At 41.3% G+C, this 144,179-nt stretch overlaps 3 protein-coding genes across 6 annotated transcripts; 1 reads left to right on the top strand and 2 right to left on the bottom strand.

Annotated features, from left to right (window-relative positions):
- Positions 1-23,384: 23,384 nt before the first annotated feature.
- pomgnt2 (protein O-linked mannose N-acetylglucosaminyltransferase 2 (beta 1,4-)) lies at positions 23,385-45,398 on the bottom strand. 2 transcript variants are annotated; one of them, XM_072394974.1, is made up of 2 exons: positions 45,103-45,398; positions 23,385-27,894 (listed from the first exon to the last, which is right to left on the bottom strand). In XM_072394974.1, the coding sequence occupies exon 2, from the start codon at positions 27,836-27,838 to the stop codon at positions 26,030-26,032; it is 1,809 nt and encodes a 602-aa protein (XP_072251075.1). In that variant the 5' UTR covers positions 27,839-27,894; positions 45,103-45,398; the 3' UTR covers positions 23,385-26,029. The 2 variants fall into 2 exon arrangements, with proteins under 2 accessions (XP_072251075.1, XP_072251074.1); XM_072394973.1 differs by lacking the exon at positions 45,103-45,398 and adding an exon at positions 28,430-32,693.
- A 1,703-nt stretch (positions 45,399-47,101) lies between these two features.
- On the top strand, positions 47,102-80,773 carry snrka (SNF related kinase a). 2 transcript variants are annotated; one of them, XM_072394971.1, is made up of 8 exons: positions 47,102-47,362; positions 48,135-48,848; positions 57,905-58,046; positions 61,813-62,025; positions 66,605-66,739; positions 76,616-76,811; positions 77,272-77,372; positions 77,528-80,773. In XM_072394971.1, exons 2-8 carry the CDS (start codon positions 48,260-48,262, stop codon positions 78,678-78,680), a joined length of 2,529 nt encoding a protein of 842 aa, XP_072251072.1. In that variant the 5' UTR covers positions 47,102-47,362; positions 48,135-48,259; the 3' UTR covers positions 78,681-80,773. The 2 variants fall into 2 exon arrangements, with proteins under 2 accessions (XP_072251072.1, XP_072251073.1); XM_072394972.1 differs by having other exon boundaries at positions 47,107-47,208.
- A 20,281-nt stretch (positions 80,774-101,054) lies between these two features.
- On the bottom strand, positions 101,055-142,453 carry ano10a (anoctamin 10a). 2 transcript variants are annotated; one of them, XM_072394970.1, is made up of 15 exons: positions 142,383-142,415; positions 141,675-141,723; positions 139,752-139,895; positions 139,476-139,673; positions 139,196-139,330; positions 128,131-128,250; positions 123,472-123,656; positions 122,821-123,205; positions 122,653-122,708; positions 122,464-122,538; positions 107,401-107,586; positions 107,068-107,259; positions 106,133-106,261; positions 103,398-103,514; positions 101,055-102,475 (listed from the first exon to the last, which is right to left on the bottom strand). In XM_072394970.1, the coding sequence occupies exons 3-15, from the start codon at positions 139,885-139,887 to the stop codon at positions 102,434-102,436; spliced, it is 1,956 nt and encodes a 651-aa protein (XP_072251071.1). In that variant the 5' UTR covers positions 139,888-139,895; positions 141,675-141,723; positions 142,383-142,415; the 3' UTR covers positions 101,055-102,433. The 2 variants fall into 2 exon arrangements, with proteins under 2 accessions (XP_072251071.1, XP_072251070.1); XM_072394969.1 differs by lacking the exon at positions 141,675-141,723 and having other exon boundaries at positions 142,383-142,453.
- Between the last annotated feature and the right edge of the window lie 1,726 nt (positions 142,454-144,179).

The raw sequence follows: 144,179 nt of genomic DNA, 5'->3' as shown, positions 1-144,179 counted from the left end.
ACGACTACTTTATTGAACTCAGTAGATTTCATTTACAGAGCCAGCATGAGCAAGAGGAAAGGAGGAGACCTTAGGCACAATTTTGGTGCCAAAAAAATAGTAAGATTCAATCTTAGGACCTAATAATGCAGCCTGTTCTGTGGTTTTTATGTATGCTTAATACTGAGCATTATAGCAAGAATAATGGTGAATTTTACATGTGCTGTTGTATTACGGAGACAGGAGAAGCAGTTGTGAGTGAGCAGGTAGAAGGAGGACAGGAGGACAGAGAGCAGGCAGGAGCATTGTGTAGATCTGTATTTGAGTGTGTGTGAGTATGTGTCTGATTTGCTGGCAGTTTGGGTCTACAATACTTTTTTAGTGACTGATGATAGCAAAAGTTGTTTGTGTGGTACATTATGTGCCCAATGAACTGAAAAATGGCGTAAAATTTGGTTTATCATCATCTGCAGACTGCAGGCACTTAGCTGAACAAGCAAGATACTGTAAGGATTGTAAGACTTCCGTTAACTGAAGCACGCTTACAGGTTATGGGTTCCCTGTAATCTCTGGAAAAAATGTTGACACACTGCGCCCTGTCACACTTGTGTGATGTCACAAGAGATCTCTGCCTTTTTCCCTTTAAAGCATTAAATGATGTCTTCCTTAACCTTCAGCCGAGAAACAATAACACGTTTCTGCGCTGCGATATGAAGGACCCAAACACAAAACCAAGCATGGTGCGAATACGTCACCGCTGGCTCCTATGTTGATTCTGTTTTTCAACCTCAACAATCAAAGATTGTTCGAGGAGGGCAGTTTAGCACACGTTTTGGCTTCTAGGAGGGCACTTTAGCATGCATTTTTCAACAACTGGGCCAAATGGGTTGCCCTGCCGCCCCCGTGCACGCCACTGCGGAGATCACATAATTGTGGTCATAATATTTTGAAACTCTTTCAGTCAAGTGTTGTGCTTAACAGATCCATTTTTTTTGGATTGTTACAGCTAGCCTTCATTACATCTGGTCAGCTTCTGGAATTTTAAAGGAATTTATATTATTAATTAGAGATTATAGCATTTTGTCATGTCCTAAGGAAATTTCATCAGTTAGATTATTGGGATAATAACAAAAACACAGCAATAAAATGTGTGATATGACTCAAATATCACCAATTACTTTCTTAAAAATGAAAACTCAGAGAAATCTAAAGACAGCTGCAGTGAGTCTGAGTCATAACAAGTCAAGTCAAGGTTTATTTTCATGGTTCAATTAAAAACAGCCACAGTGACCAGAGAGCTGAACAAGCATAACAATTTATCAATATCATTAGCAACTTCTGAGCCCTCCGTTAGCTCTCCTATAGCTGCAAGTATCCACATAACAGTAGCTATGTGCTAACAGAGCTATAGTACACATTTGTTCATTCATTCTTCTTAAAGTATTGGTGAAATAAAGATAGATAATGCCTTATTTAGAGGCTGCATCGTTATATGGATTGTGAGTTATCTAAATATCTTCCGAAGGACACAGACTTTCGCCAAACTGTTCTAGGCTTAAAAATACCGGAGCTCCCCTTCAAGAGTCCGCAAATATGACCATATCACCCCCATTCAGAAGTCATTACACTGGCTCCGCATCCCATTCAGAATGGAGTACAAGCTCTCCCTCCTCACTCATTTACAGACATGCCCCCAATACCTAAAATAACTACTCACCCTCCAGACCTCCTTATGCAGCCTCCATTGCACCCTCCGTTCTGCAACTAAAAACACCCTCCAAATCCCCAGAACTAAACTCTGCACGATGAACGATCGGGCTTTTCCTCTGCAGCTCCGAGGCTGTGGATCACCCTCCCCGACCATCTGAGGGCCCCACAGACTGCAGAGGCTTTTAAACGTGACCTAAAACTCCCCTTTTTAAGAAAGCTTTCTGCTAAAAATGTTTTATATACCACTTTGAGATTGTTAGCACTTTGAGATCTTTAAATATAAAGTGCAATACAAATAAAATGTATTATTATTATCACATTTGTTGAGATTATGTTATTATTATTAATATAAATTAAACTGAGTTGAATTTTAATTACAACCCAGGACTTTGAGCCGTGCCAAACGCTCAACCTTACAGTGCTGGTCAGCATCAATGAGGAAGCAGAACAAGCCTCTTATGAAGAGACAGTGGACAAATAGTTGATTCTGAGTGACACAGAAGTAGTGTGTACAGTTTTGGGGACTCACATCACAAAGGACATTTTGAAAATTTTTCCAACAGTGATTGGATGTTGAACCACACAACATTTGGAACTGAATTTAAAGTTTTTGAGATGCAATCTGGGATCATTGCAAGCAGAACAAAGGCCTCAGAGGGAGAGCCAAAGACTGTGAATCCGACCATAAACATCACACAAAGAATGAAGGAAGTGAAAACAAGAGACTTCAGGGGGGTGACACCTACTATATCAGCCTTGAGGGGCCTAAGAGAACCATGCCAGGTGTGCAAATACTTACAGGAGCATGCTGGACCTGTCATGAGCTTGGTCATTATACACACAACTGACAAAGACCACAAAGAAACTCTGATCCTTGGCGTGAGCAAGGCCAGCCTCTGCAACGTGGAGCAAGAGGCCCGGTGGAAACACCAGACTTTAGAATGGAAATTGAAATACAAATATTGATTCCAATTGGACCTAGTATAATTTAACGTGGAGAGATGTTTTTTTTTTTTTATAATAAAATCAAAATGAAAAATCTGTTGTTCTCACCAAGGTGTATATAAAACAATTAAAACAAAACTTCCAATATCAAAGCAAACAGAAGCAAAAGTTTCATATTGAAAGACATAATTTATGGAAATTGCTTCAGAAGTTAAATTATTACAAGATTCAACTATGATCAGAATCCTGTGTGATGCATCAATGGTAACAAAACCACAGGCTGTTATAGCAAAGCAATGAGAGCACACCATAAATCAGATAAAATTGGGTAAAACGTGAAGAGATGCTAACTCATGTCCCAAATAATTAAGTTCCAACATAGACATCTGCTCCCAAGTTCTAGTTCCAAATAGAAAGAAAGAAATCAGAAGACAAAGAGGGAGTGATAAAAATTGTTGAGGGATTAATTCAAGCAGAGTTACTGGTTAAAACAGTGAGTGTGACACTCCAATATTTACAGGTATAAAATAGAGAAAAACATGTATAGGTTAGTGCTTGATTTGGGAATATTAAATGTTGCAGGTACAGTCGGTCGGGATGCCAAACCCTCACGCTCTCCTGACCAAGGTGCCACCAGATGATAAAGTTTTACAGTGTGTTCCATCTGTGTTTTGAGTGTTTCTGCATATTTTTCTGGATCATTAATGTTCTGCTTATTTAGTGTTTTTCAGATTTTCTCTAGCTGAGGACTCGTGTTTGTTTGCATTCAAACAAAGGTAAGCAGATGTTCATTTAGCACAAAGTCAAGATCATGGCCGAGAGAATTAATGGAACCTGGAAAGCCAATATCGATATGATCTATAAACTGTTCCAGGAGTTGTTTTTTGCATTAAGGTGTTAAGGCTGATATTCTCATGCCAGCACCATAGTTGAGGGGAATCCTTTGAAGGACACATACTCAAGAGTTTGCTAACTATTTAGATTTTGAATGTGTATACACAGATTGTGCCGGGGGGGGGGGGGGGGGGGGGGGGGGTGGAATGGGAAGGATGAAACAGCTGATTACTTCATGATGATTGATTTTTCTATCAGTTTTCAAACCCACCCACTAAACCCAACACATACTAAATACACTGATCCAAACATGTTCTTATAGATGGAAAGAAGAGTGAGTGTGAGGTGCAGAATGTGGGAGGATGTGAATGGGATGAATTAAATATTCTGTGAGAACATTTTTATCTATGTGTTATGGTTAATTAGAAAAGTTACATAAGAAAGGACCTGAGTTGTTTAATCTGGTGCACTGAAGTAAAACAGAAGGCAGAAAGCAGAGCTGCTCTAAGTAAGGTAAAGCACAGAGCTTTGCACTACATGATTAAAGGCCTAATTTATATCAAAGGAAAAACAAGAAGGACCCTGAATAATTGAGCTAACATTCCAAAACTACTCAGAGCAAAGACAACTATTATAAACAATGGGAAGAAAAATGAGAGAATCAAAGCTGATCTGGGCCCTGAGGTCAAAACATGCATGCAAGGTAACAGTGATCAATAATCAACCAAAGACCTGGGGCCTCATGTACAAAGACTTGCACTGAAACATGGCATACGCTCAAACCCAAATGCCCTCCGACGCACAAAAATATCTGGGTGTATGAATCTGTGCGCAGGTTCAGAGTGTTCTGTAGTGCAGTGGTTCCCAACTGGTCTGACTTCAGGATCCACCATCATTTGTAATAGACAAGCTGCGAAAAATTTTCAACATCTCAAATTTCTTTAATGAAAACATGTTGCAGTTTGAACCTGACATAAAATAAAACATTACAGTGTGTCAATAGACACAAAATTCACGTTTAATGATAAACAAAGGCAAACAAAAGAGGAAAATTCCCGTTCACCCTCAAGTGGCTGCATTTTAATTCAAAATCAAAAAGTGCACTGAAGTCGTTCCCCCCTTTTCCCTCAATATAAGAGAATCCATATTTTATGTGATCAATGTCGTACCTGGGTTTAGCCATGGTCACTCTCACGTGAAAACAAACTTTTCTTCTATCTGTGAAATGGTAGGAGTTGATTAGCATTGCAGGGTGTTGTCGCCACCTACTGTTTAGGAGTGTAAATAGCATGCATTCTGAGCCCTTCAAAATTAAAGCATGGTCATTTTTTTTCCCCAGTCATTGAAAACGTGTCCGTGACCCGCTTTTGGGTCGCGACCCACCACTTAGGAACCACTGCTGTAGTGAATTCCAAGCAGCGAGTGCTTGCCGAATTCAGGCCGAACATTGGGGAAATAGATAGCAGTCGTTGGAGTGTACAGATTAAGTACCGTATTTTCCGCACTATAAGGCTCACCTGATTATAAAGCGCACCCTCAATTATGGGCTCCATTTCTGTACTTAACCCATACATAAGGCGTACCTGATTATCAGGCGTACGTATTACATAATGTTCTCTGATTGGTTTATCGCTGCCAGCACACATAGTGTACGTCCCTGTGTCAGCGGGAAATGGTCCAACGGTCAAGGACAACATTGTCTGTCGTTTTTACACTTATAAACTGCACATCGTTCTGCATCACCATCTCAGACTGAAGAACAGGCACTCACTGGGACATGGGCAAAAGTATTAATGGAAAGGAGAGCTCTATGAACTTCTTCCACTGCGAACAACGTACAAAAAGGCTGATCAGCAGGTATGAGACCAGTATCTGGAGCATATGAAACTGGGCTTGGGGCTGGCGAATCAATTGGGGGAGAAGCACTAGAGAACAGGGAGCCCGAAGCAATAAAGTGCTTGTTGAAACAGTCAATCGTAAAAGCTCTATCAGTTTACAGTGGTGTCACTGTAAACAATGCTGGGTGGAAGGTCACTATGATTCTCATCAGCTGAAATAGATTTAATCACCATCCGAAATTTTTTGGGATCATTTTCTGTGGTTGCCGAGAGTTAGAAATCAGATTTGGCTTTTTTGATAAGAAAAGTTAGGCAATTTCTGAACTGCTTGAAAGTGAGCCAATCAGCCACGGATACAGTCTTTCTGGCTGGAGCCCAAGCAAGATTTCTATTTCGCAGAAGGCCGGATAACTCAGTAGTGGACCATGGGTTATCTCCCTTTGACTTTGTACCTCCTGAAGGGAGCATGTCTATCAATAAGAGAGGAGAAACCTTCATTGAACAATTCCCATGCAGTCTGTTCATCATTACAACTTTCAATTTGTTCCCAGTAAAAAAAAAATCATGATGTCATGACGTCAAGTCATGACAGAATCCCTGTTCAACAAATGCCTTCATGTTACGTTTGATCACAAAGTGAAGTTTAGTTTTAGGAACCTTTACATTTCTTACTGCAGCAATTACACAGTGGTCACTTTCATCATTAGCAAATGTACCTGCCATGGCACTACCATGCAGTACACTTGTGTGGAGCATTAGTTAACAACAAGTCGATTAGTGAAGATTTATCTGGGAATTTTAGATTGGTGTGTGGGACTCTCAACAAGCTGCTTAAGGTTGATTGAGACACAGATATCTTCGAAAGTATCAGATGAAGATTTAATCCGATCCCAATTTAGGTCACCAGCCAAAATTAATTCACTGTAGTTCAGGTCAGCTGACAACTTGATCAAAGAGGTGAGAGTCTCACCAGCAGCTGATGGTGGTCTATAGCACATGATTTTGTGAGCCTTTCAGAGGGGCAACTGACAAGACGACAATGTCTGCATCAGTTGATTTGGCCAAAATGCGCAGCATATCAATCTTTGGGAGCAAGCTGCGAATATTCATATCGGTTATACCTAGTCCAGACTTTCCTGGAACTCAGGGGGTTGCTACTTGTAGTAATACCGGGGCCAGGATTTGGCTGTAAACTAGATATCAATAGTAGGAGTAACAGCAAGTATCGTTTCCTAAATTGATCATGGTTAATGGGGGATACCTTTTGTTGAGTGTAACATCGCTACAAATTAGACAAGAGACTTTTCTGACAGGACGAAGTTGGTCTCTAGAATAGAATGCTAACAAGACAACCATTTCGCATAATTAAAACAGTCCACGTAAGAAAGAGACGGTGCTTGCACAGTTGGACCACTGAGCAAAGCAATCGTTTGAGGGTTTGGAATGATCAGGTGGTTGTGCACCTTCCCTGGTGTACACATCCTATGGAAGCCGGTGAAGTCCCAGAGAGTCACAGCAGCAACAAACAAAGCAAGGGGGAAACACATTGTGTCCGTATGGACTTTTCAATTCAATTCAGTTTTATTTATATAGCGCCAAATTACAACAAATGTCATCTCAAGGCACTTAAATAATATAGTCCAATTCAAGCCAATTGGAGTTCAATTCATTGTAATCATAATCCAATAAAATCCAATTAATTCATTTAAAAATAATCCAATTCATTCATATAGAGCTGATTCAAAAACTATATCCTAGCTAAGGAAACCAACAGATTACACCGAAACTTCTCTTCAGTCTAATCTCCCGTCCTGAGCATGCCTGAGGTGACTGTGGAAAGGAACGACTCCTTTTTAACAAGAAGAAACCTCTGGCAGAACCAGACTCAGGAAGGGTGGCCATCTACCTCGACAAACTGGGGTTTCAGAAGACAGAAAACAGGGGAAAAAAACACCATAACACCATCCTGCTCTACCAACAAACTCAAGAACTCTTTTGTCCCTCTGGCCATCAGGCTGTACAACAGCTCTCAGTGATGGTACTTCTGCTAGTTCTACTGTCACTTTGTATTTGTGAATAATTTATAGTTGTACAAAACATCTATAGTTGTACAAAACATTTGTATTTCTACAGTTACTTCCTAATTTTTTAATAGTTTTTGTATGTTGAATGTATTTTATGTTACTTTTTTTGTAACTGGATGCTTGAATTTCCTTCGGGATCAATAAAGTATCTGTCTATCTATCTCTATCTATCTCCAAAGCATACCTGTTGGAACAGGGAAACACAAGTTAATGACAACAATTAATTCCAAATGTACGTTATGTCATATGAGAAATTACATGGGGAAAAAAGAGAGGAAAGTGAGGAAAGGCGTGATAAATGAGATCCCCCAGCAGTCTAAGCCTATAGCAGCTTAACTATGGGATGTTTCAAGATCACCTGAGCCATCCCTAACTATAAGCTTTATCAACAAGGAAAGTTTTAAGCCTAATCTTAAAAGTGGAAAGGGTGTCTGCTTCCTGGACATTTACTGGCAGCTTATCCCACTAGAGAGGGGCCTGATAACTGAAGGCTCTGCCTCCCATTCTACTTTTAGAAACTCTGGGAACAACAAGTAAACCTGCAGTTTGGGAGCGAAGTGCTCTGTTAGTAAAATATCTGACAATGAGATCTTTAAGATATGATGGAGCTTGGTCATTAAGAGCTTTATATGCGAGTAGAAGAATCTTAAATTCTATTCCGATTTTAACAGGGAGCCAGTGAAGAGAAGCTAAAACTGGAGAAACATGATCGCTCCTGTTAGATCTCATCAGAACTCTGGCTGCAGCATTTTGGATCAGCAGGAGGCTTTTCAGAGAATGTGTCGGACAGCCCAAGAATAAAGAATTACAGTAGTCCAATCTTGAAGTAACAAATTTATGTATAGTTTTTCTGCATCACTCTGATACAGGATGTTCCTGATTTTGGCAATAATACGAAGGTGAAAGAAGGCAGTCCTAGAAACCAGTTATATATATCTGCGTCAAATGATGAATTCTGGTAAAAAATAACTCCAAGGTTCCTCACTGTAGAACTAGAAGCCAAGGAAATACCATCTGGAGTAACTATATAACTAGACAATTTCTCCCTGAAGCGCTCAGGTCCAAAGATAACAACTTCAGTTTTGTCTGAATTTAGAAATAGACCGTTCTGAGTCATCCAGGTCTTTATGTCTTTAAGACAGACTTGTAGTCTGACCAACCTATTGGTTTCATCTGGTTTTATAGATAAGTACAGCTGAGTATCATCAGCATAACAATGGAAATTTATGTCATGCTGTCTAATAATGTAACCTAATGGAAGCATGTATAAAGTAAAAATAATCGGTCCAAGCAACAGAACCCTGAGGAACTCCATGACTTACTCTGGTGTGTGAGGAAGATTCTTCATTTACAAGAACAAACCAATAACCAATGACACGTTCAAGTCTCTGTAACAGAATGCTGTGATCGATCGTATCAAATGCAGCACTGAGATCCAACAGGACAAGCACAGAAACAAGTCCACTATCAGAGGCTAAGAGGAGATCATTGGTAACTTTCACCAGAGCTGTTTCTGTGCTATGATGCACTCTGAGTCCTGACTGGAACTCTTCAAACAGATTATTTCTATGTAAATGATCACAAAGTTGAGCTGTAACTTTTTTTTCAAGAACCTTGAAATTGGATATTGGATGACAATTAGCCAACACTTCTGAATCGAGAGTAGGTTTTTTTAAGTAAAGGTTTAATTACAGCAACCTTAAAAGTCTGAGGTACATATTCCGTCAACAAAGACCGATTGATCAAATCCAATATGGAAGTGTCAATTAAGGGGAAAATCTCCTTGAACAGTCTGGTTGGGATTGGGTCTAAAATACAAGTTGATGGTTTAGAAGAGACTATTGCTGTTGTTTGCTCAGAGAGATCAACTGGGCATAAGCCGTCTAAATACAAATCAGGTTCTAAAGATACTTCTAAAGCTTCTGCACTTGATGATACATCAGTGGTAATAGTGGGAAGGATTCCATCAATCTTCTCTCTTATAGAAACAATTTTATTGATAAAGAATCTCATGAAATCATCACTGCTGAGAGTTAAAGGAATACATGGCTCAACAGAGCTCGGACTCTTTGTCAGCCTGGCAACAGTGCTGAAAAGAAACCTGGGATTGTTCTTATTCTCTTCGATCAATGATGAATAATAAGCAGCTCTTGCTTAACGAAGGGCTTTCTTTATGTTATTAAACTATCTTTCCAGACTAATTGAGACTTCTAAATTAAAGGAACACCACTGTCTCTCCAGTTTTCTTGCAGTCTGCTCTAACGCACGCAGCTGTGAACTATACCAAGGAGCCAACCTCTTCTGACTGATTAACTTTTCAGAGGGGCAACATTCTCCAGTGTTGTACGCATTGAAATTATAGTGCTGTCAACAAGAGAGTCAAGTATTGCTGAAGCAAAATTTAGGTAGCCGTCCTCTGTCATATCTGCACATGGCAGTGAAGAAAAGGATGATGAAATCAACTCTTTAAATCTGGTTACAGCATTCTCTGTTAGAAACCTTCTATATGTAGAATTCTTCTCAGAAGCCGTATAGTCAAGTAATGTAAATTCAAAAGTTATCAAAAACTGGTCAGACAAGACAGGATTTTGAGGGAACACTGTTAACTGTTCACTCTCAATGCCATAAGTCAGCACAAGGTCAATGGTGTGATTAAGGCAGTGAGTAGGTCTGTGAACACTTTAAGAAAATCCAATAGTCTAATATAGAATTAAAGTTAATATTTAGACTAGTCATTTTCAACATCTACATGAATATTAAAGTCACCCACTTTAATGACTTTATCTATACTCAGCACTAACTGGGATAAAAACTCTGAGAATTCAGACAGACTCAATTCTGGGTTGTTTTTGGATGACTAATAAATTCGTCCATATTTCTAGAAATGAGAGTCGCTCCTTCCAAAGTGGGATGGATGCCGTCTCTCCTCATCAGACCAGGTTTTCTCCAGAAAGATTGCCAATTATCTATGTAGCCCACGTTGTTTGCTGGACACCATCTAGACAACCAGCGATTGAAGGAGGACATGCGGCTAAACATGTCATAACTGGTCAGATTTGGCAGAGGTCCAGAGAAAACTACGGAGTCCGCCATTGTTTTGGCAAAATTACACACCGATGCAACATTAATTTTAGTGACCTCCGATTGGCGTAACTGGGTATCATTACCACCGACGTGAATAACTATTTTACTGTATTTCCGCTTACCCTTAGACAGCAGTTTTAAATAGGATTCTATGTCGCCCGCTATGGCCCCTGGAATACATTTGACTATGGTCGCTGGTATCGCTAATGCCACGTTTCTGACTATAGATCTGCCAATTACCAGGGTTTTGTGTATCGCTGAGTGGGGAAAATCTATTTGAAACATGGACAGGTTGATGGTGAATCACGGGCTTGACTTTAGGACTGACTCCTCTTCCTGACTGACACCCAGCCACTCTGAGGTCCTGGCTGCTCGGGATCTGCTAGGGGACGACTAATAGAGCTAGCTAGGCTAGTTGGCTCCGCACTGGCTAAAGGGTCCTGGCTCACTATCGGGTGGTTTTAAACAATGTAGAGCTGAGTTTCCAATTCAGATAACCTCGACTCCAAAACTACAAAAAGACTACATTTGTTACATGTACCATTATCACTATAGGAGGCAGAGGAGTAACTAAACATCTGACACACGGAGCAGGTGAAAGCAGGAGATAGAGGAAGAGAACTGGTAGCCATGCTAAGCTAGAGAACCTGACACACCGCTAAAAAGTGAAAAATAAAGTTTAAAGATCTGTAAGAATGAGCATTAGAATATAACAATTATGCGATAGAGTTAACTTTGCAAAATGTGTAAATTATAGGGAGAAATAAGGTGATTATTAGTAGTTCAAGAGGAGCAATAAATGTCACAGTCCACACACAAGGCAACAGGAAGTGATGCAATACATCTTACCGCAAAGCCTGTGTGTGGACAGGTCATAAAATCACTCATAGTCCAGAGTGGAAGGAATTCAATTCAAAATTAAGAATGAGATACTTCAAGACATCTTCTACTACATCAAAATATGACAAAAATAATTCGAATTTATGCTGGAGGAAATGTAAACAGATCAGGGACCATGCTCACATTTTCTGGGATTGCCCGATATTTATTCCAGTTTAGCAAGAGATCCAAGCAGAAATTCAAAACATTCTGAAAATTAATTTACCACTGAATCCATTACATTATATACTGGGTGACGAGAGAGTATACAAAATGTTTATTTCATGGAAAAAATAACGGCAAAACTTCATGTAAGAATGGATTTGTTTTTGGTTTTGTGGGCCCCTGTCATTTCTCATTTTGGATGGATAGATAGATGAAATGGTAACAAATGGCCATGAGAAATATGGTGTTTTCTTGATGTTGTTTTGTGGATGTCTCTTGTCGGCTGTACTTTCTCTTCCCTATCCGGGGCTTAGTTTTGGGAGATGTCCATTTATGAAGTAGATCTTGAATTGGGTTGGTAGGTTTGCTGAGACACCAATTGTTCCTTGTCTGTTGTGTTTTGTTTTAAGTGTACTGCTTTGTGTTACTTTTATAAGCATTATCTTTAATATTTTTTTTTTAAATCCTTTTTTATAAAGCTTATAGTTAGGGATGACTCAGGTGACCCTGAAACATCCCATAGTTAAACTGCTATAGGCCTAGACTGCTGGGGGGCTTCATCTATCACACCTTTCCTCACTTTTTTCTCTCTTTTTTCCCCCTGTTTAATTTCTCAAATGATATTATGTACATGTGACATTATTGTGGTTATTAACTTGTGTTTCCCTGATAGATAGATAGATAGATAGATAGATAGATAGATAGATAGATAGATAGATAGATAGATAGATAGATAGATAGATAGATAGATAGATAGATAGATAGATAGATAGATAGATAGATAGATAGATAGATAGATAGATAGATAGATAGATAGATAGATAGATAGATAGATAGATAGATAGATAGATAGATAGATATATCAGGAGCGAAATGACTGTGGAAATGTGTGGTGCTTCAGGCCAACTTGAGGGCTGGCATAGCACTTTTCTACAGCTGTTGATTCTTTGGCGACACTTAGAGGTGATGTCGGGAAACTATGATAAATAAATGTGAACACAATTTTTCCTCAGACTGAGTGATGTGCACTTTTGAGCGTGTTCAGAGACAGAGAGGATTTGGAACATGTTGACAACTGGCTCATCAGCCGTTTTAAGGGCAACCTTGCTGAAACTGTGCGGCTGACATTGGAGCGCAACAACGAGGAGCCATGCGCTGCTTGTGCCCACAGGTGATGTGCACTGGGGTTCCTAGCAACTGGGGGAGATTCCAGAGGGAGCTGGCCAACCGATTGGGACTGTGCCAGTCAACCCTGAGCCGAGCCATACCAGCCGAGTGGGACGGAATTATCTGCATCACAGCAGGTCTATCAAATTCCCACAATGCAGTTGAACATGCCAACATTAAAGCGCATTTTCATTCGATTAATGCACATATCATATGTGATGCACAAATGCAATTAACCAACATTGTGGTGGGTTGGTCTGGTTCAATGCATGATTCACACATTCTGAGTAACAGTATTGTTGGGAACAGACTACAAGGTGGCACTGTGCGTGATCAGTGGCTTCTTGGTGAGAAACTTTATTCGTGTAATTGTCTTAATATTATTCCCCGTGACATGCATTGAGCATGTGCGCCCCCAATTTCTATCCCGTCTTCACGGTATCATAGTTGGTGGTTAAAGTTAGTAACTTGCTGTTTTTTGCTGGTTAAACTATAGCTTAAGAACTTTGTAACAAGCCCCTGATTGTCTCTGTGTGCAAATGTTAATAATCCCGTGTCTAAAGTGTGAAATGTCTTAAACAGCCCTCCCCCAGGCCTATGTTGGCCACATTTTGGGAGCCAGTCTCCACTTCACATCCACCTTAATATCGGACCACTTATTCTTCACTTCTGCTTGTGTGCACTTCTCAGACCCCACAACATCGACAGCCTTGCACACATTCTCCCACCCACTCCTCTTACGTTTGCTGCTTATGCCCGGAGGACAGTGTGCCAAAGAGAGAAGACATTTTTGAGGGCCTCCACTTCAGAAAGTAGCACCTCCATCTTATCCGTGAAGTTCTTCTTTTTTTCTGTCTTACTCATTCTTTTTTATTTTCTGATCATGCAGAGAGGGGAAATTGCAGGTGCAGAGCTCATTTAAATATGATTTGCACATTTAAGTAGGGGCGTGGAAAGGGAGGAGTCGTGTACCCCGACATGTGCGCTAAATTCCACATTGATTGGGATGTACAAAGGAAATGTGCTTGGATTCATGCGTACACACAGATTCATACATCCAGATATTTTTGTGCGTGGAAGGGCATTTTGGTTTGATCGTACGCCATGTTTCAGTAGGAAATCCATGCAAGTCTTTGTACGTGAGGCACCAGGTGTCCAAGTGAAGCTCAGGCTGTTCTGGAAGCATGCAGTAGCTGGTAAGCTACATCAAGCGTTTATGAGCAATTGTGTGCAGATGATCTCCATGCAGGGGAATATTTCTTCCACGTCACTGTTTGGATACGCAGGGCCTGGATCTATGAGGCCATGTTACCTGAAGAGTGTTTATCTAGACTCTCCAGTTACTTGGTCTTATTTCCCTGCGGTGTGTGGAATATATATACTAGGGACAAGGAACAAACTCTGAGCTTTTACGCCCCTTAACTTGGGCCGTTTTCTGATAAAAATCAGACTTCTCTAAGCATGGCTGTTTTTAATGCCTGATCTGTGACAATGAAAAGGTTTTTGTTGAACGATTTTGTATCCTCCAAGAATTTGGATTTCCTGTTTCTTACTGAAACCTGGCAGAACAACTCGGACCATTCGTCCCTCACTGAACTCTGCCCAGGTGGTTACTCCTTTCATCAATGCCTGCCTGTGTAGCTATAATCAAAATGTATGTGCTTCCACGCATAAACTTTGTAAGCTCTACGGTCCCTTTACCAACCCCAGCGTTCGTACTGCATTCCTTAAAACACTGGTTTGATGCAGGAGTAGCTCCACCCTGGAAGACACTAGAACAGGAGCTGGTTCATCCTTTAAAATTTAAAGATGTAGCTTTCTCTGGATTTAAACATAAGAAATGTCATTCTCAATTTGGTCTGATAGAATCAGAAGTAATACAAACTATGGTGAATGTAGATAAATATATGGGTTTTAAATCAAAATGGCACAAGCAGTCCCCTATTTGGCATAATGCCAATTTATTGACATTATGAACCATTCAATTCACAATTATGGGTTCAACATGACATTTGGCCATTGGGCAAAATCTCGGGCCAAAACATAATTTTATCCCAATTTATATTTATTTAATATCCCATTTTGGTATCCCAAGAAGCTCACAGTTCCTCTATTTTAGAGTAAGATCAGCACTTAATTCACTCAAGATTCCTTGGGGAGCTGAATTGAGAACTCACCCTTTAATATTATGATGGAGAGAGTTCCCAGACAGAAAAAAAGTGATATTTATAATAATCTCCTGTCATACATTCCTGTAGAATCCTCCAAATGCAGATCTTGGGAGGCACATTTACATTTAGGAACAGAGAACATTGAACAGTAGTGTAGGTGTGTGTGGGTGTGATGATCAATGTGTGGTGCATGTTGTTAGTGCAAAATAGAGTAACACAAAATAACACTAGCACACTGGTATGGTGCTGAATGATGAGCACAGTGAGGAGAGAGAAGAGAGCTGACGTCTGGGAAGGTGGGGTTAACTAGGCCTGACTGGGAACGCTGGGCAGGTGCTCCCTCTCAGCCTAATGACGACTGCTGCGGACCTGCAAAACATGAACACACCAACAGTGCACTGCACACAGAACCCAGGCCTGGGGTCGTCACAGGACACTACCTTTGAATTGGCTTGTCGCCATTGTCGCTGTCTTGTTGTGTTTGGCAGTCAGAGCGTGCAGTGAGACAGCGTGAGCAGGGCAAGATCCGCCCACCCTGCCAATCATCATCGCATTTGCAACGGTGTCATCATCCTCATTCCTGCTTTCTCCCGGCAGCTGATGTGTGGCCAAAACCTTGTGCTTCATTCAACCAAATTGTAATAATGCGCCACTTCACATTCTCAATAACGGCAACGGCGTTGTAACGAAGTAATTAATTAGATTACTCGTTACTGAAATAATGCCATTAGCAGCACCGTTATTACCAACACTGCATATGATGGGTCTGGCTCCCAATCCTCACTGTACATTCTGCAATCAGGGCGTTATGAGTACATTGATGCATGTCCTGTGGGAATGTCCAGATGTACAAATGTTCTGGGTTAAAGTTATGGATAAGGAAGTTGTGGATACGGTCTCTGATCTGATAGGGATAGGGAGGAAACTCCCATTGGATCCAGCTCTTCTTCTTTAAATGATGACTCCAGGTTCAAGATTGCTGAGGTAGAACGTAAACTCTGGTTGGCTGGCATGACTGCAGCAAAAAAAAAATATAATTTTAAGGTGGCTCCCGCCAAACCAGTTATCAACAAAACATTGCCTACAAGCTCTCCTTGAGGTGATCTACCTGGAGTGGTCATCAGCTCGTATTAATAATTCTAAGCCATGAATGTTGGAGATGTGTGTGTTCCGTGGGGGAGATGGGGGGAGTGTTCTGTGTATTCAATGTGTGTGTTTGTTTCCTGTATTATTATTGTTTAAAAATAAATAAAAAAGCTGATCACAAAAAATATATATTTTAAAAGGTATAAAAGTTAGAAACACCACAAGATATTGCATAGATCTCCTGAAGGAGCTAAACATTTTGAGACAAAAATGGTTTAAAATTGGTGAAAAATGCTTACCCAGCATTCTCACAATAATAATAAGAGAGGGAAACACGAAAAACAATACGCATTTTCACAATTAATAAGAAAAATATGAGAAGCGTTAAAATGCCATAAAATGATGTGTGTCTCATACAGCAAGTATAGATCTACTGTCCTACATTGATTTTGAACCAATAGGTCACATGACCTGGAAGTTATTGAGCTTTAATACTAATATTTACATTATGAAATATAAAATATGAGAAGTGATAAAAGGTGATAAAAAGTCCCATACAGTAACTAGCTATATAAATAGAATGCACATATTTGAATAATGGAACCTATTAATCTAAGTTATAGGCCTACTAATAACGTGTAGTGAACTCAAGTGTGGAATTTAATACAAACCTAAACCTTTGGAAGACTCCAACAATCCTTTGCGGGGATGTTCGTGTGTAAGGACCAGATGGGGTATTTCTATCCAAAAAGGAGACCGAGATCATCTAATTTACAACAACCTTTGCCTTATGAAAGCATTTTGGGGAAGTTTTCTCACTCCCTCTTTCCACAGACCTGCCCCATTAACTTAGGTTGCATTAACAACTTAGTGCAAACTAAGCTGAACAAACAAAGGACTCTCTTTGGAGAAAAAACAGACTAAAACAGTCCCTACCTTATCTGGACAAAGTAAACAAAAGGTGACATCTACTCTGACCCAGCCAGATAAGAGACAGGAATTCTCAAAATGACTTTACTCAGATTCACTTTCAGTCGAATCTTGAAACTGTATTAAATGTGTTTTATATCTTTGTACAAGTTCTTTCAGGGTCTCAGTGAAATCATGAGCTGCATTTTAAGACCTTTTTCACGATCGTACTTGGAAGGAAAACGTAGAAATCATTATTTTGGAAAATACATTGCCCCCTAGTTGTCTGCAGTATTGAATAATTCAATCCAAATTAAGTCAGTCATGAAGTACCACATTCAAGCAAGCTCAGGTTACACCGCTGCTCAAGAAACCTTCCCTCCCTCCAACTCATGTGGAGAACTATCGGCCGGTCTCTCTCCCGTTTCTGTCTAAAACCATTGAAAGGGCGGTCTTTAAGCAGGTCACTGATTACCTCTCACATAACAACCTCCTTGACCCAAACCAATCTGGGTTTAAAAGTGGACACTCCACCGAAACGGCTCTGTTGGCTGTGACAGAAGCCTTAAAAGAAGCCAGAGCGACAGCTAAATCCACTGTACTTATCCTGCTCGACTTAACGGCTGCATTTAACATTGTCAACCACAGTATCCTTTTGTCCATACTCTCTAACATGGGCATCACAGGGAGAGCACACTCCTGGTTTGAATCATACCTCACTGGTCGGTCTTTCAAAGTATCCTGGCTTGGTCACACTTCTGCAGCGCACCACCTCGCCACAGGGGTCCCCCAAGGTTCAGTACTGGGACCTTTTCTCTTTGCCATATACACCACCTCACTGGGCCAGATCATCCGATCCCATGGCTTCTTGTACCAATGTTATGCTAATGATACCCAGCTCTATCTGTCATTCCCACCTGACGACCACACGGTCTCAGCACAAATCTCCGACTGTCTCTCTGACATATCAACATGGATGAAAGCCCATCTCCTCCAACTTAACCTCTCAAAAACTGAACTGCTTGTCTTCCCAGCCAAACCAACCATACACCATAGCATCTGCATCCAAACTGAATCCCTATCTCTTGCTCCATCAAAGGTAGCCAGAAACTTGGGTGTCATGATTGATTACCAACTAACCTTTAAAGATCACGTTACCTCTGTTGCTCATTCATGCCGCTTTGTATTGCTAAATATGAGAAAGATCAGACCATACCTAACCCAACATGCCACCCAGCTCCTGGTGCAGGCCATGGTCATCTCCCACCTTGACAACTGCAATGCTCTCCTAACTGGTCTCCCAGCTTGTGCTGTGAAACCTCTGCAGATGGTCCAGAACGCAGCAGCACGTCTGGTCTTCAATCAGCCTAAAAGAGCACACGTCACCCCTCTGTTCATTGAACTCCTCTGGCTGCCCTTAGCCGCCAGCATCAAACTCAAGTCACTGATGTTAGCCTACAAAATGCTTAATGGAACGGCTCCCCTCTATTTGAATGCTCTTGCAAAGGCTTATGTCACAACTCGGTCCCTCCATTCGTCCCAGGATTGTCGTCTAGCAGCTCCTACACCACCCTTAAGACAATCCAGACTCTTTTCATGTGTCGTTCCACGATGGTGGAATGACCTACCGAGCGCTACCAGAACAGGGGCGTCCCTGTCTATCTTCAAGAAACTCTTGAAAACCCAGCTCTTCAGAAAGCATCTCCTATCCTAGCGCTTACCGACTGAAAAGGAAGGTAATCAGTCAGAAGAGGTTGGCTCCCTGGTATAATTCACAGCTGCGCGCAATAAAGCAGACTGCAAGAAAGCTGGAGAGACAGTGGTGTTCCTCTAATTTAGAAGAGTCTTAATTAGTCTGGAAAGATAGTTTAATAACGATAATAAAAAACCTACTCTAGATTCAGAAGTCTTGGCTAATTATCGACCTATATCCAATCTACCTTTTTTGTCTTGAAAAAATAGTTGCAGCTCAACTTTGTGATCATTTAAGTAGAAGTAATCTGTTTGAGGAGTTTCAGTCAGGATTCAGAGTGCATCATAGCAAAGAAACAGCACTGGTGAAAGTTACCAATGATCTCCTCTTAGCCTCTGATAGCGGACTTGTTTCTGTGCTTGTCCTGTTGGATCTCAGTGCTGCATTTGATACGATCGATCACAGCATTCTGTTACAGAGACTTGAACATGTTATTGGGATTAAAGGAACTGCATTAGGCTGGTTTAAGTCATATTTATCTGATAGATTCCAGTTTGTTCTTGTAAATGAAGAATCTTCCTCACACATTGGAGTAAGCCATGGAGTTCCTCAGGGTTCTGTGCTTGGACCAATTCTTTTTACTTGGTACATGCTTCCATTAGGTAGCATTATTAGACAGCATGGCATACATTTCCATTGTTATGCTGATGATACTCAGCTTTACTTATCTATGAAACCAGATGAAACCAATAGGTTGGTCAGACTACAAGCCTGTCTTAATGACATAAAGACCTGGATGACTCAGAACTGTCTGCTTTTAAATTCAGACAAAACTGAAGTTGTTCTCTTTGGACCCGAGCACTTCAGGGAGAAATTGTCTAGTTATATAGTTACTCTAGATGATATTTCCTTGGCTTCTAGTTCTACAGTGAGGAACCTTGGAGTTATTTTTGACCAGAATTTATAATTTGACGCACATATAAAACTGGTTTCTAGAACTGCCTTCTTTCACCTTCGTAATATTGCTAAAATCAGGAACATCCTGTCTCAGGATGATGTAGAGAAACTAGTTCATGCATTTGTTACTTCAAGATTGGACTACTGTAATTCCTTATTATTGGGCTGTCCCACATATTCTATGAAAAGCCTCCAGCTGATCCAAAATGCTGCAGCCAGAGTTCTGATGAGAACTAACAGGAGAGATCACGTTTCTCCAGTTTTAGCTTCTCTTCACTGGCTCCCTGTTAAATTCAGAATAGAATTTAAGATTCTTCTCCTCACATATATAGCTCTTAATGACCGAGCTCCGTCATATCTTAAAGATCTCATTGTAAGATATTTTCCTAACAGACTCCCAGAGTTTCTAAAAGTAGAATGGGAGGCAGAGCCTTCAGTTATTCCCTCTCTTGTGGAATAAGCTGCCAGTAAATGTCCGGGAAGCAGACACCCTTTCCACTTTTAAGATTAGACTTAAAACTTTCCTTTTTGATAAAGCTTATAGTTAGGGATGGCTCAGGTAATCCTGAAACATCCCATAGTTAAGCTGCTATAGGCCTAGACTGCTGGGGGACCTCATCTGTCACACCTTTCCTCACTTTGCTCTCTTTTTCCCCCTGTTTAATTTCTCAAATGATTTTATGTACATGTGACATTGTGGTTATTAACTTGTGTTTCCCTGTTCCAACAGGTATCCTTTGAATGGCGTTATGGTGGCTTTCCCCCCTCTTTTTCCTCTTTTCTGTCTTCTCAAGCCCCAGCTGGTCATCCTTCCTGAGTCTGGTTCTGCCAGAGGTTTCTTCCTGTTAAAAGGGAGTCGTTCCTTTCCACAGTCGCCTCAGGCATGCTCAGAACGGGAGATTGAACTGAAGACAAGTTTTGGTGCAATCCATTGGTTTCCTTAGCTAGGATATTATTTTTGAATTGGCTCCATATGAATTAATTGGATTATGATTACAATGAATTGAATTCCAATTGGCTTGAATTGGACTATATTACTTAAGTGCCTTGAGATGACAATTGTTGTAATCTGGCGCGATATAAATAAAATTTAATTTAATTGAATTTACCTTGTACTTCCCTACCCCCTCTATGTCTGCACTTTATCTTTATGTACTTTCCTCTATCCACTAGTCAGACTATGTCACCTCTGACAGAGTCTGACTAGTGGATTCCATCTATGTAATTTATTGTTAGCCTTTTTTTTTTTATAGCTTGTTATATCTTCATGTGTACGTCACTTTGGATAAAAGTATCTGCTAAATGCATAAACATAACATAACATAGCATAACATAAATGGACACTTATATGAATTAATGCAACTGTAACCAATATTTCCTGCTGTTCCTTTTTGTATTACATGTTTAACACAGGAAAGTAACATTGTTTTGTTTGTTATTCATATGTCATAACTTGACAGATATCCATCTGAATTTTGGGACTCATAATTGTTACCTATGTTGTGTTATGTTGTTATTTGATGCCTTTATATCACTATGTTATATCTGTCTATGTCTATGTTATATCTTTAACCTTCATATCAAGTTGTGGTGTTTTCAGAATCGTCTAGACAAATGTGTTACAAGACGGAGGAATGGAGAAATTGAGTTTGTTTGTTTTTTCGAAAATCTCTAATCTCTTTAGGCATATCATGGGCTGAAAGTGTAGCGTAAGCCTACGTCATGCCCCACCTCTGCGAGTCAAACCCCGGACCCCGCAATCCAAAGTCAGAAGAGAGAGTAAAATGTAAGAATTATGGAAGAAGATGGAAAGACTAAGACAGACAGAAAGGTGACATGATAGAAAGATGAGGAGGAAGAAAAAGATCAGAGCAAAGAAAGAAGGATGACGTTGTGGAAAGATACCTGTTTTTGTGTTTTTCGTTCGTCTATGTCACCTTGTCTCCATATCTGTTTACGTGGCATTTTTCTTAACCTCCGCTGCTGCACACGTCATCACACAGTTAGATTTTCTTACCAAGAAGGCCAGCATTAAGCTTGTCCACTTTTTGTTAATATTTTGTGAATTTAAGTTCACCTCATAAGAGTTGGTCAGCAACCAAATCAACTCCAACATTTGGACAATTTTATCAATCTTTGCGGTGAACTCCTCTATTCCAGCCAGTTCCATGTCTTTGCACCGAGATGCTCCGGTGTAGAAGCAGCGTCCTATCCAGGCATCTTGAAAGTCCACGAAAGTCACCCACCACTAAGGAATGCCTTGAGAAGCGGAACCGAGAGAAACCCACTTGGACCCCGCTGGCTATCACCTGGTGTGTTTAGAGCTGACAACCAGGGCTAAAGTGTCAACCCAGGTAAGGTCTGCCCTCTTTTTACCTTTCAGACGGTATACGGTGGGTGTTGAGAGAATTCACTGTTAAAATGATAAATGAATCCCAGCTGTTAGCTTTTACCTGCAAATAGTAAACAAATCTATTTGAGTAATTCTGGGATCCCTCCATTCCCCCTTGGTTTCTTTTCAATTCACGAGGCGTTTCCTATATAATCACCCACATTCAAAGCATTTCTCCTGTTTGTCTTAAAGCTCATGTCTTTGATTATGTCATTTTAATAAATAGGTCATATGTATATATAAGTAACAGGTTGTGTTGTATGTTTTCTTTACGTAGTGTCAGTCAAACCAAACAATAATTCGCGAAGTAGCGCTATGAGATTGGAACATTCATTTTAACATACCAGAATCGCAAGATTCTGTCTTTTTCCTTCTTTGAAAGTCGTGCCCATACATACGAAGTTAAATAAGGTTTATTTAGATTGTGAGAACTTCTGGTAAATCCTTATATTTTTATCACATTACGCTACATAAGAGAAAACACGCATCACCAATAGCCTCACGCCAGTAGATGGTGCCAGTGCGGCTGAACTTCCAGAACTTTACAAATTCTGGTTGGAGTCAAAGCACATGGCCAGTGTGTGAGTTGAGTTACTCGATGGGTCATCTCAGGAAAGGCAAAAGACAGAAGAGCCAAGACCTCTAGCAGTTAGCTGGAGATCAGGATGCTCTTTTGAAAACAATTATCAGAGAAGTCGATGGCAGTCACTGTGGATGTCTTAAAAAAAAAGTCACCCAAAATCCAACAAGTGGATGAAAGTTATATGGACAGAAAACAGGAAAGGATTAAGAACGGAGGTGCTTGAAGGTAGGCCACTATAATTTATAATTTTTTAAAAATATTTTAATCATTACGTAGAGTTGTAAAGTTGTCTTTCTGAAAATCAAAACTCGCCGATAGGTTGGACCCGACAAGGCCGACTGGCTACAGTAGCTAATATATCAATTAAGAAATAGATCCCCGCGCCTCTTTGGGCTGTGTCTCCTGTAGCCTACGGTTTACCACCGTTTACACTGTTAGAAGGGCCAAGGAAGATATGACAGGGATGGGATTGAGGCACATTTTGAAAGTAGGTGGTAAGACCAGAGCGATAAGGAGGAGGCAAGTAAGACAGGTTTGCCTTGTTCAGTGGCCTTGCTCGTTGGACACATGCAGGTCGACACGCATGTTTTTACCCGAGAATGTCTTTACCTGAGAATGGCTGATGCTTCAGACGTAACCGCTTATTTTATGCTATGTGCACAATTGGACAGGGCCGTTTGTCTATTCATCTTAAGATGAAGAACGCAAAATCTTGTCTAAACAAGAAAACACAAACTGCAACACTTCATTAGATCCTAGATAAACCTTTATATATGATGAAATGTTGACAATGAAATGTTGACAACGACTAGTTTGGTGCTTAGATAAAAGGAAGTTGGCTTTTTTTTTATTCACTTAGTGATTAATGAGCTGGTAAAATATGAGTAATGCATCACACTGACAAGAACTGATACCATAAGAAAAAAAGTATTTATTCAGTCACAATTACTGAAAAATAAATAAATAAATTAATTAATCAATACATTTTAAAAATCCTAGTAATTGTTTCTGTAGAAAATAGACTATGGTTTCACTTAGCACATACATAGAGGAGGGAAAGAAATATATATATAAAAAAAATCTAAACAACAACACAACCACTCACATATCTAATCCATCACATCATGTACTCGAAACAATGACAAAATACTTTTTAACTATGCACTTACCATCAGGACTACATCAGTTTTAAAAAATGTTTCAGTAGTTATAAAATTGCACTTTCAAAGCAACTGTAATGCTGAAAAAAACTCAATATCGCGGGTAGTATTTTGTCTAAATTTCCACTGAATGTTTCTTACGAAATGTCAGCTATCACACACATTTTAACACCTTCAATTTCAAGTATATAAAGACATCTCTGCTGTCTCACGACCCACATGCGGCATTTAATTTACAAATGACAGTGAAACAACTTTTAACAGACAGCTTTGTAGCTGACATCTTTACACCAAAGGAAAATAAGCAAAACTACACAGAGAGCCCCCCACCAGGCGGGTGACACATAGGGCCACATGCAAGAACCATTTGTACAAACAGATTTGTTCTTAAGTTGTGCGTACGAGTGATTAAAAGGGGAACTTCGGTATTTTTAAACCTAGACCTTACTTCTGGCATGAAATACGTTTATCGTTTTATACGTTTATACTCACTGAGAACAGTTTGGCGAAAGTCGGCATCCTTCGGAAGATATTTAGATCACTCGCTGACATTATACTGGTTGACTTAAATGATGTACTAACTGCAGGTTAATTTGACTCGGTATATAACAAGGTCAATGGAAAGTGTAACCAGCGGCTGACTTGCTACTTTTGGATGCCTTAGCGCATCAGGCTCGTGGAAGAGAGTGTGTGTTCCGAGACCGTGTAGATATCCTTGCGAAAACAGACGAATGGCTGACATCGATCAAAAATCAAATCCAATTCCACCACACGTCCAGGTCCTCACCACCCTTGGATTTTTGGCTACGGGAATCTTTCAAAGGGAGACAGATTGGGTGTCTCCCAGTCCTCTGTGAGTTGTCCTCAGTTTATCACCCAGGTACATCAAATTCCCATACACCGCTGTCGAACAAGTACAAATTAAGAGGGACTTTCATGCCATTAATGTACTGTCAAACATTATCGGAGCAATAGACTGCACACATATACGCATCAAAGCAGCCGTGCCGCTGTGGAGCGCACTGAGCTAAAGGCCAGGTGGGTGTCTCGATAAAACTGGGGCAAACTGCTCTACAGCCCAGAGAAGGCATGCCAGATTATTCCAGACATGGAATTAACAGCACTCATAATTGCTTCCCATTTCTTCGCTTTAGCAGGTCCCGTAATTCCACTGTTGACACTGCTACAAATGACAGATTTTCCTTTTTGGATCTCTGAAAGCAGAACTTCAATCTCAGAGCCTGTAAAGTTGTTCTTTTTGCGCCTTGAAGCCATTCTCATGACTCAACACTTCCTGGCACAGGAGAGAGGAAGCGTAGCCATTTATGGTATAATTTTGGGCGTGGAGTATGCAAATTTACTTTCCTCATGCACGTGCACTAAAATACACACAGGTGGCATTCATCATTTACGCAGGTCGTTTATACACTTTTTCCAAAGTTAAGAGCGTTTGATGAATCTGACGTGGCGTGTTCGTACGAGACCTTCTTACGAAAAAAGTGACAGATATTTAGAATAAAAATACAAAAATGTTCTTGCATTAGGCCCATTGTTATTTTCTTAAAAAATGGAGGAAAATGGTGGAAAAACATTCTGCACAATAAACTGTATTTATTGCAATTGTAATTATTATCAGAGAAATTGATACAGTTGTGCTAGAGAGTAGAAGTAAAATATTTCGTAATACAAAAGTGAAAGATTTTAAAGCTATAAAATTCTCTTTCATGCTTTAGATATCTTAGCTGCGAGTCTCCACAAAAATCCTTGTATGATGCTTCATTTACATAAATCTGTCACAGCTTTTGTACATGTAAAAGTTTTAAACTGTCTACTTCTCAACCAATGGAAGTAGGAGGCCAAATACATTAGATGAATTGTATAGCATGAGTCTTTACTTGCTGCAGTTTTGACTATGATACCTTGGTTTTGGATAGGGTCTGTATATCATGTTTTTACTCACAAAAGCATGACACAAAACACAAACAGGCATTGGAGTTAGATAACATAAAAAAAATGTTTCTTGCTGTAAAATCTCTCTTGTTCACCACAGAGGAGTTACATTGCATATTGTAAAAAAGGTAAAGATCCAGGTTTTAGACTAATCCTAAAAATGTTATACATTATATTTCATACAAATAAACCTGCTAATTTGAATTCTGTATTATCAATAAATAACTGGTTAAGCACTTTCACTTATTTTTAAGTACAAAACACTTTCTATTCCTCGTGGATATTCTCTTTTGTTACTGAGCAATGGCTTAACAGTCTACTCTGGAACTACAGAAACAAGCCTAATGACACTGACCAACCCCTATTGGACAAACTGTAATAAAAAAACAGTCCTCTATTCTAACTTGAATACTGCACAGAAAGAATCTGGTTTTGTGTATGAACTAGGTCCTACACATAAGAACATCTGCAAAAGGGCCCAGGAGGCTGTTATTAAATATACATCTCACCCACACCAGGTAGGTGGTGAAGGGCTTAATGTTTTCTGAGAAAGTGTAGTTCTGCTGGGGAAGGATATAAGGCATGTAGGTGTTTTCTCCCTGTTCCTGAATCCACACCTCATACTTCACCTCTCTCACCTTCAGGTATTTGAGATTCCATGGTATCTGCCAAGAGACAGTAAGTTTAGCCTCATTAGAGGTTTGTATGGAGGTCTGACACTGGGCTTCTCTGACCTTGCCAGGGTGGACAGTGCTGGCTGCCTTGCCCTTCTTCAATTTGGACTTGGTCTTCATTCCTTCCATGAGGACCTCTAGAAAAGATGGGATGTCCACTAAAGTATCCTGGTAGATCCGGAAGAGCCACTCTGGGTTACGGCAGCACAGATGCCTAGGGACATCCTTACTGGCCAGGATTCGCTCCTGTTCTCCTTTCTCCAAGTGAGCAATGCCCCCTTGTTCCCAGGGTCTTTCTGGATGGGTGATTGTGTTTTCTTCCTTAGTGTTCCTCCAGGAGACATAGTGAAGGTCCATACCTGGAAGGGAGGCAAGGGTTTTATACGGGGTGTACTGCTCTGGGTTCACAGCAAAGGGGAATAGTTCTACAACAGCAGCACCTCTGGGTAAGAACAATGAGGTGATCAGCTGTGCTCCATGCATGCTGACTAACATAGAGGCACTGCTGATCAGCTGGATGATACTGGGAAAAGACTGTTCCTCCAAGGATACAGTGACCACTCTCATCTGGAACACCTGGGCCAGCGCCATGATTAGCTCTGCTTCATTTAGTATTAGCCTTGTTGTTGATCGACTAAACACAACAATGTATACATCCTTCTTCTCTTTCTCCATCTCATGTTCAGCACTTCCCCCATTTTTCTCTGCCTCTTCCATTCTAGTAATGTTCATTTTCTCCATTAAAGCATTAGCAAACTGCCTGATCTCATTCCCTGAAATCAAAATGTTGGCTTTGGGCCCTTGTGGTTGGACAAACCCATACTGATACCAGGTAGTTGTTTTGGACAAACCAACATAAGATTTAGTAAAACACATTAATTTCCCAAAGTTCTTTAGCTGTTCTTTGAGTAATGGCTGTTTGTTGCTGAGAAGTTGGTAGAGATCAAAGTGAGGTCCTTCACCCCAGCCCTCCATGAACACAAGACGAGCCTCATTATCCAAGTCCAAATACTGCTTCATGGTATAGAAAGCTGGGAGTAGGTCATCATGGAATACATGCATTAGGTTATCAGGATTAAACCTGTTTAGGATTAATGTCACATCTGGTACAAACACTGGCTTGGGCATAAACTTCAGAGCAGCAGCTGGGAGCTCTAAAAAGTTAAAGTATTGGGTGTTGTGATCCTCAACTGAGGACAGATCCAACAAGGCAGGCTGGAAGCGCCTTGACCCAAGGTTAGGCAGCATGACAGAAGAATTGGAGTGGAAAAACACAAACTCCTCTGCCTCTGAGCTGTAGCAGAGGTAGTCAAAGCGGCAAATACGGTCAGTGTGCATCTTGCCAGTGCAGACCATGCGGGTGCCATGTTCCTGAAGAGCCTGCAGGGCAACATGGTAGTCGATACGGGCTTGGGAGAGCTCCTGGGATTGTTGTGTCATATGTAGCTCGTCCTCCAACAGGGTTGCATGCTCACTCAGCTTAGAATACTTCCAAAGCAGAGCTGCTACTACGGAGACCAGCAGCCCATTAAGGAGTGCACCCAAACTCATCCTGCAACCTGCCACTGAAACCCGCATCACTGCTGCTGTTGAGAACCCTGCTCACGATGACACATTCACTGTAAAGCAATAACCTGGACAGGGTAGATGAAGAGAAAAATTGAGGTGAAAGACAAAAAAGAAAGGACATAAGTTAAAGAAAAATAACTATAAGGCCAATTCAATTCACTTCAGTTTATTTATACAGCGCCAAATTACAACAAATGTCATCACAAGGCACTTAAATAATATAGTCCAGTTCAAGCCAATTGGTTTTCAATTCATTGTAATCATAATCCAATGAAATCCAATTGATTCATATAGAGCCAATTCGAAAACAATATCCTAGCTAAGGAAACCAGCAGATTGCACCAAAACTTGTCTTCAGTCCAATCTCTCGTCCTGAGCGTGCCTGAGGTGACTGTGGAAAGGAACGACTCCCTTTTAACAATTAAAAATTTCAAGCAAAGTTGATGATTAGTTAAAAATGACTAACTGATAAAATCAAAAAAGCATTAGCTTGACCCAAAATACTGCACTAACGTTTATGTAAGTGATAATATTCAGTGATCCATAGGGCAGGTTCAGTTCTTACCTTTGGGAATACTTTTGGAACAATGACTGTCTTACCTTTGCAAACAAGTGAGGCAGTCTCCTAACCTCCCATCCCATTACACCTAGTGCTGGGAGATAAACTGATATTATTGATTTATACCAATTTGTTTTTTTATTTTCCAAGTAAAATTAATTTTCTCTTTAGCGTCAACAACTAAAAATCTCTGCACCACGTTGAAGTTAAGTTCAAATGGTGGGCTCTGACTGACTGTCACAGGACAGGAGCCCAGCAGTCAGTCCCCATCAGTCTCTTACATCAAGTCCCTTGAACAGGTTGCTGCGATTGTGGTTCTCTGGATACAAAGGCAATGAGGATGGTTTGACGCCGAGTAGCCCGTTTTACAATGGCAGATGTAATACCATGCCTGGTTGCCTGAGGTTGCAGCCAGACCAGGTATGAGTCCTGGATTGGGGCCCTTTCATTGCATGTCTCCCCCCACTTTTTCTGCCCCTTCTGCCATTCTAATATATGTTTAAATATGTTTTCTTTTCCTTTTACCCAAGAAGAGCACTGTGCCAGTATCAGACATCTGTAATTTTTTTAGATAAATTTCAAAATAGGGAAATTGGATCCCTGAAAACTGTGACATGAAGTTGTTAGGACGATTGCACAATACTGTTGTTTAAAATGGCAGGGCCTGCATTTATTTACTTTTTTTTAAAAAACAGTATTTTTTTTCTAGGCTTCTGTTGTGAATGCAAACTTCAAGTTTAATCCCAGGAGGGAGAAATCAGTTTGCCTTAACTAATTTCATTGTTAAACTAGTAGCACTTTATTTTACAGCTCGGTAATAAGATGGTAATAGTGGGTTAATAGCTTCATAATAAAAATATAACGATTAGATAAGATCACGTAATTAGTGTGGCAGTTAGAGTGGGTAAATCAGTGTAATAATGTACCAAAATTTAAGTTGCAAATTAGTTAGGACCAACAAATATGGGTAACAATAGCCGCATTCGGACAGAGACATTCTAAGAACTGTCCACCTCAAATCTTCGTTATAAGAACTGCCCTTCCCCAGGGGAACCGTTTCATTTTGCATTCACACATGAGTGAGGAACCTTGACAGGGACTGATGTGACGCAGCCGTCTTTAGCGCCACTCAACAACAAAACAAAACCCGCAAAAAGTAAGGAGAGAAGAAAACAACACCACCAAGAAGCTAATATGAAGAGCGAGGAGGCCACCGTGTTCATGGTCTGCATGACAGTAATATTAATCATGGAAGATCACATCAGGCGTCTAAGATCGAGGCTGGAAGAGCACACAGCGAGAGTCAGGAGACGAAGAATCGAGCAGCAGGCGATACTTCTTCGTTTCATGAAGGAAAGAAGGAGGGCAGAGCGCCGCAGACAAAAGAAACAATGTCTAAGTTTAACTGGGGGCCGTGGTCCCTAGTTCCTGTATGTCCGAATGCGCGAAAAAAATGGCCCTATTTCTGAAAAGGTTATAGGAACTGCAAAAGGTTCCTACAGTGGGAATGCGCCTAATGGTAGTTTCTATGTAATACCCAATAATCAGGTCTCTTTCTTTTTCTTTGAATGAATCATGTTACATGTTATAATATGTAACATGCTTCTTTTCAATTTTAGGGCAATATCAAATTAAAACAAACTTTAAAACACGAAAAATTAGCTTGTAAACATTATATACATATATATAATTTTTTTTTTCCCTCCATCGGATCTACACAATTTATGTAGGTCACCTATTTTGGATTAAAAACAGCAAATTTAGCCAAAAGGTGAATGATTGTCATGCATTCACTTAGAATCCAAAGTAAATAGTCTAGCTAAGGAAACCAACAGATTGCACTGAAACTTCTCTTTGATCCAATGCCCCTTCCCGAGTTTGCACATGGCGACCGTGGAAAGAAAAAAACAAACAAAAAAAAAAACTCTCTTTAAACAGAAAGAAACCTCCATCAGAGCCAGAACCAGGAAGGGTGGCCTCAACCAGCTGGGGTTTTAGAGGACAGGAAAGAGGGGAGAAAAAACACCATAACATCAGGCCAGGGATACGTGCTGAGAAAGAGAAACACAAGTTAATGACAACAATAATGTTATATGTACATTAAAGAAAGATTAAAGAGAGCAGAGTGAGGAAAGATGTATCATGGGACGTCCCTCAGCAGTTGAGGCCTATAGCAGCATAACTATGGGATGTTTCAGGGTCACCTGAGCCACCCTTCACTATAAGCTTTCATATTGTCACTCAGAGAGCCTGGGGTCCCAGCTGCTTGGGGCCTGATGGGGGGATGCTAACGGGATTAGTTATGCTATGTGACTCCCCACCGGCTAAAGGTACCTGGTTTGCTATTGGGTGGTTTTTAACGGTGCAGAGCTTCCAATTCGGATAACCTTGCCTCCAAAACAATAAAAAACATACATTTGTTAATTGTACCATTATCGCTAAAGGAGGCAGAGGAGTTACTAAACATCAGACACATGGAAAAAGAGAGAGCAGGAGATGAGAGGGAGAGAGCTGGTAGCCCAGCTAAGCTAGGGAACCATCCACACCACTAGAAAAGTGAAAACGTGTCAAAACACCAAAGAACTAAATAAATAAGTGCTAGAATAGAGCAAATAGTGTGTGAAAGGGTTTATGATGCAAAAGCGTGTCACTTACAAGAAGAAATTCGGTTATAGTTAATAATCCAAGAGGAGCGAGAAGTTGCACAGAACACAAACGAGGTTTCGGGAACTGATGCAATTCCTCTTTCCACAAAATGTCAGCACCACATTTTTTTACTACTTTCAGGACATTCTGAAAGTTGGCTGATAGTAACTCAAAATATTTTGAAAGCAACATCGCAACCATGTTGCAACTTCTTTAATTATCATGTTGTACTGAACAGTTTTGCTTTATTATAAACTTAAATGTTGGATGTAATTACCCTGATATACCCATTGCTACTGCCAGGCCTTCACCAAGTCATTACTTTTGTAATAATTTCACCTAAGTATTACATCAATATTATGAAACTAATATCCCCCTATTATCAGCTGTGATGAGAAGTGCAATGTTAAAATGAAGCAAAACTTAAATTAAATAATCCCTTTGATATCTGCAGTGTGTTTGTTTTAAAGAGAGAGAAATATCAGAATTGAAGCTAAACTTTAAAGGGGGAAAAAAATTGTATCACCCACGTTTTACTGTCACCCATTCAGGATATGTTAAGACAAATTACCCTCTGAGGAGGCACAGAGAAAAATGGATAAGTACTACTCGCAACTTTTCCTCATCTGCATACTGAGAGAACAAGTGAGTCATTAAGAGGCTCAAAATCAAACCAACAGCTAATGGTCATCAGCTGCCCAGAGACAGCAAGCGACTAGCATGCAAAATACCCATCTGAGGTCGTGTTTAATCAATGTGCTACATTTTATTGAATTCCTTGCCAGATAATTGCTATATCTATGGTGGTTGTATTTCATGCATCCACAGAAATAAACTTATTCAGAGTTTTGCTTTGCTGCAATATCCACTCACTGACAAAAATGTGATCTTGAGAGCAGTTCTTTCCTCTCAGAAACTTAAGTAAATCAAGCCAAATGAAACTAAGACAACTAAGACTAAGAGTCTAACTGAACACAGACACTCAGATCTCATATCTTACAGTATTTCTATAACTGCTCTTACCTTTTTAGAACATGTTTTATAATGTAAATTTGGAAATGTATAAACATTCTATTCCTGTTAATGTCTTGCACATTTTGTACTTTTATTTTTCTGCTCCCTCGCTGTTGTGCTCTGTCTCTCCGTTTGCTTCTCTTCTGCCTTCTTTCCTGCTGCTTCGGTTCTGCAGGAGCTGAGCTGTGCTTTTTGACATGCATGCAGGTATAGAATGTTACTGGGTGACCCTTTAAGATTAAACTGAATGAAAGCACACAGGCACAACACTGACACACTGAAATGCAGGAGTGAGCAACTTTTCCAAAGAAAGAACCTTTTATGAATGTCTTAGAGAAATGCACATATGAACTGCTTACTTTATTTTTAAAACTTGGTTAACATTTGTTGTTGTTAAGAAATCAAACATGCCGAATCTTAAATTTTCTTTTCTTACCAAATCACAGACCTTGAGCAGTCTTGCTGTCAGTGGGAGAAGATTGTTATGAAAGCTAAGAATGTTGCACTCATTAAGCCATTATTACAACTATAAATATATCACAAACAATGTGCCTCAACTGTTCTATGACTGAGCATGCACTTGCCTCTCAACGATTATTGTGTTAGCTAAACTAAAGATAATTTTGCATTAATCATTACATGTTTTAGCACTGAGGATCAAAGTTTCCATAAGGTGCTGCTCTTCGGGTGTATCATAAGTACCTTCATATTTTTTTAGCATTCCAATTCCTCAACTCTGCTTCTAAATCATCTAATTCATGAATGGTACAAAAGAAAGGTTTTTATCAGTTGATTCAGCTTACTTGTTTTTGAGAAGTGTCAACGTTACGGGGGAGTATAAACTAAGCATAACACATGCTGTAATGAGTGTGTAAGTGAATGGGTCCATTTACCATTTGGTTCCATTTACTGTGGTCAGTCACAGAACAAGGCAACATGTCAGACATAATTTATCAACTGTATCAAAACCCTTATGGTCTAAATTACAGGTAAACCTGTCACACCTCCACACAACTCCATGGTTTTTTTTCTCACAGATTTCAAGTCTACATTCCGGCTGGTGTCCACACACAATCTGCTCAAAGGTACTCTACCTGTGCAAAGATATCATGAAAAAAAGGGAAATACATGGAAATGGCTGTGTGTCTGCATAAAATCAAAGCATTCTTTGTATATTTTTACAAAGGGTAAAAGAACATAATTGAGAGAGATTGCTTTTGAGTGAGTCCACACGTTGTTCTGCTTATATGTTTTAAGTTTAAGGCAGCAAGAACCAGTGTTTGACAATTCTAGATTTCAATTCCACAGTACGGTGGTACATAAGTGTAACTGGTACCAGGCCACCTCAAATCGACTTCATAGTGTCATCAGACCTGCAGCTGTAGGTCTTGGAAACTCAGGTAAAGAGAGGGCAGAGCGGTCAACAGATCACCATCTGGTGGTGAGTTGGATTCGTTGCCGGGGAAAACTGCCAGTCAGACCTGGTAAGCTCAAACAGGTAGTGAGGGTGAACTGGGAATGTCTGCTGGAGGCCTTTGTCTGCAAGGTCTTCAACTCGCACCTGTGAGATAATTTTTCTCACATAAAGGGAGGAGGTTGGGAACATGGAATCTGTATGGACCTCGTTCAGGACCTCCCTTGCAGACTCTAACCCCTTTCAAACTACTGGCCCAACTTTGTTCCAACCCTCAAGTATGGTCATGAGGTCTGGGTAGTGACCAAAAGAATGAGGTCGCGGCTACAAGCTGCTAAAATCGGTTTCCTGCGGAGCGTGGTTGGGCTCAGCCTTAGAGATAGGGTGAGGAGCTCCGCCACCCGGAGGAAACTCTGATTAGAGCCGCTGATCCTCCATATCAAAAGGAGTCAGTTGAGGTGGTTCAGGCATCTGTTTAGGATGCCTCCTGTTCACCTCCCTTTGGAGGTCCAGGCATGTACAACTAGGAGGAGGCCCTGGGGTAGACCCAGAACACACTGGAGGGATTTTATATCTCTTCTGGCCTGGGAACGCCTTGCGATCCCCCCGAAGGAACAGGAAACTGTTGCTGGGGAGAGGAGTATTTGGATTTCTCCCTTGAACCTGTTGCCTCCATAACACGACCTCAAATAAGTGAAAGGCAATAAACGGAGAGATGGATTACTGTATAAACCGTAAATCTGCTTTTGTAGATGTTTGCATCTAGCTAATAAGAAATATAAAATTGTCTTTTTCTTAAGGTTTATCTAAAATTATACAAGCTAGCTTTCACTTTAAAAGTAAACTTATATGACAACACTGAGAAGTATATGCTTTTGTATATTTTAGTCTACTTACTTTTACGAAAGGATGTTAAGATATTTTCAAGACTTAACCCTAGTTAAAGTCCAATCATTAACAATATTTAAATCTATTTTTTACAGTACTTACAGAGCCAGTCATGGGTGAAATGCAGACGCTGAGCTATATCAGAATCAGAAACAGAAACTTTTATTGATCCCGGAGAAAACTGATCTGATCCCGAAGGAAACTGCTTCATAAATCTAAAGGTTAAAAACATAATCTTCAAAACTATTCAAATCAGTTCCTGCTACTTCTTTCAACCAGCAACCTTCTTTAAACCTTCTTTCTAGTATCAAATAACTCTTAAGTTCTTCATTTAGTCATCATTTTCAATATAATCAATAATTTTTAGTAAACACAATTGCACTTTACATTACTGCTTCGTAAATACATGTGTAATGTGACCAGAACTTAAGTTACTTGGTTTCAAACGCTCTAAATCAAGAGAAATATTGGGGAAGCAAATTTAAAGACAACAAGGCAAAATTATGAGTATATTAACATTTTTGACTGCTGATGCAATTTTCTTTACTCTGATCTCTTTACTCTCCATGTACATATGACATTATTGTTTTCATTACCTTGTGTTTCTTTGTCTCAGCAGCAACCTCTGGCCTGGTCTTATGCTGCTTATCAATCCGTCTCTCAACCCCAAATGGTCGAGACAGATGACCGCCTTTCTTCCTGTCAAAAGGGAGTATTTTCTTTGCACCGTTGCCTCGAGCATGCTCAAGATGAGGGATTGAATCAAAGCGAGTTTTCAATGCAACCCGTTGGTGTCCTTAGATAGGCAACTTGGTTTTGTTGCAATTTTTTTACTAGAATATCAAACATGAAAAAAAATTACTTTTTTTTTTTTCTTTTAAACTTTTTATAACTTAAACCAAGAACACAAAGAACCCATAGTGTCCCTGTATGACAACGTTGTGAAAAAAAAAAATAATAATAAGAGGAAGAGAAGAAGCTAGAATAAAATTTGTTAGTAAAGTAAAAAAAAAAAAAGGAACCTGGGGGAATTACAAATCTACGCAGAACAAAGAGGGACCAGTTGGCAAGGAATTGGAGAAATCAATAGAAGAATTCAATTTTTGAAAGAGATTACCAGACCCGCCTTCAACGGTGAAAAAAATATTTTCTATTTTGAGACATTACACTAGGGCTGCATCGATTAATCGATGAGTCAATGTTGATGCGTCGTTTTTTGGGTTTGTTTTTTTTTTTTCAAACTTTGTTTTTCTCTCAAAACTGCTGCGGCACCTTCCACTGCTGTGCCTGCCTTTCTGTCCTTGACACACATGCGCAGTCGTGGTAACAGTGGTCAGCCATGATGTCACAGGAAGTTATACCAGACGGCCTCTGGTATCATGGCTACCCGGTAACGGAGCTCAAAAGTGTGGGAGCATTTTAAGAAAACGACGATGCACGAGCACCTGAAAAGGAAGCATGTTGTTGTGGCTGACTGTGAAGAGGGACCGTCATCTTGGTAAGCTAACTGGCTAGTTAGCTGCTAAAATTTGCGTAAACAGAGAGTTAACTTGCTACTTACTCATATTGATAGCTGTAAACGTTAACATTAGCGATGACAATTTGATTAATTAGCCTTAGCACACATATTTCATGTGTTTTCTGTAACGTTATAACAGTGATGTGTTTGAATAGGAACGCTAATGTTTTCTAACGTTACGTTTCAGTGCTAAATAAGTACTTTCATCTTCAATGGACAGCTCTGTTACAAAGCTAGCTACATCCACACCTCGGCAACAAATGTCCTGACTGAGTCCATACTGAACATGTTGGTGTTATATTTGAATCAGTGAGACTAAAACTTTTAGTGAATAATTCCTTAATTTCAGGTGCCTCCCTCATTTGATTTAAATGCAGCTATGTTTGATGCCAGAGACAAATGAAGGAAAGAAAAACCTAAAAAAAAAAAAGAAAGATTTTTGTGTTGTTTGCTACACAGTTAAATAATTGTTTGTTGCAACAAGCTGCATATTTCATGAAAGGGTAAATTAACTATGATATTAATTGTCTTTTTTTTTTGAGTTAGCATATACCTTAAACACTCCTTGTTGAAAGGAAAGTTGAAAGCTAATGATGGTTATATAAGAGCAGCTGCATCCTGGTGCGATAACCTTTATGTTTTACATTCAATTTACGTATGATCCGATTAGTCGACTAATCGAAAAAAAATTAGCAGTTAGTAGTCGACTATCAAAACAATCGTTTGTGGCGGCCCTACATGACACAGCATCTTTCAGCCCAATAGAGATAGATGGAGGTTTCGGTGATTTCCAGAGAAGTAGAATATGACGTCTGGCTAGAAGGGATGTGAAGGAAAGTATCTGACATTGTTGCATGGCTATCTGAAAAGGTACATGTGGTACGCCAAATATACCAACAAACGGGTCAATTTTTATCCGAGTCCCTAAAACTACTGACATAGTTTTGCAGAAGTCAGCCTATAACCGGGCGCTCACACCAAAAGCATCTTGAGCAGCCGTGGTCACTCAGGCTGCTCACAACCCGACGCCTGCAGTAGCTGCAGCTAAAGCAGCCAGAGAGGCCAAAGCGGCCAAAGGCTTTCAAATAGCAGGCATATATCATAATACATCTATGCATCGGTCCCCTCTTTCATCATGGATCGCACTATGGGCAGCCTTCTTTGTGTTGCATCTGTATATTTGCGATGGGAACGCAGGCCTCGTTGCCGTCGGTCCATCTGGCTCCATAACGTCCTGAGAAACTGGCCTCTACACCGAGAATTTCACCGGCTGATTCAGGAGAATCCGATGAAGCAGGTGAAGAGGAGGAGAACGACTAAATTTCATATCTGCATCATAATTGTTCAAGAGGACTAAGCCAATATAGTGTGTGAAGATGTGTGAAGACCAATAATACAGAAGAAAGTTTGGGAGGGAAAAACCTAAATCTGAAGTAAATTTTAAATGTAATAAAAACAATCTCAATCTAGGGGTTTTAGTTGTCAACACCTTAGCCAAAATTTTTTACATCCATAATAAGAGGAGATATCGGTCTATAAGACGTGAAAGATATAGGATCTTTAGGTTTTTTTCAGGAGATGAGGTATGGATACCAGGGTTAGTGTATGTGGTAAGAAACCACTTTCTAAAGATTCATTATAATCAGCACAAAGAAGAGGGGCTAACTTAGCACTAAATTTTTTATAAAAATCAACGGGAAACCCATCAGGTCCAGGTGCTTTATGATTATGCATAGTTTTGATTGCAAGCATGATTTCCTTTAAAATACGTGCATCAAGCCTATCAGCAATTGGTAATTCTAAAACAGTAATAACCAAATATCCTGTTCCTTCCTTAGCACTTCCACTTTCCAGCCTTTTTGTCCCCACCCTAAGCTTTTTGAGATGTGTTGGTACTATTTTTCATGAAATAGTCAAATATCTCACTTTTGACATTTGCTTTGTTTTCTGTGTTTTAATGTGAGTAAAATATTGGTTTATGAGATTTGAAAATCACTGCATTCGGTTATTCCCAAACTTTTTGACACAAAGGCTGACTGTCACTCATGTGGAAGAGGAGTCGTTTGCCCAGAGCCGGTGTTCCGTCGAGCCGCGTTTCCCCGTCAGATACGGTTTCCCCTGCATCTCTTCGCCGCTCCGCGCTGCACACGCGGCAAAGAGCGCGCGTGCCTGTTCAGCGCTCGTAACCAGTGAGACGTGCTTGCGCGCTAGACAACTACAGACACCGTGAAAGCTAAAACAACGTGTTTCAGTGTAGTTGTCGTACTTTTTTGCACTTGCGCTGTCATCCAAAACATTCAAACATATATATACGATGGATGGATGGATGACAACCGTCAGATACTGTTCCCCCTGTGTTTAAGTGGGGGGACGCATCCTGATGGCCAAATAACAGCCGTCAGATACTGTTCCCCCTGTGATAAAGTGAGGAATCAATCAATCAATCAATCCATCCATCCATCCATCGTATATACACACATATGAAGGCTATATATAAAAATAGCTTATATGAATATATATGTATTGTGACGGCCCCGCCCCATATGTCAGGGTGTTTCCGGCTGGTCTGTGTGTCTTCCAGGTTCAGCGGAGGCGGGACCGTCTTAAATGAATGTGCTGCACCTGGGGCCGGTGTAGCGTATTTATAGAGATGCTGGCTGACTCTCGGGAGGCCCCTTCTTTCCATGCCCGCCGCCTGAGGGAGATGCCGCACCGCGGTTTTGCGCTTTAGTGTCGTTTTCGTTTCGTACGCACACACAGACACATCCATACACGCCTACATTACTGACTACGGATACTGATCTTTTGTCTTCTTTTTATTAATAAATGTATTACTTTTGTAGCAACCTCGTCTCCTCTCCCGTTCTTGGTTACAGTCCTTGAGCCGGGCTGTAACAAGTGGGGGCTTGTCCGTTATTTTTGGAGCTCAGGTGAGGCCTGGAGGTGAAATTCTGGGGTTTTTGTGAATGGAGTGGCGCTTGTCGCGTGACGTCACCGCACAGCTGTTGCTGGTTGCGGCGTTTGTGAATGGACGCTCAGCTGCTTGCTCGGGAGTAGCGTTGACGAGGGTAAGTGTGTTAGTTTGTCAAAGTCGCTGCGTGGAGTGGTAAGTTAATTGTGGGCCTGTCAGTTGTTTGGCGTTGTCTTTGGAGCAGTGGGTCCGGTAGCCAGCCGCGGCCATCGTAAGTTGCCGTGGTTCATGTCCCTGTTAGGCTGAAGTGCGGACTCCTTTTGGTGTTCACATCGGGGGGGTTGTAGTGCGGTGTGAAAGTGGTTGGAGCAGTTTGCTCGGGGGCACGGCCGAGGCTACAGGTGGGGTCGCCAATTGCTGGTTGCTTCACCGGGTTTGCGGTAAGAAGTGCGTAAATACCCACCACAACTAGCACCTGAAGACTAGGTGGGGAGTTTTAGTGATTTTGGTTAGGCAGTTAGAGGGACAGTGCTACGGTGGCGTTCAAGCTGTGTATGCGGGGGCTTCATGGGGCTCGGTGAGCTGCGAGGTTGTTTTTTCAGTGGCCAAATAGGCAGCGGACGTGGTGATGCGAAATGGCAAGTGTGGAGGAGTTTATTAAAGAGCCGTCAGAAGTGTTGCTGGAGGATTTGTCTCGGGAACAATTGATCCGTGTGGCAGAACATTTTGACCTGGATGTTGGTGATAAGAGGATGAAGGAAAATATGAAAAACATTATCAGAGCTAATCTGTCTGACCGGGGCTGTTTTGGTCCAGAAATGCTGGCTGCTGGTCCTGTGAGGGACAGTGGTGTGTCTGTTTGTGAAGATGCGACCTTGACGTTTGAGCAGAGGAGGGAGCTATTGTGCCTGCAGACCGAACTTAAAAGGCTGGAGCTGGAAGAACGGAGGTTGAGCTTGCATGCTAGAGGGGCTGCTGGTGACCTTGGTGGTTCTAGTTCATCATTTGATGTTGGTAAGAATCTGCGTTTAGTTCCTCAGTTCAGTGAATGAGATCCTGACACCTTTTTCTCCTTATTTGAGCGTATAGCTGAGAGCAGGGGTTGGTCTGATTCTGAGCGTACACTTCTGTTGCATTGTGTTTTAACAGGCAAGGCTCAGGAAGCCTATTCGGCTCTGTCAGTGGCGGAAGGTAGGGTCTATTTGACTGTTAAAGCTGCAGTGTTAAAAATTTATGAATTGGTTCCTGAGGCCTACCGCCAGAAGTTTAGATTCTGGGAGAAGACTAGCAGGCAAAGTCATGTTGAGTTTGCCAGGGATCTGGTCACCTTATTTGGTCGGTGGTGCAGTGCTTCAGAAGTTGCCACGTTTGATGCTGTATGTGATATGATTGTGTTGGAAAAATTTAAACAGGCTATTCCCAACCATATTGCAGTCTACATCAGTGAGCACAAGGTGAAGACCGCCGCCGAGGCTGCTGTATTGGCTGATGAGTATGATTTGACACACAGGAGGGACATCCGAGCTCCTGAGGGAGGTATGTATCGTGCCCCAAATAAATGGGAAGACAAACGGCCTCCACGTCATGTTAAGTCTGAATACACGGCACGTGGACAGTTTCAATCTGACTTGTCAAAGGTTTGTAACTTTTGTAAGGGAAGAGGGCATTGGAAAGCTGAATGCCCAAAAGCTAATGCTCGACGGGGAAATAACTGGGGCCAGGGGAATTCTGGTGTTGGTGCTGTGTCTGCCTCTGGATCGCCTCAACAGTTCAAGTGTGAGAGACGGCCTGATTTCTCAGCTTTCATCTCTGAAGGCCGCGTGTCACTGGTCGGAGGTAACAGTGTACCGATAAAAATCTTGAGGGACACTGCTGCATATGACTCATATATTTTGCGCTCTGTCTTGCCTTTTTCTGGGGACTCTGACACTCAAGACTTTGTCTTGATGCGAGGTATGGGATTAAATGTTGAGCCTGTTCCATTGCATTCTCTGTGTATTGATTGTGGTTTGATACAGGGAGAGGTTGTCATGGGTGTCCGCCCCGAGTTGCCAATCAGTGGGGTGGATGTCATTCTGGGGAACGGTCTGGCTGGCAGCAGAGTGTGGGCTGAGGGTCCACCACCCCCGATCGTGTCATCTTCACCTGTGGTAACTGGTAACTTGGATGAGACTGTGCAGTGCTTACCTGAAGTGTTTACAGCTTGTGCTGTGACACGGGCTATTAGCCGTTCACACCAGGCGGAGCCTGAGGAAGAAGTGGCTGAAATGGAGGTTGTAACTGTACCTGACTCGTTGCTGTCTGTTTCTCGCAGTGTGTTAGGGGCAGAGCAGAAAGCTGATCCTTCCTTGAGCCAGATGTTTGAGTCTGTCCTCTCCAAGGAGGCTGAGAGAAGTGCTGTGGGTGGTTACCTGCTGCAGGAGGGTCTCCTGGTGAGGAAATGGTCGCCACATGGTGTAAACTTTGTGGGTGAGCCGGTGTTTCAGATCGTGGTTCCGGAGAAGTTTCGTATTGAGGTCCTTAAGACATCGCATGAAAAATTAGGACATCTTGGGGTTCGTAAGACATATAATTACATGTTACGAAATTTTTTTTGGCCTCGTTTAAAGAAAGATGTGTCACAATTTGTTAAATTTTGTCCCACCTGTCAGATCACGGGGAAGCCGAATCAGGGGATAAATCCTGCTCCTCTTTATCCCATTCCAGCAATTTCACAACAATTTGAGCACCTGGTGATTGATTGTGTCGGCCCATTACCTCGTTCTAAATCTGGAAGCAACTACTTGTTTACTGTGATGTGTCAGAGCACGCGTTACCCAGCTGCGTATCCTCTGCGTTCAATCACAGCAAGGTCAGTTGTAAAGGCGTTGTCACAATTTATTTCTATCTTCGGGATACCAAAAGTTATCCAGAGTGACCAGGGCTCAAATTTTTCATCACATCTTTTTGCACAAGTGTTGAAGCAGCTAAAGGTCCAACATAATATGTCTTCAGCTTACCATGCACAGAGCCAGGGTGTTCTGGAGAGGTTCCACCAAACACTGAAATCATTATTGCGGAGTTATTGTGTTGAATTGAATCAGGACTGGGAGGAAGGGCTGCCGTGGCTCCTGCTAGCAGCCAGGGAAGTGGTGCAGGACAGTATTGGTTTTAGCCCTAACGAACTGGTGTTTGGCCATTCAGTGCGGGGACCTCTTGCAGTGCTGCGTGATGCTGTTGCACCGTCATCAGAACCTCCGTCAAACCTGATTGATTTTGTAAATGGTTTCAGGCATCGGTTGTATTCAGCAGGGGAAATGGCTAAGGGGAAGTTGTCATTGTCCCAGGGAAAGATGAAACGGTTGTACGACCGGAGAGCAGAACGACGCACATTTAGTTCTGGAGATCAGGTTCTGGCATTATTGCCACTGATTCACTCACCTTTTCAGGCCAGGTTTTGTGGTCCTTACACTGTGTTGCAGAAGGTGACTGATCAAAATGATATATTGTCAACCCCGAATCGCAGAAAAGCGACGCAACTTTGTCACATTAATTTGTTAAAACCCTACTATTGCCGTGAGTCTAAGCCTGTATCAGCTGTAGCGGCAGCGGGGAGTCCGTTCTCGGGGGGGGAGGACGATGAGGTAGTGGCCCCTGATGACGGGCTGCTGCGTGGCCGACTGTCGAACAGTGAGACTCTAAAAAATCTACCGTTGTTGTTGGCACATTTGACCGAGAAGCAGAGCGCTCAGTTGTCTGCATTGATTCAGAGGTTTCCTTAACTCTGTTCATTGCCCGAACCGCAGATTGATGCGTTGGATGCTATACTTACAGCCATATTGCCTGGACATCCGCCACATCAAAGGATCAGAAAATGTGTTGGCAGATGCCCTGTCGAGAGTTTATAGCTCCTGATTGTCTTGCTGGTCTTGTGTGTAACCCTATTGGTCTAAACTGTCACTCTTAAATGTTTCTCCAGGCGCCGGAGTTACTGGGAGATGGGATAGGGCTGGTTGGCTTCCAAGAGATATAGCAGTAGGATGGTCAATGTGGGCATTATTGTCATGGTGTTGGTGCATATAAGGTAACTGTACTGGGTAAGGGGTATTGTGGCTGGGATATGGTGTAATTGCTAAGAATCTAGTTTTTCTAGATTAGGTATGGATGGAGAGTGGCAGCTGCGTCGTTCTTTCTGGAACTCCTTTTTTATGGGGGGGGGGGGGGGGGGGGGGGGGGGTGACGGCCCCGCCCCATATGTCAGGGTGTTTCCGGCTGGTCTGTGTGTCTTCCAGGTTCAGCGGAAGCGGGACCGTCTTAAATGAATGTGCTACACCTGGGCCCGGTGTAGCGTATTTATAGAGATGCTGGCTGACTCTCGGGAGGCCCCTTCTTTCCATGCCCGCCGCCTGAGGGAGATGCCGCACCGCGGTTTTGCGCTTTAGTGTCGTTTTCGTTTTGTACGCACACACAGACACATCCATACACGCCTACATTACTGACTACGGATACTGATCTTTTGTCTTCTTTTTATTAATAAATGTATTACTTTTGTAGCAACCTCGTCTCCTCTCCCGTTCTTGGTTACAGTCCTTGAGCCGGGCTGTAACAGTATGTGTTTGAATGTTTTGGATGACAGCGCAAGTGCAAAAAAGTACGACAACTACACTGAAACACGTTGTTTTAGCTTTCACGGTGTCTGTAGTTGTCTAGCGCGCAAGCACGTCTCACTGGTTACGAGCGCTGAACAGGCACGCGCGCTCTTTGCCGCGTGTGCAGCGCGGAGCGGCGAAGAGATGCAGGGGAAACCGTATCTGACGGGGAAACGCGGCTCGACGGAACACCGGCTCTGGGCAAACGACTCCTCTTCCACATGAGTGACAGTCAGCCTTTGTGTCAAAAAGTTTGGGAATAACCGAATGAATACCGAATAAATTTGAAGGATGGGTTGAAATGTATTATTCGTATCTTCAAGTATATATATTTTTTTTAATACATTTTTTTTTTCACTTTGAGAATTAAATTTGCCCCTCCAGCAGATGGCGCCCCAGGCGACTGCCTGGTTCGCCTATGCCCAGAGCCGGCCCATCGTTTGCCTGTCGGAAGGTTTGTGGTTCAACTCTCGGATTCTCCACACCATATTTCCTTGGGCAAGACACTGAACCCCCCATTGTCACAGAGGCAATGGTGCAAAGAAAATACTCCCTTCTGACAGGAAGAAAGGCGGTCATCTGTCTCGACCATTTGGGGTTGAGAGGCAGATCGATAAGCAGCATAAGACCAGGCCAGAGGTAGAAAACTGGTAAAGAATGGCTCTGAACTCATTTACAAGCAAAATATCAGAGATGCAGATCAAAGTATAATGCAGAGAGCTGCAGGTCAGTAACACTGTAGCTTTTACGGTAGATCCTACTGAAGTTCTGCGCTTGTTTCAGAAATACAAAAAAAAGGATGTGAGACATCTACCTTTCCATCTACCCAAGATGTGACAAGATCATTAAAATGGATTGATAAAAGACATGAAATGAAACTTATATCTGAGAAAGAGAAAATATAGAGGAATATTACAATATCCAGGAGCATAAAATAACACCTCGTCTTGGAACTGATGAACCTCAAATATCAAGCGAGTGACATAATGCTACTTTCTATTATACAGGTGTCTTACCTGTGAAGCAGAGAAGGAGACCTGCATTCAACAGCTACTCATTTTCATTTACTCACACTATGCAACACCCCACAGCAGAGCTTTATTTGTGATTTACTCTGTTTCCGTTACAGATGTACTGTTGACTTGTCTTAATCACAAAAAAAAACACACTGATGTTTGCCTCAGATGCTCATTAACTGGAGTTCAGTTGTAAACTATGTTGACACATTACTTCAAAAACATATTGGAAAGTAGAAAATGTGTTAACCACGTCAAAATGTACAACAACAATGCTTTTTCTAATCATGTCATGTATACGTGAACACTGGGAAAGGAAGTTCTGGAAGCTTATTACCCAGTCTCCCTAAATCAAATCAATGGACTGTCAGTAAATTCTAAAATTAAACGATGTTATGTCAGGTAAATAAATGAGTAGCTTTTTAAAAAAAAAAATAAGCGAAAACTGCACGTGTAACTCGATTTTCAAGACAAGGACTGTTACATGAATCTATTTCATATCTGAAACTCTCAGCTAGCAGCTTGTGTCTTCAGAGGTAGCTGCTGAACACGCTCCTCTGTGACACAGCTGCAAAACAGAGCCCTGTGACAGCGAAACTAAAGGAATTTCACCGTAACAGTAACACCATTCCGCCCAAAACAAAAAGACTAAATCTTTATTTCTACAATAAGTCCTACCTTAAGTCCCACTGACAATGTTGTTTATGTCTTTGATGGCAGCGAAGAGGTTAGCTCATTCAGACAGCATCAGAGCCTCAGTATGTTGCAAAGTCGATCATGAGCAGGAATTGGAGGCATTAACAGGGTACGAAAAGAAGAACACCGGTGGACACGCGGACTGACAGTGAAAAAACACCGGCGTGTTCAGTCATTAAATTATCTGAGACACCAACAGACGGTTTTGCTATTCTTTATAAGCTAGTCTGACTGTCAGAAAGGAAGAAAAAGCCCGAACGGCACAGCTGCCTGGATACTAACTCCACACTCTACTGTGTCCACCCAGTCCAGGGAAATCTCGCATTCAGATCTCGCGATGTTACTCGACTTCTCAATTCACAATTCACTATTCGTTGAATTTTGTGCTTAATTGTCTGATAGTGGTTTACCAAAGAAGCAGTTTAAATTTCCAGCATGACTATAAAACAATTACACCTTTTATAATCTACTCGGGGCACAATAATACCCATGTAACCTTGTCTTTTTGAATCAATGAGACCTACTGCATGGCCCTTATTACTCAAAGAAACTCCCCATATAAACCATCATATCCAAAACATTATATAAGGAAATTAATGTGTTTTAGACTTTGGAAGGTAACAAGTGCAATATTTTACCCTGAATTCAACTGTGACACAATATTAAAATCCAGAAAAATTGCTCAGATTGACTTGACCTCCAACAGCAGAAATCCTAGTCCCATGTGATTTACACAGTGATGCTTTTGTATGTGTATTGGAAACTGCACACAAGCTTTTTCCCCCACAGCACAGGAGGAAAACACAGTTTCTTTTTTTCTCTTTTATCACCACACTGGAAGAAAAACATTCAGAAGACATAACAGATGGTTGTCGGTCATTTTGGTTCTCAATCTACTTTTGATTAGAGCCAACAGAGAAAATGTCTGCTTACATATGTATGTTGAGCTGAAGAGACTCAACATAGTATAAATCAAAGTACATTGTTTCTGACATTTAGTAGTGCACATGGAGCGAGGGGACATCACAGCTGTGCAATTGGTGGTGTTGAATTAAGTTGTTTTATCTGAGTAAGCCGCAGTCCCAACTAATCAGAACTAGTTTCAGAAATATATTGCCAAAAATTTGTGTCTAGAAAAGTAAGTAGCAACACAGTTTTTGTTGGATAACCAAGCTCAGAGAGCTTTGACCAGGGTTCATAATCCATCCAGCCATTCAATTTCTATAGCTGCTTAATCCAATTCACAGTTTCGTGGGGGCTGGAGCCTACTGGGCAGTAGGCAGGGTAGGGCCAAATAACCATGCATTCTCACTTCCACTCATAGCGTCAATTTAGGCTCACCAATTAACCTACTACTTATAGTTTTGGAAAATGAGGGGAAGCCTGAGTACCCATGGGGAACCGACGCATTACCTGGGAGAACATGCAAAGTTAACACAGAAACGCCTGGACCAGGAGCTAATCACCACACCACCCATTCAGCCTTTGAGTTTAAGTACAATTAATTGATTGTAATTGATTGTTTTCTTTAATTAAAAAAGTTAATCAACAAAGTAGCAAGTCTGATGTTTTCTGTTCATAATTATTTTTGTAAAGTGACATAGAAAAAAGCTGTAATTGCTCCAAAAGGTTTTCTATTTTACTTTTTTCAAATTGTTTGCATAAACAAATATATATATGTTTTAATCCGTCAATACTTGTTTGACGTCAACGCTAAATGCGGTTGGTGATGCTCCTAATGTTGCCTTCCTGACATTATCGTAAGAACCTATGTCTGAGCTTGAATATATTTCAGACAAAATTGAATATAGCAACAACAGTACAATCCACCTTTTACGACACATGGAAGTAAACATTACATACCGCTCTAAAAGCGGATATCTTTTCATTACGTGGATGATACCCTTGCCCTCCAGTACTTCAGCGGAAAATATGAAATGTTAATATCTCAATAATTTTTTTCAGCACCTGAATGTAGCATTTCAGCCCCACCGCCTTGGCTGGGAGGATACAACCAACCATTCTGATTCTGAATAGGCCAACCGCTACCAACGATGCTATTACCCATTTTACGGACAAACCCAGTGTGTAAGCACCTTTTTGTGTGCCTCGGTCGCCGAGAAGAGGTTGTACCTTTATGGCGTTTTTTGGAATAAGCTTCATTAGACAACCCTAAGCGACTCAAATAAACCCAGCGAAGATTGGCCTGGGGGCTTATGTTTACTGAAAAGAAACTGGAGAGGTGAGCTGAGCGACCCGTAGTAACTTTAGCTTGCTAAATGCTAAATGCTAACAAGGGGTTGCTGCCTGATATTTAAAGCAGCATAGCATAATAGAACCCATGTGACCAGTGCTCCGTTACAAGATTAAAAATGGTTTGTGTGAACATTACTTTTACTGTAAGCTTCATGTTGATCTAGCATGTAGAAACGATAACCATTAGCGACAGTCAATAAGTAAGCTATCATTGAGAAATCAATGAACAACGAGCTAGCCCTTCCTTATGTTGGGCTAACGTTAGTAGATTGCGTCCGTTGTGACCGGGCCCATTTTCCAGTTGAGATGGATTTGTTTGCCCAATTGTTGTTGTCTTTTTAAAAAATTAAAATTCGGATAAAAACATTTGGGGGAAAAAATCGTTGTGACGGTACAAGGTAGTACATTAAGATGAGTTAGCTTCTACTTTGGTGTGGACGACATCCTGTCTCAACAAACCCAACGCGTCCTCACGACATTCATAAATGTGCATACAGTATAATGTAAAGGTTTTCACTAGCTTCTCATGTTTTTCATTAGCTTTTCCATATACCGACGTTGATTTTTATAACGCTTCACTTTTTGTAAGAAAGGAAGCATCTCTTTATGCATACCAACCAAGCTAGATTGTTATTTCAGAGAACATATGGAGTATATTTCAGACTCAAATACTCTACTTGTGTAAGGTCAGCTTTGCCTATATCATGCATACAATTTTCTCTGTGATTTTACTAATGTTGTGTGTCCTACAATCTTAGGAATTTGGAGACATGGGTTTCTTCTTCAGTCTTCAATAAACTGAATTAAACTGGACTCACAAGACTCCACCAACCTGCCCCTGCCCACAGCAGGAGCTCACCACTCCTCATCACCCTCTCCAGCTATGGCAGGCTTTAAGCGGGGTTATGATGGAAAGATTGCTGGCTTGTACGACTTAGATAAGACACTGGGTCGTGGCCACTTTGCTGTGGTCAAGCTGGCACGCCATGTTTTCACTGGGGAGAAAGTAGCTGTGAAGGTGATTGACAAAACCAAATTGGACACAGCGGCAACAGGCCACCTTTTCCAGGAAGTCCGCTGCATGAAGCTTGTGCAGCATCCCAATATTGTACGACTGTATGAAGTGATAGACACCCAAACAAAACTTTACCTCATCTTGGAGCTTGGTGATGGAGGGGATATGTTTGACTACATCATGAAACACGAGGAAGGTTTGAATGAAGACCTGGCTAAGAAATATTTTGCTCAGATTGTTCACGCCATCTCCTACTGCCATCGTCTGCATGTGGTTCACAGGGACCTCAAGCCTGAGAATGTAGTGTTCTTTGAAAAACAAGGGCTGGTGAAGCTCACTGACTTTGGGTTCAGTAACAAGTTTCAGCCGGGGAAAAAGCTGACCACCAGTTGTGGATCTCTGGCATACTCTGCACCAGAAATACTGTTGGGCGATGAGTATGACGCTCCAGCCGTAGGTATGTAAAACATAAACTCTTATGAGTAATGCTAGAATAATGAATGAAATGAGTGGTGTTGTTGGTTAAAATAGGTTTATGTAGAGTACAAACAGACAGGATGTGAAATATTACTTTGCAGCTTATTTCTGAAAATATATTTATTTTAGGCCATAGACTTCTTCTGGGTTCTGATGATGAGAACTGCTTCCCCACTTATAAAACACAGGGTATGTGCTATTTAGCTTGTTTTAAAAACCAGGCTCTGCATTTTAGCAGGACCCCAGGCAGCAAATAATGTTTGGCCCAAATGTCTGTTGTGACTGAGGCGTGGGAGCAAAAAGTTGCCCAGATTAGGCCCAAATGTGTCTAACATCAAGGATGCTGATAAGAGTGCTTGATGTGATCATTTGGCTGACTGCTATAGGCAGCATGGTACAAGGTCAAGCCCAGCAGCACTGATGTCCATGGATGTCTCATTGCATTGAAATAATTCTCTCATTGATTTTTCCATGAAGGCTTACAGGCACATTGTCCTTCCATGAAAGCCTATGATTTCATTCATGGAATTGGTTAATAGGATGCAACTAGCTGTTGACCGACTTGACAGAATATTTTTGACTCACTCACTTGCATTCTTGCCTTGATGGCTGTTTTTATACCTGCTTATTCTGCCATTCTTTGAACAGACTGCATTGGAGTAGTCAGACACATTTGCTTAGCCAAACTGGCTGCTGCCAGGTTTATATTGTGGTCATAATAATGCACTAATATGAGGTTTTTTCCTCTCGGAGCTTGAAGCGAAGATGAGCATCTGAGGCATAGAAAGTCTCGCTAGTAATTAAGATTTGTTCAAAAGGTTAAGTTGTGCTTGCTGAGTTAATGTATTAAAAATGGGGATGACAAAAGTCTGAAAGTCACTAAATCTATTTAATGACAGTGTAATCCAACAAATGTTCCTGCTGTGCCCGATAGTGTATGTATCTGGTACATTTCAAGAAAGAGCAAAGGGATGGAAGTAGCATTAGTGTTTGAATGAGAGAATATCTCAATATATTTGGATGGCTGTGAATATACTGATTTAAAATTGTGCATGTGATTTGTATTTGAGCATGTGGGGTTAATCCTGAAAGAGTATGAAATCTGTCTCATGGAAATATCTATTTATCCATGTAGTGTGAAGGCTCATAAAGGTGGTTGACAGCTTATATTTCCAGCGATGTTGCTGAGGAAAATGTTACTTAAATTTTTCACAAACAGTTATCCCATGAGCATTACTGACTGTGGACTGTGCAGTAGGATTATATTGTTCTGCATTTGTGCCTTGTATTGTTTAAGTGGGCCATAATTAAATGAATTTGACAAATTTTACACGTGAATTTGCATGTTTTTAAGCAGTTTAAAAAACAAAAATGCAAACACCTGCTAAAACAAGGAGGAAATCTTTTCCCACTGCCAGTAGTAGAGTTTACTGTCGGTGCTTTGAGGACTACAGCTTACTGGTCCAGAAGCTTTTTCCTTGAAACAAGTTATTAAATAATGACAACAACAATAATGTCTGACATTATACTGTATTCTACATGCTGTGTTGAACCACAGTTTCAGATAGTATGACATTAGATAGCATTATTTTCAACATTGCAGCTGACATCAGTTTGGCACAGCAGAGCTGAGACAGTTTCCAAAATGAGTCATTCAAAATAAGATGATTGATCACACAATTCCACAAAGATGTTGACCAGTTGGCTATACTCACCCTCTTGTTCAGCACAACTACAGAAGAATCCAAGTAGCTCTGCAGTTGAAGGGAATCTGAGTTGTACTGTAAGTTTGAAATGTGCAGAATGAAGAAAACAGAGCAAGTAGAGTGCTGCCATGCCACCAGTCTCAGACTGGCCTCTGTTTCTGAGATGGTAAATTATCCCGGCACATGTTTCATAGAGAGATGCAGGTTGAATTGATGTAAAATACTGAATGAATTGGAGATTCCAACTGTGCTGCTTGCTCAATGCAGATGAGAGTGGGTTCACTGATGCAAGTAGATGATGGCATCTTAAATCCTAACTCTGTGCTTATAGTCAACATGGACGATAATCAAGCTGAAGTGAATACTCAAAAGTACTTACTAGCTTATTTAAGCTAGCCAACAGCAGTTTCTGCTAGTCTGTGCATGGTGTGGTTATCGACTGGATAGAAATTGTGATTTCCTACATCTTTTCACAGGGTGCATTTATGGACCCACCCAAAAAGTTTGGGAACAAGGGAAAAACAAATCTGGGGAAAAAAGGTGAAATCAGTCGGTCAAGCTGACAGCGTTTTGCATCACGTGCATCTGTGCAATATAATAGCCCAGGACTACCGAAAATATACTGATATCAGTCCAAGAAGGCAATTAAACACAAAAGGCAATTCAGGGAAAATGATCTTTCTTAAACATTCCAGACCAAGACAAGTGCAAACGTAATAAAGCTGTGCATTACTGCACTACGTTTGGATGACAGAGGAGGCTTAACATCCAGCGTGGTCTGGGTGTATCTGAGGGATGCTGTTGCACGTGGGTGCGCCTGCAGTTCTAAAACAAATAAAGGATTATTAGACTAAAATATTGAAATATGTTTTATATGATATTAATAGCCTATAATATTGAAATATTACCGTTTTTAGATGATACGCCATGTTTGTAGTCGAGCTGTGATTCACAAACTGTTGTTTGCAAATTTATTTTGGGTAAAATTCTGCCACACTGCTGATGTCTTTGACATGGATGGCAGAGGAGGACTCACTGTAAATGAAACGCTCAAAATAGAAATGAATATTCCGCAAACCACTGGACGCTGCATAACATGGATGTTCTTCAATCTACCCGTCTCTAGTGGGTTGGGCTAATCCAAAAAAGGGGAAAACAAGGGGGGTTTTCTCTGAAGACGGGCTGTTACCTGTGGAACAGGGGTGCTCTGAAAACACCCCCATTAGCACTTGGTACTTTCGTCCTGATGAAATTATCCATAGACTGTATGAAATGAACACAGGAAAAAAATCGATCAATCAGAATTTTGGTCGACCCAGAACATATGGACCAATAAGTCGACCAGTTGACTTGGACTTTACAGCCCTACAGCATAAGTGAAGCTAACAGAGCAGCAGCGTAAGCGCATGAGCTTGTCCTGCCATTTTTAAAAAAATTTTTAAAAACAGACAAAGGTGTTGAATCTGTCGCTGAAATGCACTGTGCACCAGTGCACTGCTTAGAGTTGCATTCATACTCAATACGACGTTTGTAACTTTGTTTATGAATGTAAATGCAGGGCATTACAGTGAGTTTTCTTTTTTTCAGTGTTTATTAACAGACTGGCGGTATCAAGGCATTAGCTTGGAGGGGAAATGAGATAACCCTGAAGTGAGTGATCTGTGAAGTTAAGCTGTACTTGAGGCTCTCTGCAGAATACATTAAGGGAGTTTCAGATGATGTATTTTCAAGGTGACATGGAAAAATCCTGTTTTCATGTTGTTAGATATATTTAGGGGTCTAACGTTACCAGCAAGTAAAAATGTCCCCAAAAACTAAACCCTGGCATTTTTTAGTGCCCCTTTTATTGAAAGTTTGAGCTGTTCTGATTTTCACTTCAAACTTGCGCCACTCCTCGAGTTGAGCCTTCAGCATCTGGGCTTTGCCTACTTAGACCGATGAAGCCAGCTTCAAATGTCCTGCTGACTCGAGTTTGTATGAGTAACTCACTAAAGTGAATCGGGCTTTCAAGTCACTTAAATCAGTCACCCAGAGTGTGAGCCGCAGAATGTACAAACAAGTTCCAAACCACTCCAGTCCCCAAATCATTGTGAAAAAGACTAAAAATCAAGAAGCCTCCAAGGCAAAACATTTATTTTTCTTTCTTTCTCTGTAAATAAATGCAAATAACCCAAACAGCCAATAAATTAACATTCAGTGAGAAATAGTGCAAAATTGTAATAAAATGTGTGAAACTGTGCACAAATAGAACATTTAAATAACCTAACCAATAATGCAAAAATGATAATAGACTAACATTCAACAGTGCATCTTCAGAATAGAATAATTATGTAGAGAATGAATGAACTCCCGCTTCCCTCAAAATGAGGCTGAGAGGGAGAGAGAGCGAGTGAGCTGGGATCCAGGAGTCGGGTATGAATCGTGCGGAGCGGAGAGTTGGCGAGTTTCTCGGGTAAGGGAGGGGCTCTACGAGCTGGGAGGGAGAAGGAGTGAGCTGGAGCAGAGCCGTTGCTTCAGCCACGGACCTAATACAGCGATTAGCTTGATACGCTTACGCAATTGTAGTTAGAATAACAGTTGTGTGGCATGTCTCCTCTTTGCAGCTAGCTGGCAGTAGCAGCGGTGAGTCAGTGAACAAGTTCAATGACTCGTAACTCCCGAGTCAGTAAAAAGAATCTCGAGTTTTATGACTCATGAATCGCACATCACTAATGGTAATATTCCAGCAAGAGTTGGCAAAAGACTGTGTATGTGCAGCAGTCACTTTTTATCGGACTGTTTTAAAGGAGATTAATTATGCCTTTTTTAAAAAAACAATTTGACACAATTTGTTTAGGTCTCATTGAGATGTATGAGAAAGGCTTTGGTCAAAATACCTGCTGGTTCAAACACAGTGGTCCTTCTCTCAGCCCCGTCTGTCCCCTCAAAGACACTCAGTGCGTCAACGTGATGAGATTAACTCGATTATAGCTATAGTTGGGTTATCTGAGCAAGGGTAATTATCCTGGAATATGTGGTGGTGAATGAATCAAATCATTGGCACAAAGCATGTCATACCCCGGTACGATAGGTGGCGCTGTACCCATTATAACTACCGCTAATAGAGCCACTTCCTGTTGACGTCTTCACCACCAACAACAACAAAACTAAGGCATTCGAGAAAGAACGAAGAGCAAAATGAAGCTATGTCCCTCTACATTTCGTTTGTGATGAGCACAACGGCGCAAACAGTCCGGCAAAAAACTGATAAGAGAGCGTTGACTCGTCATGGAGTGTGGAAAGGTGCCAGTTCCCATTGGCTGTTGGCACCAAATTGAAACCCTTTTGAGCAGGGCTGCAGCAAAAAGTTATTTAGGTAATAACTTTTTCTTAAGCAATACTTCAGTGATGCTTGTTGGGGTCTGACTAATAACTGAAATGGGGTCTGACTAATAACTGAAATGCAATCAGTCACACCAGTAGACTCCTATGTGTAATGGAACGTAGTTTACCACTGCAGCAAATAATCCGACCCTTAGTAACGACCTAGCAACAGAAAGCATTTTCTAGTCCCAGATGAGCGAACTCAGAGCTGACATTAATGTTCAGCGGTTAGATTGAAACTCAAGTGTTAAATAAAATAATGACTGTTGTTCCGTGCAGTGGTTGCTTGATTTATTTATTTATTTTTTGGCGCTTTGTGCCTTTTTTCCTTTTTTTTTTTATATATGGAATCTGCTGTTGTTGGCCCCTCCCAGCTTGAACCAGTTAGCATCTTTAACATCAACTCATGGCATTATCTCTAAAGAAAAAAACAGCCCAAATCCTTCCTTCTGCAGTTGCTGAGAGCAACGCAAACGGATACCTTCATGCAAGCATAAATCGGCCCTATCGTGATGGGGAGCCTTTGTCAGAGTCCCCATTCTCCCAGACTCTTGAACTCTTTACTTGGAAAGTGCATTTCAAGTGAAAATACCATTCCAAATTTTCCAAAATCATGTTACGACTTTTAGCATTTTATCAACTAGTTTTTAGGCTATTTTATGTTGTTGGGGCACCATTAGCATCAAAGCTGACATGTCCAGTTACATTTTAAAGGGGGCTGGCAGTAATAAAGCACTCCTCTGTTGTTGTTTTCATGGAGGTAGGGAAACATGCCCCCACGAGGTGGTGGTAGAAACATGTTACCATCAACTCCTGTTTGAAGAAAGTAATGATAATAGCAACATGATAGTTGCACAGACTACTCAATATAAATTATAAGAGTAGTTTCTATGTACTCTTCATCAGGATGTTCAGTTATTAAGTCAGTTTTAAAACAGTGAAACTTAAAAATCACAACGTAGACAGAATACTGTATCATGTTGTACCACCATTACTGTGGAAACATTTGTATTACTGTGTATAATGTATAATGTGTTGTAAATCAGAGCTATATCTTCCACCACGAGGTTCACAGCATGGGCATCCAATCAAATGTAATCATATCCATGTGTTTTCTCATGTTAGTGTTCACAACAAAGCGCACCAGGACTTAGTTTATAGGTAAAACTACGTTAGTGCAACTTCTGGATTTATTAAACAATGCACATTGACCCAAAATATTTTCCCCATGTGTAAGAGTGCTGTAGCTCAGGAGGAAGAGCTCAGGAGGAAGGGCAGTCGCCCACCAATTGGAAGGTCGGTGGTTGGACTCTGGCTTCCCCGGGCTACATGTCAAAGCGTCCTTGGGCAGAACACTAACATGACTTAGGACATGCTGTATGAGTGTGTGTGTGTGAATGGGTATATGTGACATGTAGTGTTAGAAGTAGGGCCGGGACTTTACCGCGTTAATTAAGATGAATTATTCACAAAAAAATCCATATGTTAAAAAAATTAACGCATTTTAATCGCACTTATTTTTGCACCGCGGAACATTTCTCCCTGGATGAGTTTCAGGCATACTGATTATACTGGAGCACCAACTAACGTTTACTTCAGACAACAACGAACCACAGTGAACAATAGTGAAACGTGATCGAAGAAGCTGATGACACCGCTTTGGTTGGCCCCGTGGATGGGAAACTTTGTTTTAAAAAACCGACGGATGGGAGGGTCGGTAGCGTAGCTGTGGCTTGTGCAGGCGACCCGTGTAAAGAGTCCTCGCTGCAGTCGGCCCCGGTTTGAATCCCACATCGGACGGCCTTTTACTGAGTGTCATTCCCCCTCTCTGCTCTCTGTCTCTTTTCATCTGTCCTGTCCATTAAAAGGCATAAAAAACAACAAATGGATGGATTGAAGTGTCGATAAGAGCATGGTTGTTACCTTGAAAAAAACAAAACAAAACAATGTTTTGTTGCTTAAGCTTATGCATTCAGTCATTATTCAATGGTATACTAAAATCCATTTGAAAAAATTGCTTCTCACTGTTCTCAGGTCAAATGTTTATATGCGAATAAAAATGCGGTTAATTTCGATTAATTAATTACAAAGCCTCTAATTAATTAGATACATTTTTTTTATCAAGTCCCAGGCCTAGTCAGAAGCGCTTTGAGTGATCAGCTAGACTAGAAAAGCACGTTTGTGTGAAATTAGAGGGAAGTCGACGGCCTCGGCTTGTTAAAGCCTCAGTAAGAGACTGACCCATAAATTTGTCACTGGACAAATGATCTGCTGTTTGCCTCTCACGGATATTCTGATATTGTATACACGTTATCTAATGACATGGATGATTTGAATTGAATCATACTCTTTTAACCCCTCAGCAAAGTGATATTGTTGGAATGATGATTTAAGAAAAGGACAAAGAAGTACTCTCCTCTGTTGGTGCTGACTAAATGAGCACAGAACTGAAGAAAAATTCAATATTATGTTAATCTGACCAAAACCAGACTTTTAACATGCACGTAAGCATATTATTGCCATTAAAACTGTACAGAATCAAGGCTCTAAAAACACACCTGAGAATATGATTGGGAATTGAATCACCCCTTACATGTGCGATGAGTCTCCAAAGAGAAAGCTATAGCACCAGAATATCTTGAATCTTTTCTTCGTACAGTCCACAGCATCATGGTGTCAGGCATACTTCTCAGTTTCCCTCTCATGCACTTCTATAGTAGGGCTGCAGGATTCTGGCCAAAATAAAAAGCACTACTATTTTTGCCAATATTGATGTCACGATTGATCATCACTTACCCTGTGCCAGGCATTCGGCTTTTCAGTTTCGACACTCTGTTCTGTGTCTGTCCATATAAAGTTAGCAGTCCAAATCTCATCCTGGAAACTTCTATTGAAGCGCTGGGAACAACTATGATTGGCACATGCAAGCACATGGTCAACGGGCATCGCTTGACTTGCTTTGCGTTGCATGAGTGGAGCACGCATTTTGAATATTGTACGATCATGTCAGTTTAATCATAGAAAGTCAAAACGGAGATTAAAGTTAGTTTGATTGTGCAATTATAGTATACAGGCACAAGGACACCGTTCCAGTTAACTGGCCAAGTTTAGCTGTATCTGCAGTTCCACTCGGACTTACTTATGTATGGAACTGTAATGACCGTGAAAGGGTATTATAGTGGACAAGATTTTTTTTTTGTTATGTTTTGAAATACAGTAAATACCTTGCTAAAATATACCAGATATAAGCATCAGTAATCAGTGTATATACATACACACACACACACACACACATATATATATATATATAAATTAGGGCTGGGCAAATATTAAATTCTTTAATTGCGTTGATCGCATGATTTCCTGTGATTAATGACGATTAATCGCATTGCTATATGCAAAATCCAATATTGAATTCAAAAGTAGCATATAACGCACTTTTATTGGAAGTGTACAGTCATATGACCGAAGTACTCCGGTAATAAAACAATTGAACGTTGCAGTGCTTACAAATAACTTTGCCTCTGTCTGGAAGAAGTTTGAAATGAAAATGGCCGTGTAAAAGTTCCATAACCTTCTTCATGTTTGTTTAGCCCGCTTCGTCCGCCATTCTTTTCTTTTCTGGCGGTTTCCTGTGAGCGCCGCTGCAGTAAGCAACACACTAGGCTCACTCACGGTGGACCTTTTCAAAATAAAAGCCGGTGAGCAACAGACGTTTACAATTAAAATAATAAATGATAAAAACTGCGTTAATGGGAGACAAATAATTGTTGGCAATGATGAAGTCATTTGTTAATGCAAAAAAAAATGCATTAATGTGCCCAGCCCTAATACAAATGTCTGTCTGTCTGTCTGTGTACATATATATATCTATCTATATCTATATAGATAGATATATATAATTTGCAGTGTATTATTATATGCCGTGGACTGAGATTGTGCCTCTCTGTGTGTCTTTCTGCCTCAGACATCTGGAGTCTCGGTGTGATACTGTTCATGTTGGTTTGTGGCCAGCCACCCTTCCAGGAAGCTAATGACAGTGAGACCCTCACCATGATCATGGACTGTAAATACACTGTACCGGCCCACGTCTCCAATGCTTGCAAGGAGTGAGTGATCAACAGCATTCTTTTTTCATTTTGCCTCCCTTTTATGACAACCATGACTGTTTTTGTTTCAGATTCTTCTCAAAGCTTTTGGTCCATCTTTGAAGAGTTTTGATGTGTAATTTGTTGATTGTTTCCACCAACCATTAAAAGCAGAAAGTTTCCTGTGCCAGAAAACATTGCAAAAATGAGCGAAATGTAGTGTACCGAAAATTCTGGACTATATACTTTTTTCCCAGGCTTTGAGCACCGCGGCTTATAATACGGTGCAGCTAATATGTTTTTTTTTCATGCCGCCAAAAACAGTTTGCCTCATAACATTAGACCAATAAAATTAACGAATAGTTCACAGTGGTCCAATGAAATTGTACGATAAATCAAACACACTTACACTGCTAAATTATTGTAAATCGGTCATTTCTGCTCAAAGTCAACATGGAAAACAAACGAAGAAATGCAGCTTTAAATTAAAGGCGATCAATCTGAGATGAGATTGTGAGAGTGACAGCAAAGAGACTGAAGTGAGTGAAGTTCTGAGGCTGTTCAATTCGGACGCTGAAGGAGATGACTTTGTTGGTTTTAGTGCACAGGAGGAAGATGAAGAAGGCGATCAATGACTTTTCCTGGTAGGCTACTGTCTTTTACTTTTATTTTACAAGCCGTGCTACAGGCACTGTTTGGGAAAAAGCATCTACGTCATGTATTTGTGCGTTACCGATAGGTATTTAAGTTAAAACCGTCAGTCAGTTGTAATTCTAAATTTACTAGTAGGCTTATTATATAATGACGACATCAGTAAATGAAGATAGAATGACAATTAGATTAAATTTCAAAGCTAAAGAACTGTAATATTTGTCTTTTTTTTCATGAACATGCATATTCATACTATTACTAATATAGCAGTTTGCTTCCCTGACTATAATCTATTACACTAAATGTAGCAGTTTGATTTCAGTGGAATTTAATCTGATCGTCTGGTGTTTGGCATCTTAAACTCTGTCAAATCAGACATCTCAAACAGTCTGCCACTGTACTTTCTACTTCATTGACTCAATGCCTCCTTCTCCCCATTGCCATGAAATGTGTCATGTCAGGGACAGCACGCTGTCATCAGGCAGGGAGCTCAAACATTGGCTTCTATATAAAAGGGAAGTGCACAGCATGAAAGCTTGTGGCACTTGTACGAAGCCTCTTCTAAGTGACTTGTCCCTGCGGTCACATTTTTGAGAATTAACTGAAGCCTGTTTAAGTTCTGATTATTACTTTTGTCTTTCTTTGTTTGTGCAAAAGAGCTCATTTGATCCCATTTTCTGGCCTATCTGCTGTGTTAACATCATCATCTTAAACATCAAACAGTTTTATGAGCAAGGTCTGGCACGGCGCCAGCTTTGTGGGGTAACTGCAGCTAACGCTAAACGAGCACGAGACTCTGAACTGGAAGCAGTGAGGGAAACTGTTGCAGATGTGCGTGCTGTGTTGGCATTAGAAGTACAAACATCATGGTTGCACTGAGTGAAAAGTCAGCTGAGGGTCCTACTTTTTCTCAGCTGCAGAGACAGAAATACAGAGATAGTGCATGTACTGAGCATATTCATCAACCAGAGACGTCCGGCTGGGATCTGATTCTGCTTCGAGCACGGCTGGATCTACTGTTGCTTTGCTTAAAAACGTAACGTGTTCGTCAAAGTGTTTCCTTGTTTATGTATCTTCGTAGCTTCCTTTGCATCTGGATTTGTGCCTTGTTTGCTAGTCGCCATCATCCTTTTCCCTGCCCCCATAGCAAATCTCCAGGTACTCCAGGAGAAGGCTTTCCCCGAGAAAAGAGCTACTAAACATACCCAAGAATGAAATAACTTTTTTAATTATCATGGGATTACATGATAATAATGATTACAAATCTTAAAACACACACTACTCCTCTCTTGTGAAGTGAACCTACACACAGAGGAAATATGAGGTGGAGCCTTGCAAGCATCTGGAACTGTACAGAAGTAAAAGTTTTACAGTTTGCTAATTATGAATCTCTCCCTTGGTTAAAACTAATTCTATAAGTTTTGAAAGGCCACCTAGATGTTGTGACTTTGCTTCCTATTTCACATTCTTTCAACCGTGATTTTTGCAAAAAGCCACAGTTTTAATGGGGACCCAGCAGCATTTATTTCCAGGTTTTAATTCACTCATGTATTCTACCCTCACTTTGAAAGTAACATCGTGACACAGCTCACTTATACTCCAAGCCGGGGCCAATGCCCAGGGATCATTCTAAGGAATGGTCTAAAGGCCTTCATATGTTCTGATTACCCTCACATGCTGAAGTGTTTGATCAAAAATACATAGAATATTTACTTCTTTTTTTTTTTTAATCCTCAGTTTATCAGTTTATCTTTTGAACAACAGAGCCTGCCATAACCATTCTATTCCAACAATGACGTAAAATTTCTCAGTTTTGTAGTTACTGTTTTAAAAATGTTACCGACCAGTAGGAAAGTGACTTCAGTGACTCATGATATTACTTTAAGCTTAGTTTCTAGTTGGAAGGCAACTAGGAAAGTGAAGCATGTGTTCACAACTTGCCTAATTAATAGAGCAAAAATGGCATCCTTGAAGACCTGCAGTTGCTCTGTCACTGCATATTTTCTGATCCATTTCATACCTTGTCAGCTGCTGCTAATGAGAAAGAACCCATGGGTGCAAATACTTGCACTTGGAGTGCTTGTCCACTACAAACCACATTCACACACACTCAGCATGTCTCAGTCTTTACAATTTTACAGGTGACAGTGCTTTTTTCTATGGGCGCATGAGTCTCGCCCAAGGACACTTTGACATGTTCTCTGAGGAAACCTGGGCTCGAACCACCGACCTTACGATTGGCAGACGAACATCTACCACCTGTGCAAATCTACTCACTGTTATTTATGCTTAAAGAAGCTCACAGCAGCATTCATTTAAAGTAACCACTGCCACTCGGGCCAGGAAAATACTTTAATTACAGATACACGTACCATGGCTGATCCGTGTGTGCTGCTTTTGTTTGGAGCGTTGTTTGTGCACGTCCTCAGAAATGAACGCCACCCATTCGCAAGCTGCAATATGTAGGTGACAGCGGGCCGTTAAATAGTAGTCAAATAGGGTCGGCTGCGATTTAAAAAAGAAAAAACCCAGCTGCATCATGTTTACGTTGACCAGCAGATGCTAGAGGTTGGAGCTCCTCCGTTAGCTGGTGTCTTTCAGACACCAGCGAGTTTTTTTCCACTCTTGCCCGCCTTTCTGACCTTCTTCCTTTTGGTCTGCTTTCCCAGTAATGTTTTCATATTACACATTTTCACCTGATTTGCTTTGGGGTTCAAATTAAGAAGATCAGACTGAAGTCTTATTTATCACCCACTACGTGCACAGACTTACGTTGTTTCCCCACTTCATGTCACAGCTACCTATAATGCATTGCAATGTAAACAATCATGTTGGCCAATGAGTGGAAAGTTTCTTTCTAATAGTATGAAAATAAAGACATCGCGAGCCTTTTTAATATCTGTATAATCGAAGCAAATATGAATCTAATAAGCCATGCCAGGCTTCATTTAAACAAGGCGTCAGAATGACCCGGCACCAACCTGAACCAAAGGTCCGACTTCTCAGATTGAACCACACTCCTTGATCAACGAAATCTGTACTGGAGGATATTTTAAACAATTGCATTTCATGTGTGTGTTTGTTCTTTCTCTTTTCCTCAGCCTCTGCTCCAACTCACATTTCCCTTTTTCTTCAGTCTGATAGACCGCATGCTTCAGAGGGACCCCAAGCGCCGAGCCTCGCTGGAGGAGATTGAGAAACACACATGGCTGCAAGGGGTTGATCCATCACCAGCAACCAAGTACAGCACTCCTCTGGTCTCTCACAGGAATCTGTCGGAGGAGGAGCACAACAGCATCATCCAGCGCATGGTGCTTGGAGACATAGCTGACCGAGAGGATATAGTGGAGTAAGTTCCGCTTTGTCTTCGTATCTGGAGTGCAAATTATAATGAACAACTCAAACAAGACATATTTCTAGTGGATTATTTTATGTTCTATAAACATCACAAAAAGAGATTCAGCTATTAGCCATAAAAACAGCACAGAAGGATATTTAATGTGAATAAGACATGCACGTTACAAAGTTAGGAGGTCCTCAACCCCCAAATGAGCAGCTGGAACAGAAAGTAACAGTGATAAAACCTTGGAATTCTGTTGGGTTGAGTCCAGGAACAGGATTAGTTACAGGTTAGTGTCTTTGTGTTTGTACTTAAAAGAAGCGGTGCTGCACAAACGTGATAAGCTCTCACTCTGTCACCGATGCGTTTAACTTTCACCCAAAGGCAGAAAATGAAAACTCAACACCATGCACTCAGACTTTTTGTTATCACAGTTAACTTTGATTAGTGAGTTACTTTCACTTATCAGGGGATGCTTTTGTTTCGCTACATGCTGAAGACCATTAGAGAACATTTGAGCAGTAATACGGAGTGTAGCTTTTAGGGTTAGTTTTCAGGCTGGTTTTACAAGTTGTTTCAGTGTTAACCTTGCTTCCTGAAAGAAGCTAATGCATGGTCTGTCATGATGATTAACATCATCAAAATGACATCATCATCATATTTCCTGCTGTTAAAGACAGTAAGCGAAGCAAAGCAGTTCCTTCCTTCTTCTTCTTCTATGATGGATCTGTTGTGCCTGTGTGCGTATCTGAAGTTGTGTTCTAACAGTTGTAGTTGACAATAGAATATCTTCCTGCTCCTGACTCATCATGTTCAGATGAGAGCTGTAAGCTGAAGTGTAATATAGATGAAAGAATGCTCCAACAAGCTGTGTCCTTTCTAAATCCTCTTCATGCCTCATTCTGTCACAGAGCGTCCTGCTTGATGAGACGTAGCAGGTATTCCATTATTAAGATATTTCTGAGGGAAAATGCAGGCCAGCTGCAGAACGCTCCCCATGGACACAGCTCTGTCAGCTCACACCCTCTCTTAATTCTTTGCTTTTATTTATGTTTTTGGATGGTTAAAAAGTATTTTGAATAAAGCTTTTATTAAATAGACAACTAGGATGAAGGATGACTAACTTTGCAGATCATGCTAAGGTAACATGTGCAGGGTTCCAGTGCAGTCTTCTTTCAAAAGTATGAAGTTACTTTAGACTTTTAGACTGAAAAAGTTTGTGCTTTCAGATTATTTTCTCTGTTTAAGAATATAAACTTTTAAGCTTATAAGCTTTTTCACTTATATATTATATTATACTTATATATTTCAGTATATATATTATATATATATATACTGAGGTGAATAGGCCAGTTGGAGAGAAATATGGAGCAGAAAGCTAGAGTTAAGTGGCCTAGGACAAATAGCAACAAAGAATGGGAAGCAGTCAATAAAGATATTAGGTAGGTTAGGAGGAAATGCAAGTGATAGGCTAGAGAAGATGGGAGATATAATTTACTCCTGTGGTGTAGAAAGATTTGGAGTGCAAGATAGAAAGAGGGTTGAAAGAGTACATTTAGTTAAGTCTGGACAGTATAGAGAAATTGGTTAAGGAAAGAAGAAATTTAAGAAAGCAGTGGAAAACAGCTACAGAGGAAGAGAGTGAGGGAATTAATGTTTTGCAGGAAGAATTGAGAGGCAGACAAGCAATACTCAGAAGGCCTGAATATCTTAGGAAAAAGAGAGAAGAAAGAATATGTAAGGACTGCGTTTTCCAGGGACCCGTTCAAGTTTGTTAAAGGGTTGTTTAACCAGGAAAAGGGAGGGCAGCTTAAAGCAACAAAGTCGGAGGTGGAAGAGTATCTAAGAAATACATATTCAGATCTTGAGCAGTGTGGAGTAGTAGGCCTTCCACCTAACATGCCATCATAAGGAGAGATGGCTCATAAGATGGACGTTAGACCACCTAGGTGACAGGAGGTTGAGGAGGTAGTCAAGCGTGTAAAGGCTTCGTTTCGAGCACACTAGCAGGATTTGGCATCAGATTCAGACAGCCAAGATTGAGAAAAAAGACTTGCATGTTATATTTCTGGATTTAGCAAATGCATTTGGTTCAGTACCACAAAGCCTTATTTAGGAGGTGTTTGATTATTTTAGAGTGCCTGTAGTAGTTGTTCACTTAGTAAGAGCATATTTCCAGGATATTAAATGGTAAATGGTAAATGGACTGTACTTGTATATCGCTTTTCTAGTCAAACTGACCACTCAAATCGCTTCTAACACTACACGCCACATTCACCCACTCACACACACTCATACAGCACGTCTTAAGATACACATAACTACGTGCTTTCTAATCATTCACACACATTCATACCCTGATGGATACATCAGCGTGGGGTTCAGTGTCTTGCCCAAGGACGCTTCGACATGTAGCCGGGGAAGCCAGAGTCGAACCACCGACCTTCCGATTGGTGGGCGACTGCTCTTCCTCCTGAAGAGACCGTGCCTAAGTACAGCAGGTTTCACAACAGGTTGGCAGAGGCTAGAAATCACCATTATGGCAGGGTGTACGATTTCTCCATTAGCATTTACAATGGCGATAATTATTAGAGCTTCCAAGTGGGTTGTAGGTGGAGAGAGACGTCAGGATGGCTTGCACGTTACACCAATTAGAGCCTACATGGATGATATGACGTTGGTGACTACAACAGTGCCATGTATGAAGAGAGTACCAGTACTTAATAAAAATCTAAAGAGGGCTGGTGTGAAAATCAAACCTACTAAGTCAAACCTAGTAAGTATCTCAATAAGTAGAGGGAAATTAAGTGATAGAAAGTTTGTAATAGATGAAGAAAAAATTCCAATAATTAGGGAAAAGGCAGTAAAGAGTTTAGGTAGGTGGTACCAGGCAGACTTGAATGATGGAGAGCAGGCTGTGCAGTTTTGCAAAGATGTTGCTGAGGGACTGGATAGAATAGATAAATCAGGGCTTCCAGGAAATTAGAAGCTGTGGTGTCTGCAGCTTGGACTGTTTCCTAGGTTGATATGGCCACTGTCTGTGTATGAGATTCCACTATTTGTTGCAGAAAAAATGGAAAGATTAGTTAGCTTTTACATTAGGAAGTGGCTAGGTGTTCCTAGATGTTTAAGTACTGTGGTATTGTATGGGAAAGGCATACTCCAGCTCCCAGTATCTAGTCTAGTAAAGGAGTTTAAATGTACTAAAGTTAGGACAGAGCTCCTGTTAGTTGGGAGTAAAGATGTGGTAGTTAGTAAGGTGGTTCCAAACCCAACCAAGGGGAGGAAATGGAATCCAAGAATGGCAGCTCAGGAGGCAGAAAAAACTCTTAAGCCTAGTTTATGCTTCTCCGTCACGTCGACAGCGTAGATGTGACGTTGTCATTGAGCATTCAAAGTCCTGCGTCGAGGGAACACGTTGCTCTGCAGTTCACCATGCCGCTAGGGGGGTGTGGCTGTGTGTTTGTGTGGTTTCAGGGGTTATAGCTGAATCCTTGCTTTTTCTTCCAGTCACAGTTAACAACAGTAAACAATGCCTACCGAGGTGGAGCAGCTGTATTTGCAGTTGGCGCTAATCAGTATTGAAGAACAAATGCTTATGTTGCAAAAGCTGAAGCGCAGGCGACAGAGAAGACGTTTGCGGAGGCGGTCTGTACAACCGGTCGAGGCTGAAAGGGTGAATTTGCAACACTGGTTCACCCATTGAGAGACCTGGATAAACAAATGCACTTTTGAATGTCAACGGGCCGATTTCACGAGCTTTTTCACCGTATACAGCCATTAAGAGCGGAAAAAGCAACTTCTGAGCGGACCAATCACAGCCTTTGTGGTCCGCGTCAACGCAACGTATTGTTGGAATTTTTTTGGAGGTGCACGTCAGGCTACGGCGTAGTGGTCCACGTTGACGCTGTAGCTATACCATCAAAATGACAGACAAGCATAAACTTATGACATAGAGAGATTGTGGGTAATGTTAAAAAAATTTAGATTTATTAGAATTTTTGCATGCAAATTGTCAAAAGAGCTAAAGTGAATAATGCAATAATAATGTTTTTTAATTTTGCACTGAAGTTGTGACTGTAAAACTAAGCCCTTCTTTTCTTTTGTTAACATTCATTCAGCAACGGTCTGGTAACTTGAATGTATACCTAAAGGTAGACTGAGGAAAATGATGCGAAAGTGAAGTCTGATCATGCAGTAAATAAAACCCATGGAACTTGCACTGGCTTTTAAAATGTTTGGCCTGTATTGTTCTTTATTTTGTGCTTTGACTGCTACAGAGTTGTCTTCTAAGCAAAACATTCGTTGAACTTGCTGCTTTCTTTGTTGTATTTCATATAAAATATATTGATATAGTTATTATTTAGACTTTGACACTATGAATGTTTACCTGTGAAACACAGGATGTCATCATTTTTTCTTACACTTATCTTAGATTGTCACCAGTGTTGAGATCCAGCTGGTCTGTGTTGTCAAAGAGGAGCCCAATGTGTCATTCTATCATCACTTATTCCACTCTGTTAGGCTCCATGCTTTACATCTTATTTTCTTCTTCTTCTTCTCTTGTGTTATTTATCTGTTGTTCCAGGGCTCTGGAGACCAATAAATACAACCACATCACAGCCACATACTACCTGTTAGCAGAGAGGATCCTGAGGGAGAAGCAGGAGAAGGAGGTCCAGACCCGCTCCTCCAGCCCCAGCAATGTCAAGGCACACTTTCGGTAAAGTACCATTACAGCCTATGTTTGAACTGTAAGTATAGCCTATGCCATGCTTGCACAGAAATCAAGGCTTTTTAGGCAGTTTGTTAGAAAAAATTGTTACTGCTCATTGTCATAAAGAGTATCTGAGTCTTAAGCCTCTTTCACATATACCTTTTCAAGTCTGGGCTGATGCGCCTTCGTTTTGCATTATGTGTGAAAGTACAGAGGCGGAGTGGGGGTCGAGGTTCATTAGTTGCTTATACAGCCTCTGAGCCGGGAAGGAAGGTAATAACAGAGGCAGAATGATCCTGCCTCCTGTGTCAAGACAGAATCCTCTCTAACTAACAGCCGGGCTGTTTCGTCTCTGTTTGGCATGTGGGAATGACAAAGAAGAACGGAAATGTCTGTGTTTACTAAAAAAGAGGATAGGTCAATAAGTCAGTTACCATCTTCTAAGCTATCAAGCTCACCTAGAAGCCTGTCTGACTCTTACAGTTACAGTTACTTAAGACTGGGTTAGATCTCCAAAGGTATAAGCACCTCCTCTGTCTTCTTCTTCTTCTTCTTCTTCTTCTTCTTCTTCTTTTTCCTCCTCCTCCTCCTCCTCCTCCTCCTCCTCCTCCTCCTCCTCCTCCTCCTCCTCCTCCTCCTCCTCCTCCTCCTCCTCCTCCTCCTCCTCCTCCTCCTCCTCCTCCTCGTTCTTGGTCTTCTTCTTCTTCTTCCTCCTCCTCTTCTTCTTCTTCCTCCTCCTCTTCTTCTTTTTCCTCCTCCTCCTCCTCCTCCTCCTCCTCCTCCTCCTCCTCCTCCTCCTCCTCCTCCTCCTCCTCCTCCTCCTCCTCCTCCTCCTCCTCCTCCTCCTCGTTCTTGGTCTTCTTCTTCTTCTTCCTTTCCCTCCTCCTCCTCCTTGTTCAATCATAAATTCCCCAAACCCAACAAGAAGTTGTCCATTTTGATTCAGAGATGCTATTTTGAAGCCTCACACACGTTACATTTGAACAAACTCCTCCAAGAGAATTTACCACAGAGGCCTGAACAGTGGGTGCGAGGGAATTTCTCGCTGCTTGCAGCTTTAATAGCTGTTTTTATTCTAACTCACTGTAATTCCTTACCTTCTTCTCATTTCTCAGTAAAGTCAGTGATACACAGACCCTCATATCTTTAATGTTTGACTTCCAAGCTTCTCTTTTAAAGTGGTCTTGAGCATTTTTCATAGTTTTTCTTCAGATATTTGCTGTTTAAAAAAAAAAAATAATAATAATTCTGTCCTGTTCTTGTAGCTGACTATTTCAGAGGAATGTTTTGTTCGTGAAGCCAAAAAAAGATCACCTAATTCAAGGGATGAAGCAGTTCTCCGTCTACACATAACAGACAATTTAGCAAATAACTTATTTTAAATTTGAATAAATTCTTTAGGCACTTTATGACGAGCAGTCATTTGCAAATGCTCGCAGCTTGTTCCCGTTTCTTTAAATGCATCTATGAAAAATGTCAATGATGGCACAGTTTGCCCAACATAATAATCAGTGGCAACAGGTCTTATGGAGGGATGAATCCTCCCCAGAGCCCGGACCTCAACATTATTGAAGCAGTGTGGGATCATCTGACAGAGAACGGAACAAAAGGCAGCCCACATCCAAAGAAGAGCTTTGGGATGTCCTTCAAGAAGCCTGGAGAACTATTCCTGAAGAAATGACAGAAAGCTTTTTATTCTGTATTTAGACTGAATAATTACATGTTTCATTTAATTATTCCAGCAATTTCCAGTTTTCTTGACAATATATGAATTGACTATATAGAATATATTGACTTTTGCACAATATTGTAAGCCTGACTCCAGTTATTAATCATACTCCCTTAAGGAAAACATACCTGAGTTTGTTGTTTGGCCGTCCAGATATTTTCTCTGCTTACTTACTTACTTACTAAAAGAGTGTCAGTGAAACTAGGAAGAGACGAGTGAAGAGGTGTATCAGGACAACTGTGCATGATCATATGATCAGGGCTGCTAAATCTCACTCAGTGAGTGCCAGAGTTGTGGGCTATACCCAGGGTGTGATTTGTGAGAAAAACATAGGGGGGGGGGGGTCATTTTGGGAAACATTTTTTTCAGAAAAATGACCACACAACAGTGTGAAAACATGAAAACTGTAGATAAACCTTACACTTAGGCTACATAACGTAGGTGGTAGGCCTATTTTGAACGTGAACTTAACTATAAATATTTTCTCAAAATATTGTTTTTAAATTTGTCAAATAAAAATAAAATTGATTTGTTCCCTATATCAGTTCAACAGAAAACATGAAATACCACAATGTGCTGTGTTTTTAATGGTTAATCGGGTAGACTATAGGTCAGGCTATGAAAACAGTATATATTTTTTGTTGTGGTCCTGTAAAATATGACAATATGCTGCTCTAGATTCTTTAAATTTTTTTCTCCATTAGATTTAAGCTTTTGTTTTGGCGGGGATGAGGCAGACAGGAAGTTGAACTCATGAAAAGCGAGAAAATCTGGTGGGTTTTCAAAATAAAACTGCTTTTTGCGAGCGCGACGCCACTGACACGGTCCTGGTAGATCAAAATCCCAGCACAGTCAAGAAGAACACGGACCCTTTGTATTTTGGTTATTTTGGCAATGGGGGGGGGTATATTTTGTCTCCACCGAGGATAAAAATAATTCAGCATAGGGTGGGACGTGTAAACCAGAGGGGGGGCGGGGGGGATCCCCACCAGCAAATCGCACCCTGGTGATACCCCTAAAATGCAGCAAACACTTGCAGCTTTTCTCATGTTACAGCTTCACAGATCTGCCCAAGAATCATGTGTGAGAAGTCATACAGTGTGCAGCTGCCTCCCCAAAGCCTGGCTGCCTGACTGACAGGGTTTTCCTGGGGAAACAGCCTGTAAATATAGTTGTGTTGTGTCGTGTCCAGGCTGCTGCTGCTGACCCTTTGGATCACTCGAACAATAACATGTTCAAGTCTCTGTAACAGAATGCTGTGATCGATCGTATCAAATGCAGCTCTGAGATCCAACAGGACAAGCACAGAAACAAGTCCGCTATCAGAGGCTAAGAAGAGATCATTGGTAACTTTCACCAGTGCTGTTTCTGTGCTATGATGCACTCTGAATCCTGACTGAAACTCTTCAAACAGATTATTTCTATGGAAATGATCACAAAGTTGAGCTGCAACTATTTTTTCAAGAACTTTAAACAAAAAAAGGGAGATTGGATATAGGTCGATAATTAGCCAACACTTCTGAATCAAGAGTAGGTTTTTTAAGTCAAGGTTTAATTACAGCGACCTTAAAAGTCTGAGGTACATATCCTATCAACAAAGACCGATTGATCAAATCCAATATGGAAGTGTCAATTAAGGGGAAAACCTCCTTGAACAGTCTGGTTGGGATTGGGTCTAACATACAAGTTGATGGTTTAGAAGAGACTATTGCTGTTGTTAGCTCAGAAAGATCAACTGGGCAGAAGCTGTCTAAATACAAATCAGGTTCTAAAGATACTTCTAAAGCTCCTCTACTTGATGATACATCAGTGATGATAGTGGGAAGGATTCCATCAATCTTCTCTCTGATAGAAACAATTTTATTGATAAAGAATCTCATGAAATCATCACTGCTGAGAGTTAAAGGAATACATGACTCAACAGAGCTCGGACTCTTTGTCAGCCTGGCAACAGTGCTGAAAAGAAACCTGGGATTATTCTTATTCTTAAGCAGTTCTAGCTTTACGAAGGGCTTTCTTATACGTTATAAAACTATCTTTCCAGACTAATTGAGACTCTTCTAAATTAGAGGAACGCCACTGTCTCTCCAGCTTTCTTGCAGTCTGCTTTAACGCACGCAGCTGTGAATTATACCAAGGAGCCAACCTCTTCTGACTGATTACCTTCCTTTTCAGAGGGGCAACATTGTCCAGTGTTGTACGCATTGAAGCTATAGTGCTGTCAACAAGAGAGTCAAGTTCAACTGGAGTAAAATTTAGATAGCCGTCCTCTGTCATATCTGCACATGGCAGTGAAGAAAAGGATGATGAAATCAACTCTTTAAATCTGGTTACAGCATCCTCTGATAGACACCTTTTATATACGTATTTATTTTCAGAATCTGTATTGGTGGCTCAAGGACTGATTAGTAACCCTGATCTGAAGATGGCTGCCACTCCTCCTCCTCTGCCTGTGGTTGGAGGAACGTGAACATTTGAATAGTCAGAGGAAGTTGATTCATTAATGCTAACATGATCCTCCTGCTGCAGCCAGGTTTCTGTAAGACAAAATATATCAATATCAAATCATTCACTAACAGAGACTTAGAAGGGAGAGATCTAATATTCAGCAAACCACATTTAATAGTTTGATGTTTTTGTTCAGTTAAAGTTTTCGTTTTATATGTTTGTTTTTTTTAGGTTTTCTTACATTTACTTACATGGCGTTTCCTTCTCAAATGTTTGAGGTCCTTTTTTGGCTTTAGCTGGCGTTTTAAAAGCTCAAACAGCTGCTGCTGTTTGTAAACAGCTCTTTTGTGGTAATTCATCATCCACATGTTGAAAAGTGTCAGTAACACAAGGAGAATTCATCATCCAAACCAGTGCAGAAGAATCTCTCAAAAATCATTTTCTCTCAGGTAAAAAAATTGTCTCTTGATAAATCTAGAAAAACAATAAATACACACCGTATGATCAGAGCTACTGCAGTTTGATGCCACTGTGGTGGTGTTAACTGTTGTTTGTCTGCACTGAGGCTTAAGTTTGCCAAAACAGAGTCTCAACAGCATCAAAAAGCGATGATGTTCTGATCCCATCTGACCCCAACAGAGGCTTTCTGCACTTATTGAGAGTTTGTACATAAACACTATTTCATAATCTAAAATGTATATAAAAAAAACCTAACATTTAATTCAGCCTGTCTGGTCCGGAGATACATTTGGTTATCTACATCCATTAGGCTCACCAGACTGTCGGATTCAGGATCCAAGGCATCTCTGTCTCTATATATTGATAAAAATACTTCAAATGTTAAATGTTTATGGGAGGAGACGGTCATTACCCAAAGTGAGTTGCTCTCTGAAGAAAGACACATGTTCATATAAACCCTCCCCTCATCATCACACTGCATAGATATGCCAAATCTAGATGTACACAGCTGCCCGTATCTGATCTTTAAAGTTCAGTTATTTGCCAATTTTCATGAACAGGGTTTTTTGTGCAGAATGGGAAAAATGTGAACTTTTATCTTTCATTTTCAGGTCTGCATTAGTGTAGATATGGAAAGATCTTTGGTTTTCAGACTATTGTGTTTGTTTTTCTTTTTCTTGCCTGGAACGTTTCTCCTTATTTTTTAAACAAACCGTGTGGTCAGTGACGAGCAAGTAGGATGTTTGGATGTGATTTTAAGTCTGTCCTTAAAATTACATCAAAACTATAAATAATTTAATTATTTAAATGTAGATAATTACATTTACAGCAGAACTGAGCTTTCGGTGATCTAATCAAGAAGTATGGCATATTACAAGCTGTTTTTTAGACCATTTAGACCATTCTGTAGATGGAAATGCCACAATGGGCAAATGAAAGTTTTCCATGGGCCAGTTTAACAATCTGAAATGTGAAAGGATCCTGAATGGGGAACAAAGTTTGGAACTGACTTTGTATGAAATTGTTTGGTATCTTCAACATGGGAAAGGTTGCTATTGTAAGACATATTTAAGTGAATCACTGTTGTCGACCTGAACACCCAAAGTCACATTTTTGGCCAAACATGTAGCTGAAGTCAGTGCATTTGATTTATTTACTGTTGCTACACTGTGCTGTCGGTGTCATGCTTCTGTGCTCAGGGTTTTATTGGCATTCACATGTTTATGTTAATGCTAATGGACTTTAATATACAAACATAAAAAATGTAGGTCTTTTGAGTCTTTAAGTTAACAGTTAACAAAATAATGATGATACAGGTAAACTATGTGGGGCATTGATAACAGACTATTAATATAACTATAGCCCAGTTAATCAGGTGCCTATGGCATGGTATGACATGCCACAGGTATGGCAATATCTTTGAAGCGAGAGAAACCTTTCAAATTCTCTCACTAACTCCAATGGAAAGTTTGGTATGGCACCAGAGACAGTTTCAACTGTGTTCAACTCGCTACCGTTAAAAAAATATTTCACTCCATTGAAATAAAAACTACATTACCGAGTTCCTCTAACCCTTCTGGTTCTTACGATCTTCAAATTATTTTCCTCGCTCTTACAGTTTTCTCACAGGAGGTCATAGTATCCATTCAGCCATTTCTGCTGGTTCTACTGGGAGGAAGCTCGTTAAGTGCAGCTGTTTAGATACATTCCTATAACTGTGAAGACATCTCTCTTCTGCTAAATATTACACTGCAGCTATTTTAACTATTACTCACTTGATTTCTGATAAATTGTCACTATTTTCAGCTTTTTTAGCATGGTCAGCTATCCCCATTCAGATTTTCAACATTCTCACTGCTGTTTAGTGAGGAACAGCTTTTTCTAGTTAGAGTAACTTGTGATGGTGCTTCTGGCATGTTAGGATGCAAAGATGGAGTAGCAAGTAGGCTCCAGGCCATTTTCCTCAACATTACAGTGTGGCACGGCTCAGCCCACAGTCTTGATCTAGCAGTCGCGGATGTAGAGAAAGAGATGGGCGCTATAAATCACTTTAAAATATTGATGGACAAGTTATATTCACTGTATAGCACATTTAACAAAAAAACTAATGGAGCTGAGGGAGTCTGCAGAGAGCCTAGATGTCCAGCTATGCAAAATAGGTAAGATTTTAGACACTAGATGGATGGCATCAAGTTTTAGAATCGTTGAAGCAGTGTGGAAGAACTATCCAGCCCTTTACAAGCGTTTCAAAACTGTCTGCATCAGAAGATCCCTCCCGTGATAGCGTTACGAAGCAAACATACAGTGGACTTGCTATTCGCATATCTTTGCATGCGTTTGTGAACAACTTAGGCATCATGTGCGATGCTTTGCAAGAATTATCTGAGCTCTCAGTCGAGCTTCAAAAAGGAGACATTACCATTATTTCGGCACACAAGACAATTTGTCGGGAAATCAGGGTACTTGAGGCTATGTCAGGTCGGCCAGGGGGCTACACTGAACTGAGCCAGAGGGGAATTGAGGAAAACTCTCTCCATGGTGTCACATTGAATGGAGAAAAATCAAGTGACAAAACACTAGACGCGAAGCAGTTTTTCCTAACTGTGGCTAAGAACTGGGAGGACCGTATGTTATCTCAACGAAGCCGGCTGCCTAAAACTGGATATCACAAGTTCATTGAGGAGCTGAAGGTGATTTACAAACAGTACTTGCCCGAGGATGCAGGTGCACTGTATGGAGAGGCTGAGGTAGAGTCTCTGTGCCAGCGCTTTAGCAGTCATACGGGCCTCAGATGGAAAAGACACCCCCAATGAACTGATGGAGTTACTTGTTGCTGTCAACAGCATTCCCATTGCGAGTTCTGAATGTGAGCGCAGATTTTCTCAAATTAACTTGATTTGCCCTCCCAACCGTGTCTGTCTGTTCACATCCACCACATCATCTTTACTCTTCTTAAATCTTGTTGAAAAATGAATTGAGAAATGAATTGCTGACTGTAAGTCCCACCTGCTGATGTGGGCATTTGCCTGTGCTGTGTAGTAGAGCCTAAAATAATTGTAAATTATTGTCATAACATTTATACCATGGATATTATTTTAAATTGGCTTGTAAATCCCACAGCATTGTCAGAGGGCATCTGCATGTTGTTTTCAGCACCATTTTTTGTATGCTGGGCCTGTGCCCGTCTCGTCATCCCTGTGCTGTCATATGTACTTTGCGTTCCAGCACCTTGTGATTTACAAATTAGGCACTGCTTATATGATAACTGCATGGCTCAAATGGCAACTAGCAGCGTATCACATCATCAACACAGCATCCGACAGGGCTTGTTAACCAAAATGTTGGAAAGCGTGACTCCGTATGAAACTTCGTCAAAACGGCACGGAGAAATTACTCGAGCAATAACGGAGTTAAAAATAATAATATACATTTCTCTGACTCGCCGCTGTCGCTATGGAAACGGCAGGAAACAAGCACGTCTCCCATGAGTGAGCAGAGCAGTTATTAATAACAACAACACTAATAATAATATTATTAATGAAATACCCCCATTCCTGCGACCCGTCCAACCGGCCCACCCAACAGGGGAAGATATTTGAGAGCCTTGAGAGCCCTGATTGCTGCTGCCAGCTGGGATCTCCATGAAGAAAATCAGGTCTCCATAACAACAGACAACATGTCAAATATGGTCACTGCAGCAAGGTTTAATGAATGGACCAGACTTCAGTGTTTGTTGTCTATACTAATAAAATCCCATTCATTTAAGTTGTTACTTCATCTTGTTTCACCAAAATGCATAGAGCGCGGCTGTTTTGTTTTTTCTACATAAAATTGTCTGCTATAACAGAAAGATGTAATCCTTATATTTGTTGAAAAACACTAAAGTTAAAAAAAAAATCGCTTATTAAATTGCAATCACAACATTTGTTAAAAGAATTGCAATTAGATCATTTTTCCATATCGTTCAGCCCTAGTATAGCTTGATATGGCATGGTATGGCTTGGAATGGCTTGGTATAGTATGGTTTGGCATGGTATGACTTGGAATGGCTTGGTATGGTATGGCATGGTATGGCTTGGTATGGCTTGGAATGGCTTGGTATAGTATGGTATGACTTGGAATGGCATGGTATGGTATGGTATGGTATGGCATGGCATGGCATGGCATGGTATAGCTTGATATGGCATGGTATGGCTTGGTATGGCATGGTATAGCTTGATATGGCATGGTGTGGCTTGATATGGCATGGTATGGAATGGTATGGCTTGATATGGCATGGTATGGCTTGGTATGGTATGGCATGGTATGACTTGGAATGGCATGGTATGGCTCGGTATGGTATGGTATGGCTTGATATGGCATGTTATGGCTTGGTATGGTATGGTTTGGCTTGGTATGGTATGGTTTGGCATGGTATAGCTTGGTATGGCATGGTATAGCTTGATATGGCATGGTGTGGCTTGATATGGCATGGTATGGCTTGGTATGGAATGATATGGCTTGATATGGCATGGTATGGCTTGGTATGGTATGACTTGGAATGGCATGGTATGGCTCGGTATGGCTTGGTATGGTATGGTATGGTATGGCATGGTATGGCTTGATATGGCATGTTATGGCTTGGTATGGTATGGTTTGGCATGGTATTGCTTGGTATGGTATGGTATAGCTTGGTATGGCATGGTATAGCTTGATATGGCATGGCATGGCTTGGTATGGTATGGCTTGGTATGGCATGGTATGGCTTGGTATGACATGGTATGGCATGGTATGGCTTGGTATGGTGTGGCATGGTATAGCTTGCTATGGCATGGTATGGCTTGGTATGGTATGGCATGGTATAGCTTGGTATGGTATGGTATAGCTTGCTATGGCATGGTATGGCTTGGTATGGTATGGCATGGTATAGCTTGGTATGGTATGGTATAGCTTGCTATGGCATGGTATGGCATGGTATAGCTTGGTATGGTATGGTATAGCTTGCTATGGTATGGCTTGGTATGGTATGGCATGGTATAGCTTGGTATGGTATGGTATAGCTTGCTATGGCATGGTATGGCTTGGTATGGTATGGCATGGTATAGCTTGGTATGGTATGGTATAGCTTGCTATGGCATGGTATGGCTTGCAGTGAACTTATAGGAAAGTAAAAAAAACTGCACAATATTTAGCTGTGAAATTTTAAATGTTAAAAGAAAAAGTGTCAATCTACTAAGGGCTTTGTTGTTTCTGTGTCATTTCTACAGGCAGTCTTGGCCTACTAGAGTGGACATGCACCAGGACATAGAGGACAGTTTGGCAGCTTCATCCATCTCTCACGCCGGAGGCCCCCAGTCTCCTGCTCGCAGTGCAGAGAACCTCCTTAATGGACATCGCTCCAAAGGCCGGATGGAACTGAGTCGAAGGGAGGAAGTGAATAACCCTATGGGACCCCCAGCACAGGTCTCCTTCTCTTTATCACACTGAGGAGAGCACTTGGTGAAATGTTCTAGGTTAAACTCTGTCTGACATGCAGTTTGATTGGAGCGCTGACACTATTTCTTACAAAGAATAGACGTAACCAAAACCTATTACTTATATTAAAGCCAAAATTATGCTTGCACATAAATATATCTCCAGGCCTTGTGCTTGGGCCTTACACAAGGTTTCAATGGATCTGCATGTCATGCAAACTTTCAGTCATTCTTTTGTTATGGCGGAACGCCTCTGTGCTGAATATCTTGTCATTTTAAATGTCAGTGTAGCTCCTCTCACCATACAGCTGTTGTTACTAATATACTAGGTAAATGAGCGACTATATTGTGAATTTGAGTTTGTGATATGTGATAACCGTGAAGCTAGCCGGTAAGGTTTGATCAGTCTATTAAAGTATCTAAATTCTCTGTTCTGTTTTGAAATGTAGGCTGCCACCTTGGGCCCTGCTCATGCTTCTGCTTCTGGGACCATCGGTGCTCCCATTCCCTCCACCTCAGCAGCAGCCAAGCAGAGAATCTGCCTATTCAGGTGGGATTCTGTACATGCCCATATTATTACTATTGTGGCAGCTTTAGAAGGTGGGGGGGGGGGGTCAGTTTGCTTGGAATCACAGTTGTCTGGTGTTGCTTTGTGATTCTGTTCTAATTCAGTAAAATGAGTCAAATCATTTATTTGATTGTCAGGGTGGAGGAGGATGAAGAGGAGGAGGAAGAGCAGGATCCATGTCCTCTCCCGACCCAAGTAATACTTCGACGCAAGCCCCCCTCCATCACCAACCGCCTCACCTCCAGGAAGAGTGCTCCGGTGCTCAACCAGATCTTTGAGGAGGGGGAGTCAGACGACGATTTTGACTTAAATGAAGGCCTGCCGCCCAAACTCAGTCGACTCAAGATGAATATAGCCAGCAGCGTGAGCTCAGGGGCCACCTCCTCCTCACCCCCTGGAGCCACACATAAGCGCTACAACCGACGCAAGAGCCAGGGGAGGGGATCGTCATGTTCCAGCTCTGAGACCAGTGATGATGACTCTGAGAGCCACCGCAGGCGCCTGGATAAAGACTCCGGCTTTGGCTATGGTTGGAACAGGAGGGACAGCAGTGAGGGGCCACCAGACAGTGAGGGTGGGAATGGAGGAGGCAACAGCTCAGGGCAAGGGAAACCCCCCTCAGAAGGAGGCGGCTCGTCTGGCCCGGACAAGGACAGTCCTCCTGGTGCAGGTAGTAATGGAAGCAGAGAAGGTGGTGGTGGTGGAGGGGGGAGTGAAAGAGGAAGAGGGGGTAATAATGGACAAGACAGCCCATCCAGTTGTTGGAACAACAGTAGCTGTACTAAGTCCACCCTGATCTCTCTGTCCCTCTCCTCCTGCATGGCAAACCGTGGCCCTGAGATAGTGGAAAGTCTGAGACTGATGAGCTTGTGCCTCTGCTCCCAGCTGCAGCACCACTGTGGTGGGCCAGAAGTTCAAGGAGGTGGTGAAGAGGGGAAATTCCTCATAGACCCTTGCAGCGTAAAAATTCAGGAAAAATCAGCTTGGAGAATGTGTATTGGCTCCCCGAGGAACCTGGACACCATCACTCTCCCCACTACCACCACTGGCCTTCCTCACACCCATGCCACACAGTACCACCACTGCAAAACTGCGCTGCACACCCCCCTAGGCCTGCAGCTTGGTTCTGGCAGCAGGAATGCTCACAGCAACCTGAGTGCCCTGAAAAACAGTGTGCTGCAACTACCTCTCTATGAGAAGACCATCTCTGTCAATATCCAGCGGAGTGGCAGTTCCAGAGATGGCCTGATGTGTACCTCAGCTCCAGCCAGCTGCTGCCAGGTCATCTGAAACTCTGACCCCCTGTGGAGCACCACCCCACACTCAGCTTACACCTCCTTGTTTTCCTTTTGGTCTTGTCTTAGTCATTCTCTTTCCTTCGTTTTAAAATAATTCTTGGCTTTATGTTAATGTTTTGAGTTTGCTGAGCTGTCAGCCACTTCCTTTCTTCTTTGCTCTTCGTACTGGATGTGAGTTCATTGCCTTTTTGTGTTGACATCTGTTAGTATTGTTACTTTTTTGTTTTACCCTTGTTTTACTTAGCTCAACTGCACTTTGCCATACTTTCTGCGAGCACACACTGTTGAGTGAGTTGGACCACCCTAAAAAACCATTTTGGGAATTCTTTTAAAATGACGAAAATTAATCTTACAAAATAAAAAAAAGCTTTATATAATTGGAATGATGTTTTCCCAAAGAGAGCATGGAAAACAAACTATGTTTTGGAGTTGGGTTAGTATTATCAAGGCCACACAGAGACAAATGAGACACACAGCCATGCACGTTTACCTGACAGGCATGTTTTTGGGTGGTGAGAGGAAGTACCCGGGCGTACCCGGAGAGAACCCGCTTACACGGGGATAAAATACAGACTCCACTGCTGGGATCCAACTCAGGAACTCTCCTGGTGTTGACCACCACCCAAAAATATTCTCATTAATAAAAACGTTTATATTCTGAGTCATTGAGCAGAAGCATAAATTAAATTTTTATGGCAGTGTGGATGATATCAACTGCTTTAGGTTCTGGTCATGTCATTTGGAATTAATTGAACTTTTTTCATAAAACAATGACTTCATTTTCCATCACGACTTCTCTGAGAATGTCAGTGGTCCCAACACTCCAGCTGGTGTCATTGTAGAGAAGCTAAAAGGATGAACTCACTGACGTGTGTGCGAGCAGCTTCTGCACTGAGCTGTTGCAGTGCTGGAGCAGCTACACTCTGTTGGGTGTAGTTTTCAACTGATGGGTGAAACTACACTCCTTAAATGAACACTCCAACCACCCTCTTACACTCTGGTTCTCTCTGAATGTTAGCTAGCTCACTGGTCAGGCAGATTGTAAAGAGGATTACATTATTGTTTGTCCTCAAAATGTATTACATCAGACCGAAATGATTGGATTTAGCTCCATGGAAACTGTTGGTCACAACCCTTTAAATCTGTGTGCGTCCAGCAAACCTGGTGGAGCGTTGTGTTAATGAAGCTCATAACTCGTCACATTTAGAGAAGAAACAGCTGAACTTACAGTTAGAGATCATCCTTTATGATCACATGAAATGATTTGCTCTGCGATTGGCCAGCCTTTGTTAGTCATATAGTGTGATTTTTATTTGATGTTACTTTAGCAGAATGCTATTTATTTATTTTTTCCCTGACAGTCGTATGTATGAAATCTATACATCGGATAGTTGGAACTGTTTGTGCGGCAACAGAAGCTCCAACTGTAAAGGAGCTGCCCGATAAATGAACAGAGGAGAAATATTAAGAAATGGAAAGATTCTTTAGAAGGGCAGTGGCAATAAGCTATAATGTGTGTTGCAGCTATCTGTACAGAAACATGTTAGATTTTTTTCCGATTCCAAAGTTGTGGAGGCTCTTAGTGGCTGCTGTGAACTCAAAAGGAAAAAGAACATTTGAATTTTTTTTGCTTTGTTGCCTGAGATTTCTTTTTCAAACAGAATGTACATAGTTGTAAATATTATGCTCTCTTTATCTAGAACAGCCAATCAAAACTTTCGGTGCAAAGCTGTACAGTAAATCTAGCCTTGTGATAATTACTGTAGTCCTATTATATGGGTGTCTCAGCTAAATGTAATGCTGCATAAGAAAAACGACACAATTCTCCACATAATGTCGGGTCTCTTTGACTGTTGTTGTGTCCAGGTGAATGGCATTCAAGTGTTTCAGCGTCTGAAACTCTGTAACAAAGAAAGTGGTGAATCGGTCACAGAAATGTTACGGGACCAAAATCCAACAGAAAAAGAACTAAAAGATGGGCTTGAACTGACAGAAAATGTGTTATTCTGTAGTTGATACCTGTTGTCAGATGTTAAATATAGCTATGGTAATCTCCAAAAAATAAAAGTGGAGTACTCTCTGAAACGTAACAGTATTTTGTGTTCATTTCAAACTGGGTGAGAATCAGTGTGAATCTCAGCTGATGTGCAGAGGATGAGGTGAAAGCATCTTAACTGTAGAGTTTGTATGAAAAAAAACAAGATCATGTTAAAAACGTTAATATTTTACCAAGTGGAGGATAGTCTGGCATGATTCACAGAAAAGAGCCTTTAAATCAAAGGTGATATATTATTCCCTTTTTTAAAAAGCTGACAATTTCCTGAGGACTTGTTTGAGACTGGCTTACTGAAATATCTAAGACCAGGGGGAGACCAAGGGGAAAGTGAGGAACTACTTACCCCTGCCCCCCCCCCCCCCCCCCCCCCCCCCCCCCTCCACTGCCTTCCTGGTGAGATGAGCAGGTACTCACTCTGCCCATACTCTCCCTTTCCTTCCTGAGGGTGTTGTTGACATAGGCGATGGCTTCTTCTCGCCATGACAACAGCCAAGCTAGCAGAATGTGCCCGTCTCTGACATAACTGAGCAACTTTGAACCAGAGTTAGACCTTTGCACAAGACGGAGCTTGAGAAAAGCTCCAACAAGGAGGGTGAAGGGTTGGGGTTTATATGTTGGTACGTTGGATAAGGACACATTTTCGTGCTGTGTCCGTGACTTCCAAACTGGGAGAGTGGCTCCAGTAGAACTTGGGAATAAATTTAGAAATCTCTGTCCAGAAGAGTGAATTCTAGGAACAGCTCAGATACTGCATAGAACCCTCAAGCTCACACTCAAACCCTGGTAATTGACAGCTCCAGAGTCAGAAATGTGGCATTAGACACTCATGACCGCAGTAAAATATATTCCAGGGGCCAGAAGGGGCGACGCAGAATCTGTTTCAAAACTGCTGGCTAAGGATAAATGTAAATACAGTAAAATAGTTTGTGATGGCACTCCTTTATTTCTTCTTTACTGTACCACTTCTCGAGTCAGTCAAAAAAGAAATTATTATTGCTTAACTGGCTCTTACATAGTTATTCACATCAACGGTGATGTCACCTAATCATGCCAAGGTCACAAAAGCTAATGTTGGATAATTTAGCCAAAACAACTCCATAGTTTTCTCTGGACGCCTGCTATATACACTGCTCAAAAAATAAAGGGAACACCTAAACAACTCAATGTAACTCCAAGTCAGTCACACTTCTGTGAAATCCACCTGAGAGAGATAATAGGATACCTTCGATCAAACTCATTTTGACAGGTGAACTCTGACCTCTTATCGATCACTCAAATTAATATGACAGGTGACCTTTGTTTGACATCCGTTTGCTGACATCTGGGGATATGACTTTTGACCTCTTATCGATCGATCAAGCTATTTTGACGTGTGACCTTTGTTTGACATAGATTAGCCATCTGTTGAGGAGGCCTTTGACATCTAAGGAAGGGGGAGTTCATGGCTAGGGTTAAGAATGATTACAGCTAAAGTCAGGAGGTTGTGATAAATATATTAGTTGAATGTTTAAATAAGAGAAAGGATTAGGGTTAATAGAAAAGTTGTAGAAGCGGTCAACATTTTAACAGCTTCAAAGACCGGTCCCTGTAAGGTAAAGATGAGAAAATAATTAGAATGCAGCACTGCCAGGATTTGGGTGTGGGTGGGGGGTAACAGACATTTGGTTCCCTCTGACTGATCAACTCATACCATGAGAGTCAACTGCAGGGGATCGCAAGAATGCATCATACAGTGGCACTGAACAGTAAAGTACAAATGGCCAGGGGTCATAAGAATGCAAAGTACAGTGTGGGAAAGAAACAGCATTTTAAGTCTCGTATGAGTATGGCTCAGGGTGCCGGAAAGTCCTCCTTTTGCCAGGTGTTGCCAGCACTACAAGGATTTGGGTGGGGTGGGGGTGGTAACAGACATCTGGCTCTCTATGGCTCATACCATGAGACTCAACTGCAGGGGGGGTCGTAAGAATGCACCATACTGTGACACTGAACGGAGGATGGGGTGTTTATAGCAAATAGAGGTAGGTTTAAATTACACAAAAAGGTTTCCCTCTTAGTTTGCACACATGGTGTATATGGTATCAAGGGTTGATCTACAGAGAATTCACTAATAGACCAGGTTGCCCATAAAGTTTACATCTGGTTCTCTCTGACTGATCAACTCGTACTATGAGAGTCAACTGCAGGGGATCGCAAGAATGCATACTGTGGCACTGAGCAGTAGGAACAAATGGCCAGGGGGTCATAAGAATGCAAAGTACAGTGTGGTAAACAGTCTGTGTCGTTGTCTTAGTTTGCAAGTAAACAAATGAACATATATGATGTTCACTAGAATGCATCATGCTGTGCGGGAAACATCCTATGTCTTACTTCACAAGTAAACAGAATCAATACATCTGTTACTAACCGTAGGATGGATGTAGACTAGGTGTGAAGAGCAAATGGGTTGAAATTTTTAAAACACTCCCTTATTTCTATGGAGGGGGATGTAAGACTATATAAAATGGTTCAGGCATTTACGTCGGGGGCTCAACCGAGGCAGGACAGGAATCATGGACTCTGGTACGCAAAAGTCTCCTTAAAACTTTAAATCTTTAAATCTCTTAGGTCAGTACTAGTAATAGTAAAAAACAAAACAAAAAACAACAAACAACTTTTTTTTTAGGACGGAAAACAAGAGCTGACATCCATACACAGCCAACCGGCGGTTCTTTGGCCCTCTTAGGAGTATTCAACGGTGAGTAAAAAGCTGATGATAAACATATGAATGCGTGTATAATTATATTACCACACCATGACAGAGTGTTAATTTCCAGAGTTGGATGCGGAGGATTTGGATGACTTCATATTGACGCAAGCCGATTATGGTAATGTTTCTTTAACTTTAATAACAAGTGAAATGTTTCAATGAAATAACATCAGATGTAACTGTTTACAGATTTATTAAACAGTGTGGAGCAAGGGTCTCCCCGAAAGAAGAACCCAGCCGTGTTTGAGGGAGATTTGACTTTCATCGCACCGAGCGGGGAAAACGGACTTTCCCTGAATAAATCCCGGCTACGACGAAGACTGCTCCCTGTTCGGGACAATCAGTTTTCAACGGAGTGTCCGAGTGTTACTACAGAGGACGGGCATTTGGAATCATCGGTGTTACACACTCCACCGAGCATACGTTTCTCCCCTCGAATAATACCGCGGCCCGAGTCGCCTGTGAGCGGTTTCAACACCGATACGTTTGAGGGCGAGGGGGAACGGGCTGTCGGTTTACTAGGCTGCATATCGGCGCAACTATTAGAGGCGCCGGGCATTGTTCGCGGGGAGGAAGGACCCCTCGCTAAACAGCCTGATCTGCGGGGTAAGTTTAAAAAAAAAACAAAAAAACTCATCAGTCTTTGTTTTTGTTTTCTCACGTGTGCGCGTAAGCGTCATACGTCATCAACACGGATGTGACGCATTGGGAGAGAGTGAGGGTGGGAGGGGTTAAAAGATTGCAGCCTTTTTCAGTAGAACTCATGTGAAGTGCCTGTAAAACAAGCCAGTTGATATATTATTACTGCTCTGTCCACTTATCCGTGCTGCATTCAACGGGAGCATTACATGGTAACATCTATGCAAATTTCACATAGTGTATACTTAAGCAAGGTTTTTTATTTATTCATATATTTTTATGCTATTAAACTGTGTTTCAATTTGACAGAATCTGATGTTATAGTTCCTGTGAGGTCCGTGGTAAAGAATCGACGGTGCAATAGAGTGTGCAACAGACTGTCGCTTGTCCGAGGGTTACTGAAAGGTAGTTTCTTTCTCTTCATTTTTTTTCTCTTTTTTAATTTATTATTATTAATAATAATAATATTGTTATTAATATTATTGTTATTAATATCATTGTTATTATTTAAATTATTATTATTAATAATAATATTTTTTAATTATTATTTATTTATTTTTAAAACTTTCACAATCACTGAACCAGGTATATTTAAAATACTTTTATGGTTAAAAGCAGAGCAGAGCTTCAACCATATCCCGGGGGAGGTGGGGGACATTGAGTCCGAATGGGCCATGTTCCGTGACTCCATTGCCGAGGCAGCTGATCGGAGTTGTGGCCGTAAGGTGGTTGGTGCCTGTCGTGGCGGCAACCCTCGAACCTGCTGGTGGACACCAGTGGTGAGGGAAGCCGTCAAGCTGAAGAAGGAGTCCTATCGGGCCTTTTTGGTACCAACAGGCCAGACGGGCTGCGGCTTCGGCGGTTGCTGAGGCAAAAACTCGGGCCTGGGAGGAGTTCGGTGAGACCATGGAGAACGATTTCCGGACGGCCTCGAAGAGATTCTGGTCCACCATCCGGCGTCTCAGGGGGGGGGAAGCGGCTCACAGTCAACTACGTTCCCATCCTCACCTATGGTCACGAGTTGTGGGTAGTGACCGAAAGAACAAGATCGCGAATACAAGCGGCCGAAATGGGTTTCCTCCACAGGGTGTCTGGGCTCTCCCTTAGAGTATATATATAAATAAATTAACCCCTCTTAGCCATTCTCAATTCTGTGTAAAGATGGATAATCAAGCAGGCAGAGCTGTGCCGGCTGTAATATCCGAGGCTGTGGGAAATTTGGAAAACATTTCCATACCGGTTCATGTGTGGAATTACTTTACACCGCTGGAGTATGCGCTTCTTAATGTCGATTATCAGTCATCTCCTATGAATATTGAAGAAGATGAAAATGATGAAATTGATGTTACACGAATTAGAATCATCAATCCTGAATTTAAACGGGCCTCCGCCACCCGCCCTGACTTTGCAAAATGAGTCACCGAATATTGTCTCACCAAATCCAGCTCCTTGTGTCACATCACTAGATACAGCCTCAGCGAATAGTGCTTCTCAAACTTCAGCATCAGATACTGTTTCACCAAATCTTATCTCTTTACCTTCTCCAGCTGCAGCAGAACAAACTCTGCAGCATGGTAGGGGCTTGAATCAGGAGAATGTAGCCGTCCTTGAACAGAATCAGAGAGATACACCTCCACCGATTGGGGGCTTGAATCAGGAGAATGTAGCCGTCCCTGAACAGAATCAGAGAGATACACCTCCACCGATTGGGGGCTTGAATCAGGAGAATGTAGCCGTCCCTGAACAGAATCAGAGAGATACACCTCCACCGATTGGGGGCTTGAATCAGGAGAATGTAGCTGTCCCTGAACAGAATCAGTGAGATACACCTCCACCGATTGAGCGTGAACGTTTCAATTGTCTTGAAATAAGACGTCCCGTCACAATACCGCGTCTGTGCCCTGATATAATGCCCAACATCGCTGAGTTCACTTCAGCTGTTATGAGCAATCTTATTGAAGTGGCAGAAACAGTGCGATCACTCGCCAGATGTAATGATGTAGTCCAGCTAGAATTAGTAGGTGAGAGTATATCTCAACACATTACCGTTTCTGTCACAGACGAGTCGGATGTAATCCTGAAAGCCTTTCTGGACTTTTTAGACGAGTTAACTCAATCGAACGCAGAGATTGCCTCTGATACTAACATGGAGTTAGTCCTCCAGGTAGTAAGAAACCCTACAGGGGGCGCCAAACGGAAGGCTTTAAAAACCTTAGAATGCGAATTAATCCATAAGAAAAAACATCACTTGTACATTACAGATAACTGTGACAATCAGCTCTGCTTCGCCATCAGTCTCGCGCACGTCTCCGGCTCTAAATTTACCGATAGTCAGGCTTCGGCCCAGGCGAGAGAGTGGCAACGTCAGGCAGGGCTGACTGATCAGACGCCTGTATCTTTCAGTGATGTTGGAAAATTCGAAAAAATCCTAAACAGAAAAATTGTGGTGTTTCACAGAACCAAGGATGACCGAGCTCTGTGTAAATTTGAGACTGATTTCAGAGATCGATCAAGCCCTCTCTTTCTGTTATTACTCCAAAACCATTACTATGGAATAAAAAACCTCAAAGGATTTTTAGGGTTGAGGTACATTTGCGAGCACTGTTACACCAGTTACAATGAGCCACACTCACATTGCTGTCCTGGTTACTGTCCTGTGTGTTGCGACTCGTCATGTACAAATCAAGAGTTCAGTCCTGTGTTTTGTGGCGATAGCAACAGAAGCTGTCGTAACTTGTCGTGCTTCAACAGACACAAAGAACCTCGTGAGAGACCCCGAGCCAGAATGCAAGTGAGTGATTGTGATCTGATTAAAAGGTGTCCGACGTGTAAGAGATTTTATCGCGTTGCGATGACTAAGGTAGAAACCCCCCACGTGTGTGAAGGTTTAAAATGTACAATCTGTGGTGAGAAACTGACCCCCGGTTCTACAGCAACTCTCAGTGGACACCAGTGCTACATTCAGCCTAGCAGCGCCGACGAACGGCTTGACGAAAAACTGATCTTTTATGATTTTGAATCCTTAGTCGGTCAGAACGATGTGCATGTCCCCTTTCTGGTCTATGCAAAAACGCTGAAAGGTGTCGAGTGGTCTGCCTACGGATTGGATTGTGTCAGGAAATTCCTCCTCCATTTCAGGAGACCAAGCTACCGTGGATACACGTTTATTGCTCACAACGGACGAGGTTATGATAGCTATCTAATCCTTAACGTCATGGTGCAACTAGGTATGAAGCCCTCTCTCATCACACAGGGGAGTTAAATTCTCTGTTTTACAGACGGTGATTATGGTTTGAGATTCATCGATAGTCTGTCATTCCTGGCAATGAAACTGAGTATGATGCCGAAAGCATTAGGTTTCAGTGATCATACCAAAGGTTTCTTTCCCCACAGATTCTCTTCAGAACAGAATTTGAAATATGTGGGGCCTTTTCCTTCACCGAGTTACTACTCTGTAGAACTCATGAGCCCCAGTGAGCAGGGAGAGTTCCACAGATGGTACAATGGAGTGTGTAAAGGCACCTTTAACTTTCGTGAACAGAGCATGCTTTACTGCAAAAATGATGTAGACATACTCTTCAAGGGGTGTGTCAAATTCCGCGAGCAATTCTTTAACGAGACGCGCGAGGACCTCCTGAAATGCATCACGATCGTGTCGGCCTGTATGAAGGTTTTTACTTTCTGCAGCCTAAAACCCTGGCTATACCTTCACCCGTTGATTACAGTCAGCAGAGTAAGACCTTCTCAAACGCATCCATCCAGTGGCTGGAGTGGTTAGCGTTTAGCAGAGGGATTGAGATTAGCCACGCGTTAAACACAGGGGAAAAGGGAATCGGTCCTTATCACGTAGATGGGTATGCGGAAATTGACGGTGTGAGGGTAGCTTTTGAGTTTTACGGCTGTTTCTTTCACGGCTGCCCCGTCTGCCATCTGCCTCAGGACGCATGTCCGCTGAGGAAGGAGCCATTTGAACAGTTTTATGCAGAGACCCGCGAGAGAGAGAGAGTGCTTCAGTCAGTGTATGGTCTTCGTCTGCATATCATGTGGGAGCATGAGTGGACTGAGATGAAAAAGTCCCATCCGGAGGTGATTGAATTTCTCAAGAGCTTTAACGCCTCTGAACCTCTCTCTCCCAGACAAGCACTGTACGGTGGTCGGACCTGCGCACTCAGGTTGAGGTACAGTGCGGGGGTAGATGAAACTGTGCACTACGCTGACTTTACATCTCTTTACCCCTATGTAAATTGCAGCTTTCCTTACCCTCTCGGCCATCCCAGAATTATTTGCAAAGATTTTGATGACCCTGACAGCTACTTTGGTTTCATAAGAGCTGTTGTTTATCCTCCGCGCGGGCTGTTTTTCCCAGTTTTACCTTACAAGTCATCTCACGGAAAACTCTCTGTCGCACCTGTGCTGAAATGAATAACCAGGCAGGTGCATGCAACCACAGCAATGAGGATAGAGCACTAACAGGTGTGTGGGTGAGTGTGGAGTTTAGCAAGGCGTTAAAGCTTGGTCATCGTCTTGCTAAAATCACTGAAGTGTGGCACTTTGACAGGACCAGTAGCTCAATCTTTGTAGACTAGATACACACATTTCTTAAGGGTAAACAAGAGGCTTCAGGATATCCCGCAGATGCACTTGATGAGGAGAGTAAGCTGAGGTACGTCAGAGATTACAAACTCCATCAAGGTATTCAGCTGGATACCAGCAAAATAGAGGTGAACCCTGCTAAAAGACGGGTGGCTAAACTGTGTCTGAACAGTTTCTGGGGGAAATTTGCGCAGAGGAACGACCTCCATCAGACCACCATCGTCACAGACCCGAATTAATTTTTTAATTTCATGTTCTCGGGTAAATACAAGATAGCCTACTTCCACTTTCTAAACCCTGACATGTGCATGTTGCAGTGGACTTACAACAAACGGTGCATCGCTCCTCCCAACAAGGTAAACAATATATTCATTGCAGCATTTATCACCGCATATGCACGTTTAAAACTGTACAGCTGTCTGGAAGTAATGCAGGACAAAATTCTCTACATAGACACAGACAGTCTGATCTATGTGGTGAAAAAAGGTGAGACTCCTCTGAAACTGGGAAACTATCTGGGGGATTTGACCGATGAGCTGGGGGGTGACACAATTAAGGAATTTGTTGCAGCAGGACCCAAGAGTTATGCCTACCAGACCAGAAATCAGAAAAAAGTATCGATGCGCGTTAAAGGCATCACTCAGACGCATGAATGCAGCGAGAAGGTCAACTTTGACAGCGTCAAAGAGTTAGTGGAGGGATACTTGGGTGGCTCCAGAGAAACGGTGATCGAGACCCCTCAGCGTACCATCAGAAAAGATAAAAAGGGGTTTCTGTTAAAAAATGTGACATTCCCGAAAATGTTCCGGGTGGTGTATGACAAGAGACGCCTTTTTCCTGACGGTACAACTCTGCCTTTTGGTTATTAAGGTATTAAGGTGATTAAGAGGGGAAAAAAAAAAAAAATGTCGAAATTTTCTGATATGAAGGAGATTGATTTTGACCCCAGACTAATGACTCCTTTTTCATGTCTGATTGTGGGGCCCAGCGGATGTGGGAAATCATTTTTTGTTAAAAGTGTTTTAAAAAAGTGTAACCATGTGATGGATGATGTACCTGATAATATTGTTTGGATTTATACCTCTTTCCAACCATTGTACGCTGAACTGCAGCGGCTGAATAAAAACATCAAATTTGTGGAAGGATTGCCTCATTCTTTTGAAGATGAAAATCTGTTCCCTCCTGATCGTAAGCACTTGGTTATTCTGGACGACGTCATTTTTCAGGCTTCAGACCATCCTGAAGTGGTAATTATTTTCACACAGTACAGACATCACAGAAATATGAGTGTCATGATGTTGACTCAAAATGTATTTCATCAAGGGAAAGTTATCAGACTGCTGGCTGATAAGAGAACCGGTTTAAAACGTAAGCAGCTGGCTCTCAAAAGTCAAGGAGGTGGGTTTATTCTCCCCATCATAACGGCTCTTGCACCCGTAATTGGGGATCTAGTGGCCGGAATCGTTAGAAGATAAGATGTCGCTCAGGACGGCACAAAAGATGTTTCTCATCTCACCTCATCAGTTCAAACACTTGAGTCAGTCAGAGACTTCTATCAGACAGACGGCGGAGGATGATTTGGATAATAAAATGAGAGCGATACTTGACGAGTCAGGAATGACCTCTTATGAAAAAATTAAGAAATACAACGCCCTGCTGCAAAGATACCTCACCCTAATCAAGCAAGGTCAGATGGAGGAGCCACGGATGACTGTGACTCTTCAGCGAAACAGTCTTAATGATCCAATACCTGAATCAGATTCCCGTGAGATGGACCGTTATCACGAGCCCGATCAGCTAGAATTGGATGCAACGGCGAGTGAGGTATTAAAAATCCTTCCAAAGCGCAATTGCAGAAATGGTGAATACATCTTGAGGAAATTATCTGAGAGAAATGGCTGGACCACCAGAGGAGAATTTGTTTATCAGGGGCAGGTTGTGAGAGGATCACATTTGGTTGATTTACTTAAAAACCTTCTGCTCCCTTTTAAAAGAAAAGCCCAAACCATGCAACCAACAGGCTGGACAAGTTTTCTCAATGTCCTGAATGAACTGAACATAACTTTATCCTCTGTGAACAATACCGTCGTCTCAAAACAGAGCCGAGCGGAATGGAGAAAATACCATCTGTAAAACCGAAGAAGAAGATAACCCTCTCCCCACATTTTTTAAGATCTAGACATGGTGAGCGAGACGAGGCTGCAGATGAACATAGTTTGCATAAAAAGATAAAACCTCCGCGCTGGGTTACCTTTTCACCATAAATTTCTGTAAGAAATTAATAAAATGATACCGTCATTTGTTCTCAATAAAAAATTTTATTTATTCCAATTTTGAGAGTCTACAGAGTCATCACTTTCATGCATTCACAATTCTTTGAACATCTGTAAAGAACAGGCTCCGTGATGAAATGAGGTAGCACTGTGCTTTCTGATGCATCTCTGATATTTTTTCACAAAGTTAGATACCATCACATAATTTTTAAGAACATCGTCACTGTAGGAGGATAATACTTGTTGCAGAGACATTCCGCACGGCTGGTGGCAGAGGTAATAAACGCACTGCTGACCGCACACGGTGGACAAGGTGTTCTGAAGTTGGCGATTATGGTACGTTATCTTCAGGGATCGGTCTTTCAGAAATGACACAATGTCTGAGGGGTAGTGAGAAAAATCTGGCGGTAGCCCGTAAGAGTCGAAAAAGGTAGCTTGACCGTTCTCCTCCAGAGTCAGAGCTAGCCAGTGCTCCCCAGGCATGTGAGAAGGATGTGTGTTCACAATAAAGTAAGCCGGCTTTGTAAACGTTTGTTTGAGTAAGGGGAGTTGGTCACTAGCCCACACGCCACAAAATAGGTCTCCTAGTAGATGGTGCAACAGGCTCTCCAGTGGGTGGTTATTCAGGCTTACTCTTTTAATAATAGTCCACCAGCACCTGTCTTCTCGAGTTGATCTCCAAAATGTAATCGTAACATGCGTAGACAATGAGGGTTGTGGTGTGAGGTAACGGAACTCTAAACCTCGCCTCCAGTCTTAAATTCCCATTAGAAACAGGTGACAAGGCGTCGCTATCCTCACCGGGATTGAGATTAAAGATAAACAGCGAGTAACCGTTGTTAAATTCTTCACGTGTGATACTCAGAGGGAGATCTTTTAAATGACGACCTGTCGCTGTGAACAAATTGTAAAATTCCCGGACTGAAATGCCTTGGTTGAACTGAGGCTGGAAAGCCTTGGCGGGAACTTGTTTACCATCCTGACAAAGAGCTAGATACTCTATATCCATATGTTTAAAGTTGAAGGGTGACAAGTCCCTTCTTCCCGTGAATGCCTCGTGGCATAAAACAATATATTTAATCATCGCTCCCAAAAAGAGATTCTCCTGATTACATATCCTCGAATTTTCAGGGATGGAGTATGTTTTTACATTCACTCGTGACAGTGGGTAGAGAGCGTTTCCTCTCATTAAGGCCGATGTGTGGCCTAAACGAACAGCGGGGGAGACGGAAACTTTTTTGATAAAAAGAGAGGCTCCTAATATCATTAATCGGAAAGTCGAGTCTCTGGTTCCCATGAGATAGAAAGCCTCGCTGGCTCTGGTTAGTTTAACTCTCATATCCACAGAGTTCAGCAGGAGCCTTTCGCAGAAAAAAATATCCCCATGGAGGGGGCCCATTAGGAGTACTTCTCTGGAATTAGCTGTACTGAGAGCCCTCTGGTTTAGCCCTCTGTTAGGCCCATTATTGGTTACTATAGAGTCTATGGCGCCGGCTGTGTCTTTACAATAAAGACCAGCGCTGAACTGACTCTTTAACGTGTCTTCAGAAAATTTAGCAGAGTCTTGATCATAGCTCTATATGGGTGGGTGCCACTAGACTGTGAAATTAATCTATCACCCAGAGTAACATCGCATTGACTGAATAGTGTATTGAGAGGATAATTGATGAGACCCACAGGTGCGTCATTCGCCAAGTTTGTGCCGTCTGCATTGGTGATCTTCGCGCGTAGATGTAACAAGGTATCGTTGAGATCCAGATACTTTTCACCATCTCCCGGTATAAAAAACTCAATCAGACCATTCTCAGTAATAGCGGATAGAGGCATAATTTCCATGTAGATCTTATCCTCGATAGAAAGCTGGGTCATAGGGACTGAAAATAAGTCCAGTTCTGCCAGGGCGCACTCAGGGGATTTGTGATGCAAAAGAGCCATGTTTTACTCTCTTTCTCTCTCTATTTATGATTCAGTGAAATATATCCCTGCTCCGTGCAGACTTCCTCCCTTTAGGCTTGATCTTTCCAACTGACTTCTTTCTTTTGAGCGGCCTCACTATTTGTGACCTCCTCACACGTTCACCCGGCGGCCGCTTTCTTGGTCTTCGTGACAGAACCATAATACCCGATCCTTCTTGTCCTCCCGTCTCTGCAGGACCAGAGATCCTTCTCATGGTTTTGCCTAAGACATCTGAGGCAATGTTTGTAGCTGCTGTTTTCAGATGAGGCTTAGCTATAGCAAAACCTTTTTTAACAAGGGGGGCTACGAAGCGAAATGATTTTGAAAATATAGAGCCTATTCCGCGACCGTACATTTGCTACAGGTAGATAGTTGACCGGGTTAAAAGTATGCGTAATTATATCGCCAAACTTACCCTCTACTCTAACTGTTTGCAAGAGCGGGGCATAAGCATCGCAGACTATCTGAGGAGCAACCACATCGCTGTAACAGTAAAGCTGGTAGAAACCTGCTTTTAAATCCATCGGGTAAGGGGCACTCCTTTTATCAAATACGATCCATTTGCCAGGCTCCACACCTAGCATGTAGTTCAGTGGTGGATAAAAACGCACGTGGTACTGGGCACCTGCCTGATACATGAGTCTATTTTCCACCGTGTTCACGACTAGATAAATATCAGAACCTATTTTTCTAAGGTGACCCTCAATCTCGGCTTTGAGCTGATTCAAATCCTTGAAATGTCCGCATCCTATATTCTGGCGGTAGAACTTTTCCTCCATTCAAAAAAAGCCTGGTCCCTGGAGGCATTATGCCATGTGTACGGATAAGAAATCTCCGTCAAGGCAACCTGCCACGAACCTTCCAAATCGATATGCTGGGCTAAATCCACACGGAAACTGGAACTGGTATTATTCTTAAAGACGTTGAGACTAGCGTTGGAGGTCAGGGTGATATAAAACCCCTCATCCTCTACCGTTCGGTTCATGGTGTAATGTAGCGGGCTAGGAGTAGCGATGGCCCCCTTTATACCTCGTGAAGGTCACTGGCTCTGACCCAGCTGTTGAATTTCTCAGGCCAGTTTTTCCAACGGACAAAAACCTGTTTTACACCCCTGATGCTGCGTCGTTTTAATATCTTCTCCACTTGATACATCTGGTCTTTATTCAGTTTAACTTTTTGAAGCTCCTCCGCGTAAAAGGAACCTTCAATAGCTTCTCCATCAAAATCTTTGAGTTTGTACACAGGGGGAGATCGTGCAAGCTGCTCGGTCACTGTGAATACTTCATCTGTAAAACTGTTCATATTTCTTGTCAAGCACGCCTTGCAGTTTAGATATTCTTACAAGATCTCCTTTTTTAAACTTTATCCTTGAGTCCTTGCAGTGCACATCGCGTGCAGAGCCATACAGGTTCTGAAAAACTTTAAAGGTGTTTTCTAGAGTCACCTCTACAGGCTTCATTTTGATGCTCGTGTGGTAACTGTGGTTGTAACTTTCCACAAGATCCTGCAGGACGTCGAGGTATCGATGTGTGTTATTAGCAGTAAAATATCTCCACATCCTGGTTTTTAACGTGCGGTTAAACCTCTCAATCACAGATGCCTTTACCTCGCTCGGCGTAGCAAAATGCACAACTCTGTGGTTCTCTAATAATGCCTTAAATTTTTTGTTAAAAAATTCTTTCCCCGCATCAGTTTGAAGTTTTTTAGGGGTCTCGCTTTCTCTAAAAACGGATTCAAAAGCCTTTACCACCTCTGCGGTTGTTTTTCTCTTCATAGTGCGAACGTAAGCCTTTTTTGAAAACACGTCAATGACGGTTAATAGATAATTATACCCGTCATTGTACTCAGCCAAGGCCTGCATGTCGCAGAGATCTGCTTGGAATTGTTTCAAGGGGCTGGTGACAAAAACTCTGTTTCTCGGAAATGTATTCTTGCAGGTTTATGTAGAGTGGTTACATGCTGCCATTCCGACATCTCGCCATTCCGACATTGGTCTCCAATTGTCGGAATGGCGACACTTAATTTTTTATCAAACGTCCCACCATTCCGACACTTTTTTCCTCCTATGGTCGGAATGGCGGTATGTTTTTTTTTTTTTTAACATACCGCCATTCCGACAGTTCCTTTTAATAGCCTATGTTTTACCCAAAACATTTTGCACTAATGATATGCCGGCGCAAATACGCGCGCCGGCATATCAGCCTCGCAAACAAACTTTAATAATCTATTATCAAAATCCCCTGAAATGTCAAATATAAAAATACAGATATTAATGTAACTATGGCGAGACTGAAACTGATTAAGCAGAAATACAGTGTCAGTGACCTGTCTCAGCAGCCAGCTGGAGCGGAGCTCTCCACAGAGCCCATGCGTCTTTTGCTGTCATCATATGCAAAAGTAATAATTGCAATTACAGATATCACGGCTACTGCACAGGATACAGTTGCGAGCATTCTGCCTTGCCTTGCCAATAGGAGAGGAGAGAAATGACAGCATAGAACGTATAAAACACAACAAAATGAAGTAAAAACGTTTATTCATGTTATTCATGTGATTTATGAGTACTTATGGGAAGCGCGGATGGGCTTTGCACATTTGGCACAAACACACAGCCGTTGCGCAAGGCTTTATACAGCCTGTTGATATCTTAAGGTCCTAACAGGTCACACCTGTGAGTAAATGTCATGTAGAGATTGTTTTTACATTACATTACAGCTGAACATATAGCTTTTATCCACATTCCAACATGGGAGAGCCCGAAGACGCATGTGCCAGACACACATAGGCATGCCTAAAACCAATTTTGACCACTTCATGCTGTTTATTTGCTTTCTTTTAGTTAACTTTCGTTTCTTTTGGATTCTTGTGCGTGTTATGGAGCCGTTTCGGTCCATATTTGTAAGCCTTTTTTCCTGGATTAAATTTTCGGAAGTTGAAACAAGTGGCATTGGAGTGTGTGATTGAAAACCACCGCGGACTGCTTCTCCTCCTCCAGTTGCCCAGACTTTGTGTTTTTAATAACGCTTATCTGTAAACATGTGTTAAACATTTAAATTGCATGAACAGAAAGAAGGGACTCACCTGTTGAGTAACGCACATTTCCCTATACGGAAAGCCTTGTCGGAATGGTGGGAAGTTTGAATGTCGAAATAGCGGGATGTCGGAATGGTGGGATGTCAGAATAGTGGGATGTCGGAATGGTGGGACGTTTGCATGTCGGAATAGCGGGATGTCGGAATGGTGGGATGTCGGAATGGTGGGATGTCGGAATAGCGGGATGTCGGAATGGCGGGATTTCGGAATGGGTGTTGCCACCCATGTAGGGTATATGCATCTTGCTCTGATAAGAAGTCTTGCACTTTTTCGCACGCGACTTTCTTACCCGTTTCGTCCTGTACAGCTTTACGCAACCTCTCTACTCCCCCAAAACTACCTGGGTGGATAGGATCGTAGAAAACTTTTTTCATTAATCTCGTTTCAGCCATCTCACCTTATACAAACTCTGGCTTGTAATGACAGAAAACTCAAAACGCAAGTATATTTCAACCTTTTATTTTTTCTCTAATGTGTGATAATACACACACACACACATACACATACAAATGATCACGAAAAGCAGGAATGCTAGTAATATAGGATTTAAGAAAAGTTAAATGTTATAACAACATCACATGATTACAATATTAGTCTAAACACATCCAGCTGATGGAAAGAAGGAATGTTACACCCTTCTTTTAACCCTCCCAGAACTTTGTCATGGTTTGAAGCTGCTGCAATTTCTTTACATCTTCTCCAATCAACTGCTCGTACATATCGTGTATAGAAGTGTTGATTTGTTTCACCAGAGTTAGTTCGTACAAGTAAGCTTCTGCCACAGCCCTGACTCTGGCATCATCTTCACAAATGTTACGCGCGGTTACAAGATGTTGAATGGAAGCAATGAATCGTTGATTATAAAGTCTCCGCATCAGAGTGTAGTAATGGTCATGAAAAAAGTCGTCCTCGAGGACATCCTTGCACTGATGTTGGCGTAAACTAGGGTGATCGAGACCACACCCGTAGCATGATTCAATTATAAATTTTTTGATGGTCTCATTCAAGAGGTGTATCACTGCAGTTTTCACAACTTTGATAAAACCTGAGGGGACCCATTCATCAAATTCGTCCTCGCCCTCTCCTCCCCCATCCTGAGTGTCTGCAGGGGGCCCCTGGCCTGGTGGAAGCTGAGAGTCCTCCATTTCGTTAGATTTAGCTTCCTCCGTTGTTATGGCCACGGTGGATCCTATCAGGTAGAGCGTTAAGCAACAGTCATCAGATGTGGATGTTGCAGAAGGGCTCCCTGTATGCATCAATAGAGATGGAGAAGCATTCTCCAGATCGCGGTCAGTGATCTCCTCGCACAATGTCTTCTGGACGCTAGTTCTCATCCTGTTCCTCGTGTTGATCGGTGTATGACCTGTGCTGGAGTGTGTCCTTATAAACCTGAAGTCTGGGGTCGAACAACCCCCCCCCCACACACACACACACATCTAATTATTTTCTAATCTTTACCTTACAGGGACCGGTCTTTGAAGCTGTTAAAATGTTGACCGCTTCTACAACTTTTCTATTAACCCTAACCCTTTCTATTATTTAAACATTCAACTAATATATTTCTCACAACCTCCTGACTTTAGCTGTAATCATTCTTAACCCTAGCCATAAACTCCCCCTTCCTTAGATGTCAAAGGCCTCCTCAACAGATGGCTAAATATGTCAAACAAAGGTCACACGTCAAAATAGCTTGATCGATCGATAAGAGGTCAAAAGTCATATCCCCAGATGTCAGCAAACGGATGTCAAACAAAGGTCACCTGTCATATTAATTTGATTGATCGATAAGAGGTCAGAGTTCACCTGTCAAAATGAGTTTGATCGAAGGTATCCTATTATCTCTCTCACCTGTCCAGTTAGGAAGCAACACTGACTGTGAATCAGTTTCACCTGCTGTTGTGCAAATGGAACAGACAACAGGTGGAAATGAGAGGCAACCCCTATAAAGGAGTGGTTCTGCAGGTGGTGACCACAGACCATTTTCTCTGTTCTCATCCTTTCTGGCTGATGTTTTGGTCACTTTTGCATTTTGTCAGTGCGACGCATCAATGTGAGCTGGGGCAAGAAGCTTTGCTGTGTCTCTCAGCACAGTGTCCAGAGCATGGAGGAGATACCAGGAGACAGGCCAGTACACCAGGAGATGTGGAGGGGGCCGTAGGAGGACAACAGCCCAGCAGTGTAACGGGTGGTGTATGGACCCAATTGCAGTACAAAGGAGTCAGAAGACAGTGGTAAAAAGTTCAAGGCTTTACTGAAACTCTGGCAGACAGACAAACGGTTTAGAAACCGGCAAACAGGAATCAGGAGAGGAGAGGCAAAGTTCTTGGTCAGGGATAGAAGGCTGGGTCGAATTACCAGGAGGCAGACGAAGCAGGGAATCAGGGAATCAGGGACAGGCGAGGTCGGTACCGGTAAAGCTGGCTGGAGAACGCTGGAAAGACTTGCATGGCAAAGAACAATCTGGCAAAGGATAGAGTGTGGAGCTGGTGACTATATGCTGGGCTGATTGCATGTGATGAGAGGCAGCTGTGTGCACAGGTGAGTGGAGTGAACTGATGAGGTGTGTGTGACTGACAGGCTGAGTGGGGCAGAAGCAGGATCAATGGAAAATTACTGATGGTTGGATGACAAGCAGCAGCTACCTCCTCCTTTGTGCAAGGAGGAACAGGAGGAGCGCTGCCAGAGCCCTGCAAAATGACCTCCAGCAGGCCACTAAAATGCATGTTTCTGATCAAACTGTCAGAAACAGACTCCATGGGGGTGGTTTGAGGGCCTGATGTCCACAAGTGGGGCTTGTGCTTACAGCCCAACACCGTGCAGGGAGATTGGCATTTTCCAGAGAACACCAAGACTTGCAGATTCGCACTGAGCACATGAGACAGATGTGACAGAGTCTGGAAACGCCGTGGAGAACGTTCTGCTGTCTGCAACATCCTTCAGCATGAGCGGTTTGGCGGTGGGTCAGTAATGGTGTGTGGAGGCATTTCTTTGCAGGGCCGCACAGCCCTCCATGTGCTAGCCAGAGGTACCCTGACTGCCATTAGGTACCGGGATGAGATCCTCAGATCCATTGTGAGACCATATGCTGGTGCAGTGGGCCCTGGCTTCCTTCTGATGCATGACAATGCAAGGCCTCATGTGGCTGAATGTGTCAGCAGTTCCTGCATGATGAAGGCATTGATGTTATGGACTGGCCTGTCTGTTCCCCAAACTTGAATCTGTCAGTTTGTCATGTCACAGCTTATGTTTAATCATGTTATGTTCTAGCCATGTTTTTCCCCTGCCACCTCGGTTCACTCACGTCACCTGGCTCATTGTTCACAGCTGCACCTCATTCACTGATCACTCCCTCCACAGTATTTAGCTTCCTGATTTCCTTTCAGTCACTGCAGAATCCTCACTAACCTTTCATGCCACAGCTACGATTGTCAAGTCAGGGTTTTTGCCACCATAGCCACAGTATTTTCATAGTCTTGTTAACCATAGTTATTTATCCATAGTCTTGTCTTGTTTCTTCTTCGTTAAGTATTTTTGATCCGGCTCTGCCGTGCTTTGTTTTTGCCTTTGCTCCCTGTTCATGTTTTGTTTGGAATAAACCTTTTTTTGGAACTAAAAGAGCTGCATCTGGGTCCTACCTCTCCATCGATCCTGACAGAATCCAATCGAGCACATCTGGGACATCACGTCTCGTTCCATCCACCAACGGCACGTTGCACCAGGAGTTGACTGATGCTTTAATCCAGGTCTGGGAGGAGATCCTTCCTTTTATCATTTCTTCTTTGTTTCGTGATAACAAGGGTGTTGTTTTTATAGCTTGGTAACAACTTAGCCGATGAGTGCACATGCAACATTGGAAGGTAACACAGGTGAATTCTCTCAGTAGACAACATGGACAGCAACTCACAGCCAACAGTTCAACATCTGGGGTGCAGATGAGACGCTCCTTATCCGGATTACGGCATCTGTTAACGAGCACTGCAATTGCTCTTCATTTACTGTTATGTGTCTTTGCAGTTTCTATCTGCCCATAAAGTCTTAAAGCTGAGTAGAGAGGTGTAAAGAGTTGTTATTGCAGCCACGTCTTGATTTAAAAAAAAAAAAAAAAAATTCCTCTTGATTTTCCTGCTGTGTCCTCATCAGGGGTTTCAGCTTATCCATTTCATCTACCAGTGATTTCACTTTCTATGATGATCAAGGGAAGACTTGATTGAACCCTCTTTCAGATTTTTCTCCATTTCCATAATGCTTTGCGTTCGAGTTGTCTCCTCTCCAACGCATCTTGATTCGGGGTCTTTTTCCAGGCATGACTTGGGCTTTGGAAAGCTCAGTTAGCTGCTCCAACAGGTTAGAATTTTCCAGTTGCATACATGCACACATGTAAAAAAACAAAACAGAAAGACACAGTATGTATGTCCAGAGCTGCTGCAGCAGGCTGCCTGCGTCTGGGATGGTGCCATTCTGAAATTCACACACACCTTTGTAACCTCAGATCTCTGCCTCGAGATTCAAGAATCTTTCACAGCAGCTGGCACGTTGTGCTTTTGATGAGACCTGATTATTCTATGAAGCTACCTCTTCATCCATTCATTTTCTATACTCGCTTAATCAGTCGGTCGGGTCGCGGGGGGGCTGGAGCCTATTCCAGCGGTCATCGAGCGAGAGGCAAGGTACACTCTGGACAGGGCCACACAGTGACAAACAACCATGCACGCTCACTCCTAAGGACAATTTTAGTGACACCAATTAACCTGACATGCATGTTTTTGGATGGTGGGAGGAAGCCGGAGTACCCAGAGAGAACCCACACATACACAGGGAGAACATGCAAACTCCACACAGAAAGGCCGCAGCCAGGAGTTGAACCTGGAACCTTCTTGCTGTGAGGCCACAGTGCTGACCACCACACTGAGATTGGTCCCTCTAAAAAGGAAACACATCGCGAAGCCTGCTTCAGGCCTGCAGCATTGAAATTCTGTAAGTGCAAACATGCAGAAGGAACAGCTGGACACATTTAATATTCTTGTTCATACGTTTATTTAAAGCCAAGGATGCAAACTTCTGTTACACTTTCAATACTTTTGGGGAAATACCAGGGAACTGAGTGTGGGCCACAGAAAAGAATTACTCAATTTGCATCACATTTGAAGGCACTAAGGGTGTAACAAGAATGCATAGTTTAAAACTTCAAGTCATAGAGATTTAAAAAGGACGCAACTAAGTGATATTTGTTACACAATTACATACTGTGTCTTAGACAAGTCAGCACAATAAAATAATTATTTGCTACAATCTTGTGTGTGGAAGCAGAGAAAAGCCAAATCATTTGCATATTCAACAGTTCAGTTGACTTTGAGAGGTCTATACACTGACACTAACAGAATGGAAATCCTATAGAGTGAGTTCCACATCTGAGCACTCGGTAATATTTTTAAATCTTGTGTGACATGAATTTACATGACCCGCTTTAATCTAAATTTCCTGAAACAAACTCAGTGAACTTCTCTCTTTACACACTTTGGATAGATTAACCAGCAGCCACGTGGAAGTCATGGTTCATGTAAATGAGCGATCAAAAGCTGCTGCAATGTAAAAAGTTAACATTTGGCAAAACAAAAGAGAAAAGTGTTCATATATGCTTCTCTGAAAGCCAACTGTGAGAGATGAGGATAAAGAACATGCCAACCTGTGAATTTTAAGTAGTGTTAAAAACATTTTTAGCATATTAAGGGTGTGTGGTTGTCTTATTGAAATTGAAATCTTTATGGCCTTTCTTTACTTCCATGCTTGGAGTGTTGAGGATGATAGCAGACAGCTTTAAGACTGACGGGCAGCCAACAAACACTATTATTCTGTCAGTCAAGCAGGAGGTTTAAAGTGAAGTGTGTTGTGGATACACCAAAATTCCACAACACTTGTAATGAGTACTTTTTACTGTGCACTATCCTGAACCAAAGCTCTGATTGAACCCAACCCGAAAAGTCACTGAAGACCAAAACACCATTTTTATTAGTTTCACTAACATGTTTACAGTATCCCTCTGATTTTCACACATGACACCTTTATTCCATAAATTATTCCATTTGAACACCACCTTAATACAGAACCTCATTATTGTAGTATGTACTTTACAGACAAACTTAATAAATTCAGTAAATCCCACCTGCAATCCTCTCCTGGAACATTTTTTAGTTTTTAGTTTTATTGTGCACAATAAAGATATATTAGTTGAACACGTGTCCTCCTGCGCATATAAACCAACTGGACAAATTCCCAAAATAACTCTTCATACATCCTAATATTGTCCTCTACATATAAATTAGTAGTGTCTGGCAGCACATCTATGTACTCAACAGGGCTGTCATCTGTATCTCTGGGACCACCTCTCCTCCTTACTGGATACTCTTACTGTGCTCCAAGGCCTCCAGCATTTTCTGGAACACACAGAACAAACAGCATCACATCAATATTCATCCAGTTGTGGTGTTTGTGTCAAAAGCTGCGTAAAAATCACATCATCCAAGCAGTAAAGTTTGTAGAATAAAATGTTTTTTTAGGGCCAAAGTAATAAATTAATCTCTTAATTCAGACTACTGCCCGAACAAAAGTTAACCTGTTGGAGCAGCTAACTGAGCTTTTCAAAACCTGAGTAATGTCGGGAATAATACCCTGAATCAAGATGACTTGCAGAGAAGATGTCTAGGATGCAGAGCAGGGACAAAGTGGAGATAAAGGTGAAAGATGTTTAAAACAGTTTTTGTGAGAAATGTGAGATTACTGGCAGATGTAAAGAACAAGCTTGGACCCCTGATGAGGACGAATCAGGAAGGAAAAACATTTTTTCCCCCATCAAGACATGGCTGCAAGAACAAATCTAAAACCACCGTACTCAGTTTGTTGACAACAGATGGTGTAATCCTGGGCATGTCACTGAGGAGGAGTGTCTCTGCACCCCAGATGTTGAACTGTTGGCTGGGACTTCCTGTCCATATTGTCTTCTGAGAGACTTCACCTGTGTTACCTACCAGTGCTGCATGTGCAATCATCAGCTAAGCTAAGTTGTTGTCAAGCTACAAAAACAACATCCCAGCCCACTGATGGTGACTTCTGAAGGGATCTACTTCACCACTTTGCTGCATTTCAACTTTCAACACGTTGGTCAACTGATACATATTTTATTTTCTTATCTATTTACAACAATAGCATGTCTTTGATAATAATTAATACTGAAGCAATACAATTTACCTTTGGGAAATAATAAATCATTATTGAATTTAATTTTTATGAATATAATAAATAAAGTCTTCACATATATCTAAAATGATACACCACAAAGACAATAAAGCTTGATTTTACCTTTTTCTTGAGAGCCTCCAGTGATTCAAACTCCATGCGGGCCAATTTGACCTGGATGTGTTTCGGAACATCTGGGATGAGGAAGGTCAGGATGAATTTGAAAGCCAGCAGCCCATGCTGAAATCAAACACTCACAATTACATCACAGAGTTCAGATTACAGGGTTAGTTGTATTCAGCTTTTATTCCAATTCTTTTTGCTTATAAAAGTAATAAAGAAAACTTGTGTTGACAGAGACATCAACTTGACATGATTATGTCTTCATTGAGCGCACACTCAGCTATAAAACGAGAAAGGACAGTGGAAAAAGAGGAAAGGAGTGACACAAAGGTTGAGCCAGGATGAAACAGACAGTGCATGACCTTGAAGCTGAACAGTCAATGTTATCCATCATACCTATTTTAAGTAACTATAACATTAATTTCCTTGTTTAAATATCTAAAAATTTGTCTGAAAGTTTTGGAACTCAAACACAAATTATGTTAATAGTGTCTACTGTGCATCTGCAGCTTTGTTTAACTACTGAAAACATCTGTCCAAGTGTAGTGTTACAATAGGGAAGCTTACGCACTGGACTTACTACACCTACACCATAGAGATACATTAGGTGTACTGCTCTACTAAAACTAAAAGAACTGCTCCATGCATTTGTTACTTCAAGATTGGACTACTGTAATTCCTTATCATTGGGCTGTCCCACATATTCTCTGAAAAGCCTCCAGCTGATCCAAAATGCTGCAGCCAGAGTTCTGATGAGAACTAACAGGAGAGATCATGTTTCTCCAGTTTTAGCTTCTCTTCATTGGCTCCCTGTTAAATTCAGAATCCTCACATATAAAGTTCTTAATGATCGAGCTCTTAAAGATCTCATAGATCTCATAGTTTTCCCAAAAGAGCACTTCACACATATGTCCGGGAAGCAGACACCCTCTCTAATCTTTAAGATTAGTCTCAAAACTTTCCCTTTTCATAAAGCTTATAGTTAGGGATGGCTCATGCGACCCTGAAACATCCCATAGTTATGCTTATATCGGCCTAGACTGCTGGGGGACCTCCCATGATGCACCTCTCCTCTCTTTACTCTCCATGTACACATGACGTTGTTGTCATTAACTCGTGTTTCTGTCTCAGCAGGTATCCTTTGAATGGTGTTATGGTGTTTGTTGTCCCCTCTCTCCTGTCCTCTCATACCCCAGTTGGTTGAGTCAGGATCTTCCAGAAGTTTCTTCCTGTTAAAAGGGAGTTTTCTTTGCACAATCAACTCGTTTATGCTCAGGATGGGATATTGGATGGAAGAGAAGTTTCGGTGCAATCTGTTGGTTTCTTTAGCTAAGCAACTTTTTTTTTTTTGCTGTATATGAATTGGACATTAAAACAACAAGAAAAAGCTGTTCCTGCAAAACAGCAGTGAGAATGCTGATAAGCTGAATGGGGATAGCTGACCATGCTAGAAAAGCTGAAAATAGTGAAAATTTAGCAGAAGTCAAGTGAGTAATAGTTAGAATGGCTGCAGTGTAATATTGGAAGAGAGATGTCCTCACAGTTATAGGAATGTGTGTAAGCAGCTGCGGCTTAAGAGCTCACTCCAAATAGAACCAGCAGAAAAGGCTGAATGGATACTATGACCTCCTGTGAGAAAACTGCAAGAGCGAGGAAAATAATTTGAAGACTGTAAGCACCAGAAGGGTTAGAGGAACTCGGTAATGTAGTTTTTATTTCAATGGAGTGAAAGATTTTTTTTAAACGGCAGCGAGTTGAACTCTCACTCCAAACTTGCCATTGGAGTTAGTGAGAGAATTTGAAAGGTTTCTCTCGCTTCAAGGTTTATAGCTGAAATCTTGTAAATGTGAGCTCTTTAGTAGTTACATTGGCTGAAAGAGGACAACTCTTCCTACATTTTAAGGTATAATTTGTTTCTGTAAGTTAAACTGTATGAAAGTTAGAGGAATTTGTTTGAATATTAGAAAAGGTTAAAAATTATCAATGTGCCACTCTGCTGGCTGCTCATTCATAAAAATCAAGGAGCAAAAATGTTCATTTGTTCAATATTCATTATTTGAAAAAGCTGAACCATTTGGTAATAGCTGAATGTTCTGTGACCTGTTTAAAGTTTGAATAGTGTCTCTAATGGTAAGCATTCTCACAATTAATAAGGGTACAGTTAGGTTGACTTTTCCCTGTTACTCAATAGCTCCCCCAGGGTTTGGTGATGAGATTAAAAGTCTGAACTCTCCCTCTAGATCAGATCGAAACCCAGGATATATGGTACCCGTTGTATGTAATGTATGATGAGGGAGTGACTCAGGAGGTCATGGGTACACCCAAAGTGTTGTGAATTGTGCTGTGTAAGGTGCTTGATCTCTCTGGTATATTTCTGGAAAAAGAATTTGATAAAATTTGATAAAACTGGACATCTGCTGCCTGAGGAAGGCTCAGGCAATACCTAAAGACACAACCCACCCTGGACACTCACTTTTTGAACAGCTACCCTTTGACAGACTGAGGAATGGCTTCTATGCAAGAGCCATAATTGCACTCAATTGAACTCAACAACAAAGCAATAAATGTGTACATTTTTCATATGTGCAATTCATAAGTACAATAATTCAACATCATGTGCAATAATTCAATTTCATGTGAAATATTTTTTGTGTGTGAATGGGACATGTTAGTGTTTTTTACATTTTGTAAATATTTTATTCTCATTTTAATGTGTGTGTGTGTGTGTTAATTACCTCAATAGCCACTGTCCATAACATGAGCTGTGTCTCTGAGTCAGGGAAGTAAGCTTTGACTTGTGGAGACAATCCAATCAGAGCACAGTTGGTCACAACAGCTATCACACTCATGGCCTCAAAGGCAAGCTGGACACAAAGACACCAACAGTCAGGGATTAGTTTCAAGAAATGGGAACCATTTATGCCAGCTGGCCACAACCTTTAGAATTTTCTATATTTCTGCATTATTTTGATCCAAAACATCAAATGTTTACACCAGTTTTAAAATCACTATTGAACGAGTAGGACTAACATACAGGATCTATGACCCAGTGGTACACATCACAAGTGTGTGTGTAGCAAACGGAAGTGAACCTCTTGCCACAACATTTCTGTTCGATTAAAGTTAGGATTTTGATCTTACAAAACGTTTACTTTATTCTTCTTTGGTAGAATGACCAGTGCCCTACAGTTGTCTTTCTGCAAGACCTAGAGTGACCTGATAAGCATTGAAGACCTTTTCCTCAGATGGTCGTCAAAACTCTCAGTAAATGTGTTTTCTATTCTTTAAATAAAACAGGGAGTCCACTCACACTTGATTGTCATCCAATTTATCTAAAACACCTGACTAACTTTACCTTCAGATCAACTGCTTATCCAAGATAATCCCATACATTTACCACTCACAGATATGCATCATTTCTACTGGATCATTAGATGATCACATATAGTATATTTGTTTAAGCTTGGTTGTCATCTGCCACTAGAACACTGTTATGCATTTATAAATCAAATTATACAAAACTTTCACAATCGTTCAAGTACCACTTAATACGTGTAATCAGTTGGTTGTAAGATGTCCTGTAATATGTATTCTTATGCTTTGCTTTGTATTTTCATCTCAATATTTTGTGTAATTACAAATTAGACTTTTCTATAAAAACACATCTCACCTGCCAGACTCCAATGTTTGCAGCTGGGTCAGCGAAAGGTCGTTTGAATACACGACACATCTTGAAGGCATCAGAGTAAACCTCGGTGATGTTGTTTAATACTACCAGGACAGCAGCCAGAGGGTAAACGCAAGAGAACAGACTGACATAACCGAACAGAAGAAACAGCTCCAGATAGTCATCAAATGTTCCCTGAGAGAGGATCAGAGGCACAGACAGACATACAACCATACACACAACCACAAAGAAGGAAAAACACAAGTGGAGACAAAAGAAGATCTATATAAAAAAAAAAGTGATACTTTATTTGTATAAGATAAGGTGTGAACTTACTAAGTATGTGCTCATATAGGCCTCCAGTCGAACTTGCTCTTCCAGGGGAAGCTCTTTATCCTCAAGAATTCTCCTCTGGACTTTGTGAATTATCTTTTTGTTGCGTCTTCTCTGAAGCCAGTAGGGCAGGAAGGCCTCCATGAACTGATTTATGATCTGACTGGTGATCAGCAAGGTGGCCAGACTCTGAGGACAGAAAAAATAAGAGGAAAAAAAATCTAAACTAAAATAAAGAAAACCATGGAATTTCTAGGAAGAAAGGAAGGAAGGAAGGAAGATTTATCCTAATTCACAAATAGTATGCCACTTGTCGAGTCAAAAATTCAACACCAAAGAATCCTCATAAACTGAACACATTCTGTGCAGCCAATATATTGAAAAAGACCATCTTTTTTTATGAGTTTATAAAACTCAAATTCCACCCTTAACCGAGCCGTAACTAACCTGTGCAATAACTGAAGGCATCATCTGAACCCATCCTTTCATACGATTTTTCCTGGTTATCCAAATAGCGAATTTTGCCTTTCCTGACAGGACGTTAATTAGCGTATGAACAGATTTATTCTTTGCAGAATACCAGGGACCATAAACAAACTGACTGAAGGAGAAATTAACTCAAAATCCTTGAAGCAAAGATTTCAAGAAAATAAAGAGGCCCTAGATGTACTGAATGAATAGATGAAGGGTTTCTGTATGTGACCAAAAAGGACAACTAACCCTCGTGCCAGGATTGAGGTGTACCAGATACCTGTAGCTATGACCCCCATGTACAATCCTCCACTGGAGGTGACATATCCTCACCTCAATGAGGGGTTTATACAGAGACCTCCAACAGCCTCCTGTGGATGAATCTGTGCCAAAGAACTCAGTCCACCTCGACACCCTGCCAGAGAGTGTATGTTCAAAACCTTAACAATAATACAATATAATGTATTCTTCCCCAAACTTTGAAACCCTCCCAACTCTGGAGTATTTAAGTACAAAATGTCACCGATGTCTTCTTCCCAATCTCCTACAGCAGGAGAAAAAGTCAGGGAAGGAAAAACATACTCATGCTCATCATCCCATTGGTCAGATAGAGTATGGTTCTCAGCAAACGCTCTCAATGTGTCTGGCAGAGACCCACAAATATCCTCCACCAGCCTGACAAGCAGCCTGTGGGATCTTATATTGAGGAGTTCAGCAAGCCTTGGGACAGAAATCTTCATCGGATGACCCAACTTTAAACATCCAGCTCCCCTTAGTTGAGACTGCATGCTGTATGATGTAAGGATCCGAGAAGAGAAAAAAAACAGTTTCCAAATAAAGGCTCCTCAAAGCCACATCCCAGGTGACAAAACCACCTTCTGTTGGAAAACCAAAACATGTCATGCATGTAAAAATGCATGGTAAAATGGTGTCAAACCAGTTAAGTCCAAAGCATCCTGCTCTCCCTCGGAGCACACATGCAGTGTTGAGTCATAGCAGGCTAAAATCATAGAAGTCTTTGACCTGTTTGCAGTCCAAAGGCAGTTATGTGTGATGAAAGGTTTACCAGACCCTCTCCCCCTTCCTCCACCGGCAGGTACAGTACAGATGACTTCAGCAAATGTCTTCCAGACCAGAAGCAATTTACAACCGTACTCTGAATATCCTCTAAAAGGCTCTGTGGAAGAGGGAGTGTGATGAATCTATGCCAAAGAGCCAAGACAACCAAATTATTGACGACCAGAACTCTTCCCCAATAGTAAAGCTGAGGTAGCAGCCATTTTCATTTAGACACTCTAGCACACTCTTTATCTCCATGACACCCTCAAAGTTTTTTCTCTGAAAATGTTCTGTTCCCAGAAAAACACTTTCATCCCTTGATTTTCCTTGTAGAGGTTACCCGGCAGTTTTGGCTTTTTCTGGTTTTCCCATGGTCCAACAAGCAGAGCTTTATGTTTGTGCCAGTTCACTTTAGTTGAGGATGCATTCTGATATAAGACAAGAGTTGTATTGAGGAGTTTGGGTTAGGGTTAAAGAAATCAGCATAAGCAGACACAACTAGAGCAGGACGATGGGAGAACCTTGGAAGTATGAATCCTGGTAGTTTAGAACGGAAATTGCACAGTAGAGGTTCAACTGCTATTGCATAAAGTTAGGCCAACCCTGTCTGATACGTCTTTGAACCAGCTCAGCCCACCACCCACTTTAGAAAAAACAAAAAGCTCTGTCATACAACAAACTCAAAAACTAAACAAACTTGTCTGCAAAATCAAAAGCTTTTAAAGTTGAAAAAAAGAAAATGATGATCAACCCAGACAAAAGCCTTTACCTGAGCTAAAGAAACAGGTGTTCTATGTTAACACCATACAATTTACAAATATCAAAAGAGTCTCTCATAAGAAAAAGATTGTTTCATGTTTGTTGTTTATGTTTATGCATTTAGCAGAGACTTTTACCCAAAGTGACTTACAAATGAAGATATAACAAGCTATATAAAAAGCTAACAAACTACATAGAAGGAACCCACTAGTCCGACTCTGTCAGAGGTGACAGAGTAGAGATAGGGTGCAGGCATAGAAGGAAGTGCAGAAAGATAAAGTGCAGACATAGAGGGGGTAGGGAAGTACAAGGTAAGTGCTAGGATAGGAGATGCTCTCTGAGCTGGGTTTTCAAGAGTTTTTTGAAGATAGACAGGGACGCCCCTGTTCTGGTAGTGCTCGGTAGGTCATTCCACCATCGTGGGACGACACATGAACAGAGTTTGGATTGTCTTAGGCGTGGTGTAGGAGCTGCTAGACGACAATCCTGGGACGAACGGAGGGACCGAGTTGTGACATAAGCCTTTGCAAGAGCATTCAAGTAGATGGGAGCCGTTCCATTAAGCACTTTGTAGCTAACATCAGGGACTTGAATTTGATGCAGGCAGCTATGGGCAGCCAGTGGAGTTCAATGAACAGAGGGGTGACGTGTTCTTTTAGGCTGATCGAAGACCAGACGCCACGCCGCGTTCTGGACCATCTGCAGAGGTTTCACAGCACAGGCTGGGAGACCAGTTAGGAGAGCATTGCAGTAGTCAAGGTGGGAGATGACCATGGCCTGCAGCAGGAGCTGGGTGGCATGCTGCGTTAGGTATGGTCTGATCTTTCTTATGTTTAGCAACGAAAAGCGTCATGAACGAGCAACAGAGGTAACGTGATCTTTAAAGGTTAGTTGGTCATCAATCATGATACCCAAGTTTCTAGCTACCTTTGATGGAGCAAGAGATAGGGATTCAGTTTGTATGCAGATGCTATGGTGTATGGTTGGTTTGGCTGTGAAGACAAGCAGTTCAGTTTTTGGGAGGTTAAGTTGGAGGTGATGGGCTTTCATCCATGTTGATATATCAGAGAGACAGTCTGAGATTCGTGCTGAGACCGTGTGGTCGTCAGGTGGGAATGACAGATAGAGCTGGGTATCATCAGCACAACACTGGTATGAGAAGCCATGTGATCGGATGATCTTGCCCAGTGAGGTGGTGTATATGATAAAGAGAAGAGGTCCCAGTACTCAACCTTGGGGGACCCCTGTGGCGAGGTGGTGCGCTGCAGAAGTGTGACCAAGCCAGGATACTTTGAATGATCGACCAGTGAGGTATGATTCTAACCAGGAGTGTGCTCTCCCTGTGATGCCCATGCTAGCGAGTATGGACAAAAGGATACTGTGGTTGACAGTGTTAAATGCAGCCAATAAGTCGAGCAGGATAAGAACAGAGGACTTAGCTATCGCTCTGGCTTCTTTTAAGGCTTCTGTCACTGCCAACAGAGCCATTTCGGTGGAATGTCCACTTTTAAACCAAGATTGGTTTGGATCAAGGAGGTTGTTATGTGAGAGGTAATCAGTGACCTGCTTAAAGACCGCCCTTTCAATGATTTTAGACAGAAATGGGTGGAGAGAAACCGGCCGATAGTTCTCCACATGAGCTGGAGGGAAGGAAGGTTTCTTGAGCAGCTGTGTAACCAGAGCTTGCTTGGATGCGGTAGGAAATGTGCCCGATGTCAGTGAAGCTACATGTGAGAAGTTTAGACACACTGCTCTGAGCGAGAGGGGTGAATGAGGAAAATTATGCAGTAGGACTTTTGCATGCAGATTTTCGGTAAACTGTTTGCTTATAGCTGCCACTTTGTCAGTAAACAATGAGGCCAATGTGTCTGCTGTTAGATTGGTAGCAGGTGGCAGAGGCAGAGGATTAAGTAGAGTTTTGAAGGTGGAAAAAATTTTCCGGGTGTCAGTAGTATGATGAATCTTGTTAATGTGGAAAGACTTTTTTGTATCAGCAACACCGGATGCAAATGATGACAGTAAAGTATTTTATACTCTGCACAAAGTAAAGCTACAGGTCTCCAGTTCTTCAGCAGAGTCGAGTCTTCTTGTTTTGGCAAGAGTGAAAGAACTGCATGGCGACAAATTGTTGGTAGCAAAGCAGTTTGGAAACACTTCTGCAGAACTTCAAACAAGTCTGCCACCAGCTGGCTCCAAAAGTGCATATAAAATCTGCTGGTAAACCATCCAAAACAGGAGCTCTACCAGAAGTCATCTGAGTTACAGCAGCAGTTAATTCCTCCCTGGAAATGGTGACATTCAGTATGCTCTTAACAGCAGCACTCATGGTTTTCTCCTTCCTGAAGAGGAACTCAAAGAAAAAGGAAGTGGGAGAATCTATGTCCCTAATATTAAACAGCACCGATCTAACTAAACCCCCCTTGGCTTTTTCATGTAAGAAAAAAAAAAAAATTCTTGTTTCTTATTTTCAAGAATTGCATTGCGGTTACTACTGGGTGCTCAAAGACTATTTAGCAAATTAACAGTTCCCTTTTTCAACTCTGCAATAACCCTTTTAACTCTAACAGTAGAATGGCTTGTGTATTGTTGACCAAAAACAAAACAAAAACAAACAAACAAACAAAAAAATCATATTTGAGTCTTACCCACCTCCCATCATTTATTCAAAGACTCAAATTCTCCTTTCCTTTCTCTCCAAATCTCAGTTTTAAGTGTAACATTAAAGTGCCAATATGAACTACACCTACTGGGTGGTGAGAGATGGAAGTCTAATGTGATTAAATGGTAAATCGGTAAAACCAACAGGGAAAATAAAAGAGCATAACAACCTGTTTCTAAAATGATCTGTCATGTAAAACCTGTCTAGCCTTGGTGCATTAACATTTACATCAGTGATCCTAACCCATGTACACTGCTCAAAAAAAATAAAGGGAACACTAAAATAACACTTCTTAGATCTCAATGAATGAAATATTCCAGTCGTTATTCATTACTGGAATGCGTTGAGAACAAAATAACATAAAAATTATCAATGTAAATCAAAATTATTATCACAGGCTTATTCAACTTCAGTGGAAATTCCTCAAGACAAATCAAAATGAGGCTCAGTAGTGTGTGTGGCCTCCACGTGCCTGTATGACCTCCCTACAACGCCTGGGTATCCTCCTCATGAGGCAACAGATGTTCTCCTGAAGGATCTCCTCCCAGACCTGGATTAAAGCATCAGTCAACTCCTGGTGCAACGTGGCGTTGGTGGATAGAACGAGATAGGATGTCCCAGATGTGCTCGATTGGGTTCAGTTCTGGGGAACGGGCAGACCAGTCCATAGCATCAATGCCTTCATCATGCAGGAACTGCTGACACATTCAGCCACATGAGGCCTTGCATTGTCATGCATCAGAAGGAACCCAGGGCCCACTGCACCAGCATATGGTCTCACAATGGGTCTGAGGATCTCATCCCGGTACCTAATGGCAGTCAGGGTACCTCTGGCTAGCACATGGAGGGCTGTGCGGCCCTGCAAAGAAATGCCTCCCCACACCATTACTGACCCACCGCCAAACCGCTCATGCTGAAGGATGTTGCAGACAGCAGAACGTTCTCCACGGCGTTTCCAGACTCTGTCACGTCTGTCTCATGTGCTCAGTGCGAATCTCATATCACCCCCATGGAGTCTGTTTCTGACAGTTTGATCAGAAACATGCATTTTAGTGGCCTGCTGGAGGTCATTTTGCAGGGCTCTGGCAGCGCTCCTCCTGTTCCTCCTTGCACAAAGGAGTAGGTAGCTGCTGCTGGGCTGTTGTCCTCCTACGGCCCCCTCCACATCTCCTGGTGTACTGGCCTGTCTCCTGGTATTTCCTCCATGCTCTGGACACTGTACTGAGAGACACAGCAACCCTTCTTGACATCACATTGATGTGCCATCCTGGATGAGCTGCTCTACCTGTGCAACTTCTGTGGGTTGTAGACACCGTCTCATGCTACCTCTAGGGGTGAGAGCACTGACAAAATGCAAACAATGACCAAAACATCAGCCAGAAAGGATGAGACCAGATAAATGGTCTGTGGTCACCACCTGCAGAACCACTCCTTTATAGGGGTTGCCTCTCATTTCCACCTGTTGTCTGTTCCATTTGCACAACAGCAGGTGAAACTGATTCACAATTTAATGTTGCTTCCTAACTGGACAGGTGGATTTCACAGAAGTGTGATTGACTTGGAGTTACACTGTGTAAAAATAAAGGTGTTCCCTTTATTATTTCATTTCTAACTCTTTAAACATCTACCATACCAGATTGTGAAATGATCTGAAATAATTTAGTAGATGACTGGAGGTGAGGTCCCTCCCCAGTTCTGTCTAGAATAAAATCGACAGTACAGTACCAGTCTCCCCCATTACCATTCAGTCATGTTGATTAATGTTTTTCAAGAGATGCCTTAGCTAATGGAAAGTGGCCAGTCTATCTGTACCCTGATTTGGGGCGTAAACATTAAGAAAAAATATATATTTGAAATTTCTGCTCTAACAAGTAAGACTCTGCCCTTAATTATTTCTGTTGTGGAAATAATGTTAACATTTAGCCTTGAAGAAAAAAGAATAGCTACACCAGCAGAACAATTAGTTCCGTGAGACTAAATAAATTGCCCCTCCTGCACCACAGACTCCAGTCTACGTCATTATCTTTGTCACTGTATGTTTCCTGCAAAAAAAATCTGGCTTTTTCTGGTAGTAATTTCCAAAATAACTGCTATTTTCTGTTGTTGCCTCCCACCATTTCTATTCAAAAAGCCCACCCTCACCTTGTGCATAAATAGGAAAGGGGGAGAGGGGGCAGCAGGAAAAAAATACCCAGTGCAACAACATAACTTTACTTCATTGTCCTCAATTTTGTTCATCCTTTACCTTTATTTGTCAACAAAAATGCTTCTTTTCATCCAGTAAGTCATTTCCAACTATTTTTCTGCAGAGTCAACACAGTCTTTACAAACTTTTGGACATCAGGAGAATAATAAATACTTTTACTGATTTACCAAACGTTTCATCCAAAAAAAACAATCTCCTCAAGTGTGTAAAGATATTCACTATTTGAGTGTGAATCTGCAATAGAGGTGCAATCACTGCCAGCGCAGACTCGGAGCAACATCACTTTTTTCCCTGTTTGAAACATCATGGGCCAATAGTACCATTCATCATATGAGTCTTATTTTCTTTACTTATTTTTTTTCCTTGAAAAAGAAAAAAACACAACACCTTTATTCATCCTCGATGCATAACAACGTTAACGTGACCCACAAGGTCTCCCACTGTTAGGAAGACAGTCTCCACTGGGATTAACAGGGTCTGGCTGGACCCGAATACCGTGTCTCAGAGACAGGGATGGCGTCTGCAGAGACTGAGAGTAACACGGTTTTAAACATATACAACAATAAATACCAATAATCCTCAATATAAATGTGAACATGAAGTTAGAATATACTCCTGGTTTTCATTAACTCACCACACACGCCCCCACCAAACTCTTAGCATGCAGACTTAAGACCAGTTTTCTGACTATCGTAGCAGACCTCCTGAATATCTCAAATAGGCCAGTTTAGACTGTCCACCTGATGCAAGGGCTCTCTGTAGGGCAACAGCCCAAAGCATGATGCACAGTAAGAATGGGTTATAAGATAATGGCTTCTCACTCACATGATTCTAAGTTTAAAATCCGTATTGCATGGAGGAGATCGCCTCAACTATGTGACGAAATCTGGTTGTCTTAACCCTGTAGGACAACTGGGACTGTATACAAAGCCACCAACAATCGAGCACTTATTTTATCAATCAAACCCTCCCAGTTTTTCTTTTCATAGTTTTCTACACCCAAAAATACACCCAAAACACTTCATCCCCTCTGTGCTCCATTACAGCCCACCAGGCAGTACTGTGTTTGGCTTGTCCCTCCAACCACCACATAGCAAACACTCACTTTTTAGCCAGTTAACCTTTGCAGAATAAGCTTGTTCATACAAGATCAGCACATAGCATCCCTGAGAGAGGACATCCCTGCCTGATGGCTCCCTGAACAGTGACAGGTTTGCTCAGACCTCACCCTACCTGTAACATATCACTTGCTCCTGAATATAGTGACAGAATCCAATAACCTTAAACAATAAAATAAGTTCAACCCTATTAAAAGCCATTACTGATCTATTAAAAAAATCTAAATGTAAGAAAAACTTGAATTCAGCAAGATCAATAATGTTAACTTAAAAACAAATTTTGTTATTCATACTGATACACAAGCATGACTCATATGCACCATAGTACCACGCATTCCTTCATTTAATTTGCAAGCATCTTTGCACAACTGCATTGTCCAAAAAGGATAGATCTCCAATTCCCTAAAAGGCCAAAGACATTTTGCCAGTAGGGTCAGTACGGCTCATGTGCAATTCACAGACAAAGTCCTGGAACCCAAACACTCAGTGAGAACAAATAACAATATCTCTATCCAGCATATGCCAGAAATCTTGATAAAGCTGCAGGGAGCCTGACAATTCTTGACGGTCATTCTCTGCTACTAATGTAAAATGAAGCTGGTGGTAGATAAGTCTGGCAGTGTTTCTACTAAGCGAAGGGTCTACAGTATAGTTCCAGCCTCACAGCAGTATAACCGAGCTGCTGTCCAACTCTTTGAGTTTCTGAAATAGATTGGATCTTTGTAGAAATAGATTGGTAAAATATGTTGTAAAAAGGAAATGCGTACCTTTTATGGTTGCTTGTACAATGTGAATACTGCCCAGTACTAATTCACATATTGAAACGTGACTTAAGTAAGGGCAGTGAGAAAAAAGAACAGCTACACCTATATAATGTGTCCAATGGCTTGAGAACAGCATTATCATTTGACCTGCATGTTTCCAGGAGAAAGAACACATCAATGTTTTATTTACATCAAGCTCCGCTAATGCAGCTCTCTTGTTCCAGTCCCTTCTATTCATGTTTAAAATGTGATTCTAAGAGGCTCCGTGAAAAGGATAGAAAAAAGAAGATGGAAAAAGACAGGGACATGTGCCAAAAAAAGGGAAACACCTTGTGCATTCCATCCATCAGAATACTGTTTTTACCTTTCACTCCACTTATCCGTCCAAAGTCATATGTTACATCTAAGAAATCATTATTCTCCTGACGCAAGTAAATCTATTGTTCATCTTGAAACAGAACGTCAGAAAACTGTGAAAGAGTATCATCCTTCATCAAATGGCCTCTGCCACTCCCTGTTGCTCTGCATACAAGCTGCTGATAGCAGTACCAACAGCAGGCAACTCACTGGAATCAATGGGCACTGACTCACCTGAGCAGCCACTAGATTTAGACTTAGACTCAACTTTATTTATCTCTTGGGATGATTCCTTCAGGGAAATTCAAGTCTCCAGCAACTTATACAAAAAAAAAATGCAAAAAATATAAAGGAGCAGCACACATTGGGATACAAAATATACAATACAAAGTATGCAAGATACAGAAAATAGCTAAATATAAACTCTGAACTAAATATAGATTATATCAAATTAGGTTATTGCACTGTATTTGAATGAAATGAGTTATTGCACATAGCAGTTGGATATTCCTCTTCCTCTGTCCCTGTTACCTCCTACCCTCAATTGAGGACTTATGCAGTCTGATAGCCTGAGAGACAAAGGAGTTCTTAAGTCTGTTGGTCTTGCACTTTGGAAGTGCTGGCTGCCCACAGGGATGACAACCCACGGACCATTTACCTGAAAACCCACTGTCTGCCTGCTCACATGAACTATCTCTATCTGCAAGTTCAGTTGAACTAGCTATGCCTACCTAAAAAGCCGAACACTGGAGACAGTGAACTGTGTAGATGGTGCATGCAAAAGGTACAATGGGTAGAAACAGATTGCCCAAAGCCACTAATATGTGGCACTCCTCTCGCAAAGACGCTATTACAGCCTTAGTCATCCAAGAGTCATGAAGTATATTCTCATGTCCAACCTGTTCTCCAAAGAAAGATAGAAAAAATTGTTTATCTTTATTTAAACATAGCCTTCTATTTCAGTTTACAAGTCCATACAAACTAAGAATTCTAATAATGTTAATGCTGTTATGAAATGAAAAATTAAGAGCTTTCCCAGCAACTCTTAAGGCCTTCAAAACTGGGTGGCTGGGATCCCCTCAAAAAGTTACAGGATACAACTTTATAACAGCTGGTATTTCCAAAATATTTACTGTACTAATACTAATACTTTTTTTATTTGAGTATTTACGCTTTGCCCTAAATTGTTCAAATAAGAAGCTGGTCTCCATCACATAAGTCCCCAATAAAAAAACTATTCCCAATTTAATCCAATCAGATCAGGAAAACATTTTTTCTTTTACTATATCATAATGATGTTTTATTTGTAAAATTGGGATTCAAGCCCATGGTTTTCTGTGAGGTTTGCCATGTCTCGTGTGAGAAGCTAAGGACTGGATTATCATAAAGGATCATGCCACTAGTTTGATCAATAAATGCCTTTTCAACTTCCTCTTGTGTACAGGGAAGAAGGGGTAGGAGGTGGGTGGGTCACGTTTATTAAAGAGCGCATTCCTTACAGGGTTATAGATATTGGGGTTGAGATGGAGACTATTATAATAGAAATATGGATAGGGAAGAGAAAGTTGGCAATAATAAACTTTTATAACCCATGCAGGAAGTTGGATATAAAGAAACTGGAAGAAATGGAGGGCAAGACCAATGGAAATACAGTGTGGTGTGGAGATTTTAATGCTCATAATACATTGGGGGTGGAGTGAGAAAAATGACAGTAATGGAGAAATAGTAGAAGAAATGTTAGATGGACAGAATCTGGTTTGTGTGAATGATGGAAGAGGGACAAGGATAGATGTAAATACCGGGAAGGAGTCAGCTATAGACCTGACAATAGTGACCAATGTATTAGCACCACTATGTGACTGGAATGTGTATCAAAAAGGGACCATAGGAAGTGATCACTACCCTATATATAATAAAATAAATATAGAGACAGTACAGGACACGGAGAGAGTAGGGGGAAGATGGATCTTAAAAAAAGCAAATTGGATAGAGTTTACAAAGGAAAGTGAAAAAAAATCTGGATCGGGTTAATGATAACATGGAGGTGGAAATGATGGAGAGGGACATAAAGCAGGGGATCATATCAGCAGCAAACAGATGTATACCTAAAAGTTCAGGGAGAAAGAAAAACAAGTTAGTACCATGGTGGGATGAAAAGTGTAGACAAGCAATAAAGAGTAGAAATAAAGCATTTAAGTTAGTTAAAAGATACCATAACTTTCAACATTTGATTCAGTATAAGCAAGCGCAAAGAATATAGAAAAGAAGAAATAGGAAAAAACTTTTTGTCCAGTAGTTGTCGGCATATGCAACACTAAGGATGCCAGCTGCCATTAAAAATCAAAGAAGAAGAATAAGAATATTCTTTGTCAGATCCTCACCGTCATTTGTGTCAAGTCAAGTCGTCCTTGTTAATGTCAGGTTTTGTCATTTTAGTATTTTTTTGTATTCCGGCTTTGCCTTGCTGTTTGTTACTTTCTTTTCACAGGGTCTCCACAGGGCTGCTGTCTCAGCCCTAAACTCTTCACCTTGTACACCAGCGACTGCGTCTCCACCCGGGATGACACCGTCATCATCAAATACGCGGATGACACATCCATCTGATCAAAGGTGGGGACGAGTCGGGATACAGGGGTGTCAGAAGGCAATGAGCTGGAATATAGAGGGGTCAGTTGGTGTGACTGGAAATACCTCTACATCAACACTGGCAAGACGAAGGAGCTCCTGATCGACTTTTGCAAAAAGTCACCTCACGCCAGTGAACATCCAGGGATGGGACATTGAAACTGTGGTGGACAACAAATATCTGGGGGTTCACCTAAATAATAAACTGGACTGGTCCACAAATTAGGGCTGTAAAGTCCTAGTCGACTGATCGACTTATTAGTTGATATGTTCTGGGTCGACCAAAATTCTGATTGGTCGTGTTAATTTTATACAGTCTATGGTTAATTTCATCAAGAGGAAAGTACCAAGTGCTAATGGGGGTGTTTTTTGGATTAGCCCAATCCACTAGAGACGTTGAACAACGTCCACGTTATTCAACGTCGGGTGGTTTGCTGAGTATTTATTTTTATTTTGAGCGTTTCATTTACAGTGAGTCCTCCTCTACCATCCATGTCAAAGACATCAGCAGTGTGGCAGAATTTTACCCAAAATAGATGGCGGGAAAAAAGTCGAATGCAAAATTTGCAAACAACAGTTTGTGTATCACGGCATAAGTACAAACATGGCGTATCATCTAAAAACGGTAATATTTCAATACTATAGGCGATTAATATCTTATCAAATATATTTAGTCTAATAATCGTTTATTTGTGTCATAACTGCAGGCGCACCCGCCCGCAACAATGGCAGCATCCCTTTATTTTTCAGTAATGCACAACTTTATTTTGTTCGCACTTGTCTCGATCTGGGATGTTCAATTAAGCTAATTTTGTTCAATTCCCTTCCTGTGCTGATATCAGTACATTTTTGGTAATCATGGGCTATCATATTGCGTCAGAGTTGAGTTTTCCATCAGACTCGAGTTTCCATAACACCACATGAGCGCACTCAGTCATCACTCATCATCACTGCTACTTACTATTTCACCTACATATTACTCCTACATTCTGTTTTACATCTTGTACCTTTTTGCATTTGTTCATTTATCTTGTGTACATTCCTTCATCACAGAGCTCTGTAATGTGCAATCTTCTCACTTGTGGGATAATAAAGGTTAATGGGTATTATCGTGCTGTAAAACAAAGTGTGACCACGTTTTCAAAGACCAAGCTCCAAAATACCTTAAAGATCTCATAGTTCAATACCATATACAGAGCACTTCATTCTCAGACAGCAGGCTTACTTGTGGTTTCTAGAGTTTCTAAAAAAAGTAGAATGAGAAGCAGAGCCTTCAGGTATCAGGACCCTCTCTTGAGGACCCAGCTGTCAGTTTGGGTTTGGGAAGCAGACACCTTTTCTACTTTTTTTTTTATAAAAGGTTTAATTGTTCAGGATAGTTATGTCAATAAAGGCCTAGATTGCAAGGGGACATCCTATGATGCAACTTTCTTGTTTATATGACATTGTTGTCATGAACTTGTGTTTCCTTTTCTCAGAAGGTACTTCTGGTCTGTTGTTGGAGTGCTTATTGATCCCACTTTCCTGTCCTCTCAAACCCCAAATGGTGAAGGTAGATATTGGCCCTTCTTGAGCCTGCATCTGCTGGATGTTTCTACCTGTTAAAAGGGATTTTTTTCTTGCAATTTTCTATGCAAGAAAAAAAGTTTCTATGCAATCTATTGGTTTCCTTAGTTCTGCAACTTTTTTTTTTATAATTGGCATTGTATAAATTTGGACTGATATGTATTTTAATTAATTAAAACTTGATTGGATTATCATTATATTACAATGCATTGGATTATACTTGGCTTGAATTGGTCCGTCAACCAATTAGTCACCAGTTCTAGAGCAGAGTTAAGTTCCCTTATTTGAGTCGGAGTGAAAGAACAGCATGTTGACAGGATGTTGGTAACAAACCAGTCTGAAGACACTCCTGCAGAACCTCCTATATGTTTATTCCCAGGTGCCTCCAAAAGTCCCTATATATCTGCTGACGATCCATCCAAACCAGGAGAGCAGCAGCAGTTTGCACCCCCAAGGCAATGTTAGCATCCAGCACAAACCAATCAGCAGTACTCAGCTTACGAAGCCCCTCCAATAGCTTGTCTACACAGTCTCAATTACATTCTCCTTTCTTGAGGAGGTCATCATAAAAATCCACTGCTTGAAGCTTAACAATGAAGTGCCAATATGAATTGCACCTAGTGGTTGGTGAAACACAAAACCCCAAAGTTATTAGGTGACTGTCAGTGAAACCAACTAGATGAATAAAACAAAACCAAAAAAACACATACAGCTATTTCTGAAAGACCATTTCTGAAATAACAGCTCTTTTGGTGCCAGAGTCCATCTTTTCTTCAATAATAGTTTTAGTAACAGGCATCACAGCACAAGCAGCTGAAGCTTGATCAAACAAAGCTCAGGAATGCAATGGCAGATCTCATGTTTTTCTCAGCCTCATTCCTTTGTTGAAACACTTTGGCCATTGTACCAATAATAGCATTCACTAGATCAGTATGCTGCTCTCTATTTTGATCACTTGTCCACCCCACATACCCCTCTGACATCAGTCAGTGTGTGGTAGCAGCGTCAGTAGTTGAGGAGTTGAAACCTCCACAGCCTCTGTGATGGAGAGCCTCCTGAGAGACAGAATATGATTCAACATGCTTCTCTTGAAACCTAAACCTACAAATTGAATAAATGGGGAAACACCAGAAATGGTGATCTGGGTGGAATGCACAGTGAGCCATGAGACCGGCAGGTACCCTGGTTCAGTGAAACACTGCTTGCAATCAATTCAGTCATTAAAGGCACCTCTTTAGGAAAAACAACCACACCTTTTTTCCTCATGGAGGTATAAGCCAGGTTGACACTAGTGGGGTCAGGCTACACCCGACCCTATGGGTCTCAGAGACAGGGACAGTGTCTCTGAAGACACCCCCCTTAAGAGTAACATGGCCCCAAGCACACACTGCAATCAGCATGTATAACATAGCTATCACACTGGTTACGATAGATTAGATAGATTAGATAGATAGATTAGATAGATAGATAATGTATACATACCTGTCTCAGCAGAACCATGTCCTGCATGACAAAGGCAATATAGAACAGCGAGGCAAAACAGTTGAAGAAGTTGAACTAAACAGAAGAACAACAGCGAAAATGAGTGAGGTAGCAACAAGAAAAGTTGTACTCTGATACATAAAAATGTATGCCAAATGTATAAAACCTAAATAAGTCATGTATACTCACTACCAATACTTTGAGGACAAGGTGATTCTGATATGAAGACTCGAGCCTGTGATTTTCTAAACACACAAAGTGAGAAACGACAATAAGAGCAGCTACTTGTCATATTTTATTTATGTTGAGGGTCTAAATTGGTAAAAGAGTGAATTTAGACTTGAGAGAACTTCTCACCCCACTCAGTGAGGAACTCAGCCGCATATCTGTAGATTAGGTTCATGATCTCTATGACCACAGCATAAATAATACTGGGGATGAAAGAGAGTACTGCTGTCCAGAATGTAGGCTCTGCATCATAAAGAGACAGCGCCCATCCTTCCATTTGGAAGTAAATCATCATGATGTACAGTGACAGATAAAGGCAAAGCAGGACAAAGGGAAGGGACACCAGATAGATACGTAGCTGACGCTTGGCATTGGGGTAGAGAGGCTCCTCACGGCCCGTCACAGGGTTGAACCCAAGGATGCCGTGAAATCCAGGTCGAGGTTCTTCAAATGCCTTCTTCCTGCTTAATGTGCCCCACCGGTAGGCTAGTGAAGCACTGCATCTCTTCCATAACTAGTGGAGGGAGGGTTAAATAAATATGACAGACTTCAGTAGTATTGCTCATTCAGTACATATAGTAATAAGACAGGGACAAAAGAAATCCCATCATAATAATATAATAATATTTATTACACACTGGCCTGCTGCAATCATATAATTGTGGAATAGCTTAATTGAACTAAGTAAAGCATGTGTTTGGAAGAGATGCCATTATGTTTAATGTATGTATGAGACATTATTGTGACTTCTTTATATGTCAGTGAAATAAGTGTCCATACCTCCAGGATAAGTGTGCACCAGATCAGGTTGAAGACAGCAAAGACTACATATTTGTCATAGTCTTCCCAGTCAAAAAGATAGTAAGGCACTCCAATTAGGGCCATGGGTACCAGGGCAAACGTAAAGTACTCCAGAAAGCCAAAGTAGAGTGCCTGGCCCTCACCATAGTAGTGTCTGATATCATCTGGGAGTAGAGAGAGGGAAAAGAAGTGTGCAGGAGCATGAACAGGAATAGTGACAGTGATTCTGGGGAAAACAATTCAACAATGAACTGAGGAGGATATAAGAACAAAAAAAACAACAAAGCACTACAAAACATAATTAAATGCTGTAAATCAGCAATGATCGGGCCCAAGCACGTGCGCATGTTGGGGTAGGTGTTGGACGCCGGGCGGCGCGCATTGCACAGCACAGCTGTCCCGGAAGTGTAGAGCAGGCTGTAAGAATCCCATGTATAGCAAGACATCATCATCAGGGTTTTTAAAAATTCTTAGGGGGAGCCACTGAGCCATTTAGCTCCAGCCACACATGATATACTTTACATACGTACGAGGTCGTCAACGTGGACGTGTGCCAAGTTTCATTACCTTGCAATGATGATATGGCTTTAAACCCACAAACGCCATCACACGATCTTAGGCGCCTGGCCATGATCGCGCTGTTTAGACTTTGGAATAGGTGATCACAACTTTTAATCCCCCATGGCTGAAGAGTAGCCAGAGCAATTTTGAAAGCGTAACCATTTAATCTGTAGGAGGATTTCGATCACATGCGAGGTGTGGAAACAGGCAAAGCGGCACCAATTTGCATTGTCCACTCAAAATGGCCAACTTCCTGTGGGCCTGGCAACATGAGGTCTGAGGCTTTTTTCATCAAGCTCTGCAGTCATCAAGCTCTGCAGTGGCCTGATAAGAAGCCATTCATTTGAATCAGGTGTGTTGGAGGAGGGAAACATCGAAAACATGCAGGGCAGTGGGTCCTGAGGACCATGGTTGAAGAACACTGGTCTACTTCATTCAAGCTAACACTTGCCATTGCAGACCTTCCTCATCCACACATACTAGTATAGCCACAGATTTTGGCCAGTGACAGGGGACGTAAAGTGAGTAGCGGCTCACTAATGACTTTTTTTCAAATGACTATTTTGCACCGTTTCTACTCTACCTTGATTTACACAATGTGAAATAAACTTTTTTTAAATTAGGGGAGGCTTAGCTCCACTCATCCATTTATACCAGTTGTACCAGGCGATCATCCATGTGAAATTTGAGACAGATTATATATTTTATGTAACAGCTATATGTACTTCCTTATACAAAGTGATATCCATTTATAAGCGTGCGGAGAAATGGCAATGACAGAATATTGATTTGTGCATCTGTTCAGCAGCTGACTCTCATCCAACAACTGAGGCTTGGTACAGATTGGAGTTGGTATGTGAGAGGAAGAACCACTTCTGATTTCAAAACGAATTCAAGTTTAAAGTGGGTGGGTCATTGAGACGAGAAAATATATAAACTTTACTGTTTACTGTTTCTGTCCAGTTGATCGAAACCATCAGCTTGTATTTGAGACCTAATCCCAACAAGACTGTTCAAGGATGGTCCAGAATGTGGCGGTGCGTCTGGTCTTTCAGCTTGAAAGATCACGTCACCCCTCTGCTTGTTGAGCTCCACTGGCCACCCTTACCTGCCCACAAGTCACTCATGTTAACCTACAAAGTGCTTAATAGAACGGCTCCCATCTACTTGAATGCTTTCGCAAAGGCTTATGTCAGGACTCAGTCACTCCGGTCATCGCAGGATTGTCGTCTAGCAGTGCCTACACCATGCTCAAGACAATCCAGACTATTTTCATATGTCATGCCACAATGGTGGAATGACCCACCGAGCGCTACCAGAACAGGGGTGTCCCTGTCTATCTTCAAGAAACTCTCGAAGACCCAACTCTTCAGACAGCATCTCCTATCCTAGCACTTACCCTGTACTTCCTTACCCCCTCTACTGCATTTTCTCTTTCTGTACTAAAAGCATCTGCCAAATGCATCAACATTAAACATAAGGAGATTTTCCCCTTCATCAACACTCTCATATTGGATTTGATCAATCTGTCTTTGTTGATAGGATATGTACCACAGAGTTTTAAGGTGTAATTAAACCTTTACTTACTTGTTGCAGCTCAACTTTGTGATAATTTTCACAGAAATGTTTGTTTTAACAGTTTCAGTCAGGATTCAGAGTGCATCATAGCACAGAAACAGCATTGAAAGTTGCCAATGATCTCCACTTAGCTTCTGATAGTGGGATTAAAGGAACAGAATTAGGCTGGTTTAAGTCATATTTATCTGATAGATTCCAGTTTGTTCTTGTAAACGAAGAATCTTCCTCCCACCACCTGCAGGGTTCTATACTTGGATTAATTATTTTTACTCTATATATGCTTCCATTAGGTAACATTATTAGATAGTATGGCATCATTTTCGATTGCATTGAAACCAATAGGTCGGTCAGACTATATGGATGTCTTAAAGACAAAGACTTAGATGACACAGGAGTTTCTGTTCCTAAATTCAGACAAAACTGAAGTTATTGCCTTTGGACCCAAATTCTTCTCCTTCTCTCTTCATCTCTTAAGACCAGACACGCCGCCGTGTTCTGGATCATCTGCAGAGGTTTTACAGCACAGGCTAGGAGACCAATTGGGAGAGCACAGCAGTAGTCAAGGTGGGAGATGACCATGACCTGCACCAGGAGCTCGGTGGCATGCTGCGTTAGGTATGGTCTGATCTTTCTTATGTTTAGCAATGCAAAGCAGCATGAACGAGCAACAGAGGTAACGTGATCTTTAAAGGTTAGTTGGTCATCAATCATGACACCCAAGTTTCTAGCAACCTTTGATGGAGCAAGAGATAGGGATTCAGTTTGGATGCAGATGCTGTGGTGTATGGTTGGTTTGGCTGTGAAGACAAGCAGTTCAGTTTTTAAGGCTTCTGTCATAGCCAACAGAGCCGTTTCGGTGGAGTGTCCACTTTTAAACCCAGATTGATTTGGGTCAAGGAGGTTGTTATGTGAGAGGTAATCAGTGACCTGCTTAAAGACCGCCCTTTCAAAGGTTTTAGACAGAAACAGGAGGAGAGAGACCGGCCGATAATTCTCCACATGAGTTGGAGGGAGGGAAGGTTTCTTGAGCAGCTGTGTAACCTGGGCTTGCTTGAATGTGGTAGGAAATGTGCCCGATGTCATTGAAGCATTAATCACATGCGTTACTGCTGCAGTTACAGTAGGAGCAATGGATTGGAAAAGATTAATGGGAACGGGGTCCAGCGGGCGTGTAGTAGGACGACGACATGTGAGAAGTTTAGACACACTGCTCTGAGCGAGAGGGGTGAATGAGGAAAATGATGCAGTAGGACTTCTGCATGCAGATTTTGTGGTACCAGGTTCGGTAAACTGTTTTATTATAGTTGCCACTTTGTCAGTAAACAATGAGGCCAATGTGTCTGCTGTTAGATTGGTAGCAGATGGCGGAGGCGGAGGATTAAGTAGAGTTTTGAAAGTGGAAAAAAGTTTCCGGGTGTCAGTAGTACTATGAATCTTGTTAATTTAGAAAGACTTTTTTGCATCAGTAACAGCGGATGCGAATGATGACAGTAGCTCCTGGAGTTTAGCTAGATCTACAGGATCTTTTGACTTGTGCCATTTCCTTTAGGCTGCTCTGAGATTGGTGCGCAACGCTCGGAGAGTATCATTAAGCCAGGGGTGAGACTGGGAGGATCGAGCGGATTTGGTGGATAGAGGACACAGACTATCCAGAGATAAGCTCAGAGTAGAGCAAAGGGACTCCGTGGCATCATTAACCTGAAGGGAGGAGAATGTGCTGGAGGTTGGAAGAGCGGAGGCAACAACGGAGGAGAAGTGGGTGGGCGACAGGTTACGGAGATTGCGGCGGAAGGAAACCATAGGGGTGGAGGAAGATGGTCTTCTCCGGAGACTCACTCCGAACTGAATGAAATAGTGGTCAGAGATATGCAGAGGTGTGACAGACTCTGTAGCACAGTTTCTTGTGAAAATGAGATCTAGCACTTTGCCAGCTTTATGGGTCGGAGGACTGCTGAGCAGTTGTAGCTCAAACGAGTGCATTAGTGTCAGAAAATCAGAAGAGTTAGGACTGTCAAGGTGGATGTTCATGTCACCAAGGACCATTATGGGACAGTCATGCTCCGGGATAGAAGACAGCAAGTTGTCTAGTTCATCTAGAAAGTCATCGAGTTGTCCTGGTGGGCGATATACAACAATCATATAGATTTTGACCGGTGCAGTTACCAAGATGGCATGGTATTCAAAGGTATTGTATTTAGCATTAGGTAGCAGCTGGTTGCATTTCCATTTGTTGGAAATGAGCATTGACTGATCCAGGCACAGGGGTTGTCGGTTTGCTTAGTCAGTTAGGTAAGAATACACGAGCTTCATGTGGTCTGCAGATGGACCAAGCTGACCGGAACAGGTTGGTGTAGATGACATTTGCAGGTCATACAGGTCTTGTACACAAGGAGTAGAAGCTTTTAAGATGTAGTAAACCTGTAACAATGGTCTCATTTATGTAAAGACAACTGTTTGACAAAAAAAAAAAAGACAAACAATGACATATTCTTCACTCACCAAGAGGCTGGAGGGAAAACTTGATTTTTTTATACCAAGAAAAAGAAAGTCTCTTTAGTTCCTCTTTTTCGTGTAGAGGGAAAATTTGGATCAGGATGCCTTTGGACAGCAATCTCCGAACTAGGATGTAAAAAAAAAGAGAACAATATGTTAACTTCTGTAATATTTCTATTTAATTTTTGCTATCAGTTCACTTGGGTACAATTCAGTTCTACAGTTGCTTGGGAAAGAGTATTCATTCCCTTGCCATTCTTTCCCGTTTTGTTGCCCTAAAATTCAAATGCATTTTAATATTCGTGTGAGTGTGTGTGTATGTGTGTAAATCAAAGGATTTACACAACATGCCAACAACCTTGAAGATGCTAAATATTTGTTTTACTGAAGCAAACCAGTAGTCGCTATGTGTGTGTGAACAAATGCAAGTGCTCTGTCATTCATTTGCTTCCTGAAACATGATTTCATAGAGGCAGCACATCTGCAATTCAACTTAACTACTTCTTTATCTCACCTTGGGAATAATTCAATTCAATTCAGTTTTATTTATACAGCGCCAAATTACAACAAATGTCATTTCAAGGCACTTGATTAATATAATCCATTTCAAGCCGATTGGAGTTCAATTCATTGTAATCATAATCCAATTCATTCATATAGAGCCAATTCCAAAAAGAAAGTCTAGCTAAGGAAACCAACAGATTGCACCGAAACTTGTCTTCAGTCCAATCTCCCATCCTGAGCGTGCCTGAGGCAACTGTGTGGAAAGGAATGACTCCCTTTTAACAGGAAGAAACCTCTGGCAGAACCACTCAGAATATTGTATTGCATTTGGATATGTATTGTTCCAATACTGTCACCACTGAAGGAAGTGAAGGAAGGAAGAAAAGAAATGATGGTTGAGTAGTGGTGGTCAGAGGTAGAAGTGGAGTGGCAGGCTGTGTTATATCTGCTCCCAAGGAAAAGTCAGAGCAGTTCAAAATCAATTTATTGTAATTTCAACATACAACATGTCAAAACTAAATACATTACTCTGGGTCATGTCAATAACAGAGGTAGTGTAGTAAAGCAGTGGACGTAGAGTAGAGCTTTCTTCTTTTTCTTACAGCTTAAAAATGTCACAACTGTTGACGTCTCTCAGATGTAAATGCATCACAATAGCTACTCAAAGAGTAAAATCTTGTCACAGGCTAAAGCTGAAAAGGAAACCATATGTAACTGGAAGGTTGAATTATACATCAAAATGTAGTGTTCAGTGGGTTTTGCTTATTCAATTACTTTTATTATCAATATTACTATTTTAATCATTGATGATCTGATCCGGGTAGAGATCAAGATCTGAGTAGTGACCGAACAAAAAAGATCACAGATACAAGCGGTTGAAATGGTTTCCTTCGGAGAGTGGCTGAGCTCAGCCTTAGAGATAGGGGGAGGAGCTTGGCCATTCGGAGGGAACTGGAGTAGAGTCAGCTGAGGAGGTTCATCTGGTTAGGATGTCTCCTGGTCAACTCCCTTTGGAGGTTTTTCAGGCACGTCCAACTGGGACCCAGGACTCGCTGGAAATATTACATAATCTTCTGGCCTGGGAACACCTTGGGATCCCCCAGGAAGAGCTGGAGAGAGGGATGTGTGGGTTTCTGTCTTGGACCTGTTGCCTCTGTGGCCTAACCTCGGTTAAGCAGATGAAAGTGGATGGATGGATAGATTGATATAATTCAAATATGATTTCTTTTTTCTATAATTAAATTATTTTTTCATGTAATTTCATGAGGTGTCTTGAGAACCTGGTCCGTGTTTCACATCAAAACAAGCCTGCCATCCACACCACACCAGTTTCCATACAGGCTAAACTATTCTACATAGAATGCCATTGCCACTGCTCTTCACAACACATTTACTCATATGGAACAATGGGGGAATGATGCCATAATTCAATCGCAAGTAACCCGATCCAATTCGATTTCTTGTCAGATTAAGGTGTCTACATGAACTGAATAACTCAATCTTATTGTAATTTAATCATTAATCCGATCCGATGGCACGCATGTAATCGCACTGTCTGAGTCGGTGCAGCGCTATGGCATCACACTGCTGCTGAGAGAAAAGTGCTCCAGAGCGTCATTAATACTGTCAAGAAACTCACTGGGTGCCCTCTGTCCTCTGCTGTCCTCAGGGAGGTGCCTCAGAACCATTGGAACAAGAACATACAGACTAAAAAACTGATTTTTAATCAAATTATCTCTAATTTGACTTTGCTGTTTCTTTTAATCAGTTTAGTTTTTCTCTGATGTTTAGCTTTTAATCTTTTACCTTTCTTTTATAGTGCCAAATCTGAGAGCTCAACCACGTTAGACTTGTACAATGACAATAAAGATATTCTGATTCATAAAGAGCTGGCATGCAAGGTTTGGTGAGCACGGGACCAATTAGCATCAAGCAGGACCTTGGGGCACATCATAGAACACACTAAGGGAGCTAGGACATCATCCCTGTAGCTCAGGAGGGGCGGCTGTAGCTCAGGAGGAAGAGCAGTCGCCCACCAATTGGAAGGTCGGTGGTTCGACTCTGGCTTCCCCGGGCTACATGTCGAAGAGGCAAGACACTGAACCCCACGTTGCCTCCCAGTGTATCACTGGCGTGCTGTATGAATGTGTGTGAGTGGGGTGAATGCGGCATGTAGTGAAGCGCTTTGAGTGGTCAGTTAGACTAGAAAAGCGCTATACAAGTACAAGTCCATTTACCATTTAAGATGTTGAGGTTCTCTTTGGGAGTGACCAGTATGGTCCATTTACCATCCCTACATCCACTTTTCCCCCCCAACATACAAATGCAAAATTTACCTTTAATTCCTTGAGTCATATGGCATGATATAAGGTATTACAAATAGCCATATAAATATAGTACTATAATTTGCCAACTGGAGAAATAGATGATAAGATATGTGCATACAAAAATTTGGGTAAATTCAGTACATATCAAGTTAAATAAAATTAAGCAGAAAAAAATTTCTGTTGGTAGAAGAAAATGCAAATGTCTTCAAGAAAGAACTGAAGATCCAGGGGATACCTGACCCACAATCCCAGAGCTCAGATCAGTATATTAAAAAGCTCTTGTATGAGCTACGCTGTCCATCCATCAATTTCCTGTACCCGCTTAATCAACTCAGGGTCCGCGGGGTGGGGGGGCTGAAGCCTATTCCAGCTGTCATTGGGTGTGAGGCAGGGTATACATTGGACAGTGGGGGAGCCAGAGTACCCAGAGAGAACCCACTGGTACTAGAGGAGAACATGCAAACTCCATGTACACTGAAAGCCCCCTGCGGGGATTCTAACCAGGAACCCTCTTGCTGTGAGGTGACAGTGCTTACCACCATGCAGCCCAGCTACCCTTTCTGAAATTCTGAGTACCTTTGGGAGTTTGTTACCCTGGGGGCCTCCACAGGCAGTGTGGAGTTTTTAATGGAAACTCTTCTTCACCCTGGAGTACACCACTGATGATCAGTCCAGAAATGAGTTTGTCTATGTGTTAAGACATTCTTACTTTTCAATTTTCAGTGTTTTTTCCTTGACTATATTGTTTGAATGTGTGTTTATGTTTTGTTTTCTTTTGTTTTTTGTGGGGAGGCACAGTGGTGTGGTGGTTACCACTGTTAATTGGTGATTCTAAACTAACCCTAGGAGTGAGTGAGCATGGTTGTTTGTGTCATTTGTCTCTTTGTGGCCCTGTGATGGACTAGCCACTATCCAGGATGTACCCTGCCTCTCGCCCAATGGCAGCTGGGATAGGCTCCAGCCCCCTGAATCGGATTAAGCGGGTATAAAAATGGATGGATGGATGGATAGTTGTTTGTTTCCTTGTTTGAGGGTAAAATATGCTGCCTCGTCCTGTTCTGTCTGATTCTGTCAGAGCTTTTTGGAGAAGGAACGTGTTTTGGCAGTGGTGAAGGTAAATGCTCGCGTAGGAGAGGTATTCCATTGGAGCGACTAACATCTCTGTGTTTCCTGACATGAGTAAGGAAGTTGCTTATACAAGAAAGCGGTTTACTGAAAACAGGAAGAAACTAAATACGCTGAATGTTTATTTCACATTGGCATTTCCTGCTGTCCTGCACCTTACGTAGAAAGGAGAGAGGGTGAGTTTTACAGATCCCCCGAGAGGCAAGAAGCTGCTGAATGAAACAGGAGAGCAGTCACAATAGAATGTAGCTGTTTAAAGCATGAATGGATGCTGGAGTCCGCTGTTGGATGGTTTTCTTGTTTGGATTTGTTTGGCTACAAGGAGCTGAAGACAAAGGAAAGAATTTTCTTTTCTTTTTGACATGGACCTGAGTCTGAGATTATATTCATTTCATTTTGGACTAAATGCATATTGTGTGCTGGTTAGTAGCATACATACTAACGTGAGTGGACCCATTAAGGGCCTGTATGGTTTCAGTTACGGGTTGTTTTAATTTATTTCTTCTGCTCCAATGGTTGTCACTATAACAGGTATTTAACAGATAAAAATGTGAAGGTTGAGTTGTCCGAATAGTAGTGGTATTTTACAGATATGGGATGGAGGGGTAAATTGTTTAAGGAGGGGGGTGGTGCAGGGTTCAGAGGCATCTGGTTGTAGCGCCTTATAGACCATGTGTGGGTGGGATCACACCCTTGAAAACCATTTTGAGGGACCAGGGTGGAGGGTATGGGTGGTTGTTTATAGTTATGTTTTCAGCACTGCACGGGTAGTGATGGGGAGGTTTCTTCTTCTATGGGCATACATACATGTAAATGGTGGTCTAACATTACCTAATGGCTAAATTTATTAAGGTCATTACATGAATGACTATGAACAGGTCCCAGAATTCTATTAAAAGAAAGAAATGGTTAAGCTATCTAAAAACTCATCATGCTGATGTAACCCAGTGTTACGGGTCCCCAGGATGGGGACCGCGGTGACAAATATGTTACTTGTAAAAGCAGGTGAAGAGCAGAGTAATGAAGACACGATGCGTCTCCGTTTTCCTCCAGAATGTGTCTGAGTCTGATTTATTTTACACAAAATCAAGCTATGTAAACACTAAACATGAGTCTTCACTACGCAATTCAGTTGGTTCTATGTTCACATCATAAAGTGCACAGGCTCATTAACAAGCTCTTGACCTAAACGAGCTTGGCTCGTAATGGCGGCTGTAATTGCGGCTGTGCTAGCACGTTTTACCCGTAAATAACTCAAACAAACCTCCTCCAACTCTCTTATTTACATTAGTGTGGATAAAAGGTGACAAAATAAAACAATATTTTTCCGGTTCACACACCATTTACTGATCTGTAAAAGCAGGTGAAGAGCCGAGTAATGAAGACAAGATGTGTCTCCGTTTTCCTCCAGAATGTGTCTGAGGGAGTAGCGGAAGGTGGAGCTCCTTTACCGTACCCCCTGAACATCTGGAGCGCCCACAAACATTCCGCCCCACTGCTTTTCAAAATAAAAAGACCCCCTTTTGTATGGTTCTCTATTTTTAAATAAAATTATAATAAATACATACATTTATGAAAAGTGTCCCATAAACACAAATGTTTTACAAGACATTACAAGACACCCCTCTCAGGGGTGCCACACCAGCAACAAAAAAAGTATCAGCAACAGAACAGGTAATTAGTTAAATTATCTAAAGAATGCAATATATTAATTTAGAGGGGAGAAGAGAAATAAATTAAGGTGGAATCAAAAGTCTGTTTATTGACACAGATTTAGAAGGGTAATTAAGTTGTGATCCTGTGTAAGAAATATGCAGGAAGAATATGCATGTATGTGTCCTTTGTGTTTACACATGGAGTGAATTGAATACTATGCAGTAGGAGATAACTCTAAGCTGTGTGTTGGATAAGTGCACAGTACGCCCTTAAACTCTATTCTCTGCTAATTCGTCTTTCATTGGTTCAAGGGTTGGTCATCAAGCATCACCTGGACTAGTTGGTTGAAAAAAAAAAAAAAACGGGAGGAAGAGAGAACGAGGGACAATGAGTAGAAGGAAAAAAAGTTTGGTTAAGAGTTGTGTAAAGATTTGTAAAAACTAAAATACTCTGTATGGTAATGAGTGAAGTTAGTCGTTCACATTATGAAGCGCATGAAGGGGAGCCTCAGTTAATGAGCGGGCGCAGACGTCAATGAAGGACACGTGCTTCAAGGAGACTGTTCGCAACTGTAGCTGCCGGGCCAGTCATTCGGGTGTGTGGGTGAGGATAACGCCTGAGGGACCTTCTGGATGTACTTTTTGGTTCATGCTGTGCCAAAAAAGAGGAATACCCATCTGGGAGAGAAGCCATCCGCAGCGAACTGCATAAGTTCGGTTTGGAACGACAGAAGGAAATGGCAGAAGGAAATGTTTCATCTGTGTTGAGACTTGATTGTGTTCAGGTCAGAGGTGACTTTGTTATTACTGGAAGGGTAAACAGTACTCTTATTATTTTCTAAACAGTTGTATGGAGTAATTTATTTGGAATGTAGCTCGGTTTTGTATATGAAGGTTAAACACAAGTGACCTTGATAAAGGTAAACATTATCGAATCTACCTGTAATCAGAAAGAATCCAAACCACCCCATCGGTCTTTACAAGTTGGGCAGGTTACTTGTTATATGTAGAGTGGTGGGGGGCTACACTGATATTGCTCTCATTTAGGAGACTCATATGGTGGTGAAAGAGGTGGATAAGCTTAAATGAGATTGGGTAGGCCAAGTATTTCATAACTCATGCAGTAGTAAGCAAAATAGAGTGGCAATACTGGTACACAAGAAACTAAACTTAGTTGCCCTCAATTAAACAAAATGATTTGTGTTCATGCTGCCATTGACAGAGTACAAATTAATATAAGTAATGTGTATGCTCCAAACAAAGAGGATAGTGACTTTTTACATCTCAGCTCTTTTTACAGCTCAGGTAGTGATGGCAGGCGACTTCAGTCAAGTCCAAGATGCTCATTTATATCGAAAAACATATAAGTACCTAAAGATAGACTGGCTATACAGCTGATGATGAAAGACCATGGTCTGGTAGACATATGGAAGGTGGTCAATCCCAGAGAAAAGGAATACACCTTTTTTTTGTCATACTCAAGGATTGACTATTTTCTAGATTCAAGACAAATTACTGAGGTTGTAGCTGATAATGCCCCTGTAGAGTTGATTGTAGACCTGAAGGCAAGTAGATCTACTGGAAACAGATCGAGACTAAATACTTCTCTTCTTCAGGACCCCATATTATAGATAGATATGGACGTCCATATCTATCTTATGGATTTTTTTTAACAGAATGTCAGAACAACAGAGAGGCTTGGAAGTGGCCTCAAGGCATACATGAGGTGATATTTAATTTCATCTCACAGTCTTGTTACCTGAACAAAATGACCAATTTGAAGATCAAAGATCTAGAATCTCAAATCAAGAGTAAGGAAACTGAATTATCACAATGTTTTAGTGAACATGGATTTAAGGAAGTCTCTAACCTGAAGTTTCAGCATAATGAGGTTTATAATAAGTAAGCAGAATATGCTCTTTTCAGGTTGAAGACCAGTTTTTATGAAAGTGGGGAGAAAGCAAGCAAACTGTTAGTGACACAATTGAAGCAAAAGGCTGCTAGCCTCTTAATTCCAGCCATCAGCAATGACAAAGAGGATGTGCTAACTGACAATGCAGAAATAAATGGGATAATTAAGAATTTCTATGAGAACTTATACAGGTCAGAAATGTCAGTAGACCAATCTAAATATGCAGGTTTTTTTTTTCAAAACTACATATTCCAGAGGTTTCTCACACACAAGTTAAAATGTTGGATGTGCATGTAGTTGGATGCGCCTGAATCTAAGGTTAGAGCAGCTAATTTGTCAATTAAAAATGGAAAGTCACGTGGTTTAGATGGCTCCCCAATAAATTATTATAAGACTAACATTGATCTGTTAGCATCTCTTTCAACAAAGGTTTACTCAGAAGCGCTGGAGGCTGGGTTTCTGCCTCCTTCTTTCAATGATGCAGTAATAACAGTTTTATTGAAAAAAGATAATGATATGAACCAGGTAGTTAAAGGCCAATTAGTTTGGAAAATGTGGACTGTAAGATACTATCTAAGGTATTGGCATTGAGATTGGAGAAAGTTTCCCCAAAAATCATCAACGATGATCAGGCTGGGTTCATTAAAGGAAGATCATCTGCTGATAATCCATGACGCCTACTACACCTTATGTGATTAAAGCACAAGAAAGATGTTCCTATTGCTGCCTTCTCCCTGGATGCCATGAAGGCCTTTGATAGGGTGAAATGGGCATATTTGATATATACTCTGAAGGCCTTTGGCTTTGGGGAGGGGTTCATCAAATGGGTGAAGGTTTTGTATTCAGCACCACGGGCAACAGTTCTTACTAATGGCACCATGTCCTCTTTTTTTCAGTAAGGACGAAGAAACAGACAGGGGGACTCCCTGTTTCCATTGCTTTATCTGAGATGTCAGGTTACAAAATCAACTGGCACAAATCCGAAGTTACGTCTATATCACTTGGTTGTACAGTTGCAGATTTTGGGGTATATCCATTCACTTGGGTATCCTCAGGAATAAAAGATTTTCAGGTTGAAGACCAGTTTTTATGAAAGTGGGGAGAAAGCAAGCAAACTGTTAGTGACACAATTGAAGCAAAAGGCTGCTAGCCTCTTAATTCCAGCCACCAGCAATGACAAACCACAGGCTTCCTATCACTGGTATGAATTAATATGAATCCTGTTCTTAAGATTATTAAGACTAACTTTGCCAAGTGGAAAATTATAAATTATCTCTATGGGGTAAAATAAATACAGTTAAAATGATGGTCTCTTCAAAGATAAACTATATCTCTATCATGGTTCTTATGAATATCCCTGAGTCCCTAATAAAACAGTACAATGATATAGTTAGGGGTTACCTGTGGGATGGAAAGAAACCTAGGATCAGCTTGAATAAGTTGTTTACTACAAGGGAAAGAGGCAGCCTGGCCTTACCAAACATAGAGCTATATAATATCTCTTTTGAATTGAGGGCTTCTGGGGGTGGATGGTTGGATTTAGAGAGATCACTAACCTATCCATTTAAATACATACATGCTTTGTCTTATTAACCAGCAGATGCCCACCAAATTAATCCTATTCTTCAGCACTCAAGGGATGTCTGGAACAAGGTTCACAAATTGTTTGGCTTGTCTCAGTATAAACAGAGCTATTCATGCATTTGGGAAAACCCTATGGTTAGAATATGGAAAGCAACAATCTTTTTGAGAACATGGTATAAGAAGGGAATTGCTAACACTAAAGATTTATTTGAGGAGCGGGTAGTGTATTTATTTCAAGACTTAAAGAAAATATGGTCTTAAAGGGTACTTTTGGAAATACCTTCAGTTGCACAGTTGTGTGAAATCTATGGGTTACACTGTAGGAAAGGATGAGACTGTCCTGCAGAGGTTCTTAAAGCTTCCCAAGATGATGCATTCATCCTTTGTTTTCTACAAAGTGTCTGCTAAAACTCTATGGTAAAAGTGAGAATTTGAGGATTGTATGGCAAAAAGATTAAGGCATTGAAATGGAACAAAAAGTGTGGGATAATATTGTGCATAACATGGGGTGGCCAGTGAAAGACATTAAAACCAAGTTAATACATTACAAAATAATTGATCAGTATAACTGGACTCCTGTTAGACTTCAGAGACTTGGTTTAAGTCAAAGTAATGTGCGGTGGAAATGTAAGAGTTCTATCGGTACATCTCATGTGGGACTGTCCACTGGTTTCCCCTTTTTGGGCTCAGGTAATTGAGACTTTGGAAGAGTTGCCGCAGCAGCCCCTGCCCAGCTCACTGTGTTTTTGTTTACTCTGTGACAAAACTGTGCTAACAGTTGGACTTACAAAGGCATAGTTGGAGCTAGTTATTGCAGGCTCCCTGACTGCAGCCAAGGTAATTATAAGAAAATGGAAAGGATCCTTGTCACAAGGATTGGATCAAGCTAATGACAAGTACAGCCTCATATGAACTTATGCTGGCTAAAGTGAGAAATTTACTGTCTAAGTTCTCTGGTGTGTGTATGTAATATTTGTATGTGACGTAATGTATGTGTGTAAGGGGGAGGGATACTATCGCTATCTGTTTTTTTGCTTTGTTTTTTTTGGTGTGTGTGTATTATTTTTCTAACAATGCCTCTTTGTGATAAGGTAGTTAATCACCTGGATTGTCTTCTGTTATATTGCAATGTGTTTTTTGAAAAATAAAAAAAATTGGAATAACAAAAAAAAAAACAGGAGAGCCACCTCGACAGGTCAAGACTCAGCAATGCACCTACATCTAAAGGAAAAGGGACACTCTGAGGACAGTAATTTACACATTCTGAACAGAGAACACAGATGGATTGAGAGAGGAGTCAAGGAAGCCATCTATATCAAACTGAAAAAAACATCTTTGAACAGAGGAGGTGGTCTCAGGTATAACCTTCCCAGCGCCTAAAATGCAGCATTGTATACAATCTATATGTGTGTGTGTACAGATATGTATATACATATATACACATCTGTAGGATATGATTATAAACTGCAAGCATGCAACATATTTGCATATAAAATAACTATAAAGTCTATAAATACACAAAGGGTAGTGTAACCCTATCCATTATCATCAATGATCCTAACAGGAGAATGCCAATGGACAGAAAGAGGGAGGAGGAAAGACAGGTGGATCAGAATAGTGTGAGGTGATCAGAGAAAATAGGGAAAGAATAGATCGTTGCTTATTTGAAAAAGCTGTCATATTTCTTTGAGGACTGCCTTTAGTAAAACCAGATAGTGGTCATTAGTAATTGAATATTGTGCTTTAACATCTCTGCTAAATCCTGTTGCCTTTTCCACCATTTCATAGAAAAGCAGAGCAGCAGGGAAACTCCTGTGGGTCAATTGAATTGAAATGAACTGAACTGAATCTAATTGAACTGAACTAAACTGAATTGAATAAAAGTGCGTAAGAGAGCTTGAAGGAGCATCAGATAGTTGAATCAGAATCTAAATCCTGTAGCTGACAAGCAGACAGAGACTCACTGATTGATTTCCCAGGGTATAGCTTAACCTGGCTGTATCCTGGCACATGTACTTCATCTTTGGCGCGCAGTGTGTCCAGAGCATGTTTGATAATGTACTGACACTCAGCCATACTGAGGAAGTCATCTCCATCCCCTGGGGGGAATGAGCAGATCAGAGATGTCATTGAAACAAGGTAGGACTATCTTGCAAAGGATTAAAAATGCAACAATCTATATTTGATTTGTCCTTATATAAGCTGCAACTTTGACTATAGCTTAAATTCTCCAAAACCAAATACCTTGGAAGTCTTTGAAGTTGTGTTTGTTGGTGTAGGTGAAACCCCTCATGGACCCGTCACTATATTCTTTAAATAGGCCCACATCCTCAGCACCACTGAGTAGTCTTTGTCTGGAGGCACCCACCAGAAACACATTGGGGTTTTCCTTCTCCTGAGCCCCAACTCCAGGCCCCAGCTGCTCCACCAGCAACTCAGCACCTGAGACAGTTGACAGAAATAATATAACTGAATGTAACCGCAAAAAACACAAAAATAACAATAGATTATCTTTCACACCTCCATTCTGCTGTTGGGCCCTTATCCTGCTCAGCAGCCATGCAATGACTTCTTCTTTGGTGTTTGAGGCCAACTCCACCACCACCAGAGGTCTGAATGTGCAGCCACTGGTACCCTCTGCCAGCCCCCGCAGCATTGTTCCAGCTGCCAAAACCACAGCATGAGAAATGACAAAGAACTCAAATCAATACAATGTGCCATTTGGCACCTGAGAAAAAGAGAAGAAGTAAAGGTGGAAATGCTAGGTATACATTCTGAAACCATCACAACGATGGCCATAATTATTAGAAATGGATTAAATCGCAATAAAACCTCCACATTTTGTGAGAGGGTAACAAGAAAGAAATACAGTGCAATCACTGTTGTTGGATTCATTTCTATTTATACTGGATGCTCTAGAGTAGCCACAGCTACTAGAATAGCTGTGAGAGGCCTTTCATAGTTAAAGCTAACTAGCAACTGCTGGTAAAGTTAATATATACGCAAGAACTCATACAATGGGTAAACTTTAAATTGTAATGTTTGTGGCCCAGCACCCCGTGACCTTGTTTGGTATGGATGCATTTGTTTTGTCACAATAGTTTTGAATATTTCAAGGTTGCAGATGATAAAAACATACACTGTAAGTAAGACACTACTTTCCTGCATGGAATCAGCTGACCTTCTATACTATTCTGTGTTCTATGGACAACCAAAGACTTTGCTCCCACAGACATTTTAACAGTTTGTGTCAAGACATCAAACTCACAACAATGTCTACTAAGCCCTATACTAAACTATTCAATTATTTCAATAAGAATTGCTTTAAAATCTAAAAAGAAGAAATATCGTAAACCAACTACCTGCTAATGAGATATCCTCATCACAAACTCTTGAGTAAAATATTGTAAATGCGTTACCTCTCTCTGGCAGTTTACTGCAGTTGTCAGGTCTCTCCTGACTTGGCGTGGGTGCTGCCATAGGCCTCTGAGGGCTGTTTGATAAAACTGCCAACACACCACGCATCATCTGTACATTTGTGTCTTCCTCTTGATAATCTCAACACAAGGCTGTATATGCAGGCCATGCTTTTTTTTTTAATTCAGATTAAGCTTGCCAGTCCTTGCCAGTTTTTATTCCGTTTTGGATTTCAGAACCGAGACCACCCAGTAAAACAGATTTATTTGTCTTACTTTCATATCAGGTAAAATTGTGCTTCCTCTTAGCTGTTACTTTTAGTGTCATGTTTATTTAGTTCTGGTATAAAAAGTGTATTAAGAGTGTCTCATGGAACTTGTGGCAAGGCTTTATAAATCTGGCAAAAATAATGTGTATTCAGATTTCTGCCTTTGTGTGTACACAGTTCTGTTCATGAAACTATACATGACCCTGCGTTGGTAATCACCATTAAACAATTTTTATTCGATTTCCAAATCAGTGAATATTTTATACAAATGAAAGATTTTAAAATGCAGATGTGCTTAATACAGATATTGTATCAAAACTATCCAAGCTTTTACTTTATGAAGCTTGCTATGTGGGTAAGCTGGTTGTGACAAAGCAGTCTTGAGAAATGAGGAAAGGTTGCAGCAGAGAAGAAGCTACAGTAGAGGAATTAATGCCAAGAGAGGTGATTTTGGGAAATGTGCCATTCAAAAAGTATTCAGTGTCTCATGGAAGGGGAAATAAAGTCCAAATTATTGCTGAGTTACATCGTTGTCTCCTTTTATCCTTCCTCCTTACAGCAGTTTGTGCAAACAGTTTCTGGAAATATTACAGTACCTAACATGATGAGTTCATTCAACTTTTTTTTCCTACCAAATAACCAGGACTAATCTTGTTGGTGTGAGCTTTAAGCTTCATTTGCTTTTCATATGGACAATTGAGAGTAATCAAGAGAGAGCCAGAACTCCTTTCTGATTAAATATAGAAATGAGTACAGACCTTTGGGTTTATCAGAGCTGCAGGGACATGTCAGCTAGCAGTTCCCAGACTTAAAAAAACAAAAAAAACAAGCTATAAATGGAAAACGATTTAATTATCACTGATACACACAAAGTCATTTGATGAGTGAACCTTGACATACGCCTCTCTTCGCTTGGCCCATTCCTGGGTACAACCAGCCTGTGTGGGTCTGCTAAACCTTAACAACTCTTGATGTGAAATGGTGAGGATTGTGTATTGTGACTTTAATCCATTAAATGCAATATTTCCAAACAATTTTCATTTCTTCCTTCACTCACAATATACTATGGAAAAGGCAACATAATATCCACGTGATATACAGTGTCTTTCTATCTATGTAAAATGTCATTATTTATTGCACTGATTGAATTGAAATGGTTCGTTTTAATGAGTCAAACTTTGGCCCACAGATGAATAAAAGCGGAAAATGAAGCTCTTTTTTTAATGGCAAGGTACACAATTACATTCTACAGATATAGATAGGAAGACTGACCCTGAGAATACGGCTCGTCGTTTATAATTTTTCTTCTTGCATTGCAGGATTACTAAACTTGACAACGGTTTTAACGAAACACTAAATGGGTGTACCAAATGTTGTCAGCTCAAACAAGATACTAGATAGATTTTACATTTAATTTGCCTAAATTATATACAACAGAGATCAACAAATGCCACTCAGCTACTTACCACAGCTCTCTTCTCAGCTGAGCAACAATCGGTTATTTGACAAAAATACATCTACTTCCGCAGTCTCTGTCTGTTCGAAGTTTGGAGCGCTTGTTTTAAGTACCTAAAAGTGCAGGAAGAGTACGGTGAGCGGGGATAAAGAAGTCACAGTGGAACTGACTGATTAAAAGGGGGAAAGGTGCTGCCAAAAGGAGATATCTATAACAGAAAATCAAACGCCCCACTGACACTGACTCACGTCAGAATCCAACAAGCCATGTGATTTTAAACTTCTGAATTATTTCAATATGGCCACGCTGGCAATGACAGTAAAAGTGGCTATTTCTCCTTAACCACCACGTTCCTCTGTTTGTGATAGTATAAACCGCTACGGAATTGATTAGGTATTTTTAACAGGTCATAATCAATTGTGTGCCAATGATAATATGCAGATCGATGTAACTCCTTCAATTATCTACTGTTATTGTGATACTCACGTGTTTAAAGAAGCTATTTATAAGCCAGGCGGTTTTCTTAAATTCAGGTAAACACCACCCCAGTTTAACATCAGTCAAATCAACCTGCATAGATACGGTTGTTTTTTCACCATCAAACACTCAATGATTTGATTTGATGACTTGATTTCAAATAAATCCCCTCCATATTTAGATTACTAAACATAAACTATTATAAATCTATTTTCACAAAACAATTTAATTTCAGATTAAGAGTACAAATCATCAGAACGTTACTGGTACATATTAACCGAAGCTGATCTCATATTTAATTTATGATTAATTTTTATCCATATTTAGATAAACACAAAAAGGAAACTCTTCGTCTTGACACACTGATTTCACTTCAGATCAAGAATAAACATTGCGACATGGTGAGGGCAACTGAACAAATCACACCTAACTGATGTTGTATGTGAAATTTAAAGTGTTCGAAAGGCTGATTTCAGCGCCACCAAGCAGTGCCACCTGGTGTTAGAAAAGTATAATGTCAGGTGGCGTCATTTAATTTAGTGGAGTCTCAAAATGATCTCCAGGTTCAGTCAATTCATTCACTTTAGTGAATCAGAAACATATTCTGGCTTTGCATTTTGTTTGCAGCCAACAGAAAATACTGGGTATGCTCGGGTAGGCATTAGATTTGATTTAGATTTGCTCTGGAACTCACTCCCACCTGATCTCCGTAATTCTGACTCACGACCACATTTTAAATCCAAACTCAAAACCCATCTGTTTAAACTAGCTTTCTCCCTCTGATCACAACTGCATTGTCTAATTTCAATTGTATTTTTGTATTTAATTTTTGTGGGGATTTTTTTTAATATCGTGTCTGCTTTTATATTTTATTATGTATTTTGACCTTGAGTGTCAAGAAAGGCGTCTATAAATGGAATGTTTCATTATTATCATTATTAATTGATTATTTTTTATTAATCTATACAAATTATTAGCTACTAAGCTACACTGAGAGTCTGAACCTCAAATATTCAATAAATATCCTTGGTGGCGTTTCACTTTCTAACTTCAGGCGGCACTTATTAAATGCCATGTACCATGTGTAACTGTTATATAGATGCCAGGTGGCTCTGAATCGAAGCTTGGTGGCGTTTTGAGTTTAAACATACACCAGACATTGTGGAAAATGAGAGTAACTGCGGCCCATTTAAACATCAGCGCAAATAGATGTTGTATCTCAAAATCAAAGATCCACAAAATTTCATGTTTACTTGCGTGGATTTCCTACTGAAACATGGGTACGCTCAAACCCAAATGCCCTCCCATGCAAAAAAATATCTAGATGTAT

The sequence above is a fragment of the Leuresthes tenuis genome, unplaced genomic scaffold (assembly GCF_036924035.1).
Source record: "Leuresthes tenuis unplaced genomic scaffold, fLeuTen1.0.hap1 SCAF_10, whole genome shotgun sequence".
NCBI classification, from domain to species: Eukaryota; Metazoa; Chordata; class Actinopteri; order Atheriniformes; family Atherinopsidae; genus Leuresthes; species Leuresthes tenuis.
The sequence above is the reverse complement of the archived record's forward strand: the minus strand, read 5'-3'. Positions and strand labels throughout refer to the sequence as shown.

Coding starts and splice junctions, on each gene's coding strand:
- snrka (XM_072394971.1), top strand. CDS start 48,260: ATGGCAGGCTTTAAGCGGGGTTATGATGGAAAGATTGCTGGCTTGTAC. Junction 76,812..77,271: donor CTATGGGACCCCCAGCACAG/GTCTCCTTCTCT, acceptor TTTGAAATGTAG/GCTGCCACCTTGGGCCCTGC. Junction 77,373..77,527: donor CAGAGAATCTGCCTATTCAG/GTGGGATTCTGT, acceptor TTTGATTGTCAG/GGTGGAGGAGGATGAAGAGG.
- ano10a (XM_072394969.1), bottom strand. CDS start 139,887: ATGCTGCGGGGGCTGGCAGAGGGTACCAGTGGCTGCACATTCAGACCT. Junction 107,587..122,463: donor ACATGGTTCTGCTGAGACAG/GTATGTATACAT, acceptor TTCTGTCCTCAG/AGTCTGGCCACCTTGCTGAT. Junction 102,476..103,397: donor TGGAGGCTCTCAAGAAAAAG/GTAAAATCAAGC, acceptor TGTGTGTTCCAG/AAAATGCTGGAGGCCTTGGA.
- pomgnt2 (XM_072394974.1), bottom strand. CDS start 27,838: ATGCGGGTTTCAGTGGCAGGTTGCAGGATGAGTTTGGGTGCACTCCTT.